General features: G+C 52.3%; 10 protein-coding genes across 30 annotated transcripts; 7 read left to right on the top strand and 3 right to left on the bottom strand.

The window, feature by feature from the left end:
• Positions 1–10,837: 10,837 nt before the first annotated feature.
• On the top strand, positions 10,838–16,279 carry Ybx2 (Y-box binding protein 2). Its single transcript, XM_012951372.2, has 9 exons — positions 10,838–11,117; positions 11,631–11,694; positions 12,969–13,002; positions 13,866–13,955; positions 14,628–14,912; positions 15,020–15,123; positions 15,247–15,424; positions 15,726–15,810; positions 15,916–16,279. The coding sequence occupies exons 1-8, from the start codon at positions 10,838–10,840 to the stop codon at positions 15,774–15,776; spliced, it is 1,086 nt and encodes a 361-aa protein (XP_012806826.2). The 3' UTR covers positions 15,777–15,810; positions 15,916–16,279.
• Positions 16,280–17,314: 1,035 nt separating this feature from the next.
• On the bottom strand, positions 17,315–22,525 carry Slc2a4 (solute carrier family 2 member 4). Of its 2 annotated transcripts, none has more exons than XM_004669249.2 (11): positions 22,391–22,525; positions 20,996–21,112; positions 20,727–20,899; positions 20,513–20,637; positions 20,285–20,400; positions 20,014–20,176; positions 19,732–19,919; positions 19,481–19,585; positions 19,226–19,327; positions 18,426–18,629; positions 17,315–17,958 (listed from the first exon to the last, which is right to left on the bottom strand). In XM_004669249.2, the coding sequence occupies exons 1-11, from the start codon at positions 22,421–22,423 to the stop codon at positions 17,755–17,757; spliced, it is 1,530 nt and encodes a 509-aa protein (XP_004669306.1). In that variant the 5' UTR covers positions 22,424–22,525; the 3' UTR covers positions 17,315–17,754. The 2 variants fall into 2 exon arrangements, with proteins under 2 accessions (XP_004669306.1, XP_044987111.1); XM_045131176.1 differs by lacking the exon at positions 22,391–22,525 and adding an exon at positions 22,155–22,185.
• An 11,894-nt stretch (positions 22,526–34,419) lies between these two features.
• Cldn7 (claudin 7) lies at positions 34,420–36,326 on the top strand. Its single transcript, XM_004669251.3, has 4 exons — positions 34,420–35,054; positions 35,566–35,730; positions 35,833–35,917; positions 36,011–36,326. The coding sequence occupies exons 1-4, from the start codon at positions 34,832–34,834 to the stop codon at positions 36,171–36,173; spliced, it is 636 nt and encodes a 211-aa protein (XP_004669308.1). The 5' UTR covers positions 34,420–34,831; the 3' UTR covers positions 36,174–36,326.
• Positions 36,327–36,555: 229 nt separating this feature from the next.
• Elp5 (elongator acetyltransferase complex subunit 5) lies at positions 36,556–45,137 on the bottom strand. 2 transcript variants are annotated; one of them, XM_045131952.1, is made up of 8 exons: positions 44,997–45,137; positions 44,623–44,683; positions 44,452–44,532; positions 40,589–40,809; positions 39,046–39,227; positions 37,614–37,739; positions 37,408–37,508; positions 36,556–36,826 (listed from the first exon to the last, which is right to left on the bottom strand). In XM_045131952.1, the coding sequence occupies exons 2-8, from the start codon at positions 44,643–44,645 to the stop codon at positions 36,712–36,714; spliced, it is 849 nt and encodes a 282-aa protein (XP_044987887.1). In that variant the 5' UTR covers positions 44,646–44,683; positions 44,997–45,137; the 3' UTR covers positions 36,556–36,711. The 2 variants fall into 2 exon arrangements, with proteins under 2 accessions (XP_044987887.1, XP_044987886.1); XM_045131951.1 differs by lacking the exon at positions 44,997–45,137 and adding an exon at positions 44,774–44,836.
• Positions 45,138–45,677: 540 nt separating this feature from the next.
• Positions 45,678–53,345, top strand: Ctdnep1 (CTD nuclear envelope phosphatase 1). The gene is made up of 8 exons (XM_004669253.3): positions 45,678–46,121; positions 49,001–49,067; positions 49,162–49,280; positions 49,493–49,564; positions 49,941–50,057; positions 50,164–50,275; positions 51,214–51,298; positions 52,708–53,345. Exons 1-8 carry the CDS (start codon positions 46,020–46,022, stop codon positions 52,766–52,768), a joined length of 735 nt encoding a protein of 244 aa, XP_004669310.1. The 5' UTR covers positions 45,678–46,019; the 3' UTR covers positions 52,769–53,345.
• A 1,071-nt stretch (positions 53,346–54,416) lies between these two features.
• LOC101595391 (GABA type A receptor-associated protein) lies at positions 54,417–57,333 on the top strand. Its single transcript, XM_004669254.2, has 4 exons — positions 54,417–54,597; positions 55,127–55,205; positions 55,327–55,445; positions 56,837–57,333. Exons 1-4 carry the CDS (start codon positions 54,508–54,510, stop codon positions 56,900–56,902), a joined length of 354 nt encoding a protein of 117 aa, XP_004669311.1. The 5' UTR covers positions 54,417–54,507; the 3' UTR covers positions 56,903–57,333.
• Positions 57,334–58,231: 898 nt separating this feature from the next.
• Positions 58,232–62,402, top strand: Phf23 (PHD finger protein 23). 7 transcript variants are annotated; one of them, XM_045131817.1, is made up of 5 exons: positions 58,232–58,439; positions 59,899–59,954; positions 60,084–60,176; positions 60,916–61,549; positions 61,650–62,402. In XM_045131817.1, the coding sequence occupies exons 1-5, from the start codon at positions 58,406–58,408 to the stop codon at positions 61,862–61,864; spliced, it is 1,032 nt and encodes a 343-aa protein (XP_044987752.1). In that variant the 5' UTR covers positions 58,232–58,405; the 3' UTR covers positions 61,865–62,402. The 7 variants fall into 7 exon arrangements, with proteins under 7 accessions (XP_044987752.1, XP_044987751.1, XP_004669313.1 ...); XM_045131816.1 differs by having other exon boundaries at positions 58,234–58,439; positions 60,715–61,549; XM_004669256.3 differs by having other exon boundaries at positions 58,234–58,439; positions 59,899–59,930.
• An 823-nt stretch (positions 62,403–63,225) lies between these two features.
• On the top strand, positions 63,226–72,616 carry Dvl2 (dishevelled segment polarity protein 2). Of its 3 annotated transcripts, none has more exons than XM_004669257.2 (15): positions 63,226–63,455; positions 66,635–66,704; positions 66,954–67,099; positions 67,227–67,336; positions 67,448–67,583; positions 67,720–67,810; positions 67,927–67,996; positions 68,080–68,219; positions 68,530–68,606; positions 69,618–69,685; positions 70,203–70,331; positions 70,429–70,560; positions 70,691–70,870; positions 71,281–71,499; positions 71,645–72,616. In XM_004669257.2, the coding sequence occupies exons 1-15, from the start codon at positions 63,262–63,264 to the stop codon at positions 72,091–72,093; spliced, it is 2,211 nt and encodes a 736-aa protein (XP_004669314.1). In that variant the 5' UTR covers positions 63,226–63,261; the 3' UTR covers positions 72,094–72,616. The 3 variants fall into 3 exon arrangements, with proteins under 3 accessions (XP_004669314.1, XP_044986739.1, XP_004669315.1); XM_045130804.1 differs by having other exon boundaries at positions 67,227–67,324; XM_004669258.2 differs by having other exon boundaries at positions 67,245–67,336.
• A 76-nt stretch (positions 72,617–72,692) lies between these two features.
• On the bottom strand, positions 72,693–78,226 carry Acadvl (acyl-CoA dehydrogenase very long chain). The gene is made up of 20 exons (XM_004669263.2): positions 78,084–78,226; positions 77,926–78,001; positions 77,602–77,667; positions 77,444–77,516; positions 77,287–77,351; positions 76,908–77,042; positions 76,255–76,399; positions 75,972–76,101; positions 75,738–75,863; positions 75,249–75,447; positions 74,895–74,999; positions 74,197–74,283; positions 74,050–74,112; positions 73,860–73,961; positions 73,686–73,783; positions 73,538–73,610; positions 73,386–73,458; positions 73,227–73,299; positions 73,066–73,141; positions 72,693–72,994 (listed from the first exon to the last, which is right to left on the bottom strand). The coding sequence occupies exons 1-20, from the start codon at positions 78,143–78,145 to the stop codon at positions 72,854–72,856; spliced, it is 1,968 nt and encodes a 655-aa protein (XP_004669320.2). The 5' UTR covers positions 78,146–78,226; the 3' UTR covers positions 72,693–72,853.
• A 3,909-nt stretch (positions 78,227–82,135) lies between these two features.
• Positions 82,136–111,674, top strand: Dlg4 (discs large MAGUK scaffold protein 4). 11 transcript variants are annotated; one of them, XM_004669261.2, is made up of 20 exons: positions 82,136–82,641; positions 91,853–91,918; positions 95,286–95,339; positions 95,452–95,508; positions 95,708–95,832; positions 95,931–96,100; positions 96,210–96,346; positions 96,454–96,598; positions 105,380–105,675; positions 105,853–105,955; positions 106,092–106,206; positions 107,651–107,827; positions 108,094–108,130; positions 108,223–108,250; positions 108,373–108,420; positions 108,498–108,599; positions 108,951–109,123; positions 110,028–110,137; positions 110,637–110,728; positions 110,947–111,674. In XM_004669261.2, the coding sequence occupies exons 1-20, from the start codon at positions 82,612–82,614 to the stop codon at positions 111,051–111,053; spliced, it is 2,172 nt and encodes a 723-aa protein (XP_004669318.1). In that variant the 5' UTR covers positions 82,136–82,611; the 3' UTR covers positions 111,054–111,674. The 11 variants fall into 11 exon arrangements, 10 of the variants coding, with proteins under 10 accessions (XP_004669318.1, XP_004669317.1, XP_044986742.1 ...); XM_004669260.2 differs by having other exon boundaries at positions 95,458–95,508; XM_045130805.1 differs by having other exon boundaries at positions 82,138–82,641; positions 95,449–95,508.
• Positions 111,675–122,561: the final 10,887 nt, after the last annotated feature.

Below are 122,561 nucleotides of genomic sequence, written 5' to 3' on the forward strand. Positions count from 1 at the left end.
TTCTCTTTTCAGATGACAGTGACCTGTAGAATGACCCAAAAGGTACCACAGTGCTGAGAAGAAGTGATGGAGGAGTGCTCAGCACTGAAACATCTCTATCACACATTCCAGGCCTCGGGGCTCGTTGTGGAGGAGGTGGCAGGGAGAATGTGACAGCCAAAGGAAGGGTGGGCCTGCTTACCACGCAATGGTCCCGACACGAAATGGCCTGGACACCCATGACTTCACAGCGCCTCCACAGGACCCTCATATCAGTAGGAAAAGAGGATGACATCAAAATAAGAGAGGCTAACTTAGAGAGGAAGAGGCTGTGATGGAGAGTGGATTTGTGAAGGGGAAAGAGAGGGAAGAGAGGGAATTAATATGGTTTATTGTCTGTAATTATGGAAATTGTCAATAAGAAGTGTTTTTATTTTTAAATCTTCTTTAAAACAAAACAACAACAATAACAACAGCAACAAAAAAAACCCCTCCTTGCCAGATGGTGTGGTGCACACCTTTAATCCCAGCACTCAGTAGGCAAAGATAGGTGGACTGCTGTGAGTGTGAGGCACTTGGAGACTACATAGTGACTTCCAAGTCAGCCTGGGAAAAAGCCACACCCTACCTGGAAAAACCAAAAAGCATTAAAACTTCTCTTTCAGGAGGAGGAAATCATGGAGACCTGACCTGGGAAGGACTAAGCACAGGACTTAAGGTTTTGTGAATATCTTCAGCCCCTCCCTGCCTTCAAGTCTCCTAATAGAATGGTTTTCAAACTAAAAGGTGGTGGCACACACCTTTAATCCCAGCACTGGGAGGCAGGGGCAGGAGGACTACTATGAGTTCAAGGCCACCTTGAGACTGCATAGTGAATTCCAGGTCAGCCTGGGCTAGAGTGAGATCCTACCCTGAAAAAAAAAAAACAAAACAACAAGGCTCACGGTCCATTGAGGAAGAGGAGGCTGAAAGAATGTAAGACCCAATGGAAGGGTAGGACTCCTTACTATGTGCTCCTCCACACACAAAATGGCCTGGATATCCATGACCTCACAGTGTCTGATAGTACCTACACAAGACCATCATAACAGGAGGAAAAGATCATGACATCAAAATAAAAGAGAGACTGAAAGCCGGGCATGGTGGTGCATGCCTTTAGTCCCAGCAATTGGGAGGCACAGGTAGGAGGATCACCATGAGTTTGAGGCCACCCTGAGACTACATAGTGAATTCCAGGTCAGTCTGGGCTAGACTGAGACCCTACCTCGAAAAACCAAAAGAGAGAGAAAGAGAGGGAGGGAGAGACTGATTGGGTGGGGGAGGGGATATGATGGAGAGTAGAGTTTCAAATGAGAAAGTGGGGGACAGAGGGAATTACCTTGGGGTATTGTTTACAATTATGAAAGTTGTCAATAAAAAAAGGGGGCTGGAGTGATGGTTCAGTGGTTAAAGTGCTTGCCTGCACTAGATGACCACATAAAGCCAGATGCTCAAAGCGGCGCATGCATCTGGAGTTTGTTTGCAGCTTCTGGAGGCCCTGGAGCAACCATTCTCGCTGTCTTGCTTCTCTCTTCACTTATAAATTGTGTGTGTGTCTGTGTGTGTGTGTGTGTGTGTGTGCGTGTTTAAAAATATTTAATTTATTTATATATTAGAGAGAGAGAGAGAATGGGTGCACCAGGGCCTGCAGCCTCGACACATGAACTCAGGAACTCCAGATGCACGAGCCACTTTGTGCATCAGGCCCAGGTGGTCACTGGGGAATCAAACCTGGGTCCTCAGGCTTCACAGGCCATGTGCCTTAACTGCTAATCCATCTTGCCAGTCCAAATAAAACATTTTTTTAAAATTTATTTATTTATTTATTTATTTATTTATTTATTTATTTGAGAGCGACAGACACAGAGAGAAAGACAGATAGAGGGAGAGAGAGAATGGGCACGCCAGGGCTTCCAGCCTCTGCAAACGAACTCCAGACGCATGCGCCCCCTTGTGCATCTGGCTAACGTGGGACCTGGGGAACCGAGCCTCGAACGGGGGTCCATGGTCTTCACAGGCAAGTGCTTAACCACTAAGCCATCTCTCCAGCCCCAAATAAAACATTTTTTAAAACTATTTTTAAGGCAGAGCGAGACCCTACCTTGAAAAACAAACAAAAAAAGGGGGGGGGGAGAGAGAAAGAAAGAAAAAGAAAAAAAATATTTTTAAACATTTTTAAAGTTTAGACGGGTGTGGTGGTGCATGCCATTAATCCCAGAATTCAGGAGGCAGAGGTAGGAGGATTGCCATGAGTTCGAGGCCACCCTGAGACTCCATAGTGAATTCCATGTCATCCTGGGCTAGAGTGAGACCCTACCTTGAAAAACCAAAATAATAATAAATAAAAATTTAAAGGTGTGCCAATTTCCCCCTTCTCTCCTTGCAAATAGTAAATAATAATAATGATAATAAAAGGCAGAAATTAGGCTGGGGAGATGACTCAGTGGTTAAAGTTGCTTGCTTATAAAACCTGTCATCCCAAGGTCCAATTCCCCAATCATCCAAGTAAACCCCCCAAAAGGGGATAAGTGCCTGGCATTCTGCTTGCAGTGAAAAAGTCCCTGGCACATGCACGTGTATAATGTATAGACACACACGAGCAAATAAATGGATAAATTTGTAGGGTTTCAAGGTAGGGTCTCACTCTAGCCCAGGCTGACCTGGAATTCACTATGTAGACTCAGGCTGGCCTCAAACTCACAACAATCCCCTGCCTCCAGAGTGCTGGGATTAAAGGTGTGCGCCACCACGCCCAGCCTGGAATTTGTTATATAGACTCAGGGTGACCTGGAACTCATGATGAGCCTTCTACCTCTGCCTCCCAAGTGTTGGGATTAAGGTGTGCACCACCATGCCTTGTTTATTAATATATATTTATATTTGTGTGTGTGTGTGTGTGTGTGTGTGTGTGCGCACGCCCATATGTGCATGCCAGGGTCTGTTGCTGCTGTGAATAAATTCCCATTTGACTTTATGTGGGAGGATGGAGAAATTGCTTAGTGATTAAAGTGCTTGTCTGCGAAGTCTAATGACACAGATTTGATGCCCCAGTACCCAATTAAGCCAGATGCAAAAGGTGGCACATGTGTCTGGAGTTCATTTGCAGTGGCTGAAGGCCCTGGTGTGTCCATAATACATATGTCTCTTCTCTCTCTCTCTCAAATAAATAAATTAATTAAATAAAGTATTTTTAAAAAGGGAGAATCTGGGCATGGTGGCGCACACCTTTAATCCCAGCACTCAGGAGGCAGATGTAGGAGGATCACATGAGTTTGAGGCCACCCTGAGACTACATAGTGAATTCTAGGTCAGTCTGGGCTAGCATGAAACCCTACCTCAAAAAACCAACCAACTTAAAAAAAAAAAAAGGGTTGGAGAGATGGCTTAGCGGCTAAGCGCTTGCCTGTGAAGCCTAAGGACCCCGGTTCGAGGCTCAATTCCTCAGGACCCTCGTTATCCAGATGCACAAGGTGGCGCACATGTCTGGAGTTCGTTTGCAGTGGTTGGAGGCCCTGGAGTGCCCATTCTCTCCCTCCCTCTCTCCCTCTCTCTCTCTCTCTCTCTCTCTCTCTCTCTCTCTCTCTCCCTCCCTCCCTCTTTCTCTGTCTGTCACTTTCAAATAAATAAATAAACACAAAACAAAAATTAAAAAAACAACCAAGCAAACAAGCAAAAAAGGAACAGGTCAGGTAGGTGGCGCAAGCCTTTAATCTCAGCACTTGGGAAGCAGAGGTAGGAGAATTTCTGTGAGTTCGAGGCCAACCTGAGGCTACATAGTTAATTCCAGGTCAGCCTAGGCTAGAGCGAGGCCCTACTTTGAAAAACCAAAACCAAAACCCCCGGCCCCCCAAAAAAGAACAGAAACTCAGATCTGGTTTGGCTATTCACTGATGGCATTCCAGGCTGCCGTGGATGGTATCTACCCTCTCACAGCTCCCGTACTCATTAGTACTCATTGCTGGCCCTGGTCCTACAGATTTACTTTCATGTTCACCCCGTAGACCACAGCCCATGATGGTAGGGTCATATGTCCTTCATGCACAGGCAGAGCCTGGCATGTAGTCAGCTCTAATTGTTTACAGAATGAGTGGAGTAGCGAGAGCAATTTTAGCAAAAGAATCTACCAGATGCTGATACAGAATCAAGAAGGAAGTGTAACAAGACATGCATAATAGGAGGAAGAAAATGTTGGTGTCAAAACAGAAGAGAGGCTGGGCATGGTGGCACACACCTTTAACTTTTGTTTATGAGAGAGCATGAGAGTGAGAGAATGAGAAAGAGAGAGAGAGAGAATGGGCACACCAGGGCCTCCAGCCACTGCAGTTGAACTCCAGATACACAAGCCACCTTGTATGCATGTGTCACCATGTGCGTCTGGCTTACATGGGTCCTGGGGCGTCAAACCTGGGTCCTTAGTCTTGGCAGGCAAGTGCCTTAACTGCTATGCAATCTCTCTAGCCCATGCCTTTAATTTGTTTTGTTTGTTTTATTTTTTGTTTTTGAGGTAGGGTTTCACTCTAGCTCAGGCTGACATAGAATTCACTATGTATTCTCAGGGTGGTCTCAAACTCATGGTGATACTCCTACCTCTGCCTCTCAAGTGCTGGAATTAAAGGTATGCGCCACCATGCCCAGCTCATGCTTTTAATTTTTTTTCAATATTTTTATTAACAACTTCCATGATTATAAACAATATCCCATGGTAATGCCCCCCCCCACTTTCCCCTTTGAAACTCCACTTTCCATCATATCCCCTTCCTCTCTCAGTCTTTTATTTTGATATCATGATCTTTTCCTCCTATTATGATGGTCTTGTGTAGGTAGTGTCAGGTAATGTGAAGTCATGGATATCCAGGCCATTTTGTGTCTGGGGGGAGCACATTGTAGGGAGTCCTACCCTTCCTTTGGCTTTTACATTCTTTCAGCCACCTCTTCCACAATAGACCCTGAGCCTTGGAAGGTGTGATAGAGATATTGCAGTGCTGAGTGCTCTGTCACTTCTTCCCAGCACCATGATGTCTTCTGAGTCATCCCAAGGTCACTGCCATCTGAAAAGAGAAGAGTCTCTACCAAAAGTGAAAATAGCATTAATATATGGGTATGAACATTAAGAGAAGTGCTTACTGGGAAGTTTGGTGAGCATAGTTTTCAGTATCAGGATGTATTCCCTCCCATGGAGCGGGCCGCCAGCCCAGTTAGAGGGCAGTTGGTTTTCACCATAACAGACATGCCACTATTGCACCTGTTGGTTCATTTGGCCTGACTGGCCAAATATAAAGCTTGCAGTGCCCATTGTTGAGTATCTTCACTGGTGATTTCTCTCTCTCCCATTGAATTGCATGCAGAATGGCTTCTTCCAGATTTCTGTCAGCTGGTCTACATGGAGGAGGTTTTCAGCTCAGCTCCAGCAGGATTTCTCAGTGGCCTTGCAGTCCAAGTATGTGGAGTCTTCAGCAATAGGGTCTTACCATCTATTCTTGGTGGGAAACCAAGGGCCTTGGCAATGACCTGTAATGTTTTGGGGACATAAATGACCTCCCTGGCCAACAACTCACTGGAAGCTATCCCATCCCTGGCACTGAAATTTTTCTATCATGCTTTTACTTTTTAATTCCAGCACCCTGGAGGTGGGTTCAGGGCCAGTCTGCACCTACAAAGTGTGTTCTAGGTCAGCTTGGGCTAGAGCCTACATTGAAAAAATAAATTGGAGAGGTCGGGTGTGGTGATTCACACCTTTAATCACAGCACTTAGGAGGCAGAGGTAGGAAAATTGCCATGAGTTTGAGGCCAGCCTGAGACTACATAGTGTGAATCCCAGTCGGTCTGGGCTAGATAGAGCAACACCATACCTAAAAAAAAAAAAAAAAAAAAAAAAAGCGTGATTTTTAGGGCTGGAGAGATAGTATAGCAGCTAAGGCACTTGCCTGCAAAGCTAAGGGACCCAGGTTTGTTTCCCTAGGACCCATTTGAGCCAGATGCACAAGGTGGCAAATGCATCTGAAGTTTATTTGCAGTGGCTGGAGGCCCTGGCATGCCCATTGTCTCTCCCTCTCCCTCTTTCTGTTTCTCTTTTTCTCAACTAAAAATAAAATGTTTCTAATATTAACTTTTAGTATTAGTACTAGGGAAGCTCTGGGAAGGAGGGTTAGTGATGCCGTAAGGCACAGTAGATGGGACAAGGCGGCAGTGAGGGGAGGCCAGGCATCGGCAGAACTCTAGCAGAGCCAGCAAAGGGGAAGGTAGAGGTGAGAACGGCTAAGGAGGAAGTGGAGAGTGGAATTGGAAATGATGGAGGCTATAGGTATGGAACAGTCTAGCAGCCAAGAGAAGAACAGCTACCAGAAAGAGAAGGAGCCAGGCACGGTGACCCAGTCCTGTGATCCTTGTGCTTGAGAGGTAGAGCCAGGAGGATGACTGTAAGTTCAAGGGGAGCCTGGTCTACATAGTGAGTTCCAGGCCAGCCAGGACTGCATAGCATAGCATGACCCCCATCTCAATGCAGCCCCTCCAAAAGAAACAAACAAACAAATGAGAGGAGTGAGAAACTGTTGGGTTGTGAAAAGAAGGTTGAGGGGAAAGTTTCTGGAACTTTGTTCTGCTAAGGGACTGAGGTGGCACTAACCCCTTGGTCTTTCAAATATCTCAAATGATTACCAGTGATCTTCATCTCTCTTGTGCTAAGCCTTGGCACGCAGGGAGCCTGTCCAACATGGGAAGACGTAAGGTCTGGTCACTAAAGGGTGCCTATTTATAGCCAATTAGTGATCATCTAATTCAGGAGGGAAGAAAAACAGGAGAGGTTAAACTTGGCCTTGTTAAAGTTCAGAAGGCTAGAGAGCAATTGGCTAGAAAGTACTGACCTCAGGGACTTATAGGTTTGAGAGCCACCAGAAAGTGGTCATCAAAACTGGGGGAATGGGTGTGGTGGCGCACGCCTTTAATCCCAGCACTTGGAGACAGAGGTAGGAGGATGGCTGTGAGTTCAAGGCCACCCTGAGACTACATAGTGAATTCCAGGTCAGCCTGGGCTAGAGTGAGACCCTACCACGTAAGACCAAAACACACACACACACACACACAAACCCTAGAGGAATGGATGAAGTGACCAATAGGTGACAGGGAACTATAGGTGTTGAGGTTGGTGTAGGACAAGCCACAAAAGGCAGGTATAAGGGAATAGGGGAAGGTCAGGCTGTGGAAACTATGTCAGGCATAAAGTCAAGAGAACCACAGCTGGGCATGGTGGCACATGCCTTTAATCCCAGCATTGGGGAGGCAGAGGTAGAAGGACTGTGGTGAGTTCAATGCCAGCCTGGGACTACAAATGACCAGGTCACCCTGGGTTAGAGTGAGATCCTACCTCGAAAAGAGACAGAGAGCACACCTTTAGTGAATGGGTGCACAAGGACCCCTAGCCACTACAACCTTGTATATCTGGCTTTCATGGGTCCTGGGAAATTGAACCTGGGTCTTTAGGCTTCACAGGTGAGTGCCTTAACTGCTAAGCCATCTCTCCAGCCCTCTAATAAATAAATTTTAAAAAATGAAATTGTAGGCTGGAGAGATGACTTAGCAGTTGAGCACTTGCCTGTGAAGCCTAAAGACTCCGGTTCTAGGCTTGATTCCCCAGAACCCACATTAGCTAGATGCACAAGGGGCGCACGTGTCTGGAGTTTGTTTGCAGTGGCTGGAGGCCCTGGTGCGCCCATTCTCTCTCTCTCTCAAATGAATAAATAAAAATTTAATTAAAAATTTTATTTATTAGAGAGAGAGAGAGAGAGAGAGAGAGAGAGAGAGAATGGGCATGCCAAGGCCTCTAGCCACTGCAAATGAATTCCAGATGTATGCACCACCTATGGCTTATGTGGGACTTGGAGAATCGAACCTAGGTCCTTAGGCTTCACAGGCGAGCACCTTAACCACTAAGCCATCTCTCCAGCCCCAGTTACATTTTTTTTTTTCCAGGTAGGGTCTCGCTCTCTAGCCCAGGCTAACCTGGAATTCACTAGGTAGTCTCAGGGTGGGCTCAAACAGTGATCCTCCAACCTCTGCTGGAATTAAAGACATGTTCCACCACACCTGGATAATTTCATTTTTTAAAAAAAGAACTGAAAAAAATATAAGAATAATTTTTTAAACTAAGGAAAAGGGTTGGGGAAAGGTTAAGGCACTTGCTGGAAAATCCAAAGAATCCAGTTTCAGTTCCCCAGTGCCCACATAAAAAAAAAAAAAAAAAAGCCAGATGCACAAGGTGGAGCATGCATCTGGAGTTCATTTGCAGTGGCTGGAGGTCCTGAATTGCCCATTATCTCTCTATATATATCTTCCTCTTCCTCTTTCTCTCAAATAAAAAATATATACATAAAAGGCTTTTTGTTTGTTTGTTTTTTGTTTTGTTTGAGGTAGGGTCTCACTCTAGCTCAAGCTGACCTGGAATTCACTAGGTAGTCTCAGGGTGGCCTCGAATTCATAGTGATCCTTCTAACTCTGCCTGCCCAGTGTTGGGATTAAAGGTATGCACCACCACGCGGGGCCTCTCTCCTCTGTCCTAGAAATCAACATCCTCTGCTCCGAAGGGCCAAAGGGACGGTGCGGACAGGTTAGGTGATGGACCACAAATTGCCGGCAGGCGGCGCGCTGGGACCGGGAGCGGCGACAGGTGCAGCGGAGGCCCGGCCGGTCTAGCGGGGGGCGTGTGCGCTGCGCTAGGGCGCCCTGTCCCCGCTAAAAATAAGCGCCGTATGGCCGAGCCACCGGCGTCCTCTCAGATGGCAATTGCTGGAGCCTCATGATTTTGCGAGGGAGATTGAGGATCAGGGAGAAATCTGAGACACCTGGCATGGGCCATTCATTTATCCAGTAGTGCTTGAGCGTGGTGCGCGGCTCCGGGCGTCAGGCATCACCACGAGGTTCGAATTGCTGCTGGCTTTCCCGTGTGCAAGGGGATTGAAGTAAGCTGTTGCCCAAGATTAGTTCGTGTTTTCAAAACTGCCACGAGAAACATAAGGGCTAATGTAAGAGTGAGGATCACCGATAAGCTCTTACTTGAGAGAGACACCCTGGGGCTGGAGAAATGGCTCAGCGATTACCAGTAGACACATTAAAAAAAGAAAGATGCACAAAGTCGTGCATGCATCTGGAGTATATTTGCAGTGGCAGGAGGCCCTGGCGCACCCATTCTTTTTCTAAGACTTAAGGGGACTTTATTAGAGCCCCTTCCGAGTGCTGGGATGAAAGGCGTCGCCACCACACCAGGCTCTCACATCTCCCCCCCCCCCCCCGAGGTAGAGTCTCGCTATAGCTCAGGCTGACCTGGAATTCACTATGTATTCTCAGGGTGGCCTTGAACTCACGGTGATCCCCCTACCTCTGCCTCTTGAGTGCTGGGATTAAAGGCGTGCGCCACCACGCCCAGCAAAAATGCTTTTTATTTATTTGAGAGAAAGCCAAAGCATCTTGCCACTGCAGACGGACTCCATACACATGCGCCACTTGGTGACTCTGGCTTTAGTGGGTACTGGGGAATTGGACAAAGAAAGGACTTCAACTGTTGAGCCATCTCGCCAGCCCTTTACTGGGGAATTGGGTACATGGTGGACATATTGATGGAAACTCAGGTAGGAGTTGTATTTTGTGTTATGTTCGTAAACTTTCTCTGAGACAGGTCCTCTTTGTACAGCCTAGGTTACAGGCTATCATACTAACTATGTGACAAGGGACCCAGACTGCGTCACAACTCGAGGCCATCTTCCTGCACTGGGGAGGTGGAGACGGAAGGACCAGGGGTTGAAGGCCAGCTTGCGCTACGCGGAGACCCTGTCTCAGAAAACCTAAGGGTTGGAGAGATGGCTTAGCAACCAAGGTGCTTACCTGCAAAGTCAAAGGATCCAGGTTCAATTCCCCAGGACCCACGTAAACCCAGATGCACAGGGTGGCATGTGCATCTGGAGTTCGTTTGCAGGCGGCTGGATGCCCTGGTGTGCCCATCTCGACCTCCCTTCCCTTAATAAGCAAACAAATAAATAAAATATTCAAAAAAATTTATTAATAAAACTAAGTCAAATAAAATAAAAAGATAAAGAGAGGCTCTTGCTTGTGAGAACAGTATTGAGTTGGGAAAAGCTTTTCCTGTGGGGCTTGCCTGCATGGCTCAGGGGACAGATACTCTGGCCCGGGGTGCGCGGGGACCGTCTCTAGGGTGATGGTGGCTGGGAGGAGACCCCTGCACCCCGGCAGTGCTGGGGCAAGGTGGGCCTGGGGCGGTAGATGCTCACGGTACCGCCGGCCAGCCCCGAGGCCGCGGGTAGCCGCCCCCCACCCGGCTCGTCCCGGCAACCCCGTGGGGTGGGGGGGGGGTGTGCCGCGGCCAGGTGGCCGTTGGGACGCGAGCAGCCGGTTTGATTTCCCGCGGCCGGTGGAAAGGGGCGGCGGGGGGGAGGGGACAGGTGCCCACCGGCCAATGGGGGTCGTGCCGCGCGCGTCACGTGACGGCCCGGGGCGGGGCTCAGGTGTACTTACGGGGCTGCGGGCGGGCAGGACCGGTGCCCAGTGCGGGAGGCGGGGCCGGCGTGCAGGCCTGGGGGGTCCGCACGGCCACGATTGGCCCGGGGCCGAGAGGCGGGACTGGAGCGCGCCGCGGCCGCGGGCTGCGATTGGCCTCGACCCCGGGAGCCCCCCACCCCGCCCCGAGCCGGCGTGCGGGCGAGGCTCGGGGCGCGAGGAGCGAGCGCGGTGGCCGGTCCGCGCGCCGGGGGGAGGGGCCGGGGCGGTGGTGGCGGCGGAGGAGGTGGCGGCGGGGGCCGGTACTGGACCCGGCGGGATGAGCGAGGCGGAGGCGGCAGCGGTGGCGACAGCGGCCCCGGCGGCGGCGGTGGCGGCGGCGGTGCCCGCGACGGCGGCGGGGGTGGTAGCGGTGGTGGTGCCGGTGCCCTCGGGAGAGCCACAGAAAGCAGGCGGAGGGGCCGGCGGCAGTGTCGCCTCTGTCCCTGCTGCTGGGACACCCTCGGTGCCGGGTCCTCGCACCCCTGGCAACTCAGTGACGGCGACCTCGGGGACCCCCGCGCCCCCAGCCCGGAGTCAGGCGGACAAGCCGGTGCTGGGTGAGGGCGGGGGGGGGGTTCGCACGCGCTCGGGTGGCTCTCATGGGTCCGCGGGCTGGGGGAGGGGTCCGCACGCTATGGCAAGCTGGAAGGCAGGCCTAGCCCAGACACCCCAAGAACTAACTGGGCTGGGGTCGGCTGAAGGAATGAAGTAGATTCCCCAGCTGGGAAACCCTGCTGAGCATCCTTGGCCCGGAGGTCCGGGCGGCTGGTCCGAGTGACGGCTTTGGGGAGGGGGGCAGATCCTCTGGCCACGCCCCCGGCCTAGGTGACCCCTGCTTGGCACCAGGCCAGCCTCAGCCTGGGAAGCGCGTGCACTGGGGATCCTTAACGCGAGGGGGCTAGAAAGGCTGAGTTTTGAACCGAGAGGGAGTGGCATTTCGTGAACCACCTACACTTTAGATTCAGGTTTTTTTGTTGTTGCTTTTTTTTTCCCCCTCAAAACTCAGTCCCAACTCCATCTCATTTCCCCTCCTTGTCTGACTATCTCTCATTGCATCTCTGCTTTGTCAGCAATCCAAGTCCTGGGCACTGTCAAATGGTTCAACGTCCGCAATGGCTATGGATTCATCAACAGGTATCCACGTAACCCGGGTGGGGAGGAAAGGGTGTCCTCTCAGCTGGCCCGTGGGACTGGACACTTCCTGACTTTGTTTCTGCCCGTGCCAAAGACATATGGTTGTGATGGCCAGCTGACGCTGGTGGAGGCTTCAGCCACAAATGGGCGCCGAGAGGCGAGGTGAAGTTGCGCGTCCATATCACAGGGGCAGCCGAGGATTCACGACCCTGACCTGTCGCAGCTTCTCTGTCTCTCCTTCTGGAATTGTTTTATTAATTTTAGCTTGCACCCCGGGGGCTCAAGCTGGGGTCCTCACTGATTTCCTGTTAAGGCCTACTATGATGGCATCTTCACAACGTCTGTCTTAAGTTGCTACCAGCTCGGGCTCATTTCAGCCCCTCACCTGCAGCCACTAAGGCTGTTGGGGTTGGGGATGCTGGCCCAGCCAAAGCGCTGCTTTGCTTTGGTTTGGAGCCCCGCCTCTCAGCCTTGGGAGAGGCTATACTGGATTCGGAGTTGAGCCAAGTCTCCCCCATGGGGGCCTTTCCTCAGCCCAGGCACCCTGCCCAGCCAAGCCCTCCTGGGAGCCTTGGTTCCCTCTTAGCAGGCTGACCTTTGTGCAGATCCAAGTGTTTTAAAACTTGGAACACTCTTTCTGGGCAAGACAAGTTTCTGCGTGGAATCCCTTCCCTAGTAAGCCAGAGTGATAGACGAGGTAGTGGTGGAGAGCGGCCTGGCCGAGCAGTTTTTCGTTCACCCGGTTCCCGTGTCTCGGCAGAGGCCTGCGCTCACCTCCAGGAGGAGAGAAAAGAGGTTTCGCAACTATGGGGAGCACGTTACTGACACTGTCTCCTAGTTCTGTACCTCTGACCCTGCCCCTGCTTTCTGCCTCCTAGAGCCCAGAAGGAAGAAGTCAGTGGAATTTTCCAACGCAACTTGGGTCAGGGGAGGAGTGGGTGTCGGCCAGGGCAATTACACCTGGCACCAGTGGGTTCTAAGGTGCCCTGGGGTAGAAGGTGGAGCACCAGCAGGTGAGCACGCTCAGCTCCTTCAAGGTGCCTTTGCCTCCTCCTGCCCTGAACTCCTGAAGTCCAGGGTTTTCACCAAGGTTTTAGGGAGACTCTGCTACACCACGGGCCCTGCGGGCTTCCACCTCCCACTTCCCGGGCCCTCTCTGCCCCGAAGTAAGTGGAGTGCTGCAGAGGGGCCCACCCATTTTAGGAAAGGGCCCCTAGGGAGGCTCGGTGTAACCGAGCACCTGTCACCCCTTAACGACCCATCCTGTTCTGCAGGAATGACACCAAGGAGGATGTCTTTGTTCACCAGGTAAGAGCCAGGCAGCTCTGAGGGGAAGAACGAAGAGGGGCCTGTCTGAAAGCCTTCACCTTAACCCTTTGCTGTGCGCTGCTTCTCCTGCTTGCTCACTTCACACGGGCTTGCCCTTGAGGAAATAGCTGGCCTCCTGTGCCAACCACCCCTCACCCACTTGCCCACAGTTGCTGAGTGGCCGCCAGAGTTGTGTGTTGTCCTCAGAGCATGACATGCTGCCACCTCCCGGGCCCCGTTTAAAACCCACAGGAGGGAGTCGGCACATTGCTAAGGGCAAGGCCAGAGACACTTAGGTGCAGCGAGTCTAAGTGTGGTCTCTGCACTATGGGGGGGGGGGGCAGCAGCACCGCCTGAGCTCTAATGCCCCACCCAGGCCACTGAATTAACCGGGCGCCCTGTGATAACAAGCTCCCAGGTGATTCTAATGCTTGCTAGTTTGAGACCCACTGCCCTGGTGGAGAGCATTCTCAGCGGGATTGAGGTCAGAAGCGCAGGATGTTTTACCTACTCTTCAACTTGAAAAGCATCTCAGCCTTTTGTTTTGCTGCTTTTGAGTTTCTCTTGCCTCCGTTTTTGAAGTCCCTGAGGGGTAAAGGGGGAAGGGGGACACCTTGGGGACAGTGGTTATTTCACAGTGGGTCTCCCAGACCCTAGTTTATGACCTTTTCCCTTCTAATGCATTATTCTTCTGTGGTACTGTGGAGTTACACGCAAGGCAACTCCCCTACTGCTATGACCACCTTCTTGCTCTGCCCCGCCCCCACCGTGGGCCCAGGTGAAGTGTTGGAGTGACGAAGTTGGGTGGAGGCTGCAGCCTGTCTTGCTGCCCTTACCTTTCTCGTGACCTTTTCCCCAATCAGACAGCTATTAAAAGAAATAACCCCAGGAAGTTTCTGCGCAGCGTTGGAGATGGGGAGACTGTGGAGTTTGATGTCGTGGAAGGAGAGAAGGTTTGGGGGCTTGTGTGGGATCTGGAGTTGGCCAAGCTTGTGGGAGGATGGCCTGGAGGTCAGCCTAGGTTTTGACCATCCTGGGATCAGCACTGCCTCTAGATATTATCCTTTCTTTCTTTCTTTCTTTTTTCCCCTGAGGGAGGGTCTCACTGTAGCCCAGACTGACCTGAATTCACTATGTAGTCTCAGCATGGCCTCGAACTTATGGAGATCCTCCTACCTCTGCCTCTCCGCGCCACCACGCCCGGCTTCTGGATGCTGTCTTAATGCTAGGGTGGCTTGAAGATATGGCCTAAAGAGCATGCCCTGCCTTCAGTAACATTTGGGTTTCTTCTCTTCACTGCACCAAGCACCCCCACGTCTCTTTCCGCACAGGACCCCACCCTAACAGGACTCAGTCCTCTGGAGTGAAAGGGGGATGGCGGCCCTCTCTTTCCTTCCCCACTCTCTTTAAATTCTAGGGAGAATGTAGCAGTTATTTCTAAAAGGACACGTTGTTTCTTCTCAGATGGGTACAAAGCCCCTCCACTGGCTCTTGGGAAAAGGGCGAAAGTGGCTCAGAAGGAGCCATAGGATAGCAGGCTTGGGCAGGGAGAAGGGCCGGTCCAGCGGTGCTGGGAGTCTGCGGATGTGCGTTTCTCAGCTGACTGTTCTCCTCCACCTCCCCAGGGTGCAGAAGCTGCTAACGTAACTGGGCCTGGGGGGGTGCCGGTGAAGGGCAGCCGCTACGCCCCCAACCGACGTAGGTTCCGCCGCTTCATCCCTCGGCCTCGCCCAGCGGCCCCACCACCCATGGTGGCAGAGGCTCCCTCGGGGGGGACAGAACCTGGTAGTGAAGGGGAGCGGGCCGAGGACTCAGGGCAGCGACCCAGACGGCGGCGCCCACCACCCTTTTTCTATCGCCGGCGGTTTGTGAGAGGCCCTCGGCCACCCAACCAGCAGCAGCCCATCGAGGTAAGGGGAGCTGCTTGTCCACATTCTGGAAGGAAGGAGCGGTCCTGGGGGAAGAGCACAGCACCCCCACAGGGCCAGCACCCCGCAGCAGACCTGTGTCTTTCCAGGGCACCGATGGAGTAGAACCCAAAGAGACAGCCCCATTGGAGGGGGACCAACAGCAGGGAGATGAGCGGGTGCCCCCACCCAGGTTCCGGCCCAGGTACCGAAGGTAAGGCTGCCTCGCTGTGGCATAGAGCTTGCGGCAAGTGGGCGGATGAGGAAGCTGGGGAGTCCTAGAGAGGGCGGCGGTCGCCTGGGTTCCCTGGTCCCTTCACAGTCTCTCCCTCTCCAGGCCTTTCCGCCCAAGGCCACCTCAACAGCCTACCACCGAAGGTGGGGATGGCGAGACCAAGCCCAGCCAAGGCCCCACGGACGGTTCCAGGCCTGAGCCTCAGCGTCCACGAAACCGTCCCTACTTCCAGAGGCGACGGCAGCAGCCTCCTGGCCCCCGGCAGCCGATAGCTGTGGAGGTGATGCTCTTCGATGCCCACAACTTGGTGAGGGTGGGAAAAGCCAGAGCCAACTGCCCTTTTCTTTCCCTTTGCACTTCTGCATTATCTCCGTTCCTCGGTGCCGCCTGCCGGGCCGTTCCTGGCAGGCATCACCCCCAGCAGAGGGCTCCAGCCCCAGGCTGCTGTCTGAGCCCTGCCCAGCGCTGCTTAGGGTCTCAGTTGTGGCAATTGGTTGCAGAGGAAGAAGGGAAAAGGCAGAAGGTTGAGGTAGGAGGCTTTGAGCAAGAGTCTCAATTTTAACTAGTGTTCTTCTCTCTAGACCTCAGCACCCATCAACAGTGGGGAGCCCCCCACCACCATATTGGAGTGATTCCAACTCAAAGGACACCCAGAGCTACCATCTGGTGAGCAGCCACTCTTCTCAGGGTGGGTTACCAAGAAGGCCAGGTACTGGACTGTGAGAAGCTATCATCCCTCATGATTGTTTTTTTTTTCCCCCCATCTCTTAGGTATCAGCCAGTTTTTCCAACTGACCCTACCCAGGAACCCCCCTCCTCATTTTCCCATAATTCATGACATCAAAACATCGGCTTTTTCCTTGAGACTCAGGAGGCCCAAAGCAACAGCCTTTGGCTTTTTTTTTTCTTCCTTACCAAGGGTTGAAGGAAACTGTCCATCCCTATTGCTCAGCAGAGGCGTCACCTCGATCCCTTAAGTCAGGCTGAGAAGGAACCAGCCTCCCCTCCTCCTGATTGTTTTTCTTTCCCACCCATCTATTTTTGGTTTCCCTTCAATCCCTACCTCTGAAGCCATTTTATGAACTGTCACGTGCCACCTGAGCCTCCAGTAAAAACAAAAGCAGGCTTTCCTGTTGTCTTGGTCTCTGACTCTTTTCTGTTTACAATCAAGGCTCAGTGGTAATTCGCTTCAGAACTATCGACCCTAGAGTGGGGATGTGTGCAGGGCAGGCCTGGTCCTGACTCCTTGCTCCAGCGGCTCCAGCTGTGTGGCTCTGAGAGGCGCCCTCAGCACAGATCTGTGTTCCCGGCTGCCCTCTGACGGGCAGGGCCTGAGCACCTGTGATCACACTCTACTCAGGACTTCCTGTTAGTTAAAGCAGTGAATGGAAATGGATTTGGGGGCAAATGTCTGTGATCCCCGCACTCCTGGGAGGCTGAGGCAGGAGGGGTCCAAGTTCCATGCTGGCCTGCGCCACACAGCTAGAGCATCTCAAGAAAACACGTCAGGTGTCATGATCACACCTGCACTCCCAGCACTCTGGGAGGCCGAGGCAGGACTGCCAGGAAGGAGATCAGGGCCATCTAGGGCCAAGCAGTGAGATCCTGTCTCAGAAGAGAGGGAGAGGAAAGATGAACGTGAAGCGTAACCTCGCAGCACCTGCTTCTGAGACCTGAGCCGAGCCAGCCACGGGGAAGAGGTGGCTGAGGTGCGTGTCCCCGTCTTAGCCCACCCGCCGGTGTCGGCACGACAGGACGCGTCTTCACCCAGCGACTTTATGGACGAGTCTGTTCACATTCAACACAGCAGCCCTGAGTCCCTGCTCCCTACCCCTCAAGCATACAGACAGGTCCAAAGGCTCCTCCCAAGAAGTGTTTAGAGGGGGCCTTCCAGATCTCCTCCTGCCCTTGGTTGGTCATAAGCCGGTGGATCTAGCACCCTTCTAGGAAAGGAGCAAGCAAGGGCTGGGCCCCCCAGTTTGTAGCCTTAGAGAACAATCAGGACAGGGCCCAAGTGTGGAGGCCAGTGCCTGCTGCCCTTTCTTGCCACGTGTAGGTGTGTTCTGTGGCACTCCCTCACTCTGGAGGATGGAGTGTGAAGGGGAGGAGGAGAGGCTGGACTTTAGGGGGTATGTCCTTTGCCCTGGAGGGGTCAAGGCACAACCCGCTTGTCAATGTGGCAAGAATTCAGTGAAATTGCCAGATTGTGGGAGGAGTCAAAGGTGGTCAGAAACTCGTCTCAGTTCCTGCTCTGCTTCTGTTCGCTCCACTGAAGTCCGTGCACTGCCTCGCCTCCTGCGGACCCCACTTTCTACAGGAGACGCTATATTCCGGAACTGAGCTGGAGGAAGGGCAGGAGGAAGGCAGGAGGGGAGAATGGCCCACCCTGGGGGTGGGGGGGCACAGCCTAACCACAACACATAAATAATCCAGGAGTCATGTGGGAGGAATGAGAAGACGCTCAAACCGCCCGCCCTCTGGCTTCCCAGCTCTGCAGGCTGCAGGAACTCTCTGCACCCTGGAGGCCACGGAGAAGAGAGGGGAAGTGCTGCGGAGGACAGGAGCAGTCCTGGGGTGGGCAAGTCGGCTCTTGCCACCCTGCCTGGCCCCTCAGTCATTCTCATCTGGCCCTAAGTACTCGAGCTCCGTGCTGGGTTTCACCTCCTGTTCTAAGAGGGAAGGTGTCCGGCGGAAGGCAGCTGAGATCTGGTCAAACGTCCGGCCTCTGGTTTCCGGCACTTTTAAGAAGGTGAAGATGAAGAAACCAAGCAGGAGGATGGCAAATAGAAGGAAGACGTAGGGGCCCATAGCATCCTGGGATGGGTGGAGAGAGAGGGTGGGGCTGAAGGGGTGAGGGGCTCAGGCAAGCCAAGACTCCTAGAGCGCTGGGGCGCTGTGAGCAGCAGCCGGCGGCTCAGCCTTTGAGGAGCCACGCGGACGACCAAGTGGGAAAATTTACACCAATCTTGATTCCCGGCCCCCATCTTTACCATCCCGTTACTGCACTCAAGATTCCCAGCTCTTCGTAGTATTAGTATAAAGTTTATAATTTTATTCCTTGTAGAAGTTACGCCACTGGTTTGCTCAAAGACACCTCTGTGGCTGTCCCATCTAAATCCACCTGCTGCTTTCCTTTGATTCTGGTAGCATAGCTCCACCAAAGTGATGCAGAGATCACTTGTAATAGGGGGGTGGGAGACCCTGACTAGAAAGCAAGGGGGGGTGTTGTGGGGAGTTGGGCCCCTAGGGCAGGAGATAGGGGCCAAGGGCAGAGGACCTACCGCAACATACTGGAACCCCATGCCAACGATGAAGTTACACGTCCAGTTGGAGAAACCAGCTACAGCCATAGCTGCCGGGCGGGGTCCCTGGCTGAAGAGCTCGGCCACGATGAACCAGGGGATGGGGCCAGGGCCAATCTCAAAGAATGCCACAAAGCCAAATATGGCCACAATGGAGACGTAGCTCATGGCTGGAATCCGTTCCTGGAGACCAGAAATTCAGTTCAAGTCTTTCTGGATCTTTCCTTGTCCTTGGCTCAGAAGAGAACTACAATTTCCCCTGGGTGGGTGGGTGGGTGGGAGTGAGGGTCTGTCATCCTGACCTGGAACTGTCCCTGGAACACTTAATCTGTTTTGTTTTTGTTTTTTCAACATAGGGTCTCATTCTAGCCAGACTTATGCCATAGCTACTTCCCTAAGCAGGCCTCACAGACCACAGTTCCTATAGACTCAATGGTCAAGATTAGAGAGATAGCTTAGCACTTAAGGTGTTTGTCTACGTAAGCCTAAGGACCCAGGCTCAATTCCTCAGTACCCCCATAAGCCAGATGCACAAGGTGGTACATGCATCTGGAGTTCCTTTTTAGTGGCTGGAGGCCCTGGCACGCCCGTTCTCTTTATCTGCCTCCCTTCTCTCTCAAATAAGTAATAAAATATTAAAGAGCCACGCTGTGGTCCTGGCACAGCCTGCCCAGGATCCAAAGCATGAATGTTAAGACACAGCCCTAGCTGGGCACAGAGCATTTTGGGGCTGTTGCCACCGTTGGGGTGGCTGGCCCCTCATGGTCCTCAGGCCTCACCAGCAGAAGCAGAGCCACGGTCATCAAGATGGCACAGCCACACATGCCCGCCAGGCCCAGGAGGTGGAGTGTTCGACGCCCAGCCCTCTCGACCAAGAGCACCTGCGGGGAGAGTCAAGGGCCTGTCAGGGGACCTTGAGGACACAGGAAGTGGGAGGGCTTGGGCAGGTGGGCACAAACAGAGCCGAACCCCGGGGCACCCGAGGTTGTAAAGTCAGTGGTGTGGTGTGGGCCATGCCACCGGAGGGCAGTTACCGAGACCAAGGTGAAGACAGTGTTGACCACGCCAGCTCCTATCGTGGCATAGGCCGGCTGGCCCACCCCCGCGGACTCGAAGATGCTGGTCGAATAATAGAAAACCTAGAGGCGAGGGAAAAGGAAAGGTAATGTCTCCACTCACGACTGACGCAGAGAGTTAAGGGAGGAGAAGCCTTTCCCTCTCTCCCCTGCCCTGCACTGGTGCCCGTCGAGCTCGGCTGGAGGCTGGCTACTCTGAACGTACGTACAGCATTGATCCCCGAGAGCTGCTGGCTCAGCTGCAGCACCACGGCGATGACCAGGGGCTGCCGGTGGGTGCGGCTGCCCAGCAGCTGGAGCAGGGACAGAGGGCGCTCTCGCTCCAGCTTCCGCTTCTCGTCCTTCAGCTCAGCCAGCGCCTCGGACACATCGGCCCAGCCCGTCAGGCGCTTCAGACCTGGGGGGAAGAGGAGTGGGGCCTTGAGAGGAGACCAGGTGCCCGCAGATGGGGTGACGTGTGAGCCTGGGCCACACCCAGGAGGAGAGCTCACTCTTTCGGGCAGGCCCCTCCAGGTTCCGGATGATGTAGAGGTAGCGAGGGCTCTCGGGGCAGAAGGGCAGCAGGACCAGCTGCAGGAGGGCGGGGAGCACTGTGATGCCCAAGAGAAGTGGCCACAGGGTTGCGGTTCCCAGCATGGACTCCAGGCCCAGCACCTGTGGGAGAAAGCAGGGAAGTCGGTAGACCCTGAGGTCTGCTTTGGCCCTGGAGGTCCATCAACCCCACCCCCTGCCTAGCCTCCCTGCAAGGCCAGGTCTATTCACCTGGGCAATTAGGATGCCAATGACGATGGCCAGTTGGTTGAGTGTCCCCAAGGCACCCCGAAGGTGAGTGGGGGCAATCTCCCCAACGTACATTGGTACCAGGCCTGATGTTAACCCTGGGCAGAAAGAAGAAGACAGAATTGAGAGCAGCTGCCTGCTCTCATACATAAGCCCAGTCATGGTCAGGGAGAGCAGGGCATGGGGGGCAATCATGGCGCCCATGGGTACCTGAGTAGGCGCCAATGAGGAACCGTCCAAGAATGAGTATCTCATAGGAGGCGGTGGCATTGGCCAGGCCCATAAGGGTGCCCCCCAGCACTGCCAAGGTATTGTTGGCCAGCATGGCCCTTTTCCTGGCAAGGAAAGAGTGAGCTGTGAGTGTCAGTGAGCACACGGTTCGGCTCCTCTCCCACTCGCCCACCCTCGTCCTCTAGCTCCGTACCTTCCCAACCACTGAGAGATGATGCCAATAAGGAAAGAGGAAATCATGCCACCCACAGAAAAGATGGCCACAGAGAGAGCCCAGAGGGTGGTGAGGGTGCCTGGTGGGATGGAGTCAGGCCCCTCAGGCCCCTGCCTTCCCAGCCACGTTGCATTGTAGCTTTGTTCTATCACCTGTGGGGAGGCGAGGGGGAGCAGCATGAGAAGGAGTCCCGTTGATCGCGTCCTACCCTGAGGGACACCCACTCTGCCAGCTGTTAGGTCCCTCACCTTCTGCGGGGCATTGATGACCCCAATGTTGTAGCCAAATTGCAAGGAGCCAAGCACAGCTGAGAATACAGCAAGGACCAGGGTCCCAGTCACTCGCTGTTGAGGAGGTTCTCCATCCTGGAGAGACAGGAGCAAAGAGGGGGCAACAGCACATTGACTCACGCGTCCTTTATGTTCCTCCTCCCGGGGCCCAGGCCCGAGCCGGAGCATGAAGATGCTGGGTTCCGTCCAGCGTGCTGGGTGAGAGAAACTGGGCCACCATATTAGGAATTGCACAGAGACCTCAACGTAAACAAGAGCCCACAGAACCCAACGGAAAAGAGGGCACGGAGGGGAACCCGGATGTCTGAGTCTACAACGCTGAGAAATGCTCGAGGAGCTAAGTTTCAAAATTCCCGTGACCTTGGGAGAGGCTCTGATTTGTGTGACCTTGGTCAAGTCACTTCCTCATTGTGAAGTGAACCCACATTTCCCTTTGCTGAGGTGATGCCTCTCTTGGCTACTTGTCAGTGGGTGAGAGCATTGTGAAAATCAAAATAAATGCGAACAGTACCCCAGACAGCGCTGGTTCTTATCAGTGCACAAGTGCTTTGCTGTCTTCAGCTCCTGTCCGCTTCCCTTCAATCGGGGATTTTCTCAGCTTGCTCCAAGGAGGCCCCCAAAGGGCCCAAGGACAATTCCAAAAAGGACATCCAGGTCATTCGTCTGAGGTGGCTTTCTGGGTCTGAGTCTGCCCCCCCTCAGCTTCTAAGGTGCTAACACAACCCAGGGGCTGTGATGGGGTTTTGCCAAAGAAAGCCGTGCCCCGGGGAAGAGGGAGGGATGGTGGCGTGAGGGGCGGTGGCACTGGTGACTGTTCGCTGGCGGCACAGACTGTCTCCAAGCGGAAACCTGAGCTGGGGTGGGGGGGGCTGACACTCCCCTCGGCCCTCCCCCCACAGCAGAACCAAGAGAAAGTTCAGCCTCCTGGAGGGGGGCCAGGGATGGGGGTGGGGCCCGCGAAATGTCTCCAGTCCTCGAAACACTTGACAGCGAGCCTGAACCGACGGGGCAGCGCCCGCAGGGCAAGAACTCGTCCGCACGTGCCATCCCAAGTCGGATGGAGAGCAAGGGTCCCTTAAGATCCCCGATCCCCGGCACAAGAAGAGAATCCAGTTACCGCCTGGGCTCCAAAAGTCTTCCAGACCCACTTTGTCTCTTGACGGCATTGGAATTCTCACAGTCACGGGTTGTCTTCGCCGAGTATAAATAGCCAGCCCACCACCCCCCACACACACGTGGTACCCCTGCGCCTGCGCAGGTACCGCCCCCCCGGCTGACCCCCAACCACGACCCCCCAGCCCCAGGACGAGCGGGACCCGCGCCCCCGTCCCGCGCCCGCGTGCTGAACCTCACTTCAGAGCCGATCTGCTGGAAGCCCGACGGCATCTTGTCTTAGAACCGGCGAAGCAGGCTCGGGAGCTGCGGCTGGGGGGCACCCGTGGCCCTGGAGTGCCGGGCAGAAGGCGAGGGGCCCCGGCAGCCCTGGAGCAGCGTGGAGGAGGCGAGCTCCGAGCCCGGAGGGATCCAGCGCCGCGAGCCGGACGGCGGCGAGGCTCTCTGGGTGCGCAGAAGCCCGGCTGCGGGCACCGATGCGCCCAGCCCCGGGCCACCCCACTCCCGCCCCGCCGCGGGCCACGCCCACCACAACACCCATTGGCCAGGGGCCCGCACACCCCAGAAGGACACGCCCTTACCCGAAGGCCGGTGTCCGCAGAGTTTGGCTCGCGTTAGCGGGGCTGACCGGCGAGACCACACCCCTCATCGCCCGGTTCCCGCCAGCCTCCGCCTGAGGTCGCAGGGTAGGGTCCTGGGAACAAAAGGCCCCGCCCAGACACGTGTTAGGACTCCGCCCCGCCACCCACCAAAAGTCTGGACTGAGAGATTGCCTTCATTTAGTTAATATATTTATTTGAAAGCCGGGCGTGGTGGCGCACGCCTTTAATCCAGCACTCGGGAGGCAGAAGTAGGGGGATCGCGGTGAGTTCGAGGCCACCCTGAGACTACATAGTGAATTCCAGGTCAACAGCGAGACCCTACTTCGAAAAACAAACAAACAAATACAAATGAGAGAGAATCTCCCCGCTAGGGCCTCCTGCCACCGCAAACGAACTCCAGACGCACGCGCCACCATGTGTATCTGGCTTACGGGGATCCTGGGGAATCGAACCGGGGTTCTTTGGGTTTGCAGGCAAGAGACTTAACCGCGCTAAACCATCTCTTTAGCGCCCCCTCCTCAACGTTTCTTGAGTTAAATGCTGCTGGTTCGAGCAGGCTGTGAGGTAGAAGAGGCGGGGAAACGATGGGTGCGTTTGCCAGGGGTAGGGGATGACTCCAGTAGCATGGCACACAGCGCGCAGGTGTGTGGGTGTGTGTGTGTAAAACAATGCCCCGAAGTAACCCAGAGTGCTATATTTAGCTCCCACCTTAAGCACAGCCAAATGTCAGGCCCCGGGTGTCCCCGCCAGTCCTGGTCAGGGGCGGGCAGGGCGGGGAGATGGAGCCTTAAAGGGTCCGCAGCGCGCTTGCCACAAAGGGGTGGCTTCAAGGAGCTGGGGAATTCTGTGCCAGGGCGTCTGGCTCACGCCCCGGGGCCCTGTCTTTCCTCGCATACCTGGTACCGGGCACCGACTGCCTACTTGCTCTTCCCGGTGCAGATTCCTCACGTTGGGTTCTGGAAGCGGTCCAAGATGCTCATGCCGGCCACGCCACCAGCCCCGAGGTCCCCGAGTTGCCATGCATGTGCTGGCCGCGTGGACCTCATGCTTTCCAGAGTCGGCTTCTGTTTTGACTTTCAGCTAAACCCCCAGAAGACCGGGCACGACCTAGGGTCGGCGTGTCCGGGGAAGAGAGCCAGCCGGACGCCCGGGGCAGAGCTCGCGGGTGAGAAGCGCGCTCCAGCAGCGCAGGGCTGCACCGCCACCCGAAGGACGAGCGCGGAGCCGCAGCGGACCGGAGGAAGCGGCCTGGCGCCAGGGTTCGCGGCCACCTCCCCATGGCACGCAAGTGTCCAGCTACCGCCTGATCAGCATGTCCAGACATGGGCAACGTGGTCCTTCTAATTTCCTTATCCCAATGAGTAGCCAGTCACCTCTGTCCTGGAAACCACGCCTGACCCTCCTGTCCTGTCCTGCACTTCTCCCCAACACTGGTGTTTTTTTGTTTTTGTTTCTGTTTTTCGAGGTAGGGTCTCACTGTAGCTCAGGCTGACCTGGAATTCACTGCGTAATCTCGGGGTGGCCTCGAACTCACAGCGATCCTCCTGCCTCTGCCTGGGATTAAAGGCGTGCGCCACCACGTCCGCTTAACACTGATGCTTTGATTTGACTTAACTCATTCGCTCTACTGCCACTTTAGTTTAGACCACCATGCCTCTGACCCCTCTTCCTGCTTCTCATCCCTTAAAAGGAAGAATACAATTTTCACAAGTTTAACCTCACTCTGGGCATGTAGTTCAGTTGGCAGAGTGCTTGCTTAGAATGTACAAAGCCCTAGGCTTGACAGATCAGCACTTGGACATCAAGGCAGGAGGATCAGGTCAAGGTCATCCTTAGCTACATAGTTAGTGCAAGACCAACTTAGGCTACATGAGATTTTGTTGTAGTTGTTTCGAGGTAGGGTCTAGCTCTAGCCCAGGCTGACCTGGAATTCACTGTGTTCTCAGGGTGATTTTGAACACATGGGCAGGATAGATGGCTTAGCAGTTAAGGTGCTTGCCTGTGAAATCTAAGGACTCAGGTTCGATTCCCCAGTACCCATGTAGGCCAAATGCACATGGTGGGTCATGCATCTGGAGTTTGTTTACAGTGGCTAGAGGCCCGGGCATGCCCATTCTCTGTCTCTCTCTCTGCCTCTTGTCCTCTCTCATATAAATAAAAAATAAAATATTTTAAAAATCTTTGGCTGGAGAGATGGCTTAGCAGTTAAGTCACTTGTCTGCAAAGACTAAGGACCCATGTTTGACTCTCCAGATCCCACATAAGCCACTCACACAAAGGTAAGGGAAACACAAGGTTGGACATGCCCACTAGGTGGTGCAAGCATCTGGCGTTCAAAGGCAGTGGCTGAGGTCCTGGCATGACAATTCTTTCTCTCTCTCTCTACTTCCTCTCTAAATAAATAAATAAAAATATTTTTAAAAATCTAACCTTATACCTTTTTGTAATTAAAAAAAATTTAAGTCATGGAAAATGCTAATAAAAAATTTAAAAAAACTATTTTAATAACTTAAATATTGGCTAATTTATTTAAAACTCAAATCTAATTTGGATGATGTATATTTTATCTAGAAACTGCATCCCAGTCTGAACCAGCTGACATCACTTGAGTATTTTCTAGTTGGTTTGGTTCTTGTCAGTCACATTTCTGTTGCTCATTTGGCATTTAGTTGGCTTGTCCACCAAATCACCAACAGTGTAGTCTTCAGTTTGCTCGTAACTGGGCCAAGCAACGGTCATGGGTAGCCGCTCATCTTGTACATGGAGGGACTGTGCAGGCATCAAGGGAAGAATCCAGGAAGTAGAGATGCAAGCAAGTGACCCTATGGACAAACCCACAATGGGGAGAGCAATGAGTCCCTTGGGGAATATCTGTCCTCTGGTGTGTGGGGGGGCATGGGGACATTAAAGTTGCTATATCAAATGCTGTGCTGCTGTATGCATCTGGACAGTGGAAACAGTTCTAATCAATTTAAGAGAAAACTACCAGCACCAACGACAAAGTGGTTGGACATGCCGCCACTTATTAGCTGTGTCTAGAGCAGAACCTTCAGCCTCACCTAGCCCAAGTCCCCTAATTAAATGGATAGCCCAAAACAATGACAGACTTCTGTCAGAGTACTTGATGACCCACCAAAGGCCAGTGGTAAGACCCTATTCCTGAAGACTCCATACGCAGTTGACATGTAAAATGGAACAGCATGGCTGGAAGCCAGGGGAGAGTCAGTCCCCAGACAGTTAGCGTGTCTAGTGCCAGAAGGTGCTACGTGGGCGACTGGGGGAAATGACCAATATCTGTCCAAGCAACTCATGGTCTAACCTACTTAGCAACAAATAACCTGGTGTGATGCCCACACAAGTGCAATAGTGGCACACAGCCATGGTGGGGAACCAACTGCTCTTGATTTGGCTAACTGATCCCCTCAGTGGCCCATAGCTGGAGCTGGGAAACAAGTCAGAACCATACCCAAACATAAGCCCACTCTCCAATATCAAGGTACCATCAATCATGGGGTACAAGAGGGCCTACACCTATCAAACTCTCTATCAAAAAAGTAATTGTTATCTCAATTTTCTGGGTGCTAACTTACTCTCCTTTGGAGAATCTGCTTCTCTTTTTCAGATAGATGCAGATCCTAAGGAGAGAGTTGCCCCAACATACCTCAAAAGGGGCCCCACTGAAACTAAGGACAATTGGCGAAACAAGCAAGGGTGATGTTTTCCTGATGAACTGGATACCAGCACAAAGGGGAAGGAGACCAACACAGAGAAAAATCAACTCCTACCAAATCAGAGAGCCAGAGCCTCGGAGGTCCCCAACACCTCAGCACTGAAGCAGACCAAAAATGAATCCAACATGGCTCAGGGAAATTTTGCGGAAGAGGGGGCGGAAAGAATGTCAGAGTCACATGTTGGGTCCTGATATGCAGAGACTTTTATCTTACCAATAATTGTGGGCTAACTCCACAAAGCACAACCCATTTACATCATCAAGGAGGGGCCAATGGGAGGGAGTAGATCATGGATGAGCCTAAACAATGGTACCAAACTGCCTGTATTTGCTGAAAAGAAAACTAATAAATTAAATTAAAAAAAATAAAAATAAAAAATTTAAAGCTGGGCGTGGTGGCACACGCCTTTAATCCTAGCACTTGGGAGGCAAAGTTAGGAGGATAGCTGTGAGTTCAACGCCACCCTGAGACTACATAGTGAATTCCAGGTCAGCCTGAGCCAGAGTGAGACCCTACCTTGAACAACCAAAAAAAAAAAAAAAAAATCTTTTTAAATATTTATTTATTTGACAAAGAGAAAGGGGGAAGGAGAGAGAGAAAGAGAGAGAAAGAATGAGCGCACCAGGGCTTCAGCCACTGAAAATGAACTCCACAGGAATGCAACCCCTTGTGCATCTGGTTAATATGGGTCCCTGGGGAATCAAAACTGGGTCCTTTAGCTTTGCACACAAATGCATTAACTATTAAGTCATCCCTCCAGCCCTTTTTGTAATTGTTTTGTGAGAGAGCAAAAGAGAGAGAGTGAATTGGCATGGCAACGCCTCCAGCCATTGCCATCAACCTCCAGATGTGTGGCCCACCTTGTGTACATGAGCAGCTTTGCATACTTGCATCACCTTGGGCAACTGGCTTACTGGGATCTGGAGAGTCCAACATGGGTCCTCAGGCTTTGCAGGCAAGCACCTTAACTGCTAAGCCATCTCTCCAGCCCTCATACTTCTTTTATTTTTCTTTATTTTTTAAAAAATGTTCTCAATTTTTATTAACATTTCCCATGATTAAAAAATATCCCATGGTAATACCCTCCCTCCCCCCACTTTCCCCTCTTTCCCCTTTGAAATTCCATTCTCCATCATATCCCCTCCCCAGCTCAATCAGTCTCTCTTTTATTTTGATGTCATGGTCTTTTCCTCCTCTATGATGGTCTTGGGTAGGTGGTGCCGGGCACTGTGAGGTCATGGATATCCAGGCCATTTTATGCCTGTGTGTCGGTGTATTCAGGAGAGTGCCATGTAATGCCCATCCATTTTTTAAAATTTTTTTCCTTTGGTTTTTTGAGGTAGGGTCCCACTCTAGCTCAGGCTGACCTGGAATTCACTATGTAGTCTCAGGGTGGGTTCGAACTCATAGCAATCCTCCTACCTTTGCCTCCCCAGTGCTGGGATTAAAGGCATGCACCACCACAACCGGCTCATCTTTTTGTGGATGAAGGGGGAATTGAACCTGGGTTGGCAGGATTTGAAGCAAATGACATTAACCACTAAGCCATCTCCCCAGCACAAGGTTGCACATGCCCACTAGGTGGCACAAGCATCTGGAGGCAGATGTAGGAGGATCACGTTGAGCAAGAGGCCACCCTGAGAATACATAGTGAATTCCAGGTCAGTCTGGGCTAGAGTGAGACCCTACCTCGAAAAAAAAATAATAATAATAAAATAAATAAATTTTTTGGGGGCGGAGTTTCGAGGTAGGGTCTTGCCTGGAATGAAATTAATCTCAGGGTGGCCTTGAACTCATGGCAATCTTTCTACCTGTGCCTCCTGAGTGCTGGAATTAAAAGCGTGCACCACAACACCCAGCTAAAGTAAAATAATTTTTCTTCTTTTATTTTATTTATTTAGTTTTTTTTTTGTTTTGTTTTTCTAGGTAGGGTCTCTCACTCTAGTCAGGCTGACCTGGAATTCACTATGTAATCTCAGGGTGGCCTTGAACTCACAGCGATCCTCCTACCTCTGCATCTCAAGGTCTGGGATTAAAGGTGCGTGCCACCATGCCTGGCAATAAAATAATTTTTTACAATTTATTTTTATATTGCCATTTATTTCAGAGAAGAAGAGGGAGTAGGAGAAAGAGAGAAGGGCTTGCACATCATGATCTGCAGCCACTGCAAATGAATTTCAGATGCATGTGCCACCTTGTGCTTCTGACTTACGTGGGTCCTGGGGAGTTGAACCTGAGTCCTTTAGCTTTGCAGGCAAGTGCCTTAACCACTAAACCATCTCTCCAGCCCAATAAAATAATTTTTAAAAATACATCATATGTCTGGTGCACGTCTTTAATCCCAGCACTCAGGAGGCAGGGGTAGGAGGACCGCCGTGAGGTTGGAGCCACCCTGAGAGTGAATTCCAGGTCAGCCTGCGCTAGAACAAGACCCTACCTCAAAAAAAAGGGGGGGATGAAAGGAAGGAAAGAGAGGCTGCCACCCAAGCTTGACACAAGCCGAGTTCAGATCCCAGCACCCACGCACACACCAGGTGGTGTGGTGTGGTTTGGCAGCCTGCCTGCAATACTAATGCTTGGGCGGTGGAGACAAGACCCCCCAGGGCAAGCTGGCTAACTGGAGCAGCGGAACCCGTGAGCTTTGGGTTCGAGTGAGAAACCCTGCCCTTCATATGCACCCACACTTGTGCACCCCACACCTAGATATATGCACACATTTGTACACACACACCTCCATACACCAAGATCAAAAAGAAGAGGGGCATGGTGGTGCATACCTTTAACCCCAGCACTCAGGAGGCAGATGTAGGAGGATCACCCTGAGTTTGAGGCCAGCCTGGGACTTCAGAGTGAATTTCAGGCCAGCCTCCACTAGAGTGAGACCCTACCTCAAAAAAAAAAAAAAAAAAAAAAAAAAAAAAAAAAAAAAGGAGGAAGGGAGGGAGAGAGAGAAGAAGGGAAGACATAAGATAGGAATTTATGTACTGGAGTTTGCCACAGTGTGTGTGTGTTTGTGTGTGTGTGTGTGGATCTGTACCGTGAATTTGACTATCCTTGACTAGTTTATCTCAGAACCCACTGTAGCCTTTCCTAAACGCTCTTTATCTTGGGGAGCTAATCCCTACCAACTTGTTTTCTGTCTCTAGGTAAGAAGTCAAGAAGCCACAGCAGAAGGAAGCCTGGGTGTTGCTCTCGCTCCCGCTATGCAGGTTCACTCTCCTCCCTGCTTCTGGGGAAAAGCTTTCAAGCCTGCGTTCTAGCAGCAGTGTATCTTGCCCTTGTCCCTTCTCTCTTTTTCGGGTGCAGATTTGGGTCAGGTGCAGAGGATTGAACTAATGACATGGGTTTTCTTTTGCTTTGTGTTTTGTTTTGTAGCCCAGATTGGCCTGGAATTCTCCGCAGTTCTCTTGCCTCAGCTTCCTCGGCGCTGGGATTACAGGTGTCAGCCACTGCACCTAGCGTTAACACAGTTCCTTTTCCTTGTTCATATCCATAGATAAATGCTGCTCTTAGCCTCTGATCAGAGATTTCTTTTTTGCAGTAGGCAGAGGTTAGTGTAGAGACTCATATGTGGTCACGGTGATGAATATAAGTGACCGTTGTGTGCTCAGCCCTCGGTGGGACATCTCTGTCACCTCCTCCACAGCCCAGAGAACATAAAGGATGGGGCTGTGGAAAGAATACAGGAGCTGGAGTTTGGGCGGAGTGCCGCAAAATGACACGACCAATGCGCTCGTGACCTCAGCAGCTGTGGTTTCTGCACAGGATCGAATACCTCAAAATTCACCACGGATGGGGAGGGGAGGGGCCCTCAGTGCTGTAACCACTAGTAGAGTTACCCATGCTTCAGCAAATAACCCCACCCACACTGTGCTAGCAAGTCTAATTAGCCTTCGTGGGTCACGACAGAAAGAGAGAAAGGAAGGAACAAAGAGAAAGAAAAGTAGGAAGAGGACTAGTTAGGAAGAAGATGGGATTCAGCAGGAATGGAAGGTGGATAAGAGAGGATGATGGAGGCTGGGCATGGTAGTACCACCTTTAATGCCAGCTCTCTTAGGTAGGAGAGTTTAAAGCCAGATGCACAAGGGGGCGCATGCATCTAGAGTTCGTTCGCAGTGGCTGGAGGCCCTAGCATGCCCATTCTCCCTCTCCCTCTCCCTGCCTCTTTCTCTCTCTGTCTCAGATAAATAAATTTTAAAAATAAAGTTAAAAAAAAAAAAAGAAAGAAAAGCCGTGTGTGGTGGCACACACCATTAATTCCAGCACTAGGGAGGCAGAGGTAAGAGGATCGCTGTGAGTTGGAGGCCACCCTGAGATACATAGTGAGTTCCAGGTCAGCCTGGGCTAGAGTGAGACCCTACCTTGAAAAACCAAAACAAACAAACAAACAAAAAAAAAATGAAAGAAAGAGAAGAAGAAAAAAAAAAAGATTCTGTAGTGCTGGGGTTAAAGACATGTGCCACCACACCCTGCCATTCCTGTCTCATTGCCTTCAAAATACCTACCATTTTATGTCTTTATTACCTTCTTCCTGCTAGAAAAATAAGTAGGATGAGTGCAGTGTCCTTAGCCCGGCACGAGACTTGGGAAAAATTTTCTGGGACAGGGAATAAAACTATTTATTTGGAATTTGTTCACTAATCAAATATCCATTGACGATAAAATCGAGACAGATTTCTACATCACAGTACAATGGGGAGACCGATATTGAATCAATAAGTACACAAAATAGTCTGAGATTACGATAAGCGCTTTAAAGGGAAAAGCACAGGTAACCCGAGCACGCCGAGCTGACTCACATGTGGGCAGGACAGTCAGAGCAAGCTTCCTCCAAGGGACCGCTGAGCGGACAGCTGAAGGGTCAGTTGATAGCTGGGCAGAGGGAGGTGGCAAGGATAGCTGGGTCAGGCATAGAGAACAGAGCTGGGAAGGTGCTTTAGGGGACAACAGAGAGAAAGGTAACACACTTCAAACACAGAGACAGGGAAGTCAAGAAAGAGTATCAGTTAAGGCCCTGGCGTGGCAGCGCACACCTTTAACCTCAGCACTCAGGAGGCAGAGGTAGGAGGATCACTGAGTTTGAGGCCACCCTGAGACTACAGAGTGAGTAATGAGTTCCAGGCCAGCCTGGGCTACAGTGAGACCCTACCGGAAACATCCTCCCCCTCCACAAAAAAAGGAAAGGAATGACAAGATCTGAGTCTATACAAAGAGACCACATATTGGGATTTTAGGACAAGGGTGTAAGCAAGTGGCTATGTGGTAATGGTAGTAAGCTTGGAGAAACACTGGATTTATTTGAGATGAGAAACATGGACTTTTAGAGCTGAAAGTAACTCGTCTCTCTTCATCCCTCAGGCAGTCTTACAATGCAGCCCAGACTGTTCTCTAACTCTGTTCTCCTGAGTACTTGTACCCTTACACCAGACCAAAAAGACACTTTAAAAGGCAATTGTACATGGGCTGGAGGGATGGCTTAGCAGTTAAGGCATTTTGCCTGCAAAACCAAAGGATCCAAATTTGATTACCCAGGACCCGCGTTAGCCAGATGTACAAGGGGATGCATGCATCTGGAGTTCATGTGCAGTGGCTGAAGGCTCTGGTGCACCCATTCTCTCTCCTTGTTCTGTAAAATAAATACATAAATAAAAATAAAATATTGAAAAAAGTCAACTGTACAAAGCCAGGCATGGTGGCGCACATCTTTAATCCCAGCACTCGGGAGGCAGGGGTAGGTGTATGGTCATGAGTTTGAGGCCACTCAGACTACATAGTGAATTCCAGGTTAGCCTGGGCTAGAGTGAGACCCTACCTCAAAAAACAAACAAACAAAAAATCAACTGTACATGGTAGGTCACACCTATAAACCCAGCTCAGGGTAGGTTGAAGCAGGAGAATTATCATGAATTGGTGGCCAGCCTGGGCTACAGAGTGAGACCTTATCTAAAAAACAAAACAAAAAACAACAGGCAGCTGAGCATGGTGGCACACGCCTTTAATCCCAGCACTCTGGAGGCAGAGGTAGGAAGATGGCTGTGAGTTTGAGTCCAGCCTGAAATTACATAGTGATTTCCAGGTCAGCCTGGGCTACAGTGAGACCCTACCTTGAAAAACCAAAAAATTAAAATAAAAAAATAAATAGAGCCGAGCATGGTGGGGCACACCTTTACACCTTTAATCCCAGCACATGGGAGGGAGGCAGAAGTAGGAGGATCACCATGACTTCGAGGCCACCCTGAGACTACATAGCGAATTCCAGGTCAGCCTGAGCTAGAGTGAGACCCTACCTTGAAAAACAAAACCAAAAATAAAATAAATCAATAACGAAGCCAGTGTGGTGTTGCACACCTTCAACTCCAGCACTTGGGAGGTAGATGTAGGACGATCACTGTGAGTTCAAGGCTAGCCCGAGACTACATAGTGAATTAGTGAATACCCCAATAAACCAAAAAAAAAAAAAAGCTATTTAAATGATGAGAAACATCAATTTTTTTTTCTTGTTTTTGTTTTGTTTTTCGAGGTAGGGTTTTGCTCTAGTCCAGGCTGACCTGGAATTCACTACTCAGGGGGCTTCAAACTCAGGGCGATCCTCCTCCCTCTGCCTCCCCAGTGCTGGGATTAAAGGTGTGCGCCACCATACCCAGCTTGAGAAACATGGATTTTTTTTTTTTTAATTAACTTCATTTCAGAGAGAGAGAAAGAGGCAGATACTGAGAGACAGAGAGAGAATGGCACGTCGGGGCCTTTGGACGCTATAAATGAATTCCAGATGCATGTGCCCTCTTGTACATCTGGCTAACGTGGGTCCTGGAATCTCGAACCTGGGCCCTTTGGCTTCGCAGACAAACGCCTTAACCTCTAAGCCATCTCTCCAGCCCAGAAACATGGATTTTTTTTTTTTTTTTAAGAGCTATAAGGTACAAGCCTGGAGAGGGGAAGTGATCAAAAGGAGGAACAAGTGAAACTGGCAGGGGTTGTTGGAAGCACTAGTAAAAGCGTGGGGAGAGTGAAAGGAACGCGTGGTGAGGCGGAGGTGGGAACCCGAGGCCGAAGCAAAGGCTACTTGGAAAGCCAGATGTTCGGGGAGGACAGAGTGGAAACGGATGGGATTCGCGCGCGCACACCGGCCCTTCATCCACTTGGGAAGAGGGGAAGAGAAAAGTGTGCGGCTGGGGGAGGAGATGAGGAAGGAAGGCAGGTTTGAAAACATACGCAGGGAGGGGAATGTTGGTTGTGGTGGAGACGGACGTAGGCCTGACCCTACTGTCCAATCTCCGAAAACTTTCCTCTGAGGTTTCTTCTTTCTGCTAGGGGTTTTCATGTTGGAGGGGACAGTGACAAGCTCAGACATCACGTCTTGTTAGGAGTGGGAATGCAGGGCCGGGAAGCCATGCCCAGAAGTCAGCTGTCTGTTGGAGGACCTACCATGAGGGCGCCAAGAGTGAAGAGGCAGGTCTTTGGGTCCTGCCGCTGGCATGGGCAACTCCAAGAAGGGTGGAAACAAGAGTGACTGTCCCGGATGGGCCCCTGGAGATGCGGAAGAGACTGAAGAGAAACGAACACAGAAGGGATGCGAAAGCAGGACTGGACAGGGAGCACTTAGGGCATGAGGACGCAGGGGAAGGGGCCAAGCAAGCCTGTTCAGGGGCGTGCGGCGGCCCAGGAACACCAGTGGGGAAGAAGGGAGAGAGCTAGCCAACCGAGAAGCCTGCGTCTCCTTCTTTCCTTCAGCAGTCCAGCCAGACAGGTGAGGGGGCGTGACCCTGGTGCTCAGGTTTCTTCCTCTCCACCTGGACAAGGAGGGGTGGGGGCTGGGACTTCCGGTTCAGGTGAGTGTCCTTTCAGTGACGTCAGGCCACCCTCCACTGCCCCTCTGGTTCCGCCCCAACTCCCGCGCTCCCGGCGCCCGCGGGGGCGCGCCTCGGAAGCACTACATATACTCAGGTGCGCCGCACCTGTCGGCCCGCACCTGCGACGCACCGTACGCCCAGGTGCCTGTGTCGCGCCCCGCAGCCTCGGGCCCACGGCCCCGGACACTTTCTGGGAGCCGCTCCGTGCCACCTCCGCCTAGTCGCCGAGCGCTGGACCACCTGGGGACTCCTGGGGACCGCTGGTTGGGGACCTGTCCTCCGGGCGCAGCCTGCTCCCTGCCCGTCGCTGCACCTGCGGGGTCGACTTCTGTTTACCGCGGTTGACAAGAGCTGCAGTTACCCGGGTCAAAACCTCTTGTTGTCGTTTCTGGGTGACTTAGACCACCACCCGCCGTTTTCTTGTGGGGCTGCTCCCCAGATTTAGTTTGCTTTATTGTAGGGTCGCCCCGTAGGCGCCCCGTCTTTCCTGAGGCGGAAATGGCCAATTCGGGCCTGCAGTTGCTGGGGTTCTCAATGGCGATGCTGGGCTGGGTGGGCCTGGTGGCGAGCACTGCCATCCCGCAGTGGCAGATCAGCTCGTACGCGGGCGACAACATCATCACGGCCCAGGCCATGTACAAGGGGCTGTGGATGGACTGCGTCACGCAGAGTACCGGCTTGATGAGCTGCAAAATGTACGACTCGGTGCTCGCCCTGCCCGGTAAGTCCGCGCGACCGACGGGGCGGACGTGCCGAGCCCAGGTAGGGTGCGGGGCGGGGCGGGGCCGCCCGGGAGCCGGAGGAAGTGGGCGCGCGCGCGGGGTCCTGGCGGCCGCACGTGGACCCCCGACCCCGGCGGGAGCCGAGCCCGCCCTCCCTCCGTGCGCTCGGCCCGTCCCTTCTCTGGACCGGAGCGCTCCCGAGGGCCACTGCTCGCGACCTCTAATCTTATCTGCTGATTAGGCGGAGCCGCAAACCCCGGGGCCGGGCTAGCCATGTGCGGCCGCGCGCGAGGGCCCGGGCCGTCCCCCCGCTCGCTCTCCCTCCTCCCTTCCCCGCCCGGAGCGGTTTCATCGAAACCCCGGCGCCCCGGGCGGGCTCCGGGCGGGGTGGGCGCAGGGAGGCCGCGCGTCGGGAGTGGACGGGGGAGCCACGGGCCGGCCACCAGGGGTTAGTGGGCGCGGCGGGGGCGGGAGCCTTTCAACGGCAACGACGGCTTCCTTTCTCCGCAGCGGCCATGCAGGCCACTCGGGCCCTGATGGTGGTGTCTCTGGTGCTGGGCTTCATGGCCATGTTTGTGGCCACGATGGGCATGAAGTGCACGCGCTGCGGGGGAGACGACAAAGTGAAGAAGGCCCGCATAGCTATGACTGGAGGCATCATTTTCATCGTGGCAGGTGAGCTACAGGTCCTAGGGGGACAGAGCGCTCTTCTAGCTAGGAAGAAGGCGGCAAGGTGCTGGCTTGGGCCCAGTATCGCAATCCTCATTCTCTCTGCAGGTCTTGCCGCCTTGGTAGCATGCTCCTGGTATGGCCATCAGATTGTCACAGATTTTTACAACCCTTTGACCCCCATGAATGTTAAGTAAGTCTGGGAGTTCTGCCTCCTAGGAGACAGGTGTGGGGTCCTGAAGTGGGGACAGGCAAGGGCTCTAAGCGGATTCCCTTCTCTCCACAGGTACGAGTTTGGCTCTGCCATCTTTATTGGCTGGGCAGGGTCTGCTCTGGTGCTGCTGGGAGGCGCACTGCTCTCTTGCTCTTGCCCTGGCAGCGAGAGTAAGGCCGCGTACCGCGCACCCCGCTCCTACCCCAAGGCAAACTCTGCCAAGGAGTATGTCTAAGCTGGGCTCAGCTTGTGGGCAAGGTGGACAAAGGCTTCCTGGCCACCTAATCGGAGCAAACCGTGTACAGTTGGGGGGAGGGGTTGGAGTGAAGACTAAAGCAGGGGAGGGCGTGCTTTTTGTACAGTAATAAAAACTAAGTTTTGGAAAATACTTCTTTCTTGCTTTCTTCACGCCTAGATCTTTGCAAGGGAGTGGAGGGTAGTTATAAAGTATATCTATTTCACCTGGAAAGCCATTCATACAGCACCAATGGTGTTAGCTTTCGGTGCCTCATTTCATTTTCATTGTACTTGAGGAACTAGGCCCTGACTTTGGACTCTTCAAAAAATTCAGGTTCTTGGGATGTATAAAGTTAGCCAACACTCTTATTAACCACTAATGAGCTTTAAAAAAATAAAAAGATTTTATTAGGGGTGGTTCCTATTCTCTGCCTTGCAAGGTGTCCTCTTTCTGCCCAGGCTCTTCTTGGCCCACAGGGCAGTATCAGAAGGAAAACAAAGATTCTGGGCCCAGTCACCCCCTCCCACTGGTTTAGTCAGATATCCAGGTCGTCATCTGGGTCTTCGTGGTCTAGGTCGTCAAAAGCATCTGGCTCGTAGAAGATGTGGCTGGTCGCCTGGCCTGGCCCAGGGCACAGAAGAGCCTGCTGTCTGAGGAGGGAAGAATTGGTGGGTGGGTACTGGGTCAGGTCTGGATAGGTCCTTCCAGATGACAGTGACTTTCACTCAGGTAACCCCCAAGTCCCTTTCCCTCCCCTCCATGTGCAGAGCTAAGGAAGCACTTGCCCTGGGATAGGCACTCTCTTGTACTACTGTGACAAACCCAAGCTGTTAGCAGCTTGAGGGCAAGGAATCTGCAGTCTGGCTTCACCCACCCACACACTGGGCACAGAACACCAGGCATCCATTAAAAGCCTTTGTGAACTGGTCTTTGCCACTCCCATCTACCTTCCGGTCTGAGCACTTCTCAGTCTTGTCTGGCTCAGCCAAGGCCTAGATTATTCTGGACAAACACAAGGCTGGGACCCACAGCTCTAACGAAGAGGAAAGACATGACGGCCCTTGCCACGGTGGGAAGTATGGGTGGGTAGAGAACCACTCCCCAGACTTGCTCTGGAGGCGGACTTCAGCCCCCATAAAGTCATGAGAAGTTAATCAATAATCTTTATCACCCCACTTTTTTGTAACCCAGATGCTCCTCAGGGATCCAGGCTTTTAAGCTTCAACCTTACTTTTCAGAGCTGAACTGGAAAGGTAGAGTCAGGCTGTCTCTGGCTTCTCTTTCTTTCTTGGACAGACGAAGGTTAAAGGTCAAATGAGTCATAGGGTCCACCTGCAGGTACAAACACTACTGTCACTCAGCCCCACCCCTGTAATCCCTGGCCCCACCTCCATTACCATAGTTTTTACTTTCTGTCTTGTCAGACCCTGAACTCACTTCCTTGTCCTGGCTTTGGCACTTAGACACCTGGGCTGTGTGAGGTCCTGGGTGAGGCTGCAAATGGAAGGGAGGCTCCTCTTGGAGTTCCAAACTGAAGTCAGGAAGGATGGAAAACCACCAAGTCTGTAGAGAAAAGAGAAAATTCCTGCCCCTCCCCTTTCCTTTTTAAAAAATTATATATATAATTTGAGAGAGGGAGGGTGAGAGAATGCGTAAGTCAGAGCATCCAGCTGCTGCAAACAAACTTCAGACGCATGTGCCACCTTGTGCGTCTGGTTTGTGTGGGTTCTGGGGAACTGAACCTGGGTCCTTTGACTTTGCAGGCAAGCACCTTAACCACTAACTCATCTGACCAGCACCCCCCCCTTAAATAAACTAGATCAAATTCAGGACCTTGTACCTACTTCTCCTAATTAAAAAAATATATTTTTTGGCCTTTAGTCCCAGCACTCAGGAGGCAGAGGTAGGAGGAGCACCATGAGTTCTAGGGAAGCCTGAGACCACACAGTGAATTCCAGGTCAGCCTGGGCCAGAGCAGGACCCAATCTTGGGGGAGGGGCACTGGAGAGATGGTTCAGTGGTTCAGGGCACTTTCCTGCAAAACCTGAAGGCCTGGGTTAGATTTCCCCAGTACTGATATAAAGCCAAATACAAAAATACACGTGTCTGGAGTTTGTTTGCAGTGGCAGGAAATCCTGGTGTGCCCATTCTCTCTGCCTGCTCTCTTCTCTCAAATAAATCAACTATTTAAAAAGAAAATCTTATTTTGGTTTCTAGAAGATAGTACCCTACACTGACTAAATTTACTGGCTCTTGAGTCAAGCAACCGAGTTCAACTCCTGTCTGTTCACATGCCACTTACGCTTTACTACTTGGGTTAGCGACTTAAATTTAAAGACCTCTGCTCCCCCACCCTGTCCCAAATTGAAAAACAAAAACAAATTAATCATCTCACAGGGTAGCTTTGAAGACTAAATGAAGCAAATAGAAACCGCAGAGGAAGGGTCTGGGGATACACCTCAGTGGTAGAATGTGCTTAGCATGCTTAAGGTCCTCAGCTGGATCCCCAGGTACCACAAGAACCAGGCAGGGAAGAACTCATTCCCCTCAGCTTAAGCGGGTTTGTGTGCATGCATGGGTGCAAGTATGTATGTGTGGGCATGTGCTATGTGTGTACTGGTCCTCTCTACCTCAAGACAGGGTCTCTGTTGCTGTTCAGTCTCCATCAGAATATTGGAATTATAGATGTGCCCATTCTCCCCAGCAAGTGCTTCTAACCACTACACCATCCCCCCAGCCTTCATCAGCGGTTTGTGATCCTCTGGCCCCCACCCACCTCCAAGTGCAGATTAGCTTTTTTTCATTCTTTCCTACCATGCTGCCCATTTCCGATCCCAATCTCCAGTTTAACCCTGTTGCCCCTCCTGACCTGGTAAGTTGCATGCTGCTGGGGCCTTCGGTAGAAGATATGGGCTGAAGTCTGGCCCATTTTACCTCCCAGGGTCACCTCTGTGTGAGCAAGGCTGCTCAGTGCACCCATGGGACCTGGGCCATGAAGCTCTTCATGTAGCAGGCCCAGCACCTGTATCTGTTCTACCAGGGAGCTGTCACCTGAAGAGGGTAAGAAATGCAGAGCATGAAAGGGAGTAAAGAATATTCAGGTGAAGCTCTGGAATTATGAAGAAAAGGGGGAGGAGGGGACCAGAAGACACAGCTCAGTTGGCAGAGTGCTTTTCCAGCCCGCAGAAAGCTCTGTGTTCAAAGCACTGAACAAACTGGGTGTGGCGGCAGGTCTGTAATATCAGAACTTAGGTGGAGGCAGGAGGATCAGAAGTTCAATGCCATCTGCTAACTAGCGAGTTGGAGACTATCCTGAGCTACAGGACACTTGGTCTCAAAAACAAAACCATGGGTCTGGAGTAATGGCTTACTGGTTAAGGCACTGGCCTGCAAAGTCTAAGGACCTAGGTTCAATTCCCTAGTACCCACATAAGCCAGCTACACAAGGTGGCACATGTGTCTGGATATTGTTTGCAGGGGCTGGAGACCCTGGTACACCCATTCTCTCTACCCCTCCCTCCCTTCTCTCTCAAATAAATATATAAATAAATAAGAAAAACAACCACCACCACCAAAAAAAGAGAACAAAACAAAACACAATCAAGAAGGAAAGATACACATTCTATCACAAGTCTGCCACACTGTGACTTACCTTGGCAAATCTCACTGCCCTGCTTAGAATCTTAGCCCCACGCCTTACTACACTTTTTTGTTTTGCTTTGTTTTTGTTTTCAAGGTAGGGTTTGACTCTAGCTCAGGCTGGCCTGGAATTCACTACGTAGTCTCAGGGTAGCCTCAAACTCATAGTGATCCTCCTACCTCTGCCTCCCAAGGGCTGGGATTATAGGTGTGCGCCACCATGCTTGGCTTACTACATTTTCTTATTCCTAAGCAAATCTGGCCAGGGCATCCTCTGACTTCAGTGCCTTAGAATGGAACGAGCACTTTCTAGCCCACATCTCTATCTGCAAGGCTACATGCATACATACCAGTTTTGGGAGCATTAACAGTGTCATGCACTGCACTAAACACAGGACACATGCTAATCCTTACAAAAGTCAGCACTTTTAGATCAAACAAAAGACAACTTCAAGTGGTTCACCGTAAGGCAGAAGGATCACTGCAAGTTTGAGGTCAGCCATGGTGACAGAGACTCTCTCTCAAAAAGCAAAACAAGGGCTGGAGATATGACTCAGCCATTAAAAGTAAAGGATGACATTCCAGGTTCAATTCCCCAGTATCCACATAAAGCCAGACAGAAAGTGGTGCATGCATTTGGAGTTTGTTTGCAGTGGCAAGAGGCCCTGGTGCACCCAGTCTCATCCTCCCCCACCTTCGCAAAATACATACATACATACATACATTCTCTGACAGGAGAAGATACAGAAGGGCAAGCCAAAAGGAGGGCTCACCCGAGTAGACGGCTGGACGGCTCAGAGCACGGAGGGTCTGGCAGAGTGTAGTGCAGGGCAGACGCAACAACAGCCAGCTGAGGGAATCAAGGGCAACGGTGACAGGACGAGGGTCTGTCCTCTGGCACAGGGCTCTCAAGGCTCCCAGGGGACCTCCAAGAACGGCATCTTCCTTGTCGCACCAATTGAGAGGGTCCTTAAAGAGGTCATGGTATACCAGCCTTGCAAAGGGGAAACAGGAGACAGAACATCACCCCTTCTCTCCAACCTCAAACTTCTTCCTCTGATTTTGGGTCTCTATTTTCTGTTTTCACCAATGTCTTAAACATTTTTTTTTTTCCTTGTTATTTGAGCTAGAGATGGCAGAAAGTGCGACTAGAGATCCCTGATGCCTCTTCTAGCTTTAGCTCAGGCTGACCTGGAACTCACTCTGTAGCCCCCCCCCCCCCGCCCTGGCTGGTCTTGGACTCATGGCAATTCTACCTCTACCTCCTGAGTGCCGAGATAAAAGGCATGTACTGTCACACCCAGCCTTCCTAAAAAAAGGAAAAAAAAAAAAAATTTGAAGTAGAGATTTGCTCTAGCCCACGTTGACCTGGAATTCACTATGTGGTCTCAGGGTGGCCTTGAACTCATGGCAATCCTCCTACTTCAGCCTCCTGAGTGCTGGAATTAAATGTGTGCACCACCATGAGTGGCTTCTAAAAAATTTTTTTTATAATTAACTAATTAATTTGAAAAAGAGAAAGAGGGAGTAAAGAGAGAATGAGCATGCTAGGGCCATCAGCCACTGCAAATGAACTTCAGACACATGTGCCCCTTGTGCATCTAGGTTACGTGGGTCCTGGGGAAATCGAACCTGGGTCCTTTGGCTTCACAGGCAAATGACTTAATTGCTAAGCCATCTCTCCAGCCCCTTAAATAAGGATGGGTTCCACTCTGGCCCAGACTGGCCTTGAACTCACAGTAATCCTCCTACCTCAGCCTCCTGAGTGCTGAAAATAAAGACTTATGGCACCATGCCTGGCTCCAATACCCTAAATATTGTTTTTTATTTACTTATTTGAGTGTGTGTGTGAGAGAGAGAGAGAGAGAGAGAGAGAGGGGGGGGAGAGAAAAAAAGAGAGGGAGAGAATGGGCGCATCAGGGCTTCCAGCCACTGCAAACGAACTCCAGACGCGTGCGCCCCCTTGTGCATCTGGCTAACGTGGGTCCTGGAGAATCAAGCCTTGAACAGGGATCCTTAGGCTTCACAGGCAAGCACTTAACCGCTAAGCCATCTCTCCAGCCCTACCCTAAATATTAATGGAAGTTAACTACTGGGAGAGTATGGTTATTGAGAGCACTGTACTGACACTACCATGTACAGTCTCGTTGTCACTCACCAGTGTTTTCTATGATTTACTAGGGAAGGGAAGAAGTGTGTCTCATTCAATGCTTCTGATATATAAATGGTGCTTCCTACATACTCAGTATATATAATAAGTGAACCTGAATTACTGCAATAGTCTTCCTAACTGGTGTCCATTTCTAGGTTGTCCCTTCTCATTATATTCTCCACAGTGATCATATGCCTTTAATCCCAGCACCCAGGAGGCAGAAGTAGGAGAATTGCTATGAGCTTGAGACCAGCCTGGGATGGTGGCACATGCCTTTATTACCAGCACTTGGAGGGTTGCTGTGAGTTCAAGGCTACCCTGAGACTACATAGTAAATTCCAGGTCAGACTGGGCTACAGTAAAACCCTACCTCGACCCCCGCCCCCAAACAAAACAAAACACAAATAAAAAAGGGCTGGAGAAATGGCTTAGTGGTTAAGACACTTGCCTGCAAAGACTAAGGACCCAGGTTCTATTTTCCAGTACCCATGTAAGCTAGATGTCCAAGGTGGCATGTGTGTCTGGAGTTCATTTGCAGTGGCTAGAGGTCCAGGCATGCCCATTTTCTCTCTCTGCCATTCTCAAAAATGGGGGGGGGGGAGGCCTGGAGAGAGATGGCTTAGCAGTTAAGGCACTTGCCTGCAAAGCCAAAGGACCTAGGTTCAATTCTCTCCAGGACCCATGTAAGCCAGATGCACAAGTTGGCACATGTCTGGAGTTTGAGTCGATGGAGGCCTTGGCGCACCCATTCTCTCTCTCAATATAAATGGGGCTGGCAACTGCTACACAAGGATGAGGGCATGTGAATCCCCAACATCCATGTAAAAAGCTGGGCAAAGGCTGGAGAGATGGCTTAGTGGTTAAGGTGCTTCCCTGCCAAACCAAGGACTCAGGTTTGAGTCTCCAGAACCCACTTAAGCCAGATGCACAAGTTGGTGCAAGTGTCTGGATTTTGTTGCAGTGGCTGGAGGCCCAGGCACATCCACTCTTTCCTCCCACCCCAATTACATAAATAAATATTTGTAAAAGCTGGGCATGTTGGCATGCTCCTATAATGCATTTGATGCTCCGGAGACAGGAGAACCCCTGGGGCTGGTTGCGTAGCTTGTCTTGGTGAGCTCTGGGCTCAGTGAAAGATCAAGAAAATGAAGTGGAGGGTGACAGAGGGATGATGCCCAGTGCTGACCTCTGGCCTACACATATACACACAAAAATCATGCATTACTTTTTCAGCATATAGTTATGAGCAACCTGTGGATGTGCCACTGCCTCCTCCCTGCCTTTTTGGGGGAGGGGGTTTGATGTAGGGTCTCACTCTAGACCAGGCTGACCTAGAATTCACTCTGTAGTCTCAGGGTGGCCTCAAGATCCTCCTACCTCTGCCTTCCAAGTGCTGGGATTAAAGGTGAGCGCCTCATGCCCGGGTCTTCCATGATTTTTATTTTTTTGAAACAGTCTCATGTAGCCCAGGATGGCCTTGAACTCCTGATTCTCTTGTTTCCATGTCCCAAGTGCTGGGATTACAGGTGTGTACCTCCATAGCTGGCTGGTGGACCATGGTGGCTGGGGATGGTGATCCGCACTTGGAGGCTTAGGCACGATTATTGGGAGTTCCAGTCCTGCCTGGGCCACTTCCTAGTGAGTTCAAGGCTAGGCCAGAGTGAGACTTTGTCTCAAAATGACAAAGAAATAAATTTTACAGTTAAACCGGGTGTAGTGGCACAAACCTTTAATCCCCAGCACTCGGGAGGCAGAGGACTGCCACCCTGAGACTACACAGTGAATTCCAGATCAGCCTGAGCTAGAGCAAGACCTTACCTCAGAAAACCAAATCCCCCGCCAAAGGAAATTATTGTTAAATGCACCTTTCCTTTTTCTTTTTAAATCTTGGGGTAGAAAGACTGTAAGAGACACAAAGTGACAGGCAATATCCAGAGGCATTGCCTGGCCCCTACAATGACTCACTGCTGGTCTCATAGCTCATAACCCACAACTCTATGGTGAATAACAGTAATCTCACTAAGGAGGGTCCTCAGTGGAATGGGGGCGGGGAGGAGGGAAATGATGGTACCAATACATGATGTGTCCAAAGTTTCTACTTTAAAAAACCCAACTACATAAGCAGGATATTTATGTAGGACATCATATAACAGAGAACCTTGATATTAAACTAAGAAATAAATAAATAAAAGACTCCATTATCAAACTGGGCATGGTGGCGCACGTCTTTAATCCCAGCACTAGGGAGGCAGTGGTAGGAGGATCGCCGTGAGTTCGAGGCCACCCTGAGATTACATAGTGAATTCCAGGTCAGCCTAAGCTAGAGTGGGACCCTACCTCGAAAAACAAAAAGAAAAAAAAAAAAGACTCCATTCTCCAGAACACCACTACATACTAGGTTTTGTCCTTGCTGCTGTAAATAAAGTAAGTCCCTTAGCAACTGAGGCTCCACATCTCATAAAATCCCTTCCGATGTGTCCTTACCGGCTGTTGACAGCAGGGTCAAAGCCTTCACGGAACTCCTCCTCGCTCACTTCACAGCCCAGGACGTGGACGCGCTCCCCACTACGGCGAGAGACGGGGGAGCCATTTCGAACAGTGGGGCCCAGGGGCCCTGCCCGGGGCCGGCGCGCCAGGCGCCGCGGCGGCACTCACCGCAGGGCAGCTCGCTTGACCATCGCCTTCAGGAGGCTGCGCCCCTCCCACTGCACGGAATCTGGGGGGAGAGCCGGGCACGGATAAGCACCGCGGTCTCCCGCCCCCCCGGCCAGCCCCACGTCTCTTCCCCGCTTCCCCCCCCCCCCACCTCGAATGAGCACCAAGCCGCCGGGGACCGACAGCGAGCCCATCATGGCGGACGCACGGCGCGTCTCCCCGGACGCGCTCTGATGGCGTCACCGCCGCGGGGGCGGGGCCTCCGCGGCTCCTCCCACCGCCGGGCGCCGGCGCCGTGTGGAATGAGGGGTGGTTTTACGTTCGGCGTTCTCGGCGGGGCTGCACCGACGGGCCGCTGCGGCGTCTGGGCGCACCTTCGGGGAGGCGGCCTCCTCCGTCTTCATTTTTTTTCTCACCAGGACTGGGGCGGTAAGGGCGGTTGGGACAGTTGCCCGTGGGCCGGGGACCGGGGACCTCGCACGAGCCCCACCCACTCAGGACCGTACGAACCTGGGGACACGTGACGCCCCCCCCACGCCGTCGAGGTTTCGGCCCCGCCCCCGGCGCGCGCGTGCGCGCTGCTGCTGTCTGCGCCGGGGCCGCTCGGCTTTCCTCTCGAACCCTGACCTCCCCGGCGGGGGGGAGGCCTCGAAGTCCCGGGGAAGCGAATACACGTCACCACCGGAAGTCCAGTCAGACGGGAAGAGGAGGGGAAGAGGAGGGGAGGCGGCATCGTCTCTGAGCGCTAAAATGGCGCCTGTCAGAGTGGGAAACCGAGCTGCACACAGCGCAGCGCCGCTCCCCAGCGGCTGAGAGCCCCCGGCCGCGGCCCCGGCCTCGGGGAGGGGGACGCCGCTCCGGCCCAGCGCTCCGTGCCCTCCGGCTCCCCCTCCCCCCTTCCCCGCTCCCTCGCTCGGGCCACCCGCCCTCGGGGACCGCGGCCTCCGGCGCGCCCGCCCCTTCTCCGCGAGCGGACCCCGAGCGCGCTTGCGCAGCGGGCCGCCCTCCGCTTCCCCCTCCCCTCCCCCTCCCTCCCTTGTCCCTGGCCCCCTCCCCCCGCGCCCCTCCCCCAATTCTCCATCCCCTTCCCTCCCGGTCTCCTGAGGACCCCGTCCTAGCCCGACCCAGCCTGCAACCCACGCGCGGCCCTAGGTGCCATTTCCCGCTCATGTGGGCCCCCGCGGGCTGCCCACGCCTGTCCCCCAGCTCCGGGTTTCGCTGGGCTTTCCCCCCGCTTGGGGTGGCTTTCTGAGCCACCCCACTCCGTGCCCATCTCTGCAGCCTCTCCTGCCACTCGGGCCCCCCGTTCCCCCTCCCGGCGGCGGGGGGCTGCCCCCGGGGGGCTGGCGGAGTTGGGCCGCGGGGGTCCCGGGGCCGGCGGTGCCGGGGTCATCGGGATGATGCGGACGCAGTGTCTGCTGGGGCTGCGCACGTTCGTGGCCTTCGCTGCCAAGCTGTGGAGCTTCTTCATTTACCTCTTGCGGAGGCAGATCCGCACGGTGAGTTGGGGGGTGGGTGCTGGCAGTGGTTGCGGACCTCTGTCCGCGGTGCTCACGGGGTTTTGGAAATGTTGGGCCTCAGGTAGGGAGTCTGGCGTGGGCTTTTCCTTGTAGAGTAATCGGGCACCTTAAGCAAGGCGTAGGATCGGGAGGAGGGGAGATCCTTATAATAGAGCCAAGACTGGTTTTGTTTTGTTATTTTTCTGAATGGGCCTTAGATGGGACAGTTTTTGGCTTAGGGGCTAGCGTGGTGGGAGGGGCTTTTTTGAAGAAAGCTGGAGTTGTTGCAAAAGAAACCCAGAGGCGGGGAACACCTGTTTGCTGGCTGCCAGAACTGTTGATGCGGGCTCTAGAAAGACCCTACTGTTAGAATCTCGGGTATGTTTGGTCGCTGGAGCCAAGCTTGTTTGTGAAGGGTGGAGGTGGTTAGGAGAGTGTACAAGGGTGGGAACTTGGGAAAAGCCTGGGGTGTGAAGGAGAAGTTTTCTGTGGTTTCCGTCAAGAGAACTCTTCTAGTAAGATGCTGGAAACTTATTTTCATTGCATGTGTGTGTACAAATGAGTGTGTTGAGACCCTGGAACTGAAAAAGGTGCTTTTGTGATGGGTATCTTCAGTCCTAGGAGGGAATACATTCAAGTTGGGTGTTCCTGGTAGAAGACCTGTCTGTGATTTGTATCTGAGGGTGCACCTGTTTCTCCAGGAGACACTAGCTTTATGAAGGAATACCCGAGGAGTGAGGATTGTTCGGATATACCCGAGCCTTTTGGGTTCTTTTCCCCTGAGCTTTACTCCAAGGTCAAAGCTCTTTTCAGCTAACATCATTTAATGAACATGCCCTTGTGTTTTCATCGCCATTGGGGCAAACCCTTTGGAGTCAGACTGGGGAAAATTGAGTGTGCTGTGCTAACAGAGGTGTGCAGTAAAATGTGAAAGAATGAAACCAAGTAGAGGCAGCCCGTGTCAAGAGAATTCCCACAGTCCTGAGTGCTAGTGGTGGTTCACTTAGTTGATTTAGGGCTATGGTTGAGACACGGGCTTATTCTCTACCAGTCTATTCTGTTCCTTTCACTTCCTGATTTAGAGTGAAGATTTTTCTAGGTGGTGGTAGTTATAGGCACAGCGAGTCCTCTGAAATAAGAGAGGTTGGATTTCGAGAGGCTGAAACAGGTGTGGAGCTAGTGGTTGGGGTTTCCTTCATGGAACGTTGTTCTGAGAATCCCGTTCCAGCTGGGTTGTGAGCAATTCTCCAGCCTATCTATTGGAAGATTAGTTACTTCCCAGATTGCTCTCCTGTCTTCAGCACTGACCCCACAGCCTTTGTCCTCTCTTTCCTTCCAGTCTGGTGTGTCTCCCCACCCCCTTTCTGGCAGATACTTGGAGCATTCCCTACATGCCCAGCATATGCAACCCGAGATAGCAGGGTAGGGTAGGACACCCGAGCTGTTTCAGCCTTCATCACTGGCCCAGGGAGAAAAGGACAGATGCCTTGGGATGAAGGGGAGAGGGCCTTTTGGTTTGTTAGGGGGTGTATGTGGCTTGGGACAGAGAATGGGCTGAAGAGCAGAAGGAACTGTCAGAATTTGCATAGAGTATCAGTATTACGGAATACCCTCTAGAGAAGGCTTGAAGAAACAGAACGAGAATGCTGAAGTGCTGATGTCCTTGTCCCTCCTTCACCTCTTCCTCACAGACCTGTCTTACTTCACTATGGCCTTCTAGAGACTTAACCCTGTCAGTCGGCCTTGCAAGTGGGGCTTTCCAGTGTTCTCTGCCTTGCCCTGGGTATTAGGATAAAGAGGTATTTCAGAGAGCGGAGACTCGCTGCAACTTGTGACTTGGCTGGTAGAAACATATGTGGACAGGTGGCTAGTTAAAATAGACCTGGTGGCCCTTAGCCAGAAGAACTTAGCTGACCCGACAAGCTCTGGATTCCCTCATCCCCTATTCTCCTTTGAGACATCAAGGACTTCCTTTTCTGATTCCTACCCCTGTCCACTAAGTCTAAGGCTCTTGGTTCCCAATGGGAAGTGATAGAGACCGTCAAGAATCTTTGAGGTGAAAGTTGGAGACTTTTGTGTTTCCTTGTTCACCGTAGGAGAATAACATCAGGTTAAGTGTGCATGGTTTGCTAATATTAACTCACTACCATTGCCACAGTGCTCTGGGCCATGGAAAAACAGACAAAATTGAGACAAAATTCATGCTAACTGGGGAGCAACATCTAGCTATGTGGCCTTGGGCATGAAGGCATTTAACCCTCCCATCCTCAGTTTCGTCATTCTTAAGGCAGGTGTAATAGTATTGGCAGGGTTTATTTATAAGAATTGTTGCACCAGGGTTTCCTGCTGCTGCAAATGAGCTCCAGATGCATGTGCCATTGTGTGTATATGGCTTTATGTGAGTACTGGAGAATTGAACCTGGGCCATCAGGCTTTACAAGCAAGAGCCTTTAACAATGGAGTCATCTTTCTAACGCAGGATTTTGTTTGAAAACAAAACAATATATGCCAGGGCCTCTTGCTGCTGCAAAGGAACTCCAGATGCATGTGTCACTTTGTACCCCAGCCATTGACACGGGTACTAGGGAATCAAGACCGGGCTGCCAGGCCTTGCAGGCAAGCATCTTTAACTGCTAAGCCATCTACTCAGCCCTGTTGTGTTTTCATGGTGCCGGAAATTGAACCCAGTGCCTCTCACATGGTAGGCTAGTACTCTAGTACTGCGCTTTACCTCCATCTAATATCAGTATTGCTTAAGGAGCAAATGGGAACCAGACTCATACACACAGTATAGGGTAATTATTTTCTATTGCTGTTGTTACTGGAGAAGATTTTCTTCTTAAGTGCTTCTAATTCTCACTCACTCTTGCTATTTTTAGGTAATTCAGTATCAAACTGTTAGATATGATATTCTTCCCTTATCTCCTGTGTCCCGGAATCGCCTGGGTGAGTATGGCTGGGAAACCTCCTGGAAGGTGAAGTAGGATTCCAGCTCTGGGCTGGAGTGCAATTCTAGTTATCTGTTCTCACTGTGGTTCAGCCCAGGTGAAGAGGAAGATCCTGGTGCTGGATCTGGATGAGACACTTATTCACTCCCATCATGATGGGGTCCTGAGGCCTACAGTGCGGCCTGGAACACCTCCTGACTTCATCCTCAAGGTGGGTGCAGAGGGGGTGGAGAGTATATGGAATGCTTATATCTCTTGTTCTGCCCAGATTCTTTTTTCCAATTCTATAGGGCTGTGGTTTGGCAAGCCCTGGCACCAGGGTCAACCAGGAGAAAAGCAGTCAGTGGGGGTGGGGGTAGAGTGTCCTCCAAACCTGTATGGTGGTGCTCAGGACTTCCCCAGCCCTTCCCTGTTCCTCTACAGGTGGTAATAGACAAACATCCTGTCCGGTTTTTTGTACATAAGAGACCCCATGTGGATTTCTTCTTAGAAGTGGTGAGTGTGCAGGAGCTGATGGTGCTCTCTGATGAAGGAATGATTGTAGGGCTCTGGGGATTTAGGGGAGTAGAGGAAATTGTAAGGGCAGTTTTGTAGAGGACTGTAAGGGAGTAACTTTCAGTGGTTCTTCATTGTTATATTGATGCAATTCTGTATTCCACAGACACCCTGCACTTTGGTGTGTGCATTGGGATCTTAGGGTGTTGGTTGTCTTAGACACTGAGTTTGGAAGTTTGGGGGAGTTTCAGAATTTTGTGCTGTTAGAGACATTTGATATTGCTTGAAGGTCTAAAAGAGTAGATTAAAAAGAACTGTATGTCCAGATGAATAATCACTTTGTAAGGCACCTCTCTTCTTCCCCAATTTGTCTCAGGTAAGCCAGTGGTATGAACTGGTAGTATTTACAGCAAGTATGGAGATTTATGGCTCTGCTGTGGCAGATAAACTGGACAATAGCAGAAGCATTCTCAAGAGGAGATACTACAGACAGGTAAGGAGTCAGAATCGGGCTTGGTGAGCAGCCTACCAGTGAGCCATGTGGGCATGCAGTAGCTGTTCTGGTGGGAATGTGCGCCACATAATGCTTTGCTTTCCAGCACTGCACTTTGGAGTTGGGCAGCTACATCAAGGACCTCTCTGTGGTCCACAGTGACCTCTCCAGCATTGTGATCCTGGATAACTCCCCAGGGGCTTACAGAAGCCACCCAGGTATGGTGAAAAGTGTTGCCTTAAAGGACCAAGACATGTTTCTGAGGACATTTAAAAATTGTTTTTATTTGTGTACATGTGTATGAGCACACCATGGTCTATAGCCACCATATGCATGTGTCACTCTTTGTGTCTGGCCTTTGATGGATGCTGGGGAATTGAACACAGGCTGACAGGCTTTGCAAGCAAGCACCTTCAACCATTGAGCCATCTTCCCAACACCTTTTTTATTTTTATTTATTTATTTTTGTTTTTTCAAGGTAGGGTTTCACTCTAGCTCAGGCTGATCTGTAATTCACTATGTAGTCTCAGGGTGGCCTCAAACTCATGGCAATCCTCCTACCTCTGCTTCTCAAGTGCTGGGATTAAAGGCGTGCACCACCATGCCCGGCCTTGTTTTTAATTTTGAGGCAGGGTTTTCTTATGTAGCCAAGGCTGGCTTGTCTTGTTTTATTTGGTGATCTGGGGTAGAAGCCAAGGTCTCAAACTTGATTCTGTGCAAGCACTCTTACCACTGAGCTACATACATCCTTGACCTGCGCGCAAGAACTAGGTGGCAGGGGACCTGGGCCTTGGTCCTGGAGACTAGGATTCCCTCCCATACTGTAGGTCTGAATGCACGTTGTTTCTCTTTTAGTTGTGATACTCATATTTTAAATGGGATACCTTTTTTGTCCATTTCATAGGTCATTTTTTTCCAGCCACACTTACTTTCAAGTTAGATGCAATGGTAGTAATAAGCTTGACTAGCCATATACCAATATAAAATCTGGTGATTAATATTCAGTTTACTTTTGGGGATTAATCAAGGTTTACTTAGATTGTTGACTTTGGGTGGGGGGTATAAATTTTAAGTAATAATTATAAGGGGAAAAGAAACAACAACCATAGGCTCTCTCGATCATGTTTCTTCTTAACTGCTTTGTCAACCACTGCAGATAATGCCATCCCCATCAAATCCTGGTTTAGTGACCCAAGTGATACAGCCCTTCTCAACCTCCTCCCAATGCTGGATGCCCTCAGGTAAGGGAAGTGGGCTCTAGACACTTGAGATCTCCATGTTAGTTTTATTTATTTATCTTGGTTTTTCAAGGTAGGGTCTCACTCTAGCCCAGGCTGACCTGCAGTTCACTATGTAGTCTCAGGCTGCCCTCGAACCCACAATGATCCTCCTACCTCTGCCTCCCAAGTGCTAGGATTAAAGGCGTGCGCCACCATGTCCGGCAATGCTCAGCTCTTTTTATTTTATTTATTCATTTTTGGTTTGTTGAGATAGGGTCTCCCTCTAGCCCAGGCTGACCTGGAATTCACTTTGTAGTCCCAGGATGGCTCTAAACTCTCTGCCTCCCAAGTGTTGTGATCCCTCCCACCCCTCCACCCCCCTTTATTTTTTTAGGCATGGTCTCACTGTAGCCCGAGATGACCTGGAATTCACTCTGTAGTCCCAGGCTGGCCTTCAACATACAGTGATCCTCCTGTCACTGCTGACCTTGAACTTGGAGTCTTCCTGCCTTAGCCTTCCAAGATTGCTTTATTTTTATTTAAATATTTATTTATTTGAGAAAGACAGAGGAAGATTGAGAGAGAGAATGGGCACACCAGGGCCTCCAGCCATTGCAGATGAGCTCCAGACACATGCACCCTCTTGTGTATCTGGCTTACGTGGGTCCTGGGGAATTGAACAAGGGTCCTTAGGCTTTGCAGGCAAATCCCTTAACCACTAAGCCATTTCCCTAGCCCCAACACTTGGATTTCTGAGGAAAGAGGCAGGGGAGTCCTGAGAGAATTAGTGTTCCCTGATTCATTTACTTTTCTTCCCTTAAGAATGTAAAGTGCTTGAAACGGGTTTTCTTTTTTTCTAAATTATTATTATTATTATTATTTATTTTTTTTTTTGGTTTTTTCGAGGTAGGGTCTCACTCTGGTCCAGGCTGACCTGGAATTAACTCTGTCATCTCAGGGTGGCCTTGAACTCATGGCAATCCTCCTACCTCTGCCTCCCGAGTGCTGGGATTAAAGGCGTGCGCCACCACGCCCAGCTTTCTAAATTATTTTTATTCATTTATTTATTTGACAGAGAAAGGGGGGGGGAGAGAGAGAATGGGCATTCTAGGGCTTCCAGCCACTGCAGAGGAAGCCCAATTGCATGCACCCCTTGTGCTTCTACCTAACGTGGGTCCTGGGGAATCGCACCTGCGTTCTCTGGCTTTGCAGGCAAAGGCCTTAACGGCTAAGCCATCCTCCAGCCCAGAAACAGGTTTTCTTATTCCACAGCTCATCATTTTTAGCCACTGGTCCAGTTGAACCTTGTCGTCTTATGTGAAAATAGTCGTAAGCTCTATTCCATCTCTCCAGTGAGTCTGGTTTATGCTAGTGTTGTGGAAGGTACCAACTATAAGGTATTCCACCAATGCAAGTTATTGTCATCCTAGGTTCACTGCTGATGTCCGGTCTGTGCTGAGCCGAAACCTTCATCAACACAGGCTCTGGTGACAGCTGCTCCCCCTCCACCTGTGTTGGGGTGGGGGGGAAAGGGAGGGTGACCACTTGGGATGCTGTTTGTTGCCCTGTCCAATGTGAGGACTGCCTGGGCAGGGCCTGCCCCTCCCACCCCTCTGCCCTGGGAGCTCTACACTACCTTGTGGAGTCAGGATGGACACATGGGCGGGGCTGTGAAGCAGCGGCACTCTCATCTGCTCACACTCCATGGAAATGCCCGACTGGGACGGCAGAGGCCTTGGGGAGCTGAAACTGCCTGGTGGAAAGGAAGGACTGGCCGGAGTGACAGACAAAGTGATCCAAGAGGCTCAAAGAAAAGCCAAGCCAGCTTTGTTGTGATTTGATTTTTTAAAAACTCTTGTACAAAACTGATCTAATTCTTCACTCCTGCTCCAAGGGCTGGGCTGTGGGTGGGAGAGTAGGACTTCAGGCCACTGGATCTTCCCCAAACTTGCCTTTCCCTTATTTTCCCTCAATATTTCTCTCCCCAGACAACCTGATGCCTGTAATCAGCTTTCTCTTTTTTTCTTTTTCTCTCTTTTAAACCATGTATTATAACTTTGAAACCAAAGCTGCCCTAGGTCCTTCTCTGGGGTTTTGGAAAAATGGAGGGGACTTTTTTCACATCCACGTTGTTCCTAAAGAAGCGGGGAAGGTGGTTGGTGGTTGGAAGAAAAGGCTGTTGAATACTGGGATGGAGTAAGTTAGGCCAGCACCAGATACTTTGGCGGGAAAGGCCCCGTTAACAAAATGAAGTCCCAGGTAGGCCGTGGAGGACATCTTCAGAGCAGGATGTAGAAAGGATGAGAAGCCTGGACGCCCAGACGGACGTGCCGCCTGGAGAAGGCGAGGCTCATCTGGAGGGAGTGACGTGGACAGGCCCTATGGGCGCTGCCTACGATCCGAGGCCCCCAGCTCCCCGCCGCCCGGCGCGAGGCCCGCCTCCTCGGCGCCACCCCCTCCCGAACCGGCTCTACTTCCTCGCGCCCGCCACGTGACGCTCCGCCCATCCAGGGGTCACATGATTTACTACATTCCCAAGTGTGTTCCTCCGCGCTGGCGGGCTGGCTGGCGTAGTCCCTACCTGCAGGACTTCCTCCGGGGTCTTTGTACGGCCGCTCATTCTCCGACCCCAAGCGTTCTGTGGGTGTGTGCAGGCCCCGCTGTACTGTTCTCTATTTCTTGAACTCATGTCTGCCACCTGGGAACTACTTTGTTTTGGTGTCAGCGTCCGCCTTAAGCGTAGCAGCACGTTTCGTGAATAGCTAGCTTTGTATTTGTCTGTTTTTCCCCTACGTAATTTCCGAGAATTACAGAGCAGTCTCGTGATCACTACCTCCTACCCCTTTTCATTCCCAGCTTCGTGGTGCAAGGGATCCGGAAGGGGTTTTCAGTTAACTTTCAACGACAGCAAAACTCAGCCACCCTGCAACGTCTCTTGCGTGGGCCACAAACGAGTTCCACAGCGCTCAGGCCGCAGGCGCGAGCGGGGCGGGTAGTGGGCGGCGGGCGCTGGCGGAGGGCGCGGGCTGCGCCAGTGGCGTATTTCAGCAGGCGGGGCCGCCCGGGACGGTCGGGGGCGGGGTTGGTGAATAGGGAAGTGGCGCAAGCTCGTGGATCGCTCCGCTGAGTCTGCCCGCGCGTCGCCGCCGCCGCCGCCGCCCCCTGTCCCGGCTCCCCGCCCCTCCCCGGGTTCCCTCAGCCCAGCTCGGTCCAGCCCGGTTCCCGGGAGAATGAAGTTCGTGTACAAAGAGGAGCATCCGTTCGAGAAGCGCCGCTCTGAAGGCGAAAAGATCCGAAAGAAATACCCGGACCGGGTCCCGGTAAGGACAGTAGCGCAGAGGCGGCGCGGGGCGCTGACGCCGACGCCGACGCCCGCGGCTGGGCTTGGAGCTGGGACGAGCAACACGGGGTCAGGCTCCAGGCTGTGGTAGGGTTGGAAGGGACTCTGGAACTTGTCCCTTGGACCAGGGGTGAGAGGATTGTAGTAGAGGGTGAGGTGGTGTGACAGGAGAGAAATCTTGGCATTCGTGCCAGTGGAGGCCTGTAGGAGTTTGACAGCCTGATCTTCACATGGCCTTCCTCCCAGCTAGCTGGGTATTCCGAGAAGCTCGAGTTCAACTCAGATAAATTGCCCTGCTTCTGGTGAAGATAGTTCCGATGTGCTGTTCAAGTATCGATGCTGGGTATTTAGGTGAACCAGGGAGGTCAGGATCTCTGGATTCAGTGCTACTGGCGCCGCACGTAGAGGACAAAGAGAAATAAGATTGGGGTAGGTTTAAGTATTGGGAACATTACTTTGAATTCTTCAGAGCTGTATTCTTTATGTGTCCTAATTTTATCTTTTATTAGGTGATAGTAGAAAAGGCTCCCAAAGCTCGGATAGGAGACTTGGACAAAAAGAAATACCTGGTGCCTTCTGATCTCACAGGTGGGAGTCTGACCCAAGACCCAGGTTTCCTTCTGTGCGTAGGAATGCCATCTCTGTGAGAGAAGGCCCCATCTGGCACGGATAACCTCACTGACTCTCTTGTACCTTATATTTTTGGCAGTTGGTCAGTTTTACTTCTTGATTCGGAAGCGAATTCATCTCCGAGCTGAGGATGCCTTGTTTTTCTTTGTCAACAATGTCATTCCACCCACCAGTGCCACGATGGGTCAGCTATACCAGGTATATATATATATTACTACCAATATGCCTGGTATATTGGTAGTAATAAAGTTTTTAGAGAGAAGTCTTGGGACAGTTTGAAGGGGAGAAAGTGAAGGTCAGTAGTCCTGGACTGTCTGGCTTACTGGCTTTAACGTTTCATGGTAGTCCTGGGTTGGGAATTGGACAGAGCAGTGGAACTAGAATGAAAGGAAGATACTGGTGGGTGGGAGGAACTGTTCTGATGAGGACTCTACTACTTAGGTCTTTCTATTCCAAGATGTCAAAGAACAGTTTGAGATCTTTTTACTCAGGATTGTTGTGGGGATGACACTGCTTGGTCACTAGGGCTTAGGGATTGTAGGCATTGAGGGAGCAAGCCAGGCACTGAGAAAAGATGGTTTCCTAGCACTTGGGAGGCAGAGGTAGGAGGGTGACCATGAGTTCTAGGTGAGCCTGAGACTGCATGGTAAATTCCTGATCAGCCTGAGCTAGAGCGAGACTCCACTTTAGTAAACAAAAAAGAAAAAAGAAAAAAAAAATGGCATTGGAGCTATGATCACCTATGCCTTTAATCCCAGCACTCAGGAGGCTGAGGTTTGGAGGATTTCTATGAGTTTGAGGTCAGCCCAAGGCTACAGAGTGGTTTCCAGGTCAGCCTGGCTAGAGTGAGACCCTGTCTTGAAAACAAATATAAAAAGGTTTTTGAGGCTGAAGAGATGGCTGAGCAGTCAAGGTACTTGCCTGTGAAGCCTAATGACCCAGGTTTGATTCCCCAGTACCCACAGAAAGCCAGATGCACAAAGTAGCACATGCATCTGGAGTTTCATTGCAGTGGCTAGAGGCTATGGCTCACCCATATTCATTCTCTTTTTCCGTCACTGTCTCTCTCTGTCTCATATAAATAAATACAATGTTTTTAAATGGTTTTTGTAGGGTGTTGTGTCACACACCTTTCCTTTAATTCCAGCCCAGGCTGACTTGAAATTCACTATGTAGTCTCAGACTGGCCTCAAACTCACAGCAATCCTTCTAATTCTGCCTCCCAGGTGCTAGGAATAAAGGTGTGTGCCACACTTGGCTCCAAGTCTTAAAGTGTTAACCCTTCAGAGTAGCTGGAATTATAGGCCTGTACCACTAGCCAATACTTAAAAGGCTTTTCTTGTTTTTGAAAAATGTCTGAGTGCCTTAACACCATTTTCTTTATTTATTTGAGAGAGAGAGAGAGAATGGGCACACCAGGGCCTCTAGCCACTACAAATGAACTTCAGATACGTGCACCACCTTGTGTGTTTGGTTTATGTGAGTCCTGGGGAATTGAGCCTGCTGGGTCCTTTGGCTCTACAGGCAAAGGCTTTAGCCACTAGGCCGTCTCTCCAGCCCATTAACACCATTTTCTACTTTCACTTCAGGAACACCACGAAGAAGACTTCTTTCTATACATTGCCTACAGTGATGAAAGTGTCTATGGTCTGTGAAGCTGCTGTTCCTGAGGTGGGGTGGGGGTTGTCATCCGATTCTACAAAGAACAGTGGTGCCCTTCCATGACCCCCACCTCCTTCCTCCAGGCTCAAGCACCTCCTCCCTTCTTCAGGACCCTTATTGTTTGAGGCTTTTTCTCCTGCCCCTCTTCGCAAGATGGGTAATGGTAGACATGGCCTCTTGCAGCGCTCCTTCTTTTCCTTTCTTTCCCCTTTGCCCTCCATTCTCACACTGCTTTAGACTTATTGATTGTCAGTCTCTGTCACATCTAATGATCGTTTGGTTTCTATTCCTTTTCTAGCTGCCCAAGGGGCTCAGAGCCCCAACAATCCCTTCCTTTCACTACCTTCTTTTTGGGGGGTAGATGGAAGGGACTGAAATTGTGGGGGGATGGTAGGAGGCACACCAATAAAGAGGAGACCACTAAGCTGGACTGGATTTCGCCTGTGTGTATTCCGCAGCTCGGGCACTGTCTAGTTTCAGGCTGTCGTGGGTTTCAGTTTGGGGCAAGAATGGTTGCAGGCCGGAAGAATAGTTGTACTTGATGTTGGTATTTCCCTCTGCAAGGTGTTTTTTTTTTTTTTTTTGTGAATGAACTATGCATTATTTCATGAAACTTAAAAAAAATTAAATACATATGTGTGTATTGGGTTGTGAGACTAACATGCGGAATTTTGCTATAGGTTCCTAAGAAAGTTTGAAAGTACTATTTGTAGATGTGATTTTGGTTTACAGAAGAGATGTTTAGGTTTTGGAGGTAATAGAAAGACTGCTCTTAGTTGGCTGTCACTTGCAAAGTTTGTGGTAGTATGTAGCATCCAGCGGAGTGGAAATATGGGGGGAGAACACACTGTAGCAGGGAGCCATTATCACCAGGAGGACTTCATCTCCCAGCAACCATTTCTCCACTTGGCTGGAAGTGGGGCGGTACCTCAGAGGAGAAAGAAGATCCTAAATGAGGCAGTATGGTGGCCGAGAGTAGTAAACCCATCCTCCGCCTTCTCGGTCTGGCCCTACCTCGCCTACATTTCCCAGGAGTCTGCGCGCGCAGAGGCGCTCTACCCTCTGGCACCCGACCGTGAGGAGCTGCTGCGCATGCGCAGTCCTGCGATTTTACTGGGAATTGAAGTTCCCAAGGCACTTGAAGTCCCTTTTCCGCCCTCGGTGGACGGACTACAAACCCCTGGGTGCACTGCGCGTCAGGCCGACGGGCGGGGGTGGCGGTGGAGGAGAGGAGGGAGGGAGGGAGGAGAAAGGAGGAGGAGGAGGGAGCAGGCGGCCGGCGGCGCGGGGGGAGGGGGCCCGGTTCGGGAGTGCGGGAGGCTGAGGTAGATGGAGGTGGCGGCGGCGGCGGCGGCGGGTTGCGGACTGGAGTCTCTACCCGACCAGCGGCGACTCCTGTGTGGAGCGAGGCAGTAGGAGCACCGAGCCCCAGAGGCGGCACCGGGATCTCCGGCTCAGGGGAGGGGGTCGCCGGACCGGGTGGAGGGAAGGGGGCAATGCTGGAAGCCATGGCGGAGCCCAGTCCCGAAGGTGAGCCCTTGGCCGGCGCCCGGGGGCGGGGGCGGCGAGCGTTCAACTGGCAAACTTGGCGGCCGAGCCCGGGCGCCCGGCGGGAGAGTGCGGGGACGCGGGCCGGGGCCGGCTGCGGGGCGGGCGAGCCGGAGTTAGAGGAGCCGGCCGCCGAGGGGGGCCGGGAGCGCGGCGGCGCGCGCTGGCTCGACGGGACCCCGTGGGGCCAGGCTCGGCGCCGGTCCGCGGCCGGGAGGGGACCGCAGCCCCCGGGGCTCGGCGCGGAGGGCCTCGCACTGGCTCGGGCCTCGAGCGCGGCCGGGAGAGGCGGAGGGGACCGGCGCGGAGTTGAGCGGGGCCCGCGAGCTGCCCGCGGAGGGGGAGGCGGCGGCGGGCGTGGGGCTGCCCCGCTGCCCGCCGCCGGCCCGAGCTGGGCGACCGTGAGTCGTGTGGACGCGGGGGTCTGGGTATTGTCTGCGCGAGGGACGGCCGGGGGGCCGGGCGCCTCGGTCGCGCTCGGGGCGGCGGGCGGGGGTCACGGCCGGCAACTTGTGCCCGGGGAGGGGGCTGGAGCCCGGGAGGGAGTTGTGGGGCGTCGGGGGTGGGGTGGGGGGGCGGCGGCATCGGGCCTGCGCTGGAGGGAGGAGCCGGCTGGGCCCGGGGGGCTAGAGTTTGTGGGTCGCTCGTCTAGTGACTTGGTGCGGAGTACGGGCCCGGCGGCGAGCGGGGCTCGGAACAGGGCCCGGGGGGCCCGGCGGGGAGCCCGACGAGCTCGAGACGGGGAGGGGCCAAAGCCCCGGATGGGGGCGGAGGGACGGCGGCGGAATAGTGGGGAGCGCGGCGGAGAGCGGGTGGCGGGGTGGGGTGTGGGCCCGGTAGGGGGCTGTGTCCGGGCTCGTGCTCCGGTCTGTCCCAGGCGCGAAGTAGCGTTGGGCGAGAGAGAGCGAGTGTGTGTGTTTGGGGGTGAGGGGCGCGCCCGGCCTCGTGTTCGATGGAAGGGGCCGGAGGGGCGGGGAGCGGTTCCTGGTGGTCCTCCCCGAGCCCGGGGCAGTGGGTGCGACCCGACCCCGGAGAGTCCGGGGCGGCGGAGCGCGGCCCGGTGGAAGTGTGGGTTCCGGGCGCGGGTGCAGGACGGGGGCGGGCGGCGGCTCGGGCTCGGCGGCCCCAACGCTGGTATGGCGGGTGGGGCGCGGGGAGAGCGGAGCCGACGGGAGGAGGGCGGGGCGCCGGCTCGGCTGGGGGAGGGGAGGGGAGGGGAGGGGGTGCTCCGGCGAGGCCGGGAGGCGCCGCGCCCAGGCTCCGCCCCTCGGGGCGGAAGGGGGAGCCGGACGCGTCCAGCACTGCTGGGGGCTGGCTAGCCTGGGTCGGGGACCGAAGAGTTCTGAGGAGGGGGTTCACTTGGCATTTCCAAGGCTTAGAGGTGATGCTTTATACACACGACTTCCTCAGCTCGTTGACTCAGCTTTTATTGCTTCCACAGATCCGCCTCCGACTCTTAAGCCAGAGACTCAGGTGAGATGCCCCTTACCTTTCCAGGTTAGTTTTACTTCCTGACACCCTCCTTCCCCTACTTTCTGTATTCTTCCCGTTAGGGGCTATATCACTGGGAATGCCTCTGTAACATTTCTGTCTGGCTTCCTTGTGATGTGTTAATTGATTTTTCAGCCACCAGAGAAACGACGGAGAACAATTGAGGATTTCAACAAATTCTGCAGTTTTGTCTTGGCTTATGCTGGCTACATCCCCCCTAGCAAAGAGGTAGGTAGGGGACAGAAAAACAACTGATTCGAGTCAGGACTGCAGTGCTTTTTATAGGAAGATTCTACCTGAATGATAGGTAATTCTAGGGGAAATTAGCTCTTACGGCTGCGGTAGGAAAGCCAGCGTGGGAGCAAGGGTTAATAGGGACAGCTGGCTTGAGAAGTAGGGACAGCTGATTTGGAGGTGTTGATCAAAAGTTTGGAATGGTCTTGGTTTGCTGTTAGTGGAAGTATTTCTGGATGAGTTTTAGGGAGCTGACTGCGGTGATGAGCGAGAGACAGAAATGCAGCTAACAGAACATGGCTGTGCCCTGGGCACCCAGTGTTATAAAAAGCCTGGGTGGGGAGCCTTGAGGGCCGAGGTAATAAGTGGCCAGGTGAAGATGCTGGTGGGGATAGGGACGAGAGGGTATGGTTTGCGTACATGTTAGGCTTGGGGCACGGGTGGATCTAGTCGTTCCTGGCTTTCAGGTTAGGTTTGTGGAGGACATGAGGTGACACAAGGTTTATGCTGACCCTGGTCTCTTCCTCTTAAGGAAAGTGACTGGCCAGCCTCTGGCTCTAGCTCTCCATTGCGAGGAGAGAGTGCAGCAGACAGTGATGGCTGGGACTCAGCTCCCTCGGACCTTCGAACTATCCAGACCTTTGTTAAGAAAGCAAAGTCATCAAAGAGAAGGGCAGCCCAAGCAGGTCCTACCCAGCCAGGACCCCCAAGGTCCACTTTTTCTCGTCTGCAGGCCCCTGACAGTGCCACCTTGCTTGAGAAGATGAAGCTCAAGGACTCTCTCTTTGATTTGGATGGGCCCAAAGTGGCGTCTCCACTGTCCCCCACGTCCCTGACACATCCCTCCCGGCCCCCTGCTGCTCTCACTCCAGTGCCGCTTTCCCAGGGAGACCTCTCCCAGCCTCGAAAGAAGGACCGAAAGAACCGAAAGTTGGGGCCAGGAGCGGGGGCTGGTTTTGGCGTGCTGCGGAGGCCTCGGCCAGCTCCTGGGGATGGGGAAAAGAGGTCTCGAATCAAGAAGAGCAAGAAACGGAAGTTGAAAAAAGCAGAGCGGGGGGATAGGCTCCCACCTGCCGGCCCTCCCCGAGCACCCCCCAGTGATACAGACTCTGAAGAGGAGGAGGAAGAGGAGGAGGACGAGGACGAGGAAGAAGAGATGGCAGCAGTGGTGGGTGAAGCCCCAGTCCCCGTGCTCCCGGCACCCCCTGAGGCTCCTAGGCCACCTGCCACAGTGCATCCCGAAGGACCTCCTCCCACTGACAGTGAAGGCAAGGAGGTGGGCAGCACAGAAACAAGCCAGGATGGAGATGCCAGCTCCAGTGAAGGGGAGATGCGGGTCATGGATGAGGACATCATGGTAGAATCAGGTGAGAGGTTAGGGGTCCGGGCAGGGACAGCTGAGATGTTGGTTTGGGGGGATGTGGATCTTGGCCTTTGAGCAGAAAATAAACAAAAGCTTTTTTCCAGGTGATGACTCATGGGATCTGATCACATGTTACTGCAGAAAGCCTTTTGCTGGGCGGCCCATGATTGAGTGCAGCCTGTGTGGGACGTGGATCCATCTCTCCTGTGCTAAGATTAAGAAGACCAACGTCCCTGATTTCTTTTATTGCCAGAAATGCAAGGAACTGCGGCCAGAGGCCCGGCGGTTAGGGGGTCTTCCCAAATCTGGAGAGCCTTGACATCATCGTAGGTTGGAACTCTGACATGACTTGGGAACTGAGCCTCAGGGTCCTCAGCCACCATACTGTCCTCTCTTCAAGGCCGGAATTCCCAAAGGAGACTCACTTGGAAATGTCTTCTAACTTCCTGCTCCTTGGACTTGAAATTGGACCTATTGCAATTGAGTGGCTGATCCAGAAGCTGTCTGGATCTGTAGACACAATCTCTTGTCCCTTGGACCTGCCACCCCTCACTTTCAGGGCCAGGGCTCAAATGGGGATGTAATGGGATAGTTGTCTATAAAACCGTAGTGTAAATATAGCACTCCCTTCCCTCATTTTTTCGTCTATTTCACTCCCCATTTATTTTCTTCTACACTGTTGTATTTTTAATTTTAGACTTCCCCTTTTTGGGCATGGCTGCTCAAAGGTGGAGTACATAGCCTGGTGGAGTGAGGAAAGCAAAAAGGTGACTATCACTTTTGTTTAATATTGGCCAGCCTCTTGTACAGACAGCCTGCGTGATGTAAATAAAGGAGAGTGGGCTCTGTGTTTCATAGCCCTCACTGTCCTACTTGGGGAAGCTTTGGAAAAGCTGCAGAAGACAAGTTGAGGTTCTCCACCTCTCAAGATTCCATCTGACCGGGCCTCATAGCCTAAGCCTGTAATCCTGGCCGAGGGTGGGGGAGGATCAGGAGCAAGTTAGGAGTCCACCTTGGGTTACACAAGACCCTGTTTCAACCCCAACACCCTCTCCCCCGCCATGCCCCTTTCCCCAAAAGGTCTCACCTGAAAAGGACTGGCTTTGGCCTTTCATCTCAAGTTAAATGAAGTAGCCAAACCCAGGACTCAGAATTCAAGTCCCAAGTCTGCAGACTAAAATCACCCTTATAAAAGTGCCTGGCCCCACGCCCCAACCCCTGTCAAGCCTGCCAGTCTTTCCACCGCTCGGCATGGGAGGGGAAAACAAACAGCTGCCTGTGTTCTTGACAGAGGCCGCTCTGGCCAACGTGGTCCAAAGGCGGGGGACACATTTGTGGATAGGATCGTTTAGGACCCGGAGACCATTGCTTAAGGCAGTGGTCACGTGGTGCGGGCGTTGGGCGGAGCCAGCGCGCCACGTGACCAGAGCAGTCAGGTGACGGGCGGGCGGGCTTGGATCACGTGGCATACGGAGAAGTGGGAGGGGATCTGGAGAGCTCGCGACGTCGGTAGCTCGCGGCGGCGGAGTCGGTGGCTTCTGGTGGTCTTCCGCGGCTCTTCGCGCCGCCACCCCGCCGCCCGCCGCCTTCCCTTCTCGGCCCGCGTCTTGCTCTGGCCACCTGCGCGGCGCGTGGGTTGCGGGTGTGCGCAGGCGCGGCGAGGGCGATCTGCTCGGCTGGGTGGGCGGCGGAGCCCGGGAGCGCGCGGGCGAGACCATGGCGGGCAGCGGTACGGGGGTCGGTGGTGTCGGGGAGACGAAGGTGATTTACCACCTGGATGAGGAAGAGACTCCCTACCTGGTGAAGATTCCTGTCCCCGCGGAGCGCATCACCCTCGGCGATTTTAAGAGCGTTTTGCAGCGGCCCGCAGGCGCTAAGTACTTTTTCAAGTCTATGGATCAAGATTTTGGGTGAGCGCGAGGCCTAGACTTGGGGAGGACGGCGGCTGTTGTAGAATGCACTGGGTGATATTGAGGGGCACTGGTTTGCCTGGGCATTTTTCTGGCCTGTACTGAAAGATCGGGAGCGCCTACCCCAGAACCGACAGGTTTGAACCCCGAGACGCACAGCTTCAGAAGGATGGGCTGAATGCAACCTAGATGAAGACTAGGCGGGGTGCATGGGACACACGGGTTGGTGTGGGGATGGATATTAAGGACTGTACTGAGATAAGATTGATTTATTTTCTGGTAGTTTGGGGTGCTTTCCACGTTTCGCACGCAAGCTATATAGGAGTATTGTTGTATGCTTGTCTTTGTTTTGTTTTCATTTTGAGATGGGGTCTTACTTTGTGACCCAAGCTGGTGGCAGTCATCCTGCTTCAGCCTTCCTCAAGTGTTGGAATTACAGATATTAGCCACTGTACTGAGCATATAATGCCTTGGTACTGATTGGACTGTAATGGGGGAATTTAAGAAGTTTTAGCTTATTCTAGGGCCTCAGGATTGTTTGGGGCGTTCTACTCTATACTAATACACTCTGTTGGGATGGCCTAGGCTGTTCAGGGTGGTTTGATTTTCCTAGTGAAACTTGGGGCATTCTGGATCCTACTGGATTGGTCTTGGTTTCTCTTGGGGCCAGACATGCCCGTCATCATCATCATGATCATTATTTTCCTTTTTTGAGACAGGGTCTCACTCTGTAGCTGAAGCTGTGGAACCCGCTATGTCTAGTAACTAGTCTGGCCTCGGACTTTTGACAGTCTGCCCTCCCTTGTGTGTCTCCGTAGTGCTGGGACTACAGTTGTGTGCCAGCCACCATGCCTGGCTCAGGCATGATTTTATTGGGTTACTCAAGACAGGGACAAGTAAGGCTGTTGAGGTTACTACAGACAGTTGTGTTGGTGTATTGCCTGTAGGGAGACAGTAGATTATATTAGAACAGATTGGGCTATTCTGGGATAATTTGGGACATCTAGGTGATCCTGGAACTGTCAGTGATGAAGAGTAAGAAGTCCTTTTGTGTTCATAACTGTTTGAACTGAGCCCTTTTAATTCCCAGGCTCAGAGTTAGAAGGAAGACTAGGTTAGGTTCTAATAGACTGGGTTGGTGGAAGCAAGGATGGGAGAATGTTGGGCAACCAAGGTGATATTATGCCTTCTGGATGAAGAGATCCTCTACCTGTGAAGATTTCTGTCTGTCACAGCTAGAACTGAACAAGCTGTATTCTATCTAGAAAGATGGCTCAATATTAGGGTATTGATACTGTTTGGGGAGTTCTCTTGGGTTTAAGTCAAGGTTCATCTGTTTATTAGCATTGCAGTTTTGGGATTTGTTTAGATTTTGTTCTTTGATTTACTCATCTGTGGCATGATGGTAATCACAGCCTGAAATGCTTAATTCACATGCATAGTGCATGGTAAATTCTAGAAGAGTGGTTACTTTTCATTTAGTATTGAAGCACTAGTCCCTGTAGGCAAGATTATTAGTGATACATAATTGCTTGCTTTGGGGCTGGAGAGATGGCTTAGCAGTTAAGTGCTTACCTGTGAAACCTAAGGACCCCGATTCAAGGCTCCATTCCCCAGGACCCACATAAGCCAGATGCACAAGGTGGTGCATGCATCTGGAGTTCGTTTTCAGTGGCCGGAGGCCCTGGCACATCCATTCTCTCTCTCTCTCTCTCTCCTTCTCTTTCTCTCTTTGCCTGTCTGTCACTCTCAAATAAGTTAATTAATTAATTAATTAATTGAAAAAAAGAATTGCTTGCTTTGGAGTAAACTGAACTATGATGTCGAGGTTGGGTTATGTTGGTAAGAAAGCTCTGTATTCTTGGGCTGAGTGGGTTTGTACTGACTGTGCTGTGTCTTGACAGCAAATGTACCAAGCTGGCTTATATTCAAGGCTCCAACACCGTATTAGGCTAAAGTTGATCAGATAAGTCCTAATTTGAGGGTGAGGGATGTGTGTATGTGAGAAGAGAGCCTCATGGTTCATAGGGTTTGTGTTTTTGCTTTTTCTCATTTAGTTAACAGGTATTTGTTAATGGTTACCAAGCACCTGGGATGAGGCTGGGAAGATGGCTCAGCATTTAAAGATGCTTGCTTGCCAAGCAAGCTGATGGCTTGGGTTCAATTCCCCAGTATACACTGAAAGACAGTTGCAGAACCATGCGTGGTGGCACGTGCCTTTAATCCCAGCACTTGGGAGGCAGAGGTAGGAAGATCGCCATGGTTTGTAGCTACCCTGAGACTACATAGTGAATTCTAGGTCACCCTGGGCTAGTGTGAAACCCTACCTCCCAAAAGCAATAAATACATAAATAAATAAAGACAGTTGCACAAAGGGGCACATTTGAGTTTGTAGGGACAGTAGGCCATGGCATGTCCCTCCCTCCCTCTCCCTCTCTCCCTCCTCCCCTCTCTGTGTGTGTGTGTGTGTGTGTGTGTGTGTATACACACACACATACATACATACACACATACATATATTTGTTAAGGGGTGGGGGGCTGGAGAGATGGCTTAGCAGTTAAGGCACTTGCCTGCAAAGCCAGAGGACCCAGGTTTGAGTCCCCAGTACCCACGTAAACCCAGATACACAAAGCGGCGCATGCATATGGAGTTCTTGTGCAGTGGCTGGAAGCCCTGGTGTACGTATTCTCTGTCTCCTCGCCCTTCTCTCTCTCCTCCGAGTCTGGGATGGTGCTGTGCTCCCAGAACACGATGTTGAATAGACTATAAACTAGGTGCTAATGGTCTGTTAAGATTGAGAAGAGGAACAAGTCCAGTCCAGTGCAAGAACTTATAGGACAGATGAGCCCTAAGGCTGCGCTATGATTTGTCTCGCTCTGGCCCAGGCTGACCTGGAACTCACTGTGGAGTCTCAGGGTGGCCTTGAACTCATGGCGATCCTCCTACCTCTGCCTCCCGAGTGCTGGGATTAAAGGCATGCGCCACCATGCCCAGCTCACGTGACAGAGATTTGAAACTGGGCATTTCTTACATGTGAGAATGAATAGTTTCAGAGAGGACTTGGCAGGTCAGGAGAGATTCAACATCCTTGGATTGGATGGAGATTTGGAGAGACTTTGAATGGGATTGAGGGTGGGGATGTCTAGTCCAGCCTTGCTAACCATTTATTTATTGGCAGGGTGGTAAAGGAAGAAATTTCGGATGACAATGCCCGCCTACCTTGCTTTAATGGAAGGGTCGTCTCCTGGGTAAGGGCCTTGACTCGTTACCAGACTGTCCCTAGCTTTAGCCCTTCTCCAACCTAGTCATCTGTGGCCCTGGGTTTCTGCTTTTTCACTCACCTGGGGACTTAGAGGAAGCCCCTCCGCCTTACTGGCGACTCTTTTCTGGGCTCTTCCTCAGTCTATGCGATGGTATCTCCTTTTTCAGGGCCTTTTCCTTAGTGACTTGTATCGTACTGGCCAGTGGAGCCATGTTTCCTGTTTGCCCTCTTCTAGCTAGTGTCATCAGATAACCCCCAGCCTGAGATGGCTCCCACAGCCCATGAGCCTCGAACAGAACTGGTGCCTCCACCCCCGCCATTGCCGCCTTTGCCACCAGAGAGAACCAGTGGCATCGGTGACTCAAGGCCTCCATCCTTCCAGTGAGTCTTTTTTGCCTCCTTGGATACAGGGAGGGGAGGAGGGAAGCCAAGCTCCTGGAGAGGGGAGGCTGAGGACTTGGAGCCCTGTCCCACTGCTTTTGGGTGGACACCGTCTGTACCCATCTAGCCCTAATGTGTCCAGTAGTCATGAAAATTTGGAGCCTGAGACAGAAACCGAGTCTGTTGTGTCACTGCGTCGAGAGCGGCCGCGGAGGAGAGACAGCAGTGAGCATGGCGGTGAGGGGGCCCTGGAGGGTGGGGCCTGGGAGCTGGGAAGGGGGGCAGACCCCAGCTTGGATGAGAGTGAAGGGGGGAGGCCTCGTTCCTAAGGGTCTTGTTCATATGCAGCTGGGGGCCATAGGCCCAGCGGACCCTCCAGACTGGAGCGCCATCTGGCTGGGTACGAGAGCTCCTCTACCCTCATGACCAGTGAGCTGGAAAGCACGGGCCTGGCAGATTCAGATGAGGACGACGCCATGAGTAGGTACGGCTTCCGCCGTCGCTGCCCAGACTTTCCTCCGTCACCCCCTCCCCTCTTTCCGGTCAGCCTTTTCTTTGGGTGTCCCCCCCCCCCATGACCCCTTGGGCCTCCAAGTGCTCTGCCTCCCCATCCCTGCCAGGTTCAGCAGCTCCACAGAACAGAGCAGTGCCTCCCGTCTCCTCAAGCGCCACCGGCGGCGGAGGAAGCAGCGGCCACCTCGCATGGAGAGGGTGAGGCTCCTCGGGGTGCGTGGGCCTCAGTTGAGGTGGTCCTGTGACCCAGAAGCCTGGGGCTTCTCTCTGTTTCGCTGAAGGGCAGTCTGGCTCCTTCCTCTCTCCCACCACAGACCTCGTCCTTCAGCAGCGTCACGGATTCTACGATGTCGCTCAACATCATCACGGTCACGCTCAACATGGGTATGGGACAGCCCGGCTTGCAGAAGGGGAGGAGTGGCTCTTTAGAGACTGGGGCTAGCCCTTCACCGTGACCCCCTCCACAGAAAAGTACAACTTCCTGGGAATCTCCATTGTGGGCCAAAGCAACGAACGGGGTGATGGCGGCATCTACATTGGCTCCATTATGAAGGGCGGAGCTGTGGCTGCCGATGGGCGCATCGAACCTGGCGACATGCTTTTGCAGGTGTGCTGCTGAGCTCGCCTGGACAGGACCCTGCCTTTCCCGGTCTGCTGCTGCATTTCTGTTCTTAAATTTTATTTACTAGAGGAGTGTGTGTGTGTGTGTGTGTGAGAGAGAGAGAGAGAGAGAGAATGTATCAGCGCACTAGGCTTCTTGCTACTCTTAACGTTCTCCAGATGCATGTGTGTCTGGCTTTCTATGGGTACTGGGGAATTGAACACAGAGTGGCAGGCATTGTACGCAAGTGCCTTTCACCACTGAGCCATCTCTGCAGCCCCTGCTCTGCTTCTGCCCCACTTCCCTTCCCTTCCAGGTGAATGACATGAACTTCGAGAACATGAGCAATGATGATGCTGTGCGGGTTCTGAGAGACATTGTGCACAAGCCAGGGTGAGCCTCTGGTCTGCTCTCAGGCCCTTGGGCCTCTTGTTTTTAAGCCCTTTCACTTTTCACATGGAAATTTTAAAAAATGCTGAGACCTAACACTCAAAATACATGAAACAGAAATGTATGGTATGGCAGAGTTGTAAGTGATGGCCCATCTCACTGTTGCCTCAGTAGTGAAACAAGATTGTTTATTTCTCAGAATGCTGCGCCCCTCCTTACCCCACCCGCTCCACCTCATGTCTTCCTGTACACCCCCTCCTTACTTCCCACTAAGGATGATCTCCCTCTTCTTTGGTCAAGAAAACCTTTGCTTTACTTGATGGTTTTTCCAGTCATGCCTGGAACATTGAATAAGATGGTTTAGTGTTACCTGTTTTGTGCTTCCTGTGAAAGGGATTGTACAGCATGTCTTCTCTTGTTTTAGTCAGTGCCATGTTTTCTTTTGCATTTATTTATTGTTGGGGGGGTATACATAGATAGAAAGAGAGAGAATGGGCATGTCAGGGCCTCTAGCCACTGCAAATGAACTCCAGACGCATGCGCCCCCTTGTGCATCTGGCTTTACAGTTTTTAAGCTTTGCAAGAAGCGCTGTAACCACTGAGCAAGCTCTCCAGCCATTTTTTTGTTTTGTTTTGTTTTGTATAATTTATTTTTGGGAGAGTGAGAAAAAATATGGATGAGGAAGAATGAGCACACCAGGGCCACTTATCATTGCAAATGAACTCCAGATGCATGTGCCACTTTGTGCATCAGGCTTTATGGTGGATACTGGTGGTTTGAACCCAGGTCAGTAGGCTTTCCAAACAAGCTGAGCCATTTCCCCAGCCAGCAGTTATGTTTTAAATTTTCCCATATTAGTGAGTCACCCACATTGGAGAGCCCACTTCTTACCTTCTCCAGCCCAGCCATATATGTGTTCTCATTCTGCCCCTTAATCTTTTCTTGCTCTAGAGCTTGATTCTTCTGAGGCCTCCTCGTTTTCTTCTCTTTCACTGGCCTTCTCTTCCCCACAGCCCCATCGTGCTGACCGTGGCCAAGTGCTGGGACCCTTCTCCCCAGGCCTACTTCACCCTCCCTCGAGGTGAGTGATGCCCTAGGCAGGCGTCTGACGTCATGACCCGGGGAGCTGGGTGTAGTGACTCATACCTTGTAATCCCAGCACTTGGGAGGCTGAGGCAGTAGGATTGCAAGGAGTTTGAAGCCATTTTGGCCTACATTGTGAATTCCAGGCCAGCCTGGGCTCCAGAGTGAGACCATGTCTCAAAAAATAGAAATAAAGGCCAGGTGTGGTGTTGCATGCCTTTAATCCCAGCACTCGGAAGGCAGAGGTAGGAGGATTGCTGTGAGTTCAAGGCCAGCCTGAGACTACGTGGCAAATTCCAAGTCAGCCCAGACTACAGACCCTACCTCGAAAGGGGGGACAAAACCAGAAATAAAAAGACCAGGGGAGCCAAGAAATGGGGCTAGGCCTCCAAGCTGTAGGGTGTGGGCTGGGAAGGGTCAAGAGAGAAGTAGATCCAGCGGTCTGGATTCTAGAGCGACAGGGCGCGTTTTCTAGGACTGAGTAGTGTTCATCTTGCTGGCTGTCTTTGTCTTAGATGAGCCCATCCAGCCCATCGACCCTGCGGCTTGGGTGTCGCACTCCGCTGCGCTGACTGGCACCTTCCCCACCTATCCTGGCTCCTCCTCCATGAGCACCATTACATCTGGATCTTCTTTGCCTGATGGTGAATCTCCCAGCTCCCCTCCCTGGAAGGATAGCCTCAAGTGAGTGGTCTGACTGCTGTCCCGTGGGAGTCTTCAACCCCCCATTTTCTCTGTCAGGCTGTGAGGGCCGGAGTCTCTCCGTACATATGGACATGGCATCTGTGACCAAGGCCATGGCATCTCCAGAGTCTGGATTGGAAGTTCGGGACCGCATGTGGCTTAAGATCACTATCCCCAATGCCTTCCTAGGTAATACCAGGCCCTGGCCAAGGTGGCGTGGGAAGGGAAAGAGGAGGCCAAAGCTGGGAATGACACAGGGAGGTTGAGGGTAGGAGCTAGGAGGAGACTCTCAGATCTCTTCCACTGTGGGTAATTGTAGGCTCAGATGTGGTTGACTGGCTGTACCATCATGTGGAGGGCTTTCCTGAACGTCGGGAGGCCCGCAAGTACGCCAGTGGGCTGCTGAAGGCAGGTCTCATCCGACACACCGTGAACAAGATCACCTTTTCTGAGCAGTGCTACTATGTCTTCGGGGACCTCAGTGGTGGCTGTGAGAGTTGTAAGTCACTTACCCTACCTTCAGGCGTAAACCTTGGTCTGTCTTGTCCTGTCCTGCCTTCCCAACCCATGCCTAGTCCAGAAATTAGCCATGGAAACTGTGGATAGTCAAGCATTCTGTGTCCTCCTCTTGGCCCTGAACTGGTCCACAGTGGGGGTAATGTACGCCCATGTACTGCTGAATAAGCCATGTGCCGGTTGCAGAGTCCTTTCCCTGAAGAAGGGATGCCTCTTTCTGAGTTCCACAAAGCTATTGTGGTCTTGGTTATATTCCTGCTGTAGACTTTCCTGTCAAAAGTCATTGTCACCTGGTTGAGCCCTGGAGAAACAGTTCCAGGTTTCTGTCCGTTCTTGGGGGTCCAGGCCTCTTAAAGCAATGGCAGTCACTACTCCTTTCCCTTCGTGTTCCAGACCTGGTGAATCTGTCCCTGAATGACAACGATGGTTCAAGTGGGGCTTCCGACCAGGACACCTTGGCTCCTTTGCCTGGGGCCACGCCATGGCCCCTGCTGCCTACCTTCTCCTACCAGTACCCGGCCCCGCACCCGTACAGTCCCCAGCCCCCGCCCTACCATGAGCTTTCGTCCTATACCTATGGTGGAGGCAGTGTCAGCAGCCAGCACAGTGAGGGTAAGTCACCCCCACCCGCAGAGGCCAGCACGGCCAGGGACTGAGCACAACAGAGAGGAGCCAGGGAGCAGAGGCTAGAACAGGGCCTAGGGAAACCAGCACACCCTGGGCTGAGGCTCACTTGCCCTGTCCCTCTCCCCCACAGGGAGCCGGAGCAGTGGCTCGACAAGAAGCGATGGGGGTGCTGGGCGCACAGGGAGGCCTGAGGAGCGGGCCCCTGAGTCTAAGTCGGGCAGTGGCAGTGAGTCTGAGCTCTCCAGCCGGGGAGGCAGCCTTCGGCGTGGTGGGGAACCTAGTGGGACTGGTGACGGGGGCCCTCCCCCATCGAGGGGCTCAACAGTGGGTACTCCAAATCTCCGTCCTCTTCCGGGCCTCCATCCCTATGGACCTCCCCCTGGCATGGCTCTCCCCTATAATCCCATGATGGTGGTTATGATGCCCCCACCTCCTCCCCCTGTCCCGGCAGCAGTGCAGCCCCCTGGGGCCCCACCAGTCAGAGACCTGGGTTCTGTGCCCCCAGAACTGACAGCCAGCCGCCAAAGCTTCCATATGGCTATGGGAAACCCCAGTGAGTTCTTTGTAGATGTCATGTAGAGCCCAGCTTTGGCCACTTGGGCCTGTGCCCTTGGTCTGTGGTTTCAGCTTGGTGCTCTGTAGTGCCTGGGCTCAGCCTAGTGGCTGTCGTCTGCCGTATCATTGCCACTGTGACACTCACCAGCAGTGCCTGGTCCTCCCCCTTCCTCAAGGGGTAGACAGGGACCTTTGGTTATTTTTAGCTTTATTTTTTATAAGCCTTTCTGGGGTTAAAATAGTTTTTTACATTTGGGGGGGAGTATTTTTCTAAATAGACATTTCCTCTTTTATATGAAGAATCCTTATTTCCTGGGTCCCTTCTAACCCCAGAATGTAACCACCTCTTCCAGTTGTCTAGTCAGTTCTGTTCCTCAGAGGGTGTGGGGGGGGTGGTTAGAGGTACCCTGGGAAGAGGAAGGGGGTTGGGTACCCTAGACAGCAGTCTAAGGAAGCTGGTGGGCATTTGGGGGCTGTGTAGCTGCTTTTGTTATTCTATTTATTTTAGGCAATTGTATAAAACACCAAATAAAGCAATAGAGGCAAACTCCCCATCTGGCTCCTTTCTTGGGGAGGGAGGCAGGCAGTGGAAAGAACTGAGTGAGATGCAGTAGCAAAAGAGGGCTTGTTAGAACGTTTATTCTTGAGGCAGTGAGTGCTCCTGAGGGCAGACCTAGTGCTGGGAGCGCAAGTCCCTTAGGGAGAACCCGAGCCCGCACACAGGTGGCCTATGTTTTGGCTTGAGATAAGGCACGTAACCAGGCCAGACCCTGGTTGGAAGTATTCAGAAGCCAAGGGGGTTGCTGGTGACCACACCACCACGCTCCACCATGGCCTTGGAGATGCTTTTGAAGTTACGGAAGAGATCCTGCTGCCGAGGGTTGAACTGTAAGGCAGTCATGCTTTCTTGGATCCGGGCTGCAGCCTGGGGAGAGGAAAAGAAGAGTCAGTCTTGGGCCTCAGTGTCCGCTTACACTGAATAGCTGTGAGGCTCACCTCAATACACCAGCTGTCACAGAGCATTTTCTCATGCTGAGCCGTGGGATGGCCCTCACTCAAGGCTCTGGAGGCCCTGTCAGGAAGGAGGATAAGATATTCTGAGCTGTGCTGCTGGCCCGGCCAACACAGGCCTCGTTCCTCCCACCCTGCCTCCTCACCTGGAGAGAACCACCACCATGGCATAAAGGTCAATGGCTCCGTCCGCGAGACGCTGCAGCAGAAACTGTTCATCTGTCAGGTAGATGGGGGTGTTAGTCTGGGGGTGAAACGTGGGCGGGGGAGGGAAAGCGCGGTGGACTGGAGCAGAGCTTACTCACTGACGATTCCCTTCTTGTGCTTCATTAGCTTGGTCTCCACCACAGTGGCAAACTGCTCCAGGGCCTGCACTGCCTGAAAAGAAGGGGAGGGTCATGGAGCCTGGATGGGGTGACAGTCCCTTGCTGCAGGCTGTGCTCCAAGGACTACTCACCAGTTCACTGCTTCGGCTTAAATCTGGGTGGACAACTCCTTTGAGACTCAGGCCGCTGCCCATCCCTGTCCGCCTGGGAAGAGTGGCTGGTTAGTGGCAGCGCCCCACTCCTGCCTTCTCCCCACCCGACCCCAGGCCCCTAAGCTACCTCCTCAGCTGTTTGCCTGCCTCTCCCAGCAGGAGGCCAACATTCCCAAAAGGATTCTTGAGGGCATTGCCCAGCCCAGAGAGTTCCTTTCCTTTGTCCTGTGGGGAAAGAGGGTCCAGCAGTCAGGACCCAGCTGTCCTTCCTACCTCCTCTTGCAGAGTCCCCTCCTCTTACCATACAGCCCTGCAGAGCCACAAACAGCCGAAGGATGTCGTTTGTTCCTTCGAAGATCCGGAAGATGCGAATATCTCGAAGCACTCGTTCCACCCCAGGCTCCTAGTACAGGGAAAGACACATCATGACCTTGTGTTGAGATGTGCCTAACCGCTTGCCCAGCTGCCCCATGCCAAGGGATGCCCTGTACCTTCATGAAGCCCATTCCCCCCATGATCTGGATGCATTCATCGGTCACTTTCCAGGCTGCTTCCTGAGAACAGAAAACCAGATGAGACTGGTTTTTGAGCAGAGTTCCCAAACTGGACCCTTCCCTCCCATCACACCGGGTCCTCACCGAACCAAAGATTTTGCTGATAGCGGCCTCTATCTGGAAGTCCGTGTATCCCTGGTCCATGTTGGCACTCAGCATGTACGCCATGGACTGGTGGGACGCGGTTGAGACACGGAAGGGAGGGAAAAGGCCACATCAGACCCAGGCTGGACACTCCGGCCTCCCAGACGAGGCCACATCAGACCCAGGCTGGACACTCCAGCCTCCCAGACGAGGCCTCGCGCGGCCCTCGCGGCGCTGGCGTCCATCCTGTGTCCAGATCCAGCACGACTATGTGGTTTGACCCTCTGCACTGACTTTCAGGATGTCAGTTTTTTTTTTCCCCTTGTTTTTTTTGAGGTAGGGTCTCACTCTATCCCAGGCTGCCCTGTAATTCACTATGTAGTCTCGGGGTGATCCTCCTACCTTTGCCCCCCAAATGCTGGAATTACAGGCGTGTACCACCACGTGGGGTAGGATGTTGACTATTTTAAAAGTGGGTGGAGTAGAATTAACTTCTGATACCTTTGGGAAGCACCTTAGCTCCAGAACATGGATCTCTCCTTTCAGAAGCTGACCTGACTATGCCTCCTCGCATCCCCTAGGGCATTGGTGTAAAGCTGGAGACCCACTGCCCCAGGTGCTGCTGGGGGTTGTAGTCTGATCCGACTGTTGAGAAAGCCATAGGGGCTCCCAGGGAGAGGGGCACAGGAGACCCTCACCTCAGTCACATACTGCAACATAGCCATCTTGGCCAGCTTCTCCTGGATCAGCCCAAAGTTGCAAATTTTGTCCCCAAACTGAGTGCGATTAGCAGCATGATCCACCTGGAAGAGGGCACACGTTTCCCACTTGTGGTTCTGCGGTCTCCCCTAGAAGAGGGGCTGGGCTTGTGCTGGAGGAGTGGGCCGCAGCAAGTTCAGTCCATGCTGGATGGAGACCTGAGCTACAGGTCTGGAACTTCCAGCAGGGGAGGGGTCGCTGACGTAGGGGAGCGCCTGCAAGGGGACAGGGACACACGGAAAGAGGAGCAGTGGTTCCTTCTGGCTAGCTGGGGACTCGGGCAGGATACTTACTGCCTTGGCAATGATGGCTTTCATGGTGCCTGCAAGGGTTGCAGCCATGCCAAACCTTCCATTGTTGAGGATGTGCACCGCAACCTTGAAGCCGCCCCCCACCTCGCCTAGCACATTCTCTGATGGCACCCGCACTCCATCAAAGTACACTTCTGCTGTGTTTGAGGCCTTGATACCCATCTTCTTCTCAGGGGGCCCACTGTGACAAGGTGGGGAAGAAAAGTTAAAGTGTGAATAGACAGCCATGGGGGAAAACAGACTTTCCACTTCTTATCAGTAGGGAGGAACTGCAGCTGTCACACTCTGAAAAGGGTACCTGCACTGTCCACATGTCCCGAGGACTGTGGAAACCTGGCTATGTCCAGCTACCCGGTTCCCCGTTAGAACTGGCCCGCTCCTTCGGCTTTTGTACACCCTCTTAGGGTGACTTGTGAGAACTACCCCCTCTGGAGCCCCGTGTTGCTCCCCCGCTTGGTGCTACCTACTCACTGAGTAACACCTCCAAAGCCCCTTTCCACCACAAAAGCTGTGATCTTCTCCTTCACAGTCCCTGTGGCTGCATCTGTAACTGGTGTCTTGGCAAAGACGGTGAAAATGTCTGCCATGCCCCCATTACTGTGGAAGAATGAGCAATCAGTTTTGTTTTGGTTGGGGGGGGGGTTTCAGAGTAATGGGGTCCAGAATTGGGCTGAGGGTAGGAAGTGAGGAGAGATGTAGGATTGCCTGATCCAAATCTTGCTTCCATTGAGGGTATAGTATTTTCCACAGGGGCTGGGCACAGCTGAACTTCGGATAGAGGCAGCATCTGATCCACTTGAGGGCTCAGTTAGACAAAAGGCAGCCATAGTCTCCCCTGTTGAGGAGAGCTGCTTTACCTGGAGTCCTGGTGAGTCAAAATCCTGCCCCCTCCACCTTCGGGCAGTTTCCCGTTCCTTAGCATTTCCTCACCAGCACTATACCAAGCTCACATCAGCCCTAAGCCCCAGAGCTCTTGGGGTTGTCTTACCAGTTGCCACTTTGGGGAGGTATTTTTCTTTCTGAGCCTTTGTGCCGAAGAGCAGGATGCCTTTGAAACCGATGCTTTGATGTGCTCCCAGGGTAACTGCTATCCCAAGGTCATACATGCCCACAATCTCTGCCAGGCGAGCGTACTAGAGGGGAAGCAGGCATCTGGGGCTGTAACTGGCTGCATGGAGCCTTCCTTTAGCAGAAGAGTATTGGCGACATGGCATAACCTGACCTGGGCCATCTACAGAACATGTAGAAGGGAGGTGGAATCAAAGACAGGGTGTAGGCGGACTGGGAGGTGTACCACAGTGGCCTGCCTAGCAAGCATGAGGCCCTGGGATCCATTCTTAGTACTCCTGAGAAAAGAGGACATCCAAAGGTAGCAGTGTCTGTCCCAGGTCTTGGTGACAAGACTGCCTAGTACTTTATTGTTACACAGACCCCAAGGACTTGGGGATCAGTGAGAGCTGCGGTCCTAGTGAACTGCATGTAGACTGGGGGGTGGGGGTAGGATGTGTACCTAGCTGACAAATTTCAGGGGTTCCCTTGGCCAGTTGCTTGTTAAGAGACCTTGATCTTAGGGGTGAGGGAGCTGAATCTGTCAAGGTGGCACAGGGTGAAATGCTGGGAGATAGCAAGTGGTTGGCTCACCTGGGTGTTACAAAGACCTACACCACCCAGCTCACTGGGCACTTGCAGACCAAAGGCCCCTAGCTCTTTAAGGCCCTGCAAAGTAGTCTCCTCCACTTTCTCCAGGGCGTCATTCTTGGCAGGGTCATTCACTTCCTGGGGAAAGAATATATGCCATGTTTAGAGCCTGGTGGATTGGCATATACCTTTAATCCCAGCCCTCAGGAGGCAGACATAAGAGGATGGCCATGAGTTTGTGGCCACCCTGCAACTACAGAGTGAATTCTCGGTCAGCCTGAGCTAGAGTGAGACCCTTCCTTGGGGGAAGGGGGAGCTCCCACATTCAGAATCCTTAACATCTACCTACATCACGAGAAGTTGGGCTCCAGTCTTTCCTTACCTCGAAGAAACGGCCCACAGGCCCCACCATCTCTCTGAGAAACTGTGTCTGCTCTTCATTGAGGACTGCAGGGGTGGGAAGGGGAGGAATAGGCCAGTCAGGCGAGACTGGGGCGGTGAGCCTATCCCCACCCAGCACTAACTACCGCTTCCTTTACCAGACGGGTATGGGAACACCTGATCGGTGGTGAGTTGGCCTTTGAACATCCCCACAGCAAAGGACTTGGATTCCTAGGCAGGGAAGAGAGGGGTTTCAGGGAGCTGGCTGGGTGGGTCTACCCCTAGTTTAGGTCAACCCCACCTCTGGGCCTCCTACCGCCTTGGCTGGTTTTTCTCTGGTGGAAGCATCAGAGGAGTGGGAAACTGGCTTGTCCACAGCAGCCTAGGGGAGGGGATCGCTGGGCTCAGGCTGGGGCTTCCAGTGTGCCAAGGAGAGCACAGGGGAAGACAAAGTTGTGTGGGTGGGCTGGTACCTTTCCCTTAGTTTCACCCCAGGGCACCCTGGATTGCCCTTTCCCCTACTTTTGGTGCCAGAGCTTGTCACCCGACGAGGAGGGAGACCCCTGTCGGCCAGCAGGAAAGTGGGAGCCCAGGCAGAACCCCATTCTTGCACCCCTCTCCCAAGACCGCTGTCAGTTACCTGAGCCGTGCCACTGGCATAAGGTCGCCCGGCAGGGGCAGGCCCGGGCTGCCCCAGGAGGGCACTGGGTCTCGAGCTGGGGGAAAGGGGACAGGGGGGTTCAGTCCTGGCCCAGTTCCCAGGCCCGCAGACCCCCGTCCCCTTTGCCACACACAGACCTTCGCGTTCCCAGCCTCAGCAACTGCCACCCCACGCTCGGGGTCATCCGAGCGGTCTGCATCTCCGAGCTGCTCCTGCCGCCGCCTCGACCGCTGACCTCCTCAGGTCCCGCCGGGCTAATGCTGGATGTCCCGGCCCTGAATCATCCTCCACAATGCAGCGCGCGGTGGCGGGTGGGGGCTTCCGGGCGCTCGAGCATGCTGGGAGTTGTAGTTCTGGGGGCGCCTCCGGTACCTGCAGTCTGGCTGACCTAGAGTGATCTCCAAGCGTCCCTTGTTTCCCCCCAAACCTCTTAATCCTGACGGTCTGAACTAAAGTATAATCTGCTAAAGGGGTGATGGTATAGGATGGGTGGGGAAGGAAATTTAAGTGACCGCAGCCAACGGGGTGGAGGGAAGAGCTCCCCCAGGTACAAGTGAGGAGAGGTGTGAGGTAGATGCTAGGTAGGGAGGAATGAAAAGATGACTCTTGAGTTCAGGAAATCTGTCTCCACCAACATAAAGGGAGGGCAATGGATGGAGGCCTGAAGCTCGGTTGTGTTCTAAGCAAATTCTGCGACCTAGGAGGGAGGAGTCACTACCTCTCAAAAATGCCTAAAAGTGTACAGTAGAAAGGATGTGGCTCACTACCTCTTCCTTAAGGCCTCTGAGAGCTTCTCGAAAATTTCTCTACCCTCTGTTTCTTCCAGAGACTTTGTGCACTGGCTAGACATTTGGACAGATGGCGTCTTCATACATGCCTTGCTTCTTTACTGTTGGGGCCAAGAAAGCCAGGCGCAGTGGTTTATGCTTGTAATCCCAGCATTTGGGAGACTCGGGCAAGAGGATCACTGCGAGTTCAGGCCAGCCTGGGTTACAGTGTGAGACCCTGTCTCAAAAAAAAAAAAAAAAAAAAAAAAAAAACAGCCAGGTGTGATGGAACCGCCTTTAATCCCAGCATTTGGGAGGCAGAGGTAGGAGTATTGCTATGAGTTCGCTAGTCTGAGACTGCATACTGAATTCCAGGTCAGCCTGAGCTAGTGAGACCCTACCTCAAAAATACAACAAAAAGAGCTAGGGCTGGAGAGATGGCTTAGCAATTAAGGTGCTTGTCTTCGAAGCCTTAGGAGCCAGGTTTGATTCTGCAGGTCTTACATAAAACTCAGATGCACATGGTGGTATAAGTATCTGGAGTTTGTTTGGCTAGCAGCCCTGGTGTGCCCATTCTCTCACTCTTTCTCTGTTTCTGTCTAATAAATAAATAAAAACTTAAAAAAAACACAGAGCCAGGAGAGGTGGCACATGCCTTTAATCCCAGTAGGAGGCTGAGGTAGGAGGGTTGCCGGGAGTTCAAGGCCACCCTGAGACTACATAGTGAATTCCAGGTCAGCCTGAGCTAGAGTGAAATCTACCTTGAAAAACCAAAATAAGAAAGAAAAAAAAAAAAAAAAAGAATCCTCGCCAGTCACGGTGGAGTGTGCCTTTAAGCCTAGCACTCAAGAAGAAGAGAGGACTGGAGAGATGGTTTAAGTCACTTGCTTATGAAGACTAAGGATCCGGGTTCGAGTCCCCAGAACCCATGTAAGCCAGATGCACATGATGATGCATGCATCTGGAGTTCATTTGCAGTGCCTAGAGGTTCTGAAATAACCATTTTCTTTCTCTCATAAATAAAAATTAAATTAAAAGAAACAGGGGCTGGGCATGGTGATGCACATCTTTAATCCCAGCACTCAGGAGGCAGAGGTAGGTGGATCACTGTGAGTTCGAGGCCAGCCTGAGACTACATAGTGAATTCCAGGTCAGCCTGGGCTAGAGTAAGGCCTTGCCTTGAAAAAAAAACACAAAATAAAAAGTAAATACCAAGAAATTTATACCCATTTTTCTCCCCACCCCCCTTTTTTTTCTTCGAGGTAGGGTCTCTTTAGTCCAAACTAACCTGGAATTCATTCTGTATTCTCAGGGTGGCATTGAAGTCATGGTGATCCTCCTGCCTCTTCCTCCTGAGTGTAGGGATTAAATGCATGCACCACCACACCTGGCCTCCTTTTTTTTTTTTAAATACTTCTTTTATTTTAATGTATTAAAGACGGAAAGAGAGAACGGGTACACCAGGGCCTCTAGCCACTGCAAACAAACTCCAGAAGCATGTGCCACTATGTGTATCTGGTTTACATGGGACCTGGAAAATCGAACCTGGGTCCTTGGGCTTTGCAGGCAAGCGCCTTAACTGCTAAGCCATCTCTCCAGCCCACCCAACCCCCCATTTTTTTAGGTAGAGTTTCACTCTAGTCCAGGTTGTCCTAGAAATCACTATAGTCCCAGGCTGGCCTCGAACTCACAGTGCTCCTCCTACCTCTGCCTCCAGAGCTCTTGGATCGAAGGCATGTGCCACCACACCTGGCTGTACCACTCTTTCTGTACCCCCACTGGGGTCATGTCTGCAAATAGAAAGAGCTCAGCTCAATTCTTGAGTTGCTGCAGCCTCCTCAGAAGAGACCTGTTCTTTTTTTTTTTTTTTTTTTTTGAGGTAGGGTCTCACTCTAGTCCAGGCTGACCTGGAATTCACTCTGTAGTCTCAGGGTGGCCTCGAGCTCACGGTGATCCTCCTACCTCTGTCTCCTGAGTGCTGGGGTTAAAGGTGTGTGTCACCATGCCCGGCAGGAATATATGCCTACAGTATGCTTGGCTTTGGCAAGGGGAAAGGCAAGGTCTGTGGAGCAGAGCAGTAGTGATGCCTGGTGAAGCAAGAATAGGGACTCTGGCTGTTCAGAGGTTGCCTGCTTTACCTGTCAGCTACAACCGGGTGGGGAGAAGACAGCTCAGCTCTGATCCTGGCGGATTAGGGAGATTAAAGTGAGAGAAGAGATGTCCCAGAGACCAAGAGGTGAAAAACAGGGGTCTTTGTAGAAGGAAAGTTTGGGTCTGTGACATGGGGTGGGGGGCTGGAACACCATGATTTTTCTCCCCAAATTCTTTCTGTAAGGTCTAGGGTGGCCGGGGTAAGGCCTGGGAAGCTGAGGTGATTGTGTGTCACCCTTGTCCCAATCTTCTGTCACTTGCTTCTTACTAGCCCCGAGGTCAGCCCTCTGGCTCCTGGCCCCCCCACTATTGCGGTGGGCACCTCCTCTCCTCACAGTGCTGCACAGTGACCTCTTTCAGGCCTTGCTGGGTGAGTTACCCCAGTGTTGTGGAAGGGGCTGGCCTGGGCTTGTGAGGGGCAAGTACTGAACGAACTCTGGGAGCCTGCAGAACATTTGGCTTAAGCGGGGGCTCTCTGTAGGGTCATCCCCGTAGGGTCATCCCCACTGCGTCCTCCATCAGGACCCAGTAGCCTTGACAAACAAACTATGGCACCAGGGGTGGCCAGAGAGGCCTAGGGTTGGGGTGATGACTTGATTTTGCTCTTGTGATAGACATCCTGGACTATTATGAAGCTTCCATCTCAGAGAGTCAGGTAAGGAGGTGAGGGTGGGTGTCTGGCTTCCTGAGGGAGGGGGCAGGACCAGAAGGGTGCATGAAATCTTGCTAATATTAAACTAAGGCTTGGGAGCCTCGGTGACAAAAATCCTGAGTCAAAGGCTGAGGGGTTGGGAGCACTGAGAATGTACTTTCTGTGGTCAGCCAGCCCTGTCCCCCATTCTCCTGTCTTCCCCTGTCCCAATTTCATCACTAAAGCATCCGTCCGTGTCGGGGACATAATTACTTTTCAGATTCCCTCCTGTGAATCCTAGGGGAGAAGAAGGCCCCCCAGGATTTCCTGTTGCCAGCCCCTCTCCCACACTCTACCCCTGCCATGGCCTTCCTCCAGTATTAGCCACGGATGCTCCCAGCCCCAGTGTGGGCGTTTCCTCCTGCAAGAAGTGAAATCCACTGGGGTCGTGGTCCTCGCTGTCATGACTGGAGGCTGGCCAGGGCTCCATGTTTGCCTTAGGGCCTCTCTGCTCGCGCTTCTGTCTCCTTTCTCATTATCCGGGTTCCTGCCAGCAGCGAAGGAGTTAACCCTGCCAAGGCAGCCCCCCCCATTCTGGCTCCTAGCTCCCTCCCTCCCTCCCCTGCTTCCTCTCTCCTCCTCTCTCCCCTTCCCTCCTCGGCTCCTCGGCTCCCTCGGCCGCTGCCGTCTCCAGCCCCCCCCCCCCCCACTCCCTCGCCACGGCCTCTAGCCCCTGGCCGTTGGGCAAGACCCCCACCTATCCCGGGGCTTCCCGAAATCCAGTTCCCCTCCCCCACCCCAGCTCATGCCCCAGCCCCCGGACTCCGGGGCTGCCAGCCCCCGGTGCCCCTGCCCCTCCTGAGAATTGGGGTGTGCGCCCCAAGCCCCCTCCCCTTCACTGGGGAGCCCCTTTTAGGGCTCCTTCCCCTCCCTCCCACGCTCCCTTACCCTTCCCTTCTCCAACCCCCTCCTTCCCCTCTCACCCCTCCCCCCATCCTGGCCCCCCCTGCAAAAGTGGGGTGCGGAGGGGGGAGGGGTGAGAACCCACCGAGGGGAGGAACAAAACTCCAATGAAGTCAGAGCCCCTTACCCGCCGCCGCGGCCAGGCCCCCCAACATGGACTGTCTCTGTATAGTGACCACCAAGGTAAGCATGATGGGGGTGCAAACTGTGGGGAGGTGATGAATTTGTGGGAAGGGGTTAGCTAGGCCTTATCTGGGGCTGGAGGCCCTGGAGTCAGAGCATCAGAAGTAAGATGTATTGAGGGGGTCACAATTCAGTTTTGGGGTTCACATCTGAGAAAACACTGGATTTGGCCACAGGTGCCTCCTGGAATGATCCCTTTGTACCTAGGGAGAAATGGAGAATTTGGTGCATGGAGATGCTTAGTGGGTTTTGGGGTTCACCCACTTTACTTGAGGGAAATCTGAGAAGCCTGGCTCACATGGGAGCCCTGCTTCTGTATGTGAAAAGGTGGGCTATGTGTGTGGGTTCCCTCCTGGGGGAAAAGCTGGCTTCCAGGTGCCTTGTCCAATTTTGGGGCGCTCTTGGCATGAAGATAAAGGTTACAGCTTGAGAGTGTTTGGCTAGTTGGGGGTTATCAGGTAGCAGCGAAAGGGGTAAGCCTTTCGGCTATAGAACAAGCATCTTGTGGTAGGTATATTCGGGGTGCTCTCGACTTCAGGGAAAGGGGGCTGTTCATTTAGGGCTTAATTATATGGACTGAACAAGGGAGCTGGGACTTGTCACAGGCCTGGGGGCCTGACACGATTACCTGAGACACTGGACCAGGTGAGGTTAGGGTTTGAGTTACTCCCATGGGAGCTAGAAGGTTACTACAGCTGAGATTGTCAGCTCCTGAGAAGGTTGAGGTTTGGGAAGAGAGGGGATTTACGCAGGGGGACCATGTGGACCGTGTCAGATTTTGGGGTGTCCCAGGCGGGTGTCCAATCTCCTACTCTGTGTGTAGCCCTGGTCATGAAAAAGGAAGAGCAGAGAACACTCTTATCTGGGATAGTTGGGATCAAAGGTTGGGCAGGAAACATGGATATAAGGGGCCTTGGCTTTAAGGGGTGAGGAGGCTGTTGGGGTGAAAGGTGGAGGAGGAGGCAGTGCTGGCTCAGTGGGATCTACACAAGGGTACAGGGGTACCATTAGGAGAGCTTGGATGACCGGCCTAACCCTAGTAGAATGTCGAATACTTGGGTCTTTGGCTCTCAGACTCCGGGACTGGCAAACTGGGTGCCTGGTGTGTAGAGGGAGGTTTGGGCGGGTGGCAGGCAGCTGGGGGCTGGGGGGTGGGACAGGAAGTGGGGGCCGGGGGAGGCGGGGTCCGGGTGAGTCACAGGCTGGGGAGGGGGTTATATTTAGTGGGAACTGAGGGAGCTGAGGACACACATGTTCCCTACCACAAACTCACACATATGTACACACATGCGTTGTGCACGTGTGGGGATGACTGGAAGAGAGTGTGTGTGTGTGAGGGGGTGAAGACTTGTAGGTTTGGCTCCCTCGCCCCGTCTTCTTTGGGCTACTTACTTTTCTTTATTCTGTGGGCTTTAGACTTTCTTCCAGGCGGTCGTCTCCCACCCCCACCCTGCACCCCGTAGTAGATTTTTGTGCCTCAGTTCTTGCCCTCTCTCAGTGTCTGTGCGAACCTGTACTCTATCCTGTTCCTTGGCCTTGGCTTTCTGGCTGTGGTCACCTGGGTCCAGGTGTATGTAGGAAGCCAATGGAATGTGTGGGTTGTGCTTCCGACATGCAAAGACGAGAATGCCAGTAAGGGTGAGGGGCCTGCCTGCACCTAGTTATTCTAGGTGGGTGGCTCTATTCATTTCCCACCTTCAGACTTCTACTTGTTCGATGGAGCCCTTGCTTGAGCACCCCTCAGGGAAGGAGGCTTGCAGAGAGCAACGTGCATCCTGGTTTCACCGAGGCGTGGAGACCTAAGCTTGCCTGCTACATTCGATGGCCAGTAAACTTGTCAGCCTTGGGATGAGGGGACTCCAACTCCCATAAGGCCCCAGGCTCGACATCCCTTAGTGCTAGAGTGTTGCTCTCCTAAGGGCTCTTGGGAGTTGGGGTTCGGTCTCTCCATCCAGGGCAGCCGAGAGTAGCCCAAGAGGAACCAGCAGGGGGCACATGGTTCCTGTCCTCTGAAAAGGCTGGGTGGGACTGGAGCGCTCATGCTTTGTGGTCTTGGAGCTCTCCGCTGGGTTTGACGGCTTTCCCGTTTCCGGGCCTGCATTTGCAGACTCCTCCGCAGTAACCCGAGGCACGTTTAAATGAATGCCTACTATGTGCTCACCGCGTGCATTCTGGAACCCCGCTTTACAGCCGCCACTGCACCTTCTGAGCTCGGTGCCCGAGTCTCTGCCGGCATCTCGGTGTCTGAGCTTTCTCCCACTCCGCCCCCGTCCCTCCCCCTTCTCCCCGCGCTGCTGCCGCCGTTGCCATGGTAACCAGCGACGACTGAAGTTGCGTGGCGGGCTCGAGGGCAGGGCGAGGGTGGCGAGGGGCGGAGCAGAACAAATGGAGGGCGGGGGGGGGAAGTGGGCAAAGAGATGGGGGTATTTGCATGGGGAGGCGAAGCAGTTAAACGCCCCCCATCCCGGGTGGTCCTTATTGGGCAAAGCCCAACGCCGGGGGGCGTGGCAGTGTGGCCAGCCAGTCTCATTCATTGGCCATCTGGGGCGTGGCGGAAGGACAGTGTGGGCGAGGCTGGGGGAGCTAATGGGCGGGAAGCGGACGGAGGCATGGTCTCCGCCGGGTGGGCGTGGCCTGGCGTACTCCTCCGGAGGGGGCGGGCGACAACCCTCTGAAAGGGGTGGGGCTGGGCTAACACACCGGAATGAGGCGGGCCTGGCCCGGGAGGGCGGGGCGTGGTCCCTGTGCGCAAAGGAGACTGAGTTGGAGTGGCCGCCGTCCAAGTAACTGCGGGGGCGGGGCGGGGGGCGGGGGTCTCTGGAAAGGAGAATCCGGGAGGCAGTGATCTGACGTCCCAGTTTTCCTAAGATGGAGGCCTGTTCAGATTTCATCAGAAGCACCCCCTCCTACCTCAGCTCTATATTCCAGGGAGACGGTTGCTAGGCGACGGTAAAGTCCTTGATTGCTGCGTTGCCATGCAACGGGGAAACGGAAAATGGAGGGAAAAAGGAAATAGGAGATGGGGGTGGAGGGTCTTAATGTGTCATAGCGCCTACTGGTGGAGGAGCAGGCCCCATGCATTTTCTGTTCTAGAAAGGAATTCTGAGTACTGCCCATTCCGCACTGGCCCTCTCCAAGGACCCATGTATTCTATGCAGATAAGAAACTAGGACCCTGGGGATCATCTTGGGGGTCTATCTGACAGATGCTGATCCAAGGGCAAGATTATAGGGAAGTTGTGCCTTTTCCCTTGGGTGGGCATTTTGCTTTGGATAGGCAGCTGAATTGGGGAGGCGCGTCATTGAATTTTAAGAGCTGGAAGGTGGGCATTCAGTGGCTGAATATTTGGCATAGAGGTTTTCAGGGTCATTTGTTGGGAAGAGAATGGAAGCTTCTAAAAAGACCCGAGGCAGTCAGTTTGGGTGTTTTGGAAGATTTATGGGTCGCTTGTAAACTGCAGGCCAGATCTTACGTTGATGAATGTATTTTGAGCCTTGGTGTAGAGAAGATATATTTGGGAGCAATGTAATGCAGAATCATGGCGTGAGGACAGCCTGAAAAGGGAATGATTTATGAATTTGAGGGGTTTAAAAAAAGTCTATGGCTGGAGAGATTGCCTAGTGGTTAAGAGGCTTCCCTGCAAAGCCAAAGGACCCAGGTTCAATTCCCCAGGACCCACATAAGCCAGATGCACAAGGGGATGCATGCATCTGCAGTTCGTTTACAGTGGCTGGAGGCCCTGGCATGCCCATTCTCTCTCTGTGTCTCTTTCTCTACCTGTCTAGTTCTTTCCCTCTCTCTCTCAAATAAATAAATATTTAAAAATATTTTTTTAAAGCCTAGAACCAAGCATGGTGGTGTACACCTGTTATCCCAACACTTGGGAACTAAGTGGAGACACTAGGGTCAGGAGTTCAAGTCAGCCTCGGCTGCATAGTGAATTTGGGGCCAATCTAAGCTGCATGAGACCGTGTGTGTGTGTGTGTGTGTGTGTGTGTGTGTGTGTGTGTGTGTATGCGCGCATGCGTGCGTGTATGACAGAGAGAGAGAGAGAAATGTTTTAATGTGAAGTAAAAGTAGTTTGGGAGCACTCTGAAAATATTGCAGTTGAAGTTGGAAGGTAGATTTTTGAGTTCTGGTGAGGTTTTGGTGGTGGAAAATTAGAATGTCCAGAGTGTCATTCAGTTCAGTGATTTGGACAAGGGACAACAAACAAATCTGAAGACTTTTATTTGGACGTTTTTACTAGTGCAAGAGAATACTTCCACTAATTTTAAGGTCTGTATAAGTGGACTGGGGAACAGATAGGCCTTAGAAACGATGGCTGCAGGAGCATATTAATTTGAGGACACAATAAGGTCCTGTGATTTTTGTTTGTTTGTTTGTTTTGGCTTGGTTTTTCGAGGTAGGGTCTCACTCTAGCACAGGCTGACTTGGAGTTCACTCTGTATTCTCAGGATGGCCTCAAACTCATGGCAATCCTCCTACCTCTGTCTCCTGTGTGTTGGGATTAAAGTCATGCACCAGCACATCTGGCTGAATCTGTGATTCTTTAACTGTCATACATACATACATATGTGTGTGTGTGTGTGTGTGTGTGTGTGTGTGTGTACACACATAAAATTTGAGAGAAGAAAGATGGGAGAGACAGAAACAGACCCAGAAAGAATGAGGATGAAAATGAATGACTGGGCATGCAGTTCTTGCCACTGCAAACGAACTCCAGACGTATACATCACTTTGTCCATCTGGCTTTGCATTGGGAACTGGGGAAATGAACCCTGACCAGCAGGCTTTGCAAACAAGCACGTTTAAGCACTGAGCCATTTTCCCACCCTCTAAACTCTGGCAGAAGCACTGGCAGGTTATGGGGTGGGGCTGGACTGCAGAGGACTAACTGGGCAAGTAGATGTCTGGAGATCTGAAGGATGCAGTTTCACAGGAACCGTTGGGGTGGGGCTCAGGAGGATCCTGGGGGAGGGGGCTCCTAGAAGTGAGAGCAAAAGGCTGGTGCCTTCCCTGTAGGGTGAGAGGACAGCATTGGTAAGCTGTTCAGTGAGGTTTGGGGAAGGTTAGAAGCCTGATGATTTGGAGGTGCTGGAGAATTAGGTGAAATAAGGGATCCCTGATAACCGGAAACATAAATTGCTGTATTTTAGAAGTGTCTCCATTTGTAAGGGGGCCAAAATAAGAGTATACTGTGGAAGATAAAGCCCAAATAAAAACAGCTGGAGCCAGGGAAGTTGGTGGCTAAGAGGGTCTCTCCGCACCCCTTTTTCCCATCATGACGCTCTCCCATACTGCGCAGGCGCCATCACCCCTCCCTCTGGCCGCAGCTCTAGTCGCCGGAGCCGCAGCCCCCGCCCCTCTGCCCCTCCCCCTCCCCCATCCCGGGACCCTTGCTGTCCCACCTTTTCCCCTCCCCATAGTCCCCCCTCCCCTTCTCCATGTCGGCTCGGAACAGATTCGCCTCCATGTGTCTCTGCGTGGTACGTGCTGCGGTATGGGGATCCAGCCCGTTCCCCTCTTCCGGGACCCCCAAATAGCAGGCTGCGAGCTTCAAGTGCTGCCCCTCTTTCCCCCTGTTCCCTCTGCTTGCCTGGGGTCTCTGGGTTGTAACTTCCCGCATACTGGTGCAGTAAGGTCGCCCCTGTTGTTACTGAAACCCACACCCCCTCTATTTTAGGGGTGCAAGCCTTGGTTCCAGGTCATTCTGTGAAGCTAGGACTTTGGAGGTGAGGGGAAGGGAGGAGGAACAACTTCAGCTGTGGTTCAACCAGGCCTTTACTTGTTTTGAGCCCTAATATATTGGGGCTGCAGGCATGCTCCGATAGAATATGGTGCTAGCAGGGGCCCTAAATCCCAGTGGGTTCAAGGAGAGGGTTCTCTTTTCTCTTCTGCTTTAGCTCTCTTGGAATCCGGGACCGGGGGTGCTGACTGTCCCACCTCCAGTTTCATGGTTGCTGACCCCCACTTCCTAACCCTTCCAGCCGCCCCACAACACATGTAAAATCTCTGTTAGTCACATTTTGAGAACTTTGGTTCTTCATTTTGTGTTCCCCGTTTCCCACATATTGCCTCTCAGTCCCCAAAGCCTTTTTCCTTAATGGCAGATACAACACCCCCCCCCCCCACCGGGCTAGGGCAGGGAGATCTGGGGAGTCACTGTGATAGATTTTCCTGTTTAGACTGAATGGTAACTGGTCCCATTTATGCTACCGTTGTCTTGGCACATCTGAGCTCTTCATGCCATTGAGAAAGCTTCTCAGTGAGTTAAAGACGAAGGGACATTGAGTTCAAATTCTCCCTAGTCTCCAAAACTTGGGGCTGTAAGTTTTGGTCCTACGTGATTTATGTTGCAGGGCATTGGGGGCAGTTTTGTGAGACTTTTCCAGTTTGGGGGCACGGTCGCTCAGTTTGTGCAGTGGCCAGGCTGTGATCGCCACCTTTTCATTCAGAACTGGTAATCCATGACGGCCCAGCCTTTGAAGAGGCCTGCTTTGTCTGCGCTCCTCTAGTGCCCTTCCTCCCATAATGCTGACACCTACATTTCAGGATTCTCTCCTTCTGTGTCCCAGACGTGGAGAACCCCAATTTCCCTCTCCTTTTTAAAAAATATTAATTAATTTATTATTTATTTGCAAGCAGAGAGAGGAGAGAGAATGAGCATTCCAGGGCTTCCAGCTGCTGTAAACAAACTCCATGTGCATGTGCCAGTTTGTGCATTTGGCTTTACATGGGTATTGGGGAATTGAACTCAGGTCTTTAGACTTTGCAGGCAAGCTCTTTAACCACTGAGCAATCTCTCCAGCACCCCTTTTTTTTGGAGGTAGGGTCTCCCAGGGTGACCTGGAACTTACTGTGTACTCAGGGTGGCCTTGAACTCACAGTGACCCTCCTACCTCTGCTTCCTGAATGCTGAGATTAAGGCAAGGTCTCACTGTAGCCCAGACAAACTCGTGGAAATCCCCCTACCTCAGCCTCTTGAGTACTGGGATTTAAGGCATGAACCACCACACCCAGCTTCTTCTTTAAGATTCTTCAGGGCTGGAGAGATGGCTCAGCCATTAAGGTGCTTACCTGCAATGTCTAATGTCCTGGTTTTGAATCTCCAGTACCCACGTAAAGCCAGATGCACAAAGTGGTGTATGCATCTGGAGTTGATTTGGAGTGGCTAGAGGCCCTGGTGCATCCATTCTCTCTCTCTCTCACTCACTTTGCAAATAAATCTCTTTCTATATAGTTTTGTTTTGTTTTTTCAAGGTAGGGTCTCACTCTGGTCCAGGCTGACCTGGAATTAATTATGTAGTCTCAGGGTAGCCTTATACTCACAGTGATCCTCCTCCCTCTGCCTTCCGAGTGCCAGGATTAATGGTGTGCACCACCACGCCCGGCTTAAATCAATTTTTTTAATTTATTTTTATTTTTGGCTTTTTGATGTAGGATCTTACTCTAGCTCAGGCTGACCTGGAATTCACTATGTAGTCTCAGGGTGGTCTCAAACTCACAGCGATCCTTCTACCTCTGCAAATTTTCTTTTAACTCTTTAAATATGTTAGGGAGCCTTTTATCCCTCATTGCCTCCGTGTCCTGAGTTGAGTCGACTTCTTCTTCTTGTTTTTTTTTTGTTGTTGTTGTTTTGTGTCCCTCTAGCCCAGGCTGACCTGGAATTCCCTATGTAGTCTCAGGCTGGCCTCAAACTCACCGAGATCCTCCTACCTCTGCCTCTCAAGTGCAGGGATTAGAGACGTGCGCCACCACATCTGGCTCAGTGTGTTCTTAGTCTACAGAAAAGTTGGTTACATCCTCAACCTTAATTCATTATCCTTAGAATGTTCAGAATCATATTTTTTCTTTTTTTAAAGTCTTTTACACATTTCATGTATCTATTTTGTTTGTTTGCTTGAGACAGAGAGAGAGAGGTGGGGGGGCACCCAGAGCCTCCAGCCACTGCAAACGAACTCTAGAAGCATGTGCTACCATGTGCATCTATCTGGCTTATGTGGGACCTGGAGAATTGAACCTGGGTCCTTAAGGCTTCGCAGACATATGCCTGAACCACTAAGCCATCTCTCAAGCCCCCAGAATCATACTTTCAATATCAGGCATTGACTTTGATAAGCTCTCTTCCATGCAACTAATAGTCAATAGGTACTCTCAGCTTCTCAGAAACTTTGTCTTATTCGGTACCTAGGGGAGCCCTGTATTCTCCTGTCTCCTGAGTCTGGAGTTGTGACAGTTCTGTCTGTGGGGTCAACTCTGCAGGAGAGGGCTACAGGAGGGCAGAAAGAGCCAGGCGGCTTACTGCCATTCGCTGTTGCCTCTGCCTGCCCCCCCCCCACCTCCTGTTAATCTCATTTCCTGAAGTTTCTACTAAAACCAGCACAGGAGGCAGTTGACATGGCAGCTGGTTAACTGGGCAGGGAGTCGGGGGACATGTTGGGCCTTTCAGTACCAGAGAGAGCAGAGGTGTTCTGAGGTCCAACGTGGTTATCCCTTTCTCCAGTTAGAGGGCCTGGCACCCATTCCTGCCCCTCCTAAGCCCTACGGCCTCTGCTCGTTTCCTCCCCCCATCCCATCTAGTACATCCAGATTATCCGCCTATCCGCTGAAGCCCTTTAGCTGACTACTTGGGAACCCGTGAGGCCAGTGAAGGAGGAGTGGGGAAGGCTTGGTCCTGTCCTGCCTGGGACAGCTGATGGCCAGTGCCCTTCAGTTGAGGACCTGACTGGGTCACACCCTGGGCAACAGCCAGTTGCTCATGGGGGAGAAGCTGTCATGAAAAACCTGAGGTGATGAAAGTGGGGTGCAGAGCAGGGGCGTTAAGTGGAGTAGGGAAGTGGAGAAGTTGGAGATAAATGAGGGTACAACGGACAGGGAGGGGCTTAGAACTCGTGAAGGATGGAGTGGAAGGTGGAAGGCCTTGGAAAGGGGAGAAGAAGCCGAGGCTAAAGATAAGCGGGGTACGGGGAGCCCTAGGATGGTGAAGAATGGGAGCTGGGGGTGGAGGGGGTCCTTCCGGGAAGGTGAGAGGCTTGGGGCCGGGGCTGGAGGAGAGAGGGAAGCCAATGGGCTGGAGGGGAGGGAGGGGGCGGAGCCGGCAGGCCCCAGGGCTCTTCGCAGCACCGGCTGGGGGAAGCGGCGGCGGCCGGCCAGCCGTCGGGAGCTGGAGGCCGGGGCTGGCCCAGTGACGCCTGGTCCCCGTCCCCAGAAATACCGCTACCAAGATGAAGACACGCCCCCTCTGGAGCACAGCCCGGCCCACCTCCCCAACCAGGTAAACGCCCCCAAGCTGGTGCACGTGGCCGGGAGAAACTCGCCCCACCTCACGGCCCGGCACCGGGTCGTGGGCCACGCCCCTCCCCCTCAAGGTGGGCGACCCCCGGTGGGGGCCCCCCAGTGCGGCCCCCGGAGCTCGGAGCTGCAGCGATCCCCGAGGGCCAGTAGTGCAAGAGCTGTGCGCGCGCTTGCTTGTGTGTGCGTGTGTGTGTGTGTGTGTGTGTGTGTGTGTGTATGCTGGGGTGGGGGAAGACTGGGGGTGGCTCCTGGGACTTGAGAGAGGGGGTGCTTGGCGAGTGGGGGTGACGGGTGGAGACACTTTGGTCTCGCGGAGAATTAGGCCGGCAAGCATAAGTGGGTGCGGACCCGAGAGTGTGTGCGCCTGGGCGCCTTGTGTTGAGATGTGGGGCTCCCTCCGGGAGCCCCTGCCCCCAGTGCCAGGGCCCTCGTCTTTCTTCACACCCCCAACCTCCGCTTCGTTTTCCCTGCTCGCAGCGCCTGCTGCCCTCACTTGCTCCCATCCCTTCCCCACCACTTCCCCCACGTCAGCCTCTGGGCCTGGCTCTCTGGTGCGGAGTCTCCGGCTCTCTCTCCATCTGGCTGGCCTGAGCCTCCCGGCTAGTCCGTGGGGTCTTTTTGCTTCTTCCCCTGCCCCAGCCTTTTCTCTCCCCTGCTCCCTCCCCCTCCTCGGCCTGGCCTTTCCCTCCCCGCTGGCTGGCTGGCTGGTTCTTGATGCTGTCTCTCTCTTCCTCCCACGCATGCATCTCCTTCCCCCTCTCCCCATCCCCAGCTTGGGCCTCTGCGGCCTGATCAAGGCCTGATCAATCCTGTCCTGGCTTGATCGGTCTGTCCTGTCCCGCTGTCTGCCAGTTCCCTCTTTCCTAGTTTCATCCCTCCCTGGTCACCTGTCTTTTCTTTCTCTTGGAGTCACCTCCCCCATATCTTCTTCCAGTCCCCCTTTCTTCATTATCAAATGTGGCCACCTGTTTCCCCTGTCCTCCTTTGTATTCAGTACACCTTCCCTTTTTCAAAGACCTTCCATTTCCTAGCCTGCTGTTCCTCAGTCTCCTTTTCTGGGGACACAATATAGGGAGGAACGAGAGTATTACTCAAGCTATGAAACTGAGGGGGTACTGAGGGACCAGAGAGGTGGGATACTTCAGGAAGAGAGGATGACAGTTCACTAAGAAAATGGGGAGAAGGTTTTGTGCCAAGGGATGAGGCAAGGAAGGCTCCGGGGCTCAGAGTCCACAGGCGAGGAGTGGAAGGGAGGCGGAAAGGGAACGGAGCCTCGGGCCTGGGACAGCCGGGGATGAGACTGAAACTGGGCTGCGCGTTGAGCTGGTTGAGAAGAACGAAAGTGAGACCCTAAAATGGGGGTCGTGCAGAGTATTTGTGTGCAACTCTGTGCCTGCAGGGTATTAAGGGAGATCCCAGATACCTTTTGAAAGATGGGACGATTGTGTCCCTGGAGAGGTGGAAGACAGGAAAGGGTTGGTTAGTGCAGCGCCAGGGAGTGCTGGGGCCAGCGCCCAGGAAGCTGGTGGGGGAGCATGCTGGCTGAGGCCAGGGGTGAAGGTGTCAAGTCCCAGGACTGCAGGACAGGGGGTCCCCCACGTCGCAGGGAGCTGGGGAGTGGTGAGAATCGCAAAGGATTGTGAGTTAGGGCTAGCATCTTGAGTTAAAGGTAAGGCAAGGGAGGAGGGTGAAGATCACTCTGTGTAGAGATGGAGCACTGGTGAGGTTAGGAGAGGGGTCTGGAGTCTGGGACAGGGAAGAAAAGTTGAAGGACTTTAGAAATTAAAGGCTAGGGCTAGGGAACTAGATGGAGGGTGTGGGGAGGGCGTAGTGATAAGGTGAAATGGTTGGGGAAGGATTGGGTGTGGGGGTGGCTGTAATATAAGGATGGGAATTGAGGATGGTCGGTGCCATGGAAGATGAATTTGTGGGTGAGATTTCAGCAGACAGTGGCTTTTGGCTGAACAACAGCATTTACTGTGATTTGAGGGGAGGATGGATGACGTATGACTAGATTAATGGGTATGAAAGATATTACAGCACATGGAAGTGGCTGGCAGTTTCTAGGGTTGAGAAGCCGCAGCAGGAGAGCGGAGGTACCCCTTCCGAGAGGAAGTATTCCTTATGAAGAGGACTGGGAAATCCTCATCCTTGGTCTCCAAACATTTGTTTAAGGAGGAAATAGATTGGGGACCCCGGAAGGAATCTCTTGACAACCTCACCTCATTGCCATAGAGACGTGGCTTCGGTTGCCCTGGCAATTGGGGAAGCCCGAAGGACAGGCCTAAAGTTGGCCCCTCCCGAGCGTGGAGGCCAGACCGCAGCGAGGCCACTGACGTCAGGGATCTGGGCAGGCCTCGCTTTAACCCTTTCCCGCCTGATGAGCCGGCTAGGTGGTAGGTCCCGGATGTCTTTCACCACGCCCCCTTCTTGACGTCCTTTTCACTGCGTAGAGTGAGGGACGCAAAGGAGAGAAAAAGGCAGGTTATCTGGGATGTACTGCGCCCACAGACCTCTTAGTCCTGGCCTCCCCGTGGCCTGGCTAGCGGGTGGTGGGGTCCAGTACATCAGAGGCGGGACCCTCAGCGCACTTCTGTGCTTCGGAGTCTGGCGGGCCTTAGGCCACGCCCCATCCCCCCCTGTTGTCCTGGCGACCAGGCCTCCAGGAGGTGGGTCTCCCCATGCCTTGGCTGGTCTTAGCTACCGTTGCTAGGCAACGTGGTCCCTGGAGGAAGGGGTGGATTGGTTGGCGGGTGTGTGAGAGGGAGGGAGAGACCTGCAGCTGGGGAAACCCCGGATTCTCAGGGCACAGGGTTTAGAGCAAATGTGTGCGAAGGTGAGGAACAGATCTGGGTGAGGATTATAAAAGATACCTGGGTAAACGTGAGGGATACAGACAGGAAGGAGGGCTTCCCAAAGGATAGCAGGACCTGGTGGACATGAGCCCCGGGGCGTATGTGCGTAGCACATAAGGCATGTAACACCCCGTGGTGTTACATCCGGTGAGAAGCTCCCCCATCATACTCCCCCTTTCCCCACTTTTTACCATCTGCTTCTCCGCAATCCGTCTGGCTGTCGTCTCTCCCTTCCCGCTTCTCATACACTTCCTTCACATGCAAGGACCTGGGCCGGGCAGAGTTACATCCATGCGTGTGCGTGTGCGTGTGCGTGCGTGTGTGTGTGTGTGTGTGTGTGTGTGTGTGGTGTAGATTGACGCTGGGTCCTTGAGGGTGTCCCATGGGTGGCTGAGTGGGACTGGCTGGCTGAAAAGGAAGCCTCACCTTTGGCTGTGGACTCCCTCTGGAGCCAAGGCTCAGGCAGCTTTCGCTTTCTGTCTCTCGTCACAGGCCAATTCTCCCCCTGTGATTGTCAACACTGACACTCTAGAAGCCCCAGGATATGTAAGTTGTTTAGATTTGAGGGCGGGGCCCTGCAGGAGAGAGAGAGAGAGGGAGGGCATGGGTCATGCTGGAATGTCTAGTTCACTGTTTTTGTGTTTGTCCCGTGCTGGAGTTGCAGGTGAACGGAACCGAGGGGGAGATGGAATACGAGGAGATCACATTGGAAAGGGTGAGCCGGGTCCTCTGCCCAAGGTGCCCTGGCTCTTGCTGGTGCTTGTCTCTCCATGTCCATATTTCCTAGGTGGCCAGACCCTTAACCATGTCACTCTGTACCCTGGCTGCAGTTTTCTAATCCGTTCCCTTCCCCACTTGCCTTGGCAGAATTGGGCAGTCAGGGGAGCTGACCCTCTGGCCCTCCTTCTTCCCAGGGTAACTCAGGTCTGGGCTTCAGCATCGCAGGTGGCACTGACAACCCCCACATCGGTGATGACCCATCCATTTTCATCACCAAGATCATTCCTGGCGGGGCCGCGGCCCAGGACGGCCGCCTCAGGTGGGGAGAGGAGAAAGGGGCTAGGAAGGCAGAGCACTGGAAAGGGAGGGCCAGGGCAGTAGGAAGCTCCTGGCTCAGGCCCACCTCGTTGTTCCCAGGGTCAACGACAGCATCCTGTTTGTAAATGAAGTGGATGTGCGGGAGGTGACCCACTCAGCGGCGGTGGAGGCCCTCAAAGAGGCCGGCTCCATCGTGCGCCTGTACGTCATGCGCCGGAAACCCCCTGCTGAGAAGGTCATGGAGATCAAGCTCATCAAGGGGCCTAAAGGTACTAGCCCATTTCTGTTCCACCCGTCCTGCCTGCCTGCCTGCCTGCCCGCCCCAAGGCTTGCTTCCCAGACACTTAGGCAGCCACCTCTGCCCTCCTTGGCACCTAGGACTTGGCTTCAGTATCGCAGGGGGTGTGGGGAACCAGCACATCCCTGGAGATAACAGCATCTATGTAACGAAGATCATTGAAGGAGGTGCTGCCCACAAGGATGGGAGGTTGCAGATTGGAGACAAGATCCTGGCGGTGAGGACCTGCTCCATTCCCATTTCTAGCCCCGACCTGGGTCTCCCCTGTGAGCCCGGGGTCCTGGCCACCTTCTTCCGTCTGAGCCCTGCTTCCCTTGGCCCCAGGTGAACAGCGTGGGGCTAGAGGACGTCATGCATGAGGACGCCGTGGCAGCCTTGAAGAACACGTACGACGTGGTCTACCTAAAGGTGGCCAAGCCCAGCAACGCCTACCTGAGTGACAGCTATGCTCCCCCAGACATCACAGCCTGTGAGAGCCCCATCTCAGTAACCCCAAGATGTGCAATCCTGTGGCACCCCTGTGGTCTTACTCTATCGTATTCTGATGAAATGGCCACAATCTGTAATTCTTGTGGTAGTTGGAAAGAAAATATGGAAAAGTCAGTCACCACAGAAACATTTAAAAAGTTCATTCATACTCCCCTAGCCAAAACCATTGTTTCTGGCTTCTTTGATCAGATCCTCAGGGGACAGGTGACTCATATATATATATATATGTATTTTTTTTTCCCCACGAGTATAGCAAAAGAGCTGGGTGTGGTGGTGCACACCTGTAATCCCAACACTTGAGAGGTAGAGGCATGAGGATTAGGTATTTAAGGCCATCCTTATGGCTGTGTAGCAAGTACCAGTCCAGCCTGGATTACCCTGTCAAAGAAACCCAAAAACAAAACAGTATAGGAAAACACAGAACACTCCACAGCTCACTTTATAGTGGTGATTCACAGTCACAAAGATAACATGAAGGAAGGGAAGTAAAGGCCAGGTTTGCTCCTGAGCAGATAATTATGCCCTAGTAAGAACCCAAACACAGCGGCATAGTCACAGGACAGAATTGTCACAAGATAAGATTTGTTTCTGAAAACCAAAGTTTTATATTAGCTTAACATAGTAGTACACTATATTAAAAACTGATGTGAGAATGGGTATGGTGGTCTATACCTATAAATTCAGCACTCTGGAGGCTGCGGTAGGAGGGTTCAAAATTCCAGGGCAGCCAGCTGTTGTGGCGCACTCCGGTAGGAAACTTCTGGAAGAGCAGCGGCAAGAGGGTCATGAGTTTGAGGCCAGCCTGGGTGTCACATTTTGCTGGGCATGGTGGCGCACACCTTTAACCCCAGTACTTGGGAGGCAGAGGTAGGAAGATCGCTGTGAGTTTGAGGCCAGCCTAAGACTACATAGTGAATTATAGGTCAGCCTGGGCTACAGTAAGACTCTACCTCAAAAAAAAATATATATATATATAATAAAATAACGGAGACAGAAATTCTTTGGGGTCTGGGGATGTAATTCAATGGTCCAGCACTTTCCCAGTATGTGTACCCTAGGTTCCATCCATAGTACTTCTGGGGGGAAAAACCTGGAAATTCCAAAGTGTCAGCAGCACCGACATGGAGAAGCCCTTATACAGCTCCTAATGTCTGCTGTTGGTTGCTAGTAAGTATTCATTGTATTACAAAAAGCACCTCTGCTTCTAGTTTACTAAAAGTTTTCATTTGAAAATAGATGTTGAATTTCATCAGTTGACTTTCCACATTATTATTTTCTTTTTTTGAGGCAAGTTCTTGCATGTAACCTAGGCTGGCCTAGGATTTTTTTTTTTTTTTTTTTTCCTTTCCTTCAAGGTAGGGTCTCAATCTAGACCAGTCTGACCTGGAATTCACTATGTAGTCTCAGAGTGCCCTCAAACTCATGGTGATCCTCCTACCACTGCCTGCAAAGTGCTGGGATTAAAGGTTTGTGCCACCACACTCATATTTTTACTTTTAAAAAGTTACTTATTTGAAAGAGAGAATGAGAATGAATGGGCATGCCAGGGCCTCCTGCCACTAGTAACAAACTCCAGATGCATGTGCTCCTTTGTGTATCTGACTATGTGGGTGCTAGGGAATTGCACCCAGGCTAGCAGGTTTTTCGAGCAAGCACCTTTAACCTCTGAATCATCTCCCCAGCCCATTCTCTTACTTTTTGTTTTTTTTTTGTTGTTTTTATTTTTTGGCTTTTTGAGGTATGGTTTTACTCTAGTCTAGGCTGACCTGGAATTCACTGTGTAGTCTCAGGGTGGCCTTGAACTCACAGCAGTCCTCCTACCTCTGCCTCCCCAGTGCGGGGATTAAAGGTGTGCACCACCACACCTGCTCTTTTACTTTTTTTTGAGACTGAAATTTAAGGCTGGCTTGGTATTCACTGTATAGCTAAGCTAGCCTCATGCTCATGGAAATTGCCCTACTTCACCCTCCTGAGTGCTAAGATTACAAGTGGAAATCTACCAAGCCTGGCTTCAGACATTTGTTTGTTTTGAGGTAGGGTCTCACTGTAGCCCAAGCTGACCTGGAGCCCAAGCTGACCTGGAATTCACTATGTAGTCTCAGGGTGATCTCAAACTCATGGTGATTCTCCTACTTCTGCCTCCCAAGTGCTGGGATTAAAAGTGTGCACCACCATGCTTGGCATTTTTTTTAAGGTTTAGAGAGACTTTTTAGATTAATAAAAGGAAAGAAGGACTGGAGAGATGGCTTAGCAGTTAATGTGCTTGCCTTCAAAGCCTAAGAACCCAGGTTCAATTTCCCAGATCCCACGTTAGTCAGATGTACAAGGGGTCGCATGCAACTGAAGTTTGTTTGCAGTGGCTGGAGGTCCTGGCATGCTCATTCTCTCTGTCTCTCTAATAAATAAATAAAATAAAATATAAAAAGAATGAAAAAAAGGAAAGGAAGTGCAGAGAGGCCATGGGGAGCAGGGTGTACTGTCCCACTCTCCCCCATTCCCGACGGGGGAAGGCCTAGCAGAGCAGGGACCCAGAGGCTCAGGCGTCAGGAGAGGTGAACAGTCAAGAAAAGCTTATTAGTGGAGCGTGGTGGTGCACCCCTTCAATCCCAGCACTCGGGAGGCAGAGGTAGGAGGATCGCCATGAGTTCAGGGCCACCCTGAGACTACATAGTGAATTCAAGGTCAACCTGGGCTAGAGCAAGACCCTACCTTGAAAAACCAAAAACTAAAAAAAAAAAAAAAAAAAAATTTTTTTAAAGTTTTTTGAGACAAGGTCTCTCACTCAGGTCCAGGCTAACCTTAAACTCATAGTGATACTCTTGCTCGCCAGGATTAAAGGTCACCCACTGGTGAAAACAACATTTTTATTACTTATCTATTTATTTGGGGGTGTGTATGTTGTTCCTGTGGATGTAGATTCACATGTCCCATGGCATGTGTAGAGGTCGGAGGACAACTTTCTGGTTGGCCTTCACCTGTGTACTTCATTTGAGAAAGACCTCACTCTAGTCCAGGCTGACATGGATGGAATTCACTCTGTAGCCCTAGCTGGCTTCAAACACATGGAAATCCTCCTACCTCAGCCTCCCGAGTGCTGGGATTAAAGATGTGACCATCAAAAAACAAAACAAAACAAAAAAAACACAATGTGACCACCATACCTGACAGTTCTTGCTATTTAGTGTAAGTGGTTACTCCACCCACCCTCAGACAGTCTCATTATGTAGTCCAGGATGGCCTTGAACTCACTATGTAGACCAAGATAACCTTGATCTACTCCTCCAGCTTCCCACCAACCCACAAACTGGGATTACAGATGTGTGTCACCACACCCAGCTTAGGAAGAGTTGGGGATGGAACCCAGGCCTTCATGCATGCTAGGCAGGCATTGTACCAGTTGAACTATATTCCCAGCCCTACAGGTACATTAAAATTATTTTTTTATTTTTTTCAGAGAGAGAGTGACAGAGGGAGAGAGAATTAGCCAGGGCCTCAGCTACTGCAATTGAACTCTAGACTCTTGCTCCACCTAGTGGGCATGTGGAATCTTGCTCTTGCCTCACCTTTGTGTGTCTGGCTTATGTGGGATATGGAGAGTTGAACATGGGTCCTTAGGCTTCCTAGGCAAGCACCTTAACCTTAAGCCATCTCTCCAAAGCCAAATGACCTCCATTTGATTCCCCAGGACCCACGTAAGCCAGATGGCGCATGCATCTGGAATTTGTTTGCAGTGGCTGGAAGCCCTGTCGCACCCATTCTCTATGTCTCTTTCTTTCTCTGCCTCTTTCTCCCTCTCAAATAAATAAAAAATTTTAAAAAATATTTTAAAATATTTGGGTGGGGCATGGTGGCACATGCCTATAATCCCAGCACTTGGGAGGCAGAAGTAGGAGGATTGCTGTGAGTTCGAGGCCACCCTGAGATGACATAGTGAATTCCAGGTCAGCCTAAGCTAGTGTGAGACCCTACCTTGACAAAACAAAACAAAAAAAGTTATTTATTTATTTGCAAGCAGAGGGATACAGACAGACAGAGAGAAAGAGACAGAGAGTATGGATGCACCAAAACCTACAGCTACTGCAAAGAAACCCCAGATGCATGCGCCAGTTTGTGAAGCTGGTTAACGTGGGTACTGAGGAAATGGACCCAGGTCGTGCGGCTTTGCAGGCAGGTGCCTTAACCACCACAATTTCTCCAGCCCTCGTATTTAAAACATATATGTTTTTCTTTATTTATTTGAAAGAGAGAGAAAAATAGGCAGGGAGAGACAGAGAGAGAGAGAATGGGCATGCCAGGGCCTCCAGCCACTACAAATGAACTAGAACTCCAGATGTGTGCGCCCCCTTGTGCATCTGACTTATATGAGTCCTGGGGAATTGAACCTGGGTCCTTTGCCTTTGCAGGCAAGTACCTTAACCACTAAGCAATTTCTCCAGCCCTCATTTTTTTTATTAACAACTTCCATGATTATAAAAAATATCCCATTGTAACACCCTCCCTCCCCCCACTTTCCCCTTTGAAACTCCACTCTCCATCATATCCTCTCCCCATCTCAATCAGTCTCTCTTTTATTTTGATGTCATGATCTTTTTCTCCTCTTATGATGGTCTTGTGTAGGTAAGTGTCAGGCACTATGACGTCATGGATATCCAGGCCATTTTGTGTCTGGAGGAGCATGTTGTAAAGAGTCCTACCCTTCCTTTGGCTCTTACATTCTTTCCACCACCTCTTCCACAATGGACCCTGAACCTTGGGAGGTGTGATAGAGATATTGCAGTACTGAGCACTCCTGTCACTTCTTTCCAGCACCATGATGCCTTCTGAGTCAACCCAAGGTCACTGCCATCTGAAAAGAGAAGATTCTCTACCAAAAGTGAGAGTAGCATTAATATATGTGTATGAACATTAAGAGAAGTACTTACTGGGAAGTTTGATAAGTAAAGTATATACATTTAGCCAGACAGCAGCAGATGTTATACTCCTAGGGCTCATGACTATCCTTGTTTTATGTTTTCAGTATCAGGGATGTATAACCTCCCATAGAGCGGGCCTCCAGTACAATTAGAGGGCAGTTGGTTTCCACCATGACATGCACCCATTGGCTCATTTGGTCTGGCTGGCCAAATATAAGGCTTGGAGTGTCCACTGTTGAGTATCTTCACTGGTGTTTTCTCTTTCTCCCATTGAATTGCATGCAGAATCCCAGCCCTCATATTTTAAAAATTATTATTTTTTTGAGGTAGAGTTAAACTCTAGCTCAGGCTGACCTGGAATTCACTATGTAGTCTCAGGATGGCCTTGAACTCATGGTCCTCCTACCTCTGCCTCCCGAGTGCTGGGATTAAAGGCATGCTCTACCACACTTGGCTACCTGCCCTATGATACATGTATTTAATTTTTTTAAATTTTATTTTTATTTATCTGGGACACAGAGAGAGAGGGGGAGAGAGAGAGAGAGAGAGAGAGAGAGAGAGAGAGAGAGAACGGGCACACCAGGGCGTCCAGCCACTGCAAACGAACTCCAGACATGTGTGTCCCCTTGTGCATCTGGCTAACGTGGGTCCTGGGGAATCGAGCCTCGAACTGGGAACCTTAGGCTTCACAGGCAAGTGCTTAACCACTGAGCCATCTCTAGCCCACAGGCTGTTTTTTGTTTTTTTTTCCAGGCTGTTTTTTTTGTTTTTTTTTGTTTTTTTTGTTTTTTCGAGGTAGGGTCTCACTCTGGTCCAGGCTGACCTGGAATTAACTCTGTCATCTCAGGGTGACCTTGAACTCATGGCAATCCTCCTACCTCTGCCTCCCGAGTGCTGGGATTAAAGGCATGCGCCACCAATACCAGCTCCCAGGCTGTTTTTTAATCTTTATTTTAAAAAATATTTTATGGGGCTGGAAGAGCGCTCAGTGCTTAAAGGCTCTTGCTTGTAAAACACTTTTTATGTATTTGAGAGAGAGTGTATATGGGTGTTCCAGGGCCTCTGCCACTGCAAATGAACTCCAGATTCATATGCCACTTTGTGGTCTGGCTATACATAGGTACTGGGGAATCAAACCTAGGCCATCTGGCTTTACAAGCAACACCTTTAACCTGAGTCATCTCTCTAGCACTAGTGAGTCTGACTGTTACTTTTGTAAAAATTATTTATTTATTTGAGAGAGAGGGAGAAAGAGGTAAATAGAGAGTGTGAGTGAGAGAGAGAGAGAAAAAATGGGTGCACTAGGGCCTCCAGCCGCTACAAATGAACTCCGGATGCATGCATCACCTTGTGAATCTGGCTTATGTGGGTCCTGGGGAATTGAACCTGGGTTCTTTGGCTTTGCAGGCAAGTGCCTTAACCACCAAGCCATCTCTCCAGCCCTGACCTTTACTTTTAAAAAATATTTTATTAATTATGCTATTATTTTTAGACACCAAAAGGAATTTGGGTTGGAAAAAGGAGGGATGATTCCAAACCATATATGTATATTTTTTTCTTTTTTTTGAGAAAGAGGGAAAGAGGAAGATATAGAATGAATGGATGCACCAGGGCCTCTAGCCTCTAGTTACTGCATGCACCAACCACATGCATCTGGCTTACATGGGTACAAGGGAATTGAACCTGAGTCCTTAAGCTTCGCATACAAGCACCTTAACCACTAAGCCATCTCTTCAGCCCAATGGTTCCAAATCTTAGTCAAAAAATGTGTAAGGAATGCTGGGCCTGGTGACTCATATCTTTTTAGTTCATTTATTTTGAGAGAGAGAAAGAGGCAGAAAGGGAGAGAGAATGGGCACACCACGGCCTTTAGCCACTGTGAATGAACTCCAGACATGTGCACCTCCTTGTGTGCATGTGCGACATTGTGTGATTTTGGGTCACTGTACATCTGGCTATGTGGGACGTGGAGAACTGAACAATAGCTCTTAGGCTTCGCCTTAACTGCTAAGCCATCTCCCCAGGTCTGGGTCATACCTTTAATTCTCGCACTTGGAAGGCAGAGGTAGGAGGATCACTGTGAGCTTGATGCCAGCCTAGAACTACAGAGTGAGTTCCAGGTCAGCCTGAACTAGAGCAAGACCCTACCTTTGAAAACAAAGCAAAACAAACAAAAAACAAAACAAAACAAAACTGGAAGTCCAGGCATGGTAGTGAACATGTGTAGTCTCAGCTTGGGCTGAGGCAGGAGAATTGCTTCAGCTCAGAATGGGCATGACAATGTGGTGAGACCCTGACTTGAAAATAGAAACCAAGAGCTGGGCGTGGTGGTGCACACCTTTAATCCCAGCACTTGGGAGGCAGAGGTAGGAGGATTGTCATGAGTTCAAGGCCACCCTGAGACTACAGAGTGAATTCCAGGTCAGCCTGAGCTAGAGTGAGACCCTACCTCGAACCCTCCCACCCCCCCCAAAACAAAACAAAACTGGCAGGCGTGGTGGCACATGCCTTTAATCCCAGCATTAGGGAGGCAGAGGTAGGAGGATCATTGTGGGTTTGAGGCCACCCTGAGACTACATAGTGAATTCCAGGTCAGCCTGGGCTAGAATAAGACCCTACCTCATTAAACAAACAAACAAACAAACAAATCTACTTGATTATACATAGTTTGGTTTTAGGGATTTTTTTTTTCTTGGTTTTTCAAGGTAGGGTCTTACTCTAGCCCAGGCTGACCTGAAATTCACTATGTAATATCGGGGTGTCTTGGAACTTGTGGTCCTCCTACCTCTGCCTCCCGAGTGCTGGGGTTAAAGGCATGCGCCACCACGCCCTGCTGAAGTGGAATTTGAGTGAGTGTGTAACTCAGTGCAGTGCTTGTGGAGATGAGCAAGGTCCTGGGTTCAGTTCTCAGCACATTTGTCCTCTCCTGTACAAGTTACCTTAGGGTACTGGAAAGGTTTGAGACAGAATGTCACTATATAACCCAGGTTGGTATCGTGTTTGTGGAAATCCTCTTGCTTCAGCCTCCCATGTGCTGGGCTTATAGGCCTGAGCAACCATTCTAAGCAGGTAGAACAGTTTTTTTTTTTTCTTCAATAGAATACCCACTAATTTTTAACCCCAGGAAAAAGAAATAGAATATCAACATTTTGCAGTCCCTGGTGAATATTAAAACCAGGTACCACTGCCAATAAAAACTGTAAGAGCTGAGATGAAGGGCTGACAGGCACTTCAGATTGGTGACACCTGAATGTCCCAGTGATTGAAAGGAGAACAGCCAGGTACTGCATCCTGTAGTGACACAGCACTACCCAGGAAATAGGTTTACACGTTGAATTCACCTCTGTTCGAGCCTTTGCACCAAGCCCAGGAGATCTGACGCAGGGGTTCATGTTTGCAAGACCACAGGGCTGGGTATAAGCAGGGATTTCTCTGTTAGAATTTCCCTCATCGCGTACGGGAAAACGTTTTAGACAAATGACCTAGATTTGTCACAAACAAATGGCCGAGGGGGGAGGGAAGGAGAGGAATTTTATGGATTGAAAGATCTAAAAGTCACATCGACCAGAAGACAAGCCCGAAAGCACGACAATAATACTTCCCTTTGACTTTGCTAGAACCTTCGAGTCCATCGTCTCCTAGGAGAGCCGGCCTCTGACGCCTCCTCTAAATTATTGACCCCTGTTGTTGCTGGATCTGATGATGTCCCCTTGACTACCTCACCAAGCATTTGTGGCAAAACAACCTCCTGTTTGTGGAGTCTGGCTTTTCACTGCCTCTGAGGAGGGTGGGTCTGGGGCACTGTTGCCCTTCTAGCATTTCCGTCTCATCTCTCCCTCTTCCCTCAGCTTATTCCCAACATCTGGACAACGAGATAAGTCACAGCAGTTACCTGGGCACCGACTACCCCACAGCCATGACCCCCACTTCCCCTCGGCGGTACTCCCCTGTAGCCAAAGACCTGCTTGGGGAGGAAGACATTCCCCGAGAACCGAGGCGAATCGTGATCCACCGGGGCTCCACAGGCCTAGGCTTCAACATCGTGGGTGGCGAGGATGGCGAAGGCATCTTCATCTCCTTCATCCTTGCCGGCGGCCCTGCTGACCTCAGCGGGGAGCTGCGGAAAGGGGACCAGATCCTGTCGGTGAGGGAAGGCCTGTGTGGGTCTACACCACCCCTGCCGCTGCCCCCCCGCCCCAGGCTAGAGCCCTGTCCTCTTGAGGAAGGGCTGGCTGAGCTGAAGCTTGGTCCTCCCTGCCCTACTTGGACCAAGAATGGTGGCTTCCCTCTTCCTGGCTACGGTCCTTTCTCCTCTCTTTAGGTCAATGGTGTTGACCTCCGCAACGCCAGCCATGAGCAAGCTGCTATTGCCTTGAAGAATGCTGGTCAGACGGTTACGATCATTGCTCAGTATAAACCAGAAGGTATCAGGCCCGAGGTTCTGTCTTGCTGGTCCTCAGAACTGTCTGTCCAGCGGGTGGATGGCTTTGCAGGGCTGGGCTGGGGCGGAGGGGGCGTGGCCGTAGGGTGGGCGGAGTTCAAAACCTTGTCCTTCCTCAGAGTATAGCCGATTTGAGGCCAAGATCCACGACCTTCGGGAGCAGCTCATGAACAGCAGTTTGGGCTCAGGGACTGCCTCCCTGCGGAGCAACCCCAAAAGGGGTTTCTACATCAGGTCAGGGGCTCCCTGTGTCGGGCAAGATCTTCAGGGCCCTGTTGATTGCTCCTCCTCCTGTGTTCAAGCCTGTTCCCCACCCAGCTCTTTTCCCCCAAGCCCTGCCTAGCGTCCGCTCTCCCACCCAGCCACAGACCCATGGGCTTGCTTTCTCGGGCTCTCCTGGAATAGGTCATCTAGAATGGAAGATAACTTCTGCCTCAGGGATCCCAGTTGCCTCCCAGCCCCTGGTCACCCTGGCCCTTTCCCAAGGGCTTTCAGACTGCCTCACATTTGGACACTTGAAATCAGTGTCTGACGTAACAGCGGCCTCTAGGATTCCTGCCCCCTTTCTGTTACTTACCTTGTCCGGTGCCTAAGCAGTCTTCCTGCCTCAGCCTTCTGAGTAGCTGGGACTTTATGCACTTGTCACCGGGCCACCTTTGGGATGTTTGGAATATTCCTCTAGGCTTGGCTTTCCTGTGGGCAGTCTGGGATCGGGGAACCAGCGGTCCCAGGGCCTCATGCGTGCTCGGCAAGTGCTTACCACCGAGCTCTGTCGTGGCCTTGTCTCCTGACTGTGCGGCAGTATTTGGCCCCTCTTAGGGCTCCTTTCCCGATGATTCCTCGAGCCCTCCCCCGGGGCCAGCCCTGTAGTGTCCCTGTCCTTCTCCTACCCCTCTCGCTCTTACTTCATCCCCTGCCCCCACCCCCCGCCCGCTTGGCTGGCCTCACCTGCCGCCCTGCCAAGTCGATGTCTCAGAGCTGTCTGGTTTGGCCTGACCTCTTCTCCGAGTCCCAGACCAGTTCTAGCCCTTTGCTTTCTGGCCACCTCTGTTGGGATGTCCCATGGGCATGTCACACTCAGCATGTTCCAGACTGAGCTCATTGTCTTTCTTTGTGCTCCTCTTGCTGAGTGAGACCACAGTCTACCCACACCTGGCCCAGGCTTCACTGGCTCTCCCTCCCTGCTGGGGTCGGCAAGGTCACTCCAGCGACAACACGGGAGCCTGGGGCATTTCCCTTCTCCTCAGGCCTGTCCCTTTCTCTGCGTCTTGGCCCTTTCAGAGAGTTGACCCTTCTTTGGTCCTGACTCCAGGGTTTGTGACTCATGGACAGTTTTGTACTGATAAGGACAACTGAAGTTCTCTGAAGAGAGACCTTCTGCCCTTATACATTTGAGCACGTCCAGGGTAATTGCGACGTGCCTGTGCATTGCACACTGCTTCCTGGAGCTCTTGCTGCCACTGGAAATTGCACATGTCATGTGCACCGTCTGGCAGCGAGAGTTTTAGCAGAGCTTCGGGTTCGTGCACAGTGTCTGGGCTCCTTTGAGCGTGCCACGAGCAGCCAGGCTGCACTGCAGATCCCTTCTCCAGAACCTCTTTGCCGATTCTTGCTGGGGACGGGGACATCCTGTCTGGAGTCCTGGCCACGGTCTGACCCCTGGCGGCTTGTGTTCTAGGGCCCTGTTTGATTATGACAAGACCAAGGACTGCGGCTTCCTGAGCCAGGCCCTGAGCTTCCGCTTTGGGGACGTGCTGCACGTAATGGACGCCGGCGATGAGGAGTGGTGGCAGGCTCGGCGGGTCCACCCCGACAGCGAGGCCGACGACGTTGGCTTCATCCCCAGCAAGCGGCGGTGAGGCTCTTGGGAGCTGCAGCCACAGCCTTCCTAACACCCGGTCTGGAGGTTGCCATGGTTCCCCGGGGTGGGCAGCCAGCAGAGGACTCGTGAGGGTGTGCTGGGCTCTGGTGGGGGCTATGCCTTCTGTGAGCCAGTGGGACAGACAACTCTTCACTGAGGATCACAGGGCCCAGGTACTCAAGGAAGATGGGGTTCTCATCCGGCACAGAGAAGGGGGAGGCTCACTGGGCATTTCCCTATGCCGTTCCTCCATTCCACAGGGTTGAGCGACGGGAGTGGTCAAGGTTAAAGGCCAAGGTAGGTGGAGGAGGGGTGAGCTTGGTGGAGAAGTGGGGGCCTTCCAGAGCTAACCCCTTAACCTACCACCCGGATCGCTTTTTCCTTCCTAGGACTGGGGCTCCAGCTCGGGATCACAAGGTAGGTGGGGCCGACCACATAGAGAGCCCTGGGGTGAGAGGATCACTGAACTGCCTTTGACATTCCTAGAGAGGCAGGAGGCGCTGTCGGGACCCCCTTGTAGACGCCCTGTCTCCTACCAGGTCGCGAAGACCCGGTTCTGAGCTATGAGACAGTGACGCAAATGGAAGGTGAGCCCCAGCCCCCCGCCTCGGCCCGCCTGTCCCCCTGCTTTGCTGGCTGCCTGAGCCTGGCTTTTTCTCCCCAGTGCACTATGCTCGCCCCATCATCATCCTTGGACCCACCAAGGACCGCGCCAACGATGATCTTCTCTCCGAGTTCCCCGACAAGTTTGGCTCCTGCGTCCCTCGTGAGTGTCGGGGTGTGGGGGGAGCTCGGGGTACGGGGGCCGCGGGGTATGGGGGACAGGAGCCTCGCATGAGGGTCACAGGCAGAATGGCTTGTATCAGAGTGCACTGGAGCACAGGGCGCCTCAGGAGGCAAGCCTCTCACCCACCCTTAATGTTCCACAGTAGGCAAGCGTGGGTCAGAGACTGGGAGACCCCTGGGTGGCAGGGCTGTCCCCCCTCAGTCTTAATCTCCCCAACAGCCTCCTATCAAGAACCAGCTGGGCAGTTGGGGGGATTGGTTGATGTAAGCCGATATTAAGCTTAGAGGGATGGTGGTTAGATCGTTGTGGGCTGGGGTGACTTCCTGGCAGATACAACACGGCCCAAGCGAGAATATGAGATAGATGGCCGGGATTACCACTTTGTGTCCTCCCGGGAGAAAATGGAGAAGGACATTCAGGCGCACAAGTTCATCGAGGCTGGCCAGTACAACAGTCACCTCTACGGGACCAGCGTCCAGTCCGTGCGAGAAGTGGCAGAGCAGGTAAGAGCTGGCGGGCACCCTGTCCTTTTCCTCCTGCCCTCTCCCTACCCCATGGCTTCCTCCAGCTCTCTCTAACTCTCTTTCTCTCTGTCTCCTTCCCTGCTGGGTCTCCACTCCGCTCCTCCTCCTCCTCCTCCTGGGCAACTCTGACCGCTGCTCTCTGTGCCCTCTCCCCTTGCTTCCTGACCCGCTCTCACCGCCATCTGTCTCCTCTCGGCCTCCCTCCTCCTCGCCCCATTTCTCCTTTCCCTGTGGCTTTGTCTTTGGTGGCTTGGCTGTCCCCAACTTGGTCCCTCCCTCCTTTCTGACTCGCCTCTGGCCCTCTTTTCTCCTCCCCTTTCCTGGGGTCCACACTCCCCTCTCCCACCTCTCCTTGGATTCCTTTTCCTTACTGCTCCCCACCCTGCCTGTCCTCTCTCCTCGGCTCCTTTCTCCATCTGCCTCCCCTCCCTCCCATCTGTCTCTCCTGCTCCTTCCATCTGTCTGTCCTCTGTCCGTCCTCCTCTCCCTCCTCCCTCTATCCTACTTCCTTCCTTCCTTTCCTTTGCTTTCTTTCTCTACGTCTGGCCGGCCTTTGACCCCTGCCCCACGCTCTCACGCCCGCCCTGCCCCTGCTCTGACTCGTCCTTGCGTCCCCTCCCCAACCGCCTCTGATACTCTCCCTTCCTTCCCGCCTCTGTCCTCTTATGCTCGGCTCTCCCTCTTCCCTCTCCCTTTTCTCGCTGCCTCTCACTCTGTCCACGCCTCTTCTTGCTGTCTCACCTACATGGCTTTTGACATGTGTCACCAACCTCTGACCACCCTCCTGTCTTCACCCATACATGTTCTGTGTCCCTTCCTGGCACCTCTGTCTGTCCCTTCCCGCTATCTGCTGGTCCCCTCCGCCTACCCCGCCTGCCCCCAGGGGAAGCACTGCATCCTTGACGTCTCGGCCAATGCCGTGCGGCGGCTGCAGGCGGCCCACCTGCACCCGATCGCCATCTTCATCCGCCCCCGCTCCCTGGAGAACGTGCTGTGAGTACGGTCCTGAGGGCTTCCCCGCTGCTCCCCACCCATGCGATCCTGGGCTCTCGAGGTCTCTGCATTGACCTGTCCCCTCAGAGCCCTGGACAGCAGCTCCCTCAGCCCTCAAAGGGGAATCTACACGGAGAGCTAGACCCAGAGACCGTAGGGTCCTAGCCCTTTCCCCTCCTCTCCTGCCTTGGGCTTCACAAGGCTACAGCTTCTCATGGTCCCTGGGGTGTATGCACACACGGGGCCAGCCAGAACCTAAGGGAGTCTGGATCCCTTCTGTGGGGCTGAAGGCTGGAAGGATGAGCTCCAGAGAGAGCCCTGGCTGGGCTGGGTTGGGGTGATGGCTCGTCTGTGGCTCCGGGGGATAGCAGAGGTTGTGTGTATTCTGCTGTGTTCTCCAAATAAGAAACTAGAAGTTGCAACTTAGCATACCTGATTGGAGGAGGTAATAGATGGGTGAGGCCCACTCCTCAGGTCTGCATCTTTCTCCTCTTCACAGAGAGATTAACAAGCGGATCACAGAGGAGCAAGCCCGCAAAGCCTTCGACAGAGCCACCAAACTAGAGCAGGAGTTCACAGAGTGTTTCTCAGGTAAGAGTCTGTGGGCCTCTGCAGAGATCCACCAACGCTGTCTCGACGGGGAGTTGGCGGATGGAAAGACTTGCCCCTTTGGGTGGACACAGCCCTGTGGGCCCTGGTTGGAGAAGTGGGAGACATTTAGCAGGTTTGGCTTTGCTCTGGGCCGCTGACCCTCATTGGTCAGGCATCCTTGCGGCCCTGGCCTTACTCCCTACTCCACCCATTCCCAGCCATCGTGGAGGGCGACAGCTTTGAAGAGATCTACCACAAGGTGAAGCGTGTCATCGAAGACCTCTCAGGCCCTTACATCTGGGTCCCAGCCCGAGAGAGACTCTGATTCCTGCCCTGGCTTGGCCTGGACTCACCCTGCCTCCGCCGCCTGGGCCCTTGGTCTGGACTGAATAGCCCTTCGCGCCCCAACCCCCTCCCAGCCCTTCTTGTTGAATTCCTTTCTAACTGGACCCAGCCCATTGGAGGGGGGGACACTCCTCTGCATGTATCCCCATACCCCAGAACTGGGATTCTGGGCCCCAGGAACCTGGGGTCTGGGGGGAGGCTGGGCTTCTGGTTCTGAGCCCTTGCTCCTTAGAACCCCCTCCTCTGCCCCCCCAATGCACACACAAACCCACTGGGGGATGCCACCCTCCCCCGTTCTCTCCCACACACATTCCAGAAGTCAAGGCCCCTCTCAAGGAGCACCTGCTGTAGGGATGCAGGGCCACAGGCCTCCGCGCTCTCCTGAGGCAGGGTCTGGGGTCACCCCTGTCCCCATCATAACTCCCCATTTCCCTGGATTTCTCATTTATTTTCTCCATTTTTTTTTTCTTCTCAAAGGTGGTTTTTGGGGGGAGAAGTTGGGGGACTCTGTTGTGGGTCCCCTGCCTTCCACACGCCTCCCACCTTTTTTCTTTGCTGGTTTGCATGAGTGGAAGGTTTAATTGTGGCTTTTTTTTTTTTCCTGGGAATTTTTTTGGGGAAAGGGGAGGGTTGGGTCTAGGGAATATGGGAGGGGGAGGGGGTGGGGCTGGGATCAGGGGTTGGGTATCTGGGAGCCAGGGGAAGTCTGGAAATGCTGCCGCCTTCTGCAATTTATTTATTTATTTTATTTTGAGAGAGTGAAAGGAAGAGACAGATACTTGAAACTCGGTGTGTGGCCTGCTTCTTTGGGATGAGGGAGGTGGGGAGGGGAGGGACACAGTGTGGGGCCCAGGGGTGCGCGGGTCTGGTAAGTGCAGACTCTTCTTCGCCCCAGAGAAAAATAGGGCATCCTAAAAAGGTTCTTGGAAGAAACCTGGCACACCAAGGAAACAGAGATGGTGGCGAATGGACCTGGGAAGGGCCGGAGCGCTGTCAAAGGCACTGACAGGCTTCCTGCGCGTTTAGTCCCGCAGTCTCTCTCACGGGAGTCCCAGCTGTGTGCCCGGCACACTTCTCTCTCACGCACAAGGGCAGACACTTCCAGACTGACAGTGGGCCCTGCCCTGGCAACCCGCCCTGAGGGGAATGTCTGAGGGGAAAGTACACTGAGGCAGAGATCTGGCCGAGTGCTCAAGGTACTCGCCTACACAGCCAAAGGGGCCAGGTGTGACTCCCCGGTAACCACGTACATCCATACGCACAGGGTGACTCGTGCACCTAGACTTTGCAGAGGCTGGAGGCCCTGGTGCGCCCATCCTCCCTCTCTCTTTCTCTCTGCCTCCCTCTCTCTCTCAAATAAATAAAAATATTTTTTAAAAGCTACACTTAATATGTCTAACCTACTAAATATAAATACTTGCTTCACCTAAAGTGCTCAGGGCACCTTCACTTCATTAACTAGGTTTCGGATTGAAGGTACGCTCCATTCCCACGTTCTGCATCCTTTTTGTTTGGTTTGGTTTGGTTTTTCGAGGTAGGGTTTCTCTCTAGTCCAGTCTGAACTGGAATTCACTATGTAGTTTCAGGGTGGCCTTGAACTCATGGTGATCCTCCTACTTCCACCTCCTAAGTGCTGGAATTAAATGCGTGCGCCACCACGCCTGGCATATTTTCCCTTTTTTGTTGTTTTGAGACAGTCTTATGTAGCCTAGGAGGTCTCAGACTTACTGCGTAGCTGAGGATGACTTTGAACTCCTGACCCTCATCCTATGTGTTGATTACAGGTGTGCACCATCATTCCTGGCTTGCATTGTTTTTAAATTCTTCAAATAATTCATGTACTTGACAAATATTCATCTATAGAAATGCAAATGGTTAAAAAGTTCCTTCCCAAGCTGGGTGTGGTGGTGCACACCTTCAATGTGTTAGGGGCTAGTGTAGATGGGATGGCCAGGGAGGTAACGCTGGGCTGAGACCTGAAGGATGACAAAGATGGATGCGGGAGCATGTCAAGGAGGGGAACAGTAAGGTAGAGATCAAGTTTGGATGATGGGGGGGCATCACTGGGGGACAGTGGGATAGAGAGAAGTAAGCAGGGTCTGGTGCCAAGGTGTTATTCCAAGTGCCATCAAAAGCTGTCATGCTGCAAGAAGGGATTATCAGGGGCTGTTTTGGCAAGGGGGTTTCTGGGTGATAGTGGAGAATATAAAGTAGGGGCAACAGCTTGGGAGGTGGTTACCGAAATGAATAGAAGCAGTGACGGTGACGTCGGAATGCCTACCTTGCTGGGTCCTGAGAGGAAGAAATGGGGCACTACTTGTCAGGTCCTTGGCCCCGGGTCCAACACACGTGGGAAGTGGGAAATGAGTGTTCCAGGCTTCATGGGCTCTCTTCAGTTCTTGGTTAAAGTAAAACCTGGGAACATTAGGAATTAGATTTTTTTTTCCCCTAGGGGTAGAGAGGTAGCCCAAGCATGAGGACCTGAGTTTGATTCCCAGTGTCTACATCAGTGCTGGGCATGGAATACTGTCCCAAATAAAGGTGTGTGTCTGCCTGAGGATAACACCTGAGGTTGTCCTCTCTCCCCTACACACATAAACACACTTGGGTACGTACCTGCACATGTGAACTTACACATACATGTATGTACTCTACACACATGCAAAACTTGGTTTAAAAATTTTTTTGGTGTTTTTGGTTCTTTTGAGGTAGGGTCTCACTCAATTTCAGGCTGACCAGGAATTCACCATGTAGTCTCAGGTTGGCCTTGAACTCATGGTAATCCACCCACATCTGCCTCCCAAGTGCTAGATTAAAGGCATGGGTTACCATGCCTGGCTTTTTTTTTTTTTTTTTAAGCAATTACTTTGGGCTAGAGAGAGGGCTTAGCAGTTAAGGCGTTTGCCCGCAAAGCCAAAGGACCCAGGTTTGATTCCTCAGAACCCATGTAAGCCAGATGCACAAGGTGGTGCATGTGTTTGGAGTTCATTTGCAGTGGCTGGAGGTGCTGGTGTGCCTGGCCTGTCTTGTCTGCTTTTCTCTCTTTCTCTCCCAGATAAATAAAAACAAAAAATATTTTTTAAGTATTTATTTGTAAGCAGAGAGAGAGGAGAGAGAATGGGTATACCAGGGCCTCCAGCTGCAGCAAATGAACTCAACATGCATGCACCACTTTGCACCTCTGGCTTTATGTGGGTAGTGGGGAACCAAATCTGGATCATTAGGGTCATTAGGCATTTACAGGCAAGCACCTTAACCACTGAAAAGCCTCTCCCACCCACCCCTATTTTTTCCCCCCTAAATTGTCATCCTCTGGAAGCAAAGTGAGAGCAGCTGGGAACATAATCCCAATTATGGCAACACTTGAAAGTGTGGGTTGTCTGGGGTGGAGAGAATGTACGTGGGGAGCCCCAAGCCAAGATGAAGAAAGACTGACAGAGTCGGGGGCTAAGGCCCCAGGCAGGACTCCCTCCAGCTATAGAGATGGGATAGGGCCAGGTGCGGTGTGTACACCTTTAATACCAATGCTTGAGAAGCAGAGGTAGGAGAACTAACGTGAGTTCAAGGCCAGCCTGTGAGTACATAGTGAGTTCCAGGTCAGCCTGAACTAGAGTGAGACCCTACCTTGAAAACAACAAAACAATAAGCCAGGCATGGCGGTTCATGCCTTTAATCCCAGCACTTGGGAGGCAGAGGTAGGAGGATCACAATTAGTTTGAGGCTACCTGGAGACTACATAGTGAACTCCAGGTCAGCCCAGACTAGAGTGAGACCGTACCTCAAAAAAAAAACAAAAAACAAAAAACAAAAACAAAAAGCAAGGGCTGGAGAGATGGCTTAGCGGTTAAGGCACTTGCCTGTGAAGCCTAAGGACCCATGTTTGACTCTCCAGACCCCACGTAAGCCAGATGCACAGAGGTGGGGCAAGTACAAGGTCGCAGGTGCCCACTAGGTGGAGCAGCTTCGGGAGTTCGGTTGCAGTGGCTGAGGCTCTGGTGCACCAGTTCTCTCTCCCTGAGTCTCACTCGCCCTCTAAAAATAGAATAAAAGAGAGAGAGAGTGAATGAGAGGATAGCCAAGTCCTTGAGGAGGTTTTGGTTCAGTTTGTACCCCTGCGTGCGGGGGGGAAGGGGGGATGTCCTGGCTGTCACCCTTGCCCCTGCCTCTACCCCAGGGCTGAGTCGTGAGATGCTTGAGTGCATCTCCTCTCTTCTGTTGCTTCATCTCAGCCCTAGACTACCCTGCCTTTCCTTAGCTGTGGGCATCGCAGACCACTCTCTTCTCTGAGCAGCAGTGAGCCGCCCCTTGAGGCCTGCTGATGCCACACTGCAGGCCAGGGGTGCTGAGAGGTTTCACATGGAGTCTCCACTCTCTGAGGCTGGGACAAGATCAAGGTGGGGCCCCACAGGAGGCTGCAATGCACCGAGAGCACCTCAGAATCCAGGTCTTGTCTGAAAGAGGAGGGGCTCTATGGCCGCAGCTCCCCTTTTTTAACTTATGAAGAGAGAGAGCAAGAGAGAGAGAGAAAACCCACGTGTAAGCCTGGGCTTCTTACCACTGCAAACAAACTTCAGACACATGCACCACTTTGTGCAACCGACTTTATGTGGGTACTGAGGAATTGGACCTAAGCCTGCAGGCTATGCAAGCAAATGCCTTTAACCACGAAGCAATTTCTGTTCCTAGCAGACTTTAGCCTGTCCCTTGAAGTCTCCAGGAAAGCCTAATACCTCTACTTCCCAGTTGGCAGTCCTAAAGTTTGTTTTTCTGATTTCCCATCCGATAGGACCTCTGTTAATTTGTTGCTGTTTTTGTAAGAAAACATCCGTGAAAACAACTTAAAGGAGGAAAGACTTTGGCTCATGGTTCTGAGGTTTCAGATCATGGGTGGCTGGCTCCATTGCTTTTGGCCTGTGGCAAAGCAGAGCCTATGGTGATGGGGAGTGTGTGGCAGAGGCGCCGCTTATCTCAGCAGACACTGAGAGGAAGAGTGTGGGTAAGCTAGAAAAATGCCCTTCAAGTGGCCGGGTGTGGTGGTGCACACCTTTAATCCCAGCACTTGGGAGGCAGAGGTAGGAGGATCATAAATTTGAGGCTAGCCTGAGACTACATAGTGAATTTCAGGTCTGCCTGAGCTAGAGTGAAACCCTACCTCAAAAAACAAACAAACAAACAAAAAAAAAAAGATACCCTTCAAAGCATACTTTCTGTCCAGTCACCCTCCTGTCCCGATCTTGTCTGGGCCACCTGACCCATTTCAGATCCATGTTCCATGGCAAGACTAGGCCATTATTTACGTTAGAGATCTTACCTCACCACTGTCCTGCCTGTACCTTTTCTTTTCTTTTTAAATTTTGTTTATATTTATTTATTTGAGACAGAGACAGAGAGAGAGAGAGAGAGAGAGAGAGAGAGGGAGAATGGGTGCACCAGGGCCTTCAGCCGCTGCAAATGAACTCCAGACACGTGCGCCCCCTTGTGCATCTGGCTAACGTGGGACCTGGGGAACCGAGCCTCGAACCGGGGTCCTTAGGCTTCACAGGCAAGCGCTTAACCGCTACGCCATCTCTCCAGCCCTCTTTTCTGTTTTCTTTTTTTCCATTGCTGGGGGTGGAATCCAGGGCTTTGGGCATGCTAGGTAAGCACTGTACCACTGATTTATATTCCCAGCCCTACTTAAACTCTCTCTCTCTTTTTTTTTTTTTTTTTTTTTGGTTTTTCGAGGTAGGGTTTCACTCTAGCTCAGGCTGATCTGGAATTCACTATGGAGTCTCAGGGTGGCCTCGAACTCACAGCAATCCTCCTACCTCTGCCTCCCAAGTGCTGGGATTAAAGGCATACGCCACCACAACCAGCCAGTAAAACATTTTTGAGCATGCGTTTTCCTTTTTCTGAACGTAATACTTGTACTGTTGTGTATGTGTGGTGCATGCACATGTGTGAGCCTCTGCGAGCGTGGAGTGCAGAGAAAACAGTGGGTGTCCTGTCCAGCATCAGCACGTTTCCTTGAGACTGCGGCTTTCTGGGTGTGGCTTCACAGGATGGGGTTCCAGAAGTATGTGGCCACACCCAGCTGCTGCGTAAGTCCTGGGGAGTTGAACTCAGGAGGTCTTGGGCCCTCTAAGCTGCAGTCTGACCTGCTAAGATCAGACATGTGTTTGGTCCCAGTGGATCTCAGTGTACAATCACTCATCTTTCCAGATGGTCCAGTGGATCTCAGTGTGTGCTCACTCATCCTTCCAGAAGGTCCAGTGGATCTCAGTGTGTGCTCACTCATCCTTCCTGATGGTCCAGTGGATCTCAGTGTGTGCTCAATCATCCTTCCAGATGGTCCAGTGGATCTCAGTGTGTGCTCACTCATCCTTCCAGATGGTCCAGTGGATCTCAGTGTGTGCTCACTCATCCTTCCAGATGGTCCAGTGGATCTCAGTGTGTGCTCCTTCATCTTTCCAGATGGTCCAGTGGATCTCAGTGTACAATCACTCATCTTTCCAGATGGTCCAGTGGATCTCAGTGTGTGCTCACTCATCCTTCCAGATGGTCCAGTGGATCTCAGTGTACAATCACTCATCTTTCCAGATGGTCCAGTGGATCTCAGTGTGTGCTCACTCATCTTTCCAGATGGTCCAGTGGATCTCAGTGTGTGCTCACTCATCCTTCCAGATGGTCCAGTGGATCTCAGTGTGTGCTCACTCATCCTTCCAGAAGGTGCAGTGGATCTCAGTGTGTGCTCCCTCATCTTTCCAGATAATCCAGTGGATCTCAGTGTGTGCTCCTTCATCTTTCCAGATGGTCCAGTGGATCTCAGTGTGTGCTCACTCATCCTTCCAGATGGTCCAGTGGATCTCAGTGTGTGCTCACTCATCCTTCCAGATGGTCCAGTGGATCTCAGTGTGTGCTCACTCATCCTTCCTGATGGTCCAGTGGATCTCAGTGTGTGCTCACTCATCTTTCCAGATGGTGCAGTGGATCTCAGTGTGTGCTCACTCATCCTTCCTGATGGTCCAGTGGATCTCAGTGTGTGCTCACTCATCCTTCCTGATGGTCCAGTGGATCTCAGTGTGTGCTCACTCATCCTTCCTGATGGTCCAGTGGATCTCAGTGTGTGCTCACTCATCCTTCCTGATGGTCCAACAGATCTCAGTGTGTGCTCACTCATCCTTCCAGAAGGTGCAGTGGATCTCAGTGTGTGCTCACTCATCCTTCCAGAAGGTGCAGTGGATCTCAGTGTGTGCTCCCTCATCTTTCCAGATAGTCCAGTGGATCTCAGTGTGTGCTCCTTCATCTTTCCAGATGGTCCAGTGGATCTCAGTGTGTGCTCACTCATCCTTCCAGATGGTCCAGTGGATCTCAGTGTGTGCTCCCTCATCTTTCCAGATGGTCCAGTGGATCTCAGTGTGTGCTCCCTCATCTTTCCAGAAGGTCCAGTGGATCTCAGTGTGTGCTCACTCATCCTTCCTGATGGTCCAGTGGATCTCAGTGTGTGCTCACTCATCCTTCCTGATGGTCCAACAGATCTCAGTGTGTGCTCACTCATCCTTCCAGAAGGTGCAGTGGATCTCAGTGTGTGCTCACTCATCCTTCCAGAAGGTGCAGTGGATCTCAGTGTGTGCTCCCTCATCTTTCCAGATAGTCCAGTGGATCTCAGTGTGTGCTCCTTCATCTTTCCAGATGGTCCAGTGGATCTCAGTGTGTGCTCACTCATCCTTCCAGATGGTCCAGTGGATCTCAGTGTGTGCTCCCTCATCTTTCCAGATGGTCCAGTGGATCTCAGTGTGTGCTCCCTCATCTTTCCAGATGGTCCAGTGGATCTCAGTGTGTGCTCCCTCATCTTTCCAGATAGTCCAGTGGATCTCAGTGTGTGCTCCCTCATCTTTCCAGATGGTCCAGTGGATCTCAGTGTGTGCTCACTCATCCTTCCAGATGGTCCAGTGGATCTCAGTGTGTGCTCCCTCATCTTTCCAGATGGTCCAGTGGATCTCAGTGTGTGCTCACTCATCCTTCCAGATGGTCCAGTGGATCTCAGTGTGTGCTCACTCATCCTTCCAGATGATCCAGTGGATCTCAGTGTACAATCACTCATCCTTCCAGATGGTCCAGTGGATCTCAGTGTGTGCTCACTCATCCTTCCAGATGGTCCAGTGGATCTCAGTGTGTGCTCACTCATCCTTCCAGATGGTCCAGTGGATCTCAGTGTGTGCTCACTCATCTTTCCTGATGGTCCAGTGGATCTCAGTGTACAATCACTCATCTTTCCAGATGGTCCAGTGGATCTCAGTGTGTGCTCACTCATCCTTCCAGATGGTCCAGTGGATCTCAGTGTACAATCACTCATCTTTCCAGATGGTCCAGTGGATCTCAGTGTGTGCTCACTCATCTTTCCAGATGGTCCAGTGGATCTCAGTGTGAGCTCACTCATCCTTCCAGATGGTCCAGTGGATCTCAGTGTGTGCTCACTCATCCTTCCAGAAGGTGCAGTGGATCTCAGTGTGTGCTCCCTCATCTTTCCAGATAGTCCAGTGGATCTCAGTGTGTGCTCCTTCATCTTTCCAGATGGTCCAGTGGATCTCAGTGTGTGCTCACTCATCCTTCCAGATGGTCCAGTGGATCTCAGTGTGTGCTCACTCATCCTTCCAGATGGTCCAGTGGATCTCAGTGTGTGCTCACTCATCCTTCCAGATGGTCCAGTGGATCTCAGTGTGTGCTCCCTCATCTTTCCAGATGGTCCAGTGGATCTCAGTGTGTGCTCCCTCATCTTTCCAGATAGTCCAGTGGATCTCATTGTGTGCTCCTTCATCTTTCCAGATGGTCCAGTGGATCTCAGTGTGTGCTCACTCATCCTTCCAGATGGTCCAGTGGATCTCAGTGTGTGCTCCCTCATCTTTCCAGATGGTCCAGTGGATCTCAGTGTGTGCTCCTTCATCTTTCCAGATGGTCCAGTGGATCTCAGTGTGTGCTCCCTCATCTTTCCAGATAGTCCAGTGGATCTCAGTGTGTGCTCCCTCATCTTTCCAGATGGTCCAGTGGATCTCAGTGTGTGCTCACTCATCCTTCCAGATGGTCCAGTGGATCTCAGTGTGTGCTCCCTCATCTTTCCAGATGGTCCAGTGGATCTCAGTGTGTGCTCACTCATCCTTCCAGATGGTCCAGTGGATCTCAGTGTACAATCACTCATCCTTCCAGATGGTCCAGTGGATCTCAGTGTGTGCTCACTCATCCTTCCAGATGGTCCAGTGGATCTCAGTGTGTGCTCACTCATCCTTCCAGATGGTCCAGTGGATCTCAGTGTGTGCTCACTCATCTTTCCTGATGGTCCAGTGGATCTCAGTGTGTGCTCACTCATCCTTCCTGATGGTCCAGTGGATCTCAGTGTACAATCACTCATCTTTCCAGATGGTCCAGTGGATCTCAGTGTGTGCTCACTCATCTTTCCAGATGGTCCAGTGGATCTCAGTGTGTGCTCCCTCATCCTTCCAGATGGTCCAGTGGATCTCAGTGTGTGCTCACTCATCCTTCCAGATGGTCCAGTGGATCTCAGTGTGTGCTCACTCATCCTTCCAGATGGTCCAGTGGATCTCAGTGTACAATCACTCATCTTTCCAGATGGTTCAGTGGATCTCAGTGTGTGCTCACTCATCCTTCCAGATGGTCCAGTGGATCTCAGTGTACAATCACTCATCTTTCCAGATGGTCCAGTGGATCTCAGTGTGTGCTCACTCATCTTTCCAGATGGTCCAGTGGATCTCAGTGTGTGCTCACTCATCCTTCCAGATGGTCCAGTGGATCTCAGTGTGTGCTCACTCATCCTTCCAGAAGGTGCAGTGGATCTCAGTGTGTGCTCCCTCATCTTTCCAGATAGTCCAGTGGATCTCAGTGTGTGCTCCTTCATCTTTCCAGATGGTCCAGTGGATCTCAGTGTGTGCTCACTCATCCTTCCAGATGGTCCAGTGGATCTCAGTGTGTGCTCACTCATCCTTCCAGATGGTCCAGTGGATCTCAGTGTGTGCTCACTCATCCTTCCAGATGGTCCAGTGGATCTCAGTGTGTGCTCCCTCATCTTTCCAGATGGTCCAGTGGATCTCAGTGTGTGCTCACTCATCCTTCCTGATGGTCCAGTGGATCTCAGTGTGTGCTCACTCATCCTTCCTGATGGTCCAGTGGATCTCAGTGTGTGCTCACTCATCCTTCCTGATGGTCCAGTGGATCTCAGTGTGTGCTCACTCATCTTTCCAGATGGTCCAGTGGATCTCAGTGTGTGCTCACTCATCCTTCCAGATGGTCCAGTGGATCTCAGTGTGTGCTCACTCATCCTTCCAGAAGGTGCAGTGGATCTCAGTGTGTGCTCACTCATCCTTCCAGATGGTCCAGTGGATCTCAGTGTGTGCTCACTCATCCTTCCAGATGGTCCAGTGGATCTCAGTGTGTGCTCACTCATCCTTCCAGATAGTCCAGTGGATCTCAGTGTGTGCTCCCTCATCTTTCCAGATGGTCCAGTGGATCTCAGTGTGTGCTCACTCATCCTTCCAGATGGTCCAGTGGATCTCAGTGTGTGCTCCCTCATCTTTCCAGATGGTCCAGTGGATCTCAGTGTGTGCTCCTTCATCTTTCCAGATGATCCAGTGGATCTCAGTGTACAATCACTCATCCTTCCAGATGGTCCAGTGGATCTCAGTGTGTGCTCACTCATCCTTCCAGATGGTCCAGTGGATCTCAGTGTGTGCTCACTCATCCTTCCAGATGATCCAGTGGATCTCAGTGTACAATCACTCATCCTTCCAGATGGTCCAGTGGATCTCAGTGTGTGCTCACTCATCCTTCCAGATGGTCCAGTGGATCTCAGTGTGTGCTCACTCATCCTTCCAGATGATCCAGTGGATCTCAGTGTACAATCACTCATCCTTCCAGATGGTCCAGTGGATCTCAGTGTGTCCTCACTCCTCCTTGCAGATGGTCCAGTGCTTCTCAGTGTGTGCTCAGTTATTCTTCCAGATCTTTCCAATGAATCTGATGTCTTGAGTCCTCCATCTTTTTATAGTCCCTTCTAGTACTGAGTAGTGTGACCTGTGACACACATAGGACAGTGGAAAGGACGGACTGTTCTTTCTGAGGCTAGGCTATATAAGTAGTTATGCTCTGAGATCACTCTTATAGTGGCAGTGGGTAGGGTGGTGTTACCAGCAGCCATGTCTTGAGGAAAGTCAAGTAGCTTCCTGGAGATGTTAAGTGCTCTGGAAGGGAGGCCTCCCAACAGGAGCCAGCACTAATTTGCCTGTATGTAAATGAGCTGCTTGGCAGTTTATCTTCCCACCTTAGTCCAGTGTTTTAATGAATATAGCACCGAATCAATAGGCTAAGCCCCACCCTGACATTCTGAAACTGTATGAGATGATGTGCGTTCATTGAGTTACTGAGTTATGCAGTAATTATTTTATAACAATAGATACCTAATGCATGTGTTCAACTGTCCAGATCTATTATATACATTATA

Source organism: Jaculus jaculus, chromosome 12, assembly GCF_020740685.1.
Source record: "Jaculus jaculus isolate mJacJac1 chromosome 12, mJacJac1.mat.Y.cur, whole genome shotgun sequence".
Lineage (NCBI taxonomy): Eukaryota > Metazoa > Chordata > Mammalia > Rodentia > Dipodidae > Jaculus > Jaculus jaculus.

Bases quoted from the DNA above. Each gene is read 5' to 3' on its own strand.
- Dlg4 (XM_045130805.1), top strand. From the start codon at position 82,612: ATGGACTGTCTCTGTATAGTGACCACCAAG. The intron at 91,919-95,285 runs GTAAACGCCCCC...CTCTCGTCACAG, and splicing joins CGGCCCACCTCCCCAACCAG to GCCAATTCTCCCCCTGTGAT. The intron at 108,251-108,372 runs GTAGGTGGGGCC...GTCTCCTACCAG, and splicing joins CTCCAGCTCGGGATCACAAG to GTCGCGAAGACCCGGTTCTG.
- Slc2a4 (XM_004669249.2), bottom strand. From the start codon at position 22,423: ATGCCGTCGGGCTTCCAGCAGATCGGCTCTGAA. The intron at 20,401-20,512 runs GTACCCATGGGC...CTTTCTGCCCAG, and splicing joins CCTCATTGGCGCCTACTCAG to GGTTAACATCAGGCCTGGTA. The intron at 19,920-20,013 runs GTGAGCTCTCCT...TCTTCCCCCCAG, and splicing joins GGAGGGGCCTGCCCGAAAGA to GTCTGAAGCGCCTGACGGGC.
- Phf23 (XM_045131816.1), top strand. From the start codon at position 58,406: ATGCTGGAAGCCATGGCGGAGCCCAGTCCCGAAG. The intron at 58,440-59,898 runs GTGAGCCCTTGG...TTGCTTCCACAG, and splicing joins GGCGGAGCCCAGTCCCGAAG to ATCCGCCTCCGACTCTTAAG. The intron at 60,177-60,714 runs GTAGGTAGGGGA...CTTCCTCTTAAG, and splicing joins ACATCCCCCCTAGCAAAGAG to GAAAGTGACTGGCCAGCCTC.
- Ctdnep1 (XM_004669253.3), top strand. From the start codon at position 46,020: ATGATGCGGACGCAGTGTCTGCTGGGGCTGCGCACGTTCGTGGCCTTC. The intron at 46,122-49,000 runs GTGAGTTGGGGG...TGCTATTTTTAG, and splicing joins TGCGGAGGCAGATCCGCACG to GTAATTCAGTATCAAACTGT. The intron at 49,281-49,492 runs GTGGGTGCAGAG...GTTCCTCTACAG, and splicing joins CTCCTGACTTCATCCTCAAG to GTGGTAATAGACAAACATCC.
- Dvl2 (XM_004669257.2), top strand. From the start codon at position 63,262: ATGGCGGGCAGCGGTACGGGGGTCGGTGGTGTCGGGGAGACGAAGGTG. The intron at 63,456-66,634 runs GTGAGCGCGAGG...ATTTATTGGCAG, and splicing joins TCTATGGATCAAGATTTTGG to GGTGGTAAAGGAAGAAATTT. The intron at 67,100-67,226 runs GTGAGTCTTTTT...GTACCCATCTAG, and splicing joins TCAAGGCCTCCATCCTTCCA to CCCTAATGTGTCCAGTAGTC.
- Cldn7 (XM_004669251.3), top strand. From the start codon at position 34,832: ATGGCCAATTCGGGCCTGCAGTTGCTGGGGTTCTCAATGGCGATGCTG. The intron at 35,055-35,565 runs GTAAGTCCGCGC...CTTTCTCCGCAG, and splicing joins CTCGGTGCTCGCCCTGCCCG to CGGCCATGCAGGCCACTCGG. The intron at 35,918-36,010 runs GTAAGTCTGGGA...TTCTCTCCACAG, and splicing joins TTGACCCCCATGAATGTTAA to GTACGAGTTTGGCTCTGCCA.
- Acadvl (XM_004669263.2), bottom strand. From the start codon at position 78,145: ATGCAGACCGCTCGGATGACCCCGAGCGTGGGGTGGCAGTTGCTGAGG. The intron at 77,668-77,925 runs GTAACTGACAGC...CCCCTCCCCTAG, and splicing joins ATGCCAGTGGCACGGCTCAG to GCTGCTGTGGACAAGCCAGT. The intron at 73,459-73,537 runs GTGAGTAGTCCT...CCTTCTTTTCAG, and splicing joins TAAGCCGAAGCAGTGAACTG to GCAGTGCAGGCCCTGGAGCA.
- Elp5 (XM_045131951.1), bottom strand. From the start codon at position 44,819: ATGATGGGCTCGCTGTCGGTCCCCGGCGGCTTGGTGCTCATTCGAG. The intron at 44,684-44,773 runs GTGGGGGGGGGG...CTCTCCCCCCAG, and splicing joins CGGCTTGGTGCTCATTCGAG to ATTCCGTGCAGTGGGAGGGG. The intron at 39,228-40,588 runs GTGAGCCCTCCT...TACCCTCTTCAG, and splicing joins CCGTCCAGCCGTCTACTCGG to GTGACAGCTCCCTGGTAGAA.
- LOC101595391 (XM_004669254.2), top strand. From the start codon at position 54,508: ATGAAGTTCGTGTACAAAGAGGAGCATCCGTTCGAGAAGCGCCGCTCT. The intron at 54,598-55,126 runs GTAAGGACAGTA...ATCTTTTATTAG, and splicing joins AATACCCGGACCGGGTCCCG to GTGATAGTAGAAAAGGCTCC. The intron at 55,446-56,836 runs GTATATATATAT...CTTTCACTTCAG, and splicing joins CGATGGGTCAGCTATACCAG to GAACACCACGAAGAAGACTT.
- Ybx2 (XM_012951372.2), top strand. From the start codon at position 10,838: ATGAGCGAGGCGGAGGCGGCAGCGGTGGCGACAGCGGCCCCGGCGGCG. The intron at 11,695-12,968 runs GTATCCACGTAA...CCTGTTCTGCAG, and splicing joins GGCTATGGATTCATCAACAG to GAATGACACCAAGGAGGATG. The intron at 14,913-15,019 runs GTAAGGGGAGCT...GTGTCTTTCCAG, and splicing joins ACCAGCAGCAGCCCATCGAG to GGCACCGATGGAGTAGAACC.